This window comes from Aegilops tauschii, chromosome 5 (assembly GCF_002575655.3).
Source record: "Aegilops tauschii subsp. strangulata cultivar AL8/78 chromosome 5, Aet v6.0, whole genome shotgun sequence".
NCBI classification, from domain to species: domain Eukaryota; kingdom Viridiplantae; phylum Streptophyta; class Magnoliopsida; order Poales; family Poaceae; genus Aegilops; species Aegilops tauschii.
In genome coordinates this window covers 452,338,950-452,475,187 of record NC_053039.3, presented here as the reverse complement: position 1 = coordinate 452,475,187, position 136,238 = coordinate 452,338,950, and the positions used below count along the sequence as shown (strand labels likewise).

General features: G+C 46.7%; 2 protein-coding genes across 2 annotated transcripts; one reads left to right on the top strand and one right to left on the bottom strand.

Moving 5' to 3' along the window:
* Positions 1–42,967: 42,967 nt before the first annotated feature.
* LOC109776185 (uncharacterized) lies at positions 42,968–48,541 on the top strand. The gene is made up of 10 exons (XM_020334840.4): positions 42,968–43,642; positions 44,227–44,263; positions 44,493–44,568; positions 44,663–44,708; positions 44,798–44,896; positions 46,545–46,613; positions 46,720–47,077; positions 47,202–47,356; positions 47,488–47,971; positions 48,082–48,541. The coding sequence occupies exons 1-10, from the start codon at positions 43,004–43,006 to the stop codon at positions 48,147–48,149; spliced, it is 2,031 nt and encodes a 676-aa protein (XP_020190429.2). The 5' UTR covers positions 42,968–43,003; the 3' UTR covers positions 48,150–48,541.
* A 43,863-nt stretch (positions 48,542–92,404) lies between these two features.
* LOC109775805 (putative G-type lectin S-receptor-like serine/threonine-protein kinase At1g61610) lies at positions 92,405–131,492 on the bottom strand. Its single transcript, XM_073499296.1, has 9 exons — positions 131,339–131,492; positions 130,767–131,294; positions 105,003–106,370; positions 97,541–97,633; positions 96,256–96,452; positions 95,956–96,163; positions 95,635–95,871; positions 95,386–95,549; positions 92,405–92,710 (listed from the first exon to the last, which is right to left on the bottom strand). The coding sequence occupies exons 1-9, from the start codon at positions 131,490–131,492 to the stop codon at positions 92,405–92,407; spliced, it is 3,255 nt and encodes a 1,084-aa protein (XP_073355397.1).
* Between the last annotated feature and the right edge of the window lie 4,746 nt (positions 131,493–136,238).

Genomic DNA, 136,238 nt, shown 5'->3' with positions numbered 1-136,238 from the left:
ATAGGAACAAATACCACATTCGAGAAGATCCATCAAAGACAACCACCAACCGAAACTCGCGAGATCCGCCGAGGACGCACATCCACATGCCCTCCGGCGATTCTAGACGCTTCACCGGGACGGGGCTAGGTGGGAAGAACCTTATTCCATCTTTAAAAAACTGATGTCGTCTCGTCTTTCTGAGCAGGACAGAAACCCTACCAAACCTCGAAGAAGCACCTAAAAACCGAGCCCTCCCACTGACAAAGGCCGGTATCCACCATGCACCCATGGTCCTACGGCCACAGAAGAAGACGTAGTAGATCGTGGCGGCAAAATCCCTAGCCGTCTTTCCTCGGGAGGAGAGACAAAGGAAGGAGAGACGCACGGGGGCTATCAAACACATTCAGCTACGCACAATGAGCGCTCCCTCGGCATGTCCACGTAGGATAGGAAACAACGCATGGTGTACTGTTGCAGGGATTGTACTAGTGAGCTATGAGGCCGTTTGCTTCATGTGATGTACTACTAGCGTTGTACTAGTTGGTGTACTACTGCGCTCTGAAGAGAGAAACACCTGTCCTTCCCTTTCCTCGTCTCCACTTTCAGTCCGCAAGCGCATGCAACGCTTCTCCCTTACTCCTCGTTCTCAGCCATCCCAAATCCAACGGAGACCTCTGCCGAGACTTGTTTCAACGTTAGCAAGTAATTGCACATATATTATGTAGAAATTTCCCTCATCTTTTCGATATGTAACATTGCATAGAACAATACCCATGCTTTGCAACAGATATAAATATTCTACTACGTTAGCTTGTGATCTACCAGTCCATAGTACTGCGATTGTCTAAATAAATGTTCATCAAATTCTGCTCGTGAATTAAAGCGGAATTGCTTCAGAAGGTAAGTAAATTCAGTTGATTGATTATCATACAGAAAAGGTTGGATGAAGGGATGGTGGGAAGAGAGGTGAAATGGGAACCTTATGTTCTTTTTTTTGGTAAATTACCTTTTATGTACCATGACAAAAAAATTGGGAAAATGGAAAACTTCTTTTGTCCTGGACCATGATAAATTCACCTTATGGACCATGGCAAACTTTATTTTTTTTAAGGACCATGGCAAATTAACTTTATGGAAAATGGAAAACTTACATTTTCCAACAAAAATTGCAAAGCATGCTATGTGTCGAGGAAAAATTCCTACAATTTCACATTTTTAAAATTATAAAACTTCTTCACTTTTTTCAATGCACCCATTACAAATCACCAAAAGATGCCATGTTTGTTTTTGGATAACAAAATTACTAAATTATTAATATTTCAAATTTTTTGTAGGTACCTTGACATTTACATTTATTTACCACAATGGCAGTTTTATTAATTAGACCATGGTAGTTTTTTGTATGTATCATGGCACTTTCATTTCTTAGACTATGGAAATTGTATTTAATTACACCATGGGTAACCTAATTGCATATAGCTTGGCAAATTCTATTCATTTTTTATTGGAGATCATAGCAATTTTGTTGTTTGCTCCATGGCAAATTCATTTTATGGAATCGGGCAATTTTTGCTTCATGGACCATGGCAAATATAATTTTGTAGACCATGGCCAAAAAATTATTCAATTATGGAAAATTTATATTTTATACCATGGCAAATTTATTAATTGTACCATGACAAATTTATATTTCTCACTTTTTTAACCAGGGTTCAAAAAATTTGTACTATGGTAGTTATTGTTTGGAACATGGCAATTTTTGTTTGAACAAAACGATGGGAAATTTCCTTTTTTGTACACAATGCCAAATTTATTCTTGATCGTCCCATGGCAATCTATTTTCTTATGATTATTTCATAATTATTGTATTCAATATTTTTTTTCTTCGCCATCTTATTAAACATTGGGAACTTTTAGGTTCAAACATATTTGCTAAGTTATTATTGTTTTTGTTAAGATAAGGCAGATTTAGTTCTTATGCACGGGGTTTGTAAAATTTTATTCATGGCAACTTTATACACCCTCCATTCCTAAATATACGTCCTTTTAGAGATTCCAATACGGGCAAAATGAGTGAATCCACACTCTAAAATATGTATATATACATCCATATGTAGTCCATATTGAAATATCTGGAAAGACTTATATTTAGGAACGGTGGCAGTATTGAAACATACATCCAGCGAGTTGTTTGTTTGTGTTCTTTATTTATTACTAATTTCATTTTCAAGACGGTTTATTAAAAACTTTGAAATATATTTTTATCATAACGTCGACATTTTTTTCATTACATGGCAATTTCATTGATTCTAGCATGGCTAATTTTTTAATCATGTGTGTAATTTATATGTTATGATAAAGTAAATATAAATCATGACATATTTATTATAAGATCATGGCAAAATGCCAGCATGTTTTTTAATTGAATATGCAACTTTTCCATGTACATTGAAGTTTAAATGTCTTGGCAAATTTAATTTTTGACCGCTATGGCAATTAATTTTTTGGACATTAGCAAATTTTACATTGAAGTGTAGATGTACAGCTGGGCATTTGCTTCCCTTTTGTAAGAGCATCTTCAATAGCAACCCTATTTTTGGGCACGAAAATATGGTGATGTAAAAAATTTAGGCCACCATTTTTTTTGCACGAACAAGTGTCATTTCCAACAGCAGCCCTATAAAAGGGGAAAAACACCTTTTTGGGCATGAAATACGGCAAAAAGGCTCAAATAGCTGCCCTAAAATAGGGCAGGAGCGGCGGCGAGTATATGAGGGTCACCGCTAGGGTCGCAGGAGCAGGCCATGGCGCGCAACGGCCGGCGCGCGGGGGATCCGGGGATTTACGGCTGCGGGCGGGCATCCGGAAGCAGCCTCGCGTTTTTGGGAAGTTCGCTAGATATTCTTCTGGTTCTAAAAAAAGAATTGGATTAGCGTACAAGGCAATGAAATGCACGGGCCCCTCAACTAAAATGAAATGCACCGGCACCGGGCCTATTTTTTTTTAAGTAGGCTTAATGCTAATTTGATACGGGAGTTTGGATACTAATTGAGTTAGCCGTATGGGAGTCGGCGGTGGGGTCGGAGGAGCAGGCCGTGGCACGCGGGTGGATCCGAGGATTTACGGCCTCAGGCGGCGTCCGAAAGCAGCCTCGCGTTTTTTGGCAGTTCGCTTAATATTTTGGTTCTAAAAAAAGAACTTCATGGGCCCCTCAAAAAAATTTGAAATGCACCGGCACGAGGCCTTTTTTTTTTTAGAAGTAGGCCTAATCCTAATTTGATACGGGAGTTTGGATACCAATTGACTTAGCGTATCCGGGCTGATTTGGAGCGTTAACAGCTCTACTTGCCATATCTGTTGGAACAATACCGGTGATAGGGTTTCAGATTCCCCACGGCCGCCGCCTCCTCACCTGAGTTTCATATATACTCCGGCGTAGCAGCGGGCGCGAGATCGACCACCGCTCCAGGCAGCAGCCCAGGTCAAACCACCACGAGCGCACGCGCGCCCCCACCATGGCCGAGCCCAGGCTGGAGGCGGACTGGTCGGCGCTCCCCTCTGACCTCGTCGGCCGCATCGCCGATGTCTTCCTCGCCACCAGCGACATCGACTACTACATAAGCATCCGCGCGGTGTGCCGCAGCTGGCGCGCCGCCACCGACGACCCCCGCGGGAGTGAGAGTCGTTTCCGGCCCCGCGGATGGATCTTCCTAGGCGGGAACAGTGGATCTGGCCACTACCTCTTCCTCAACGTCGACACCGGTCGCTTCCTGTGGATGGACCTTCCCAAGCTGTGCAACTACATTCCCACGACGGATGGCCTCCTCGTCGTGCCGCTGGTGACGTCCAGGTCACGCTCCAATATATGCCTCTTCAACCCCTTCACCGGCCATCGCGTTCTCTATCCCTTGATAGGCATGTGCAGCTTCGACAGAGGCGTGACGGTGGCCGGCTCGTCGCCGGTGCTGCTCTACCTCTGGGGCGGCCGAAGCGCCGCATGCCTAGACCCGACCTGCGGTTTCGAGTGGGTGACGCTCTTTTCGGCCGAGCCCGCCTTCGAGTCCTTGGCCTCCATGGTGGCATACCAGGGCCGACCATACGCGGCCGACCAGAGGGGGTCGATCGCGGTCGTGGAGGACCACTCCGGCCGGGATCCCAGGCTCGCAACCGTGGTCGCCGCCAACTGGGTACAGAGCAGACCCACGTTCCTCGTCGTCTGCGCCGGGGAGCTTCTGCTAGTTCGTGCCCCTATGATCGAGGGTCGCGGCGAAGTACTAGAGGTGTGCTGGGTTGACGTCGAGGGTAAAGAACTTTGGACCCTCAAAGGCATCAGAAACTACGCGATCTTCCTCGGCGATCGATGCATTTCTGTCGACGCCGACAAGTTCCCTGGCGTTGAAGGCAATTGCATCTACTACATTGGTGGTGGCCAACGGCCGCAGGAGCGAGGGATTTGCATGCACCGCCTCGAGGACGGCAGAGACGAGAAACTCTTTGACGATGAAGTTGATCAGCTCGAGGTTCAAGCCCGCCCTTGGACACTTTCACAACTTCTCATGAACTACGCCCACTATCAGGTGCGGTAACACGGGGCGTGGATGTGGCTTGGTACCAGCGATAGGTTTTTTTTTTTTTGGTTTCTCTAATATATTCCCTCCGACCGGAAATAAGTGTCGTGGTTTTAGTTCAAATTTACTTCGGAGCAGAGGGAGTATACATCCATTGTATCCAGCCAACTATCCATCCAGGAGGAACAAGCAGCATGCAATCGCCTTGATTTATTTTTAAAGCATGAGGAGTATCAATGCTTAGCCCTACTCTGTCTGTTTTGTTTTACGAAATCAAAAAGTGCCGAACGTGTTGTGTTTCTGCTCCTTGTCCCGAACGCTTCTTCGGCCATTGATTACAAGTACGCATCTTAAGCACGCCCGGTTGGATTTTTTTCGTTCGGGGAAAGGACCCATCGCCGCGAACGTCTCCCGACGAGCGATGTATATAATTATTAAATAAATCCCTAACTAACAATGGTTGATTTCACATTATCACCATGTTGGAACCGCAATCAGGTTGCACATAATTGAAGCTATGAATCAATTAGCCTCAATTTTGGTTTTGGAGTTTTAATCCTTCTAGGACTTGTAGTCTACCTGAGATTGTTCCTAGTATGATCATGATAAAATCATAGATATATGGTTAATAAGAGGAACATAATACATATTTTTTTCTAGAGAAAACAAACAGAGATACTTTTTATTCCAATTGTTCAAACAATGTTCGGACCAACTGAGAGAACATAGGTGATACAAAATATAATACTCCCGCCGTCCAAAAAAGTATGTTGGGTTGTAGTTCAATTATTTTTGGCAAAACCCCCTCATACATATAATTCTCATACTAATCAGTCTGTCTCCACCTTCCTCCTTCCCTGTCGCCACCACCGAAAGCTTCCCCAAGCGCATCGGCCGTCAGGCCTCAACCTTGCTTGCACGCTACCAGGCCCCAACATGCCGAACCGGCACCACCGCTGAAGAAAATATGCCCTAGAGGCAATAATAAAGTTATTATTTATTTCCTTATATCATGATAAATGTTTATTATTCATGCTAAATTGTATTAACCGGAAACATAATACTTGTGTGAATACATAGACAAACAGAGTGTCACTAGTATGCCTCTACTTGACTAGCTCGTTGATCAAAGATGGCTATGTTTCCTAGCCATAGAAATGAGTTGTCATTTGATTAACGGGATCACATCATTAGGAGAATGATGTGATTGACATGACCCATTCCGTTAGCTTAGCACGTGATCGTTTAGTATTCTGCTATTGCTTTATTCATGACTTATACATGTTCCTATGACTATGAGATTATGCAACTCCCGTTTACCGGAGGAACACTTTGTGTGCTACCAAACGTCACAACGTAACTGGGTGATTATAAAGGTGCTCTACAGGTGTCTCCAAAGGTACTTGTTGGGTTAGCGTATTTCGAGATTAGGATTTGTCACTCCGATTGTCGGAGAGGTATCTCTGGGCCCACTCGGTAATGCACATCACTATAAGCCTTGCAAGCATTGTAACTAATGCGTTAGTTGCGGGATGATGCGTTACAGAACGAGTAAAGAGACTTGCCAGTAATGAGATTGAACTAGGTATTGAGATACCGACGGTCGAATCTCGGGCAAGTAACATACTGATGACAAAGGGAACAACGTATGTTGTTATGCGGTTTGACCGATAAAGATCTTCATAGAATATGTGGGAGCCAATATGAGCATCCAGGTTCCGCTATTGGTTATTGACCGGAGACGTGTCTCGGTCATGTCTACATAGTTCTCGAACCCGTAGGGTCCGCACGCTTAAAGTTCGATGACGATTGTATTACGAGTTTTTGTGTTTTGATGTACCGAAGGTAGTTCGGAGTCCCGGATATGATCACGGACATGACGAGGAGTCTCAAAATGGTCGAGACGTAAAGATCGATATATTGGATGACTATGTTCGGACACCGGAATGGTTTCGGGGAGTTTCGGACATATACCGGAGTACCGGGGGGTTACCGGAACCCCCCGGGGAGTTTAATGGGCCAAGATGGGCCTTAGTGGAGAAGAGGAGGGGCGGCAAGGGCTGGCCGCGCGCCCCCTCCCCCTCTAGTCCAAATTGGACAAGGAGGGGGGGCGGCGCCCCCTTTCCTTCCTCCTCTCTCCTTCCCTTCCTTTCCCCCTCCTACTCCAACTAGGAAAAGAGGGAGTCCTACTCCCGGTGGGAGTAGGACTCCTCCCTGGCGCGCCCTCCTCCTGGCCGGCGGCCTCCTCCCCCTGATCCTTTATATACGGGGGCAGGGGGCACCTCTAGACACACAAGTTGATCTGTTGATCTATTCCAGCCGTGTGCGGTGCCCCCTCCACCATATTCCACCTCGGTCATATCGTAGTGGTTCTTAGGCGAAGCCCTGCGTCGGTAGCAGCATCATCACCTTCACCACGCCGTCGTGCTGACGGAACTCTCCCCTGAAGCTCTGCTGGACCGGAGTTCGCGGGACGTCATCGAGCTGAACGTGTGCTGAACTCGGAGGTGCCGTACGTTCGGTACTTGGATCGGTCGGATCGTGAAGACGTACGACTACATCAACCGCGTTGCGTTAACGCTTCCGCTTTCGGTCTACGAGGGTATGTGGACATACTCTCCCCTCTCGTTGCTATGCATCACCATGATCCTACGTGTGCGTAGGAATTTTTTTGAAATTACTACGTTCCCCAACAGTGGCATCCGAGCCAGGTTTTATGCGTAGATGTTATATGCACGAGTAGAACACAAGTGAGTTGTGGGCGATACAAGTCATACTGCTTACCAGCATGTCATACTTTGGTTCAGCGGTATTTTTGGATGAAGCGGCCCGGACCGACATTACGCGTACGCTTACGCGAGACTGGTTCTACCGACGTGCTTTGCACATAGGTGGCTGGCGGGAGTCAGTTTCTCCAACTTTAGTTGAACCGAGTGTGGCTACGCCCGGTCCTTGAGAAGGTTAAAACAACACTAACTTGACGAACTATCGTTGTGGTTTTGATGAGTAGGTAAGAACGGTTCTTGCTCAGCCCGTAGCAGCCACGTAAAACTTGCAACAACAAAGTAGAAGACGTCTAACTTGTTTTTGCAGGGCATGTTGTGATGTGATATGGTCAAGGCATGATGCTATATTTTATTGTATGAGATGATCATGTTTTGTAACTGAGTTATCGGCACCTGGCAGGAGCCATATGGTTGTCGCTTTATTGTATGCAATGCAATAGCCCTGTAATTGCTTTACTTTATCACTAAGCGGTAGCGCTAGTCGTAGAAGCAATAGTTGGTGAGACGACAACGATGCTACGATGGAGATCACGGTGTCGCGCCGGTGACGATGGTGATCATGACAGTGCTTCGGAGATGGAGATCACAAGCACAAGATGATGATGGCCATATCATATCACTTATATTGATTGCATGTGATGTTTATCTTTTATGCATCTTATTTTGCTTTGTTTGACGGTAGCATTATAAGATGATCTCTCACTAAAATTTCAATATAAAAGTGTTCTCCCTGAGTATGCACCGTTGCCAAAGTTCGTCGTGCCGAGACACCACGTGATGATCGGGTGTGATAAGCTATACGTTGATCTACAATGAGTGCAAGCCAGTTTTTGCACACGCAGAATACTCGAGTTAAACTTGACAAGCCTAGCATATGCAGATATGGCCTCGGAACACTGAGACCGAAAGGTCGAGCTTGAATCATATAGTAGATATGATCAACATAGTGATCACTAGTAGAAAAGGGGGCTTTTGTCCCTGTTAGTAAGGGCCTTTAGTCCCGGTTTTTGAACCAGGACTAAAGGGTCGTTACTAATGCCTCCCCCCTTTAGTCCCGGTTCTTACACGAACCGGGACTAAAGGGCGTCCACGTGGACGCAGCCAAAGGAAATTTTATGATTTTTTTTTGAAAAAAAAATTTGCGAATTTTTTTTAAATTTTTTTTGATTTTCAAATTTCTGAATTATTTTAACCTCTAATCTCTAATCACCACCCCTCATCACTGCTCAATTTATCCTCTAATCTCTAATCACCCCTCATCATTCCAAATAATCTAACTTCCCGGATGGTCACCCATCCTCTCACTACTCGAGCCTGAGCACGCTTAACTTTCGGGTTCTATTCTCCCTCGTTTTCAAAGAATTCAAATTTGAAAACTAATGGCACTAACAGAAAGTTTATAATTTTTGTGACCTAAAAGCAAAAAAGAATTAAAAAATAAAATTTAATAAAATAAATAAAAATAGCAACATTAAGTATTTTGTTGTAAGTAGAAACAAAATAAAATAAATAAAGCAACAAAGAAAAAAAGTGCCATCTACTGGGCCACCACGGCCTGAATACGACTAGAAACCCAACCATGGGCCAGGATTCAGGCCCGCAGGTGGCCCAGTAGGCCCACAGGCACACAGTGTACGGTTAGGCCCGAAAGCCTGCAATTGAGAGGAGCTCGAGAGGGTGGACGCAGCAGCGCTTATAAACCACTCTCGAGCTCTCTCAACTAGCGAGGTGGGACTAAACTTTGGCCGCGACGCGGGCAGCACATGTCCTTTGGTCCCGGTTGGTGGCACCAACCGGGACTAAAGGACTAACCTTTAGTCCCGGTTGGTGCCACCAACCGGTACTAATGGGCATCGCACCCTTTAGTCCCGGTTCGTGGCACCAACCGGGACTAAAGGGCCCAGGTGAACCGGGACTAATGCCATAGCCGCACGAACCGGGACCAATGCTCACATTAGTCCCGGTTCGTGACTGAACCGGGACTAATGTGAATATTTCCCTGTGACGAAAGCCCTGTTTTGTACTAGTGGATGTTCACCATTGAAAACTACTCCATTTCACGTGATGATCGGTTATGGTTTAGTTGATTTGGATCACGTGATCACTTAGATGATTAGAGGGATGTCTATCTAAGTGGGAGTTCTTAAGTAATATGATTAATTGAACCTAAATTTATCATGAACTTAGTACCTGATAGTATCTTGCTTGTCTATGTTGTTGTAGATAGATGGCCCGTGTTGTTGTTCCGTTGAATTTTAATGCGTTCCTTGAGAAAGCAAAGTTGAAAGATGATGGTAGCAATTACACGGACTGGGTCCGTAACTTGAGGATTATCTTCATTGCTGCACAGAAGAATTACATCCTGGAAGCACCGCTAGGTGCCAGACCTGCTGCAGGAGCAACACCAGATGTTATGAACGTCTGGCAGAGCAAAGCTGATGACTACTCGATAGTTCAGTGTGCCATGCTTTACGGCTTAGAACCGGGACTTCAACAACGTTTTGAACGTCATGGAGCATATGAGATGTTCCAGGAGTTGAAGTTAATATTTCAAGCAAATGCCCGGATTGAGAGATATGAAGTCTCCAATAAGTTCTACAGCTGCAAGATGGAGGAGAATAGTTCTGTCAGTGAGCATATACTCAGAATGTCTGGGTATAACAATCACTTGATTCAACTGGGAGTTAATCTTCCGGATAATAGTGTTATTGACAGAATTCTTCAGTCACTGCCACCAAGCTACAAGAGCTTCGTGATGAACTATAATATGCAAGGGATGGATAAGACAATTCTTGAGCTCTTCGCAATGCTAAAGGCTGCGGAGGTAGAAATCAAGAAGGAGCATCAAGTGTTGATGGTCAACAAGACCACCAGTTTCAAGAAAAAGGGCAAAGGGAAAAAGAAGTGGAACTTCAAGAAGAACAGCAAACAAGTTGCTGCTCAAGAGAAGAAACCCAAGTCTGGACCTAAGCCTGAGACTGAGTGCTTCTACTGCAAGCAGACTGGTCACTGGAAGCGGAACTGCCCCAAGTATTTGGCGGATAAGAAGGATGGCAAGGTGAACAAAGGTATATGTGATATACATGTTATTGATGTGTACCTTACTAGAGCTCGCAGTAGCACCTGGGTATTTGATACTGGTTTTGTTGCTAATATTTGCAACTCAAAACAGGGACTACGGATTAAGCGAAGACTGGCTCAGGACGAGGTGACGATGCGCGTGGGAAATGGTTCCAAAGTCGATGTGATCGCCGTTGGCACGCTACCTCTACATCTACCTTCGGAATTAGTTTTAGACCTAAATAATTGTTATTTGGTGCCAGCGTTAAGCATGAACATTATATCTGGATCTTGTTTGATGCGAGACGGTTATTCATTTAAATCTGAGAATAATGGTTGTTCTATTTATATGAGTAATATCTTTTATGGTCATGCACCCTTGAAGAGTGGTCTATTTTTATTGAATCTCGATAGTAGTGATACACATATTCATAATGTTGAAGCCAAAAGATGCAGAGTTGATAATGATAGTGCAACATATTTGTGGCACTGCCGTTTGGGTCATATTGGTGTAAAGCGCATGAAGAAACTCCATACTGATGGACTTGTGGAATCACTTGATTTTGAATCGCTTGGTACTTGCGAACCATGCCTCATGGGCAAGATGACTAAAACGCCATTCTCCGGAACTATGGAGCGAGCAACTGATTTGTTGGAGATCATACATACTGATGTATGTGGTCCAATGAATGTTGAGGCTCGCGGCGGGTATCGTTATTTTCTCACCTTCACAGATGATTTAAGCAGATATGGGTATATCTACTTAATGAAACATAAGTCTGAAACATTTGAAAAGTTCAAAGAATTTCAGAGTGAAGTGGAAAATCATCGTAACAAGAAAATAAAGTTTCTACGATCTGATCGTGGAGGAGAATATTTGAGTTACGAGTTTGGCCTACATTTGAAAAGATGCGGGATAGTTTCACAACTCACGCCACCCGGAACACCACAGCGTAATGGTGTGTCCGAACGTCGTAATCGTACTTTACTAGATATGGTGCGATCTATGATGTCTCTTACAGTTTTAGCGCTATCATTTTGGGGTTATGCTTTAGAGACGACTGCATTCACATTAAATAGGGCACCATCGAAATCCGTTGAGACGACGCCTTATGAACTGTGGTTTGGCAAAAAACCAAAGTTGTCGTTTCTTAAAGTTTGGGGCTGTGATGCTTATGTGAAAAAGCTTCAACCTGATAAGCTCGAGCCCAAATCGGAGAAATGTGTCTTCATAGGATACCCAAAGGAAACTGTTGGGTACACCTTCTATCACAGATCCGAAGGCAAGACATTCGTTGCTAAGAATGGATCCTTTCTAGAGAAGGAGTTTCTCTCGAAAGAAGTGAGTGGGAGGAAAGTAGAACTTGATGAGGTAACTGTACCTTCTCCCTTATTGAAAAATAGTTCATCACAGAAACCGGCTCCTGTGACGCCTACACCAATTAGTGAGGAAGGTAATGATGATGATCATGGAACTTCAAATCAAGTTGTTACTGAACCTCGTAGGTCAACCAGAGTAAGATTCGCCCCAGAGTGGTACGGTAATCCTGTTCTGGAGGTTATGCTACTAGACCATGACGAACCTACGAACTATGAAGAAGCGATGGTGACCCCAGATTCCGCAAAATGGCTTGAGGCCGTGAAATCTGAGATGGGATCCATGTATGAGAACAAAGTGTGGACTTTGGTTGACTTGCCCGATGATCGGCAAGCCATTGAAAATAAATGGATCTTCAAGAAGAAGACTGACGCTGACGGTAATATTACTGTCTATAAAGCTCGACTTGTTGCAAAAGGTTTTTGACAAGTTCAAGGGATTGACTACGATGAGACTTTCTCACCCGTGGCGATGCTTAAGTCTGTCCGAATCATCTTAGCAATTGCTGCAGTTTATGATTATGAAATTTGGCAAATGGATGTCAAAACTGCATTCCTGAATGGATTTCTGGAAGAAGAGTTGTATAGGATGCAACCGGAAGGTTTTGTCGATCCAAAGGGAGCTAACAAAGTGTGCAAGCTCCAGGGATCCATTTATGGACTGGTGCAAGCCTCTCGGAGTTGGAATAAACGTTTTGATAGTGTGATCAAAGCATATGGATTTATACAGACTTTTGGAGAAGCCTGTATTTACAATAAAATGAGTGGGAGCTCAGTAGCATTTCTGATATTATATGTGGATGACATATTGTTGATTGGAAATGATATAAAAATTTTGGATAGCATAAAGGGATATTTGAACAAGAGTTTTTCAATGAAGGACCTCGATGAAGCTGCTTATATATTGGGCATCAAGATCTATAGAGATAGATCAAGACGCTTAACTGGACTTTCACAAAGTACATACCTTGACAAAGTTTTGAAGAAGTTCAAAATGGATCAAGCAAAGAAAGGGTTCTTGCCTGTGTTACAAGGTGTGAAGTTGAGTAAGACTCAATGCCCCACCACTGCAGAAGATATAGAGAAGATGAAAGATGTTCCCTATGAAGGAAATATGTCCTAGAGGCAATAATAAAGTTATTATTTATTTCCTTATATCAAGATAAATGTTTATTATTCATGCTAGAATTGTATTAACCGGAAACATAATACTTGTGTGAATACATAGACAAACAGAGTGTCACTAGTATACCTCTACTTGACTAGCTCGTTGATCAAAGATGGTTATGTTTCCTAGCCATTGACATGAGTTGTCATTTGATTACCGGGATCACATCATTAGGAGAATGATGTGATTGACTTGACCCATTCCGTTAGCTTAGCACTCGATCGTTTAGTATGTTGCTATTGCTTTCTTCATGACTTATACATGTTCCTATGACTATGAGATTATGCAACTCCCGTTTACCGGAGGAACGCTTTGTGTGCGACCAAACGTCACAACGTAACTGGGTGATTATAAAGGTGCTCTACTGGTGTCTCCGAAGGTACTTGTTGGGTTTGTAGGGGAACGTAGCAATAATTCAAAATTTTCTACGCATCACCAAGATCAATCTATGGAGTTTACTAGCAACGAGAGGGAAGGAGTGCATCTACATACCCTTGTAGATCGCGAGCGGAAGCATTCAAGAGAACAGGGTTGATGGAGTCGTACTCGTCGTGATCCAAATCACCGATGATCCTAGCGCCGAACGGACGGCACCTCCGCGTTCAACACACGTACGGAGCAGCGACGTCTCCTCCTCCTTGATCCAGCAAGGGGGGAGGAGAGGTTGATGGAGATCCAGCAGCACGACGGCGTGGTGGTGGAAGTAGTGGGATTCCAACAGGGCTTCGCCAAGCGCTGCGGGAGGAGGGAGATGTGTCACGGGAGGGAGAGGGAGGCGCCAGGGCTTGGGTCGGCTGGCCTCCCTTCCCCCCACTATATATAGGGCCAAGGGAGAGGGGGCGCAGCCTTGACCCTTCCTCCAAGGAAGGGTGCGGCCAGGGAGGAGTCCATCCTCCCCAAGGCACCTAGGAGGTGCCTTCCCCTTTTAGGACTCTCCCTTTACCTTATCTCTTGGCGCATGGGCCTCTTGGGGCTGGTTCCCTTGGCCCATATAGGCCAAGGCGCACACCCCACAGCCCATGTGGCCCCCCCGGGGCCGGTGGACCCCTTGGTGGACCCCCGGACCCCTTTCGGCACTCCCGGTACAATACCGATAATGCGCGAAACTTTTCCGGCGACCAAAACAAGACTTCCCATATATAAATCTTTACCTCCGGACCATTCCGGAACTCCTCGTGACGATCTCATCCGGGACTCCGAACAACTTTTGGGTTACCGCATACTAATATCTCTACAACCCTAGCGTCACCGAACCTTAAGTGTGTAGACCCTACGGATTCGGGAACCATGCAGACATGACCGAGACGTTCTCCGGCCAATAACCAACAGCGGGATCTGGATACCCATGTTGGCTCCCACATGTTCCACGATGATCTCATCGGATGAACCACGATGTCGAGGATTCAATCAATCCCGTATACAATTCCCTTTGTCTATCGGTATGTTACTTGCCCGAGATTCGATCGTCGGTATCCCGATACCTTGTTCAATCTCGTTACCGGCAAGTCTCTTTACTCATTCCGTAACTCACATCATCCCGTGATCAACTCCTTGGTCACATTGTGCACATTATGATGATGTCCTACCGAGTGGGCCCAGAGATACCTCTCCGTTTACACGGAGTGACAAATCCCAGTCTCGATTCGTGCCAACCCAACAAACACTTTCGGAGATACCTGTAGTGCACCTTTATAGCCACCCAGTTACGTTGTGATTTTTGGTACACCCAAAGAATTCCTACGGTATCCGGGAGTTGCACAATCTCATGGTCTAAGGAAATGATACTTGACATTAGAAAAGCTTTAGCAGACGAACTACACGATCTTGTGCTAGGCTTAGGATTGGGTCTTGTCCATCACATCATTCTCCTAATGATGTGATCCCGTTATCAACGACATCCAATGTCCATGGTCAGGAAACCGTAACCATCTATTGATCAACGAGCTAGTCAACTAGAGGCTTACTAGGGACATGGTGTTGTCTATGTATCCACACATGTATCTGAGTTTCCTATCAATACAATTTTAGCATGGATAATAAACGATTATCATGAACAAGGAAATATAATAATAACCAATTTATTATTGCCTCTAGGGCATATTTCCAACAGTCTCCCACTTGCACTAGAGTCAATAATCTAGTTCACATCACCATGTGATTAACACTCACAGGTCACATCACCATGTGACCAACATCTAAACAGTTTACTAGAGTCAACAATCTAGTTCACATCACTATGTGATTAACACTCAATGAGTTCTGGTTTGATCATGTTATGCTTGTGAGAGAGGTTATTAGTCAACGGTTCTGAACCTTTCAGATCCGTGTGTGCTTTACGAATATATATGTCATCATGTGGATGCTACCACGCGCTACTTGGAGCCATTTCAAATAACTGCTCTACTATACGAATCCGGTTTACTACTCAGAGTCATCCGGATTAGTGTCAAAGTTCGCATCGACGTAACCCTTTACGACGAACTCCTTTTCACCTCCATAATCGAGAAAATTCCATAGTCCACTAGATATTAAGGATAAGTTCGACCGCTGTCATGTGATCCATTCCCGGATCACTATTGTACCCCTTGACCAACTCATGGCAAGGCACACTTCATGTGCGGTACACAGCATAGCATACTGTAGAGCCTACGTCTAAAGCATAGGGGACGACCTTCGTCCTTTCTCTCTCTTCTGCTGTGGTCTGGTCTTGAGTCTTACTCAATACTCACACCTTGTAACACAGCTAAGAACTCCTTCTTTGCTGATCTATTTTGAACTCTTTCAAAATCATGTCAAGGTGTGCGTTCTTTGAAAGTATCATCAGGCGTCTTGATCTATCTCTATAGATCTTGATGCCCAGTATGTAAGCAGCTTTATCCAGGTCTTCCTTTGAAAAACTCCTTTCAAACAACCCTTTATGCTTTCCAGAAATTCTACATCATTTCGGATCAACAATATGTCATTCACACATACTTATCAGAAATGTTGTAGCGCTCCCACTCACTTTATTGTAAATACAAGTTTCTAACAAACTTTGTATAAACCCAAAAACTTTGATCACTCCATCAAAGCGTATATTCTGACTTCGAGATGCTTGCTCTAGTCCATAGAAGGATCGCTGGAGCTAGCATACCTTTTAGCATCCTTAGGATCGACAAAACCTTTCTGATTGTATCACATACAACCTTTCCTTACGAAAACTGGTAAGGAAACTTTTTTTTTGACATCCATCTGGCAGATTTCATAAATGCAGCTAATGCTAACATGATTCCGACGGACTTAAGCATCGCTACGGATGAGAAAATCTCATCGTAGTCAACTCCTTGAACTTGTGAAAATTCTCTTTGCCACAAGTCGAGCTTCATAGACGGTAACATTACCGTCCATGTCCGTCTTCTTCTTAAAGATCCATTTATCTCAATGGCTTGCTGATCATCGGGCAAGTTCACCAAAGTCCATGCTTTGTTCTGATACATGGATCCTTTCTCGGATTTCATGGCTTCTAACCATTTGTCGGAATATGGGCCCACCATCGCTTCTCCATAGCTCGTAGGTTCATTGTTGTCTAGCAACATGACTTCCAAGACAGGATCACGCATTACTCTGAAGTAGTACGCATCCTCATCGTCCTACGAGGTTTGGTAGTGACTTGATCCGAAGTTTCATGATCACTATCATAAGCTTCCACTTCAATTGGTGTAGGTGCCACAGGAACAACTTCTTGTGCCCTGCTACACACTAGTTGAAGTGACGGTTCAATAACCTCATCAAGTCTCTACCATCCTCCCACTCAATTCTTTCGAGAGAAACTTTTCCTCGAGAAAAGACTCGTTTCTAGAAGCAATTACTTTTGCTTCCAGATCTGAAATAGGAGGTATACCCAACTGTTTTGGGTATTCTACGAAGATGCATTTATCCGCTTTGGGTTCGAGCTTATCAGCCTGAAACTTTTCACATAAGCATCGCAGCCCCAAACTTTTAAGAAACGACAACTTAGGTTTCTCTAAATGGTGTCGTCTCAACGGAATTGCGTGGTGCCCCTTTTAAAGTGAATGCGGTTGTCTCTAATGCCTAACCCATAAACGATAGTGGTAATTCGATAAGAGACATCATGGTATGCACCATATCCAATAGGGTGCAGTTATGATGTTCGGACACACCATCACACTGTGGTGTTCCAGGCGGTATTAATTGTGAAACTCTTTCCACAATGTCTTAATTGTGTGCCAAACTCGTAACTCAGATATCTCTATGATCATATCATAGACATTTTATCCTCTTGTCACGACGATCTTCAACTTCACTCTGAAATTACTTGAACCTTTCAATAATTCAGACTTGTGTTTCATCAAGTAAATGTTCTCAGCATCTACTCAAATCATCTGTGAAGTAAGAACATATCGATATCCACTGCGTGCCTCAGCACTCATTGGACTGCACACATCAAATGTATTACTTCCAACAAGTTGCTCTCTTGTTCCATCTTACTAAAAACGAGGCCTTTCAGTCATCTTGCCCATGTGGTATGATTTGCATGTCTCAAGTGATTCAAAATCAAGTGAGTCCAAACGATCCATCTGCATGGAGTTTCTTCATGCATATATACCAATAGACATGGTTCGCATGTCTCAATCTTTTCAAAAACGAGTGAGTCCAAAGATCCATCTACATGGAGCTTCTTCATGTGTTCTATACCAATATGACTCAAATGGCAGTGCCACAAGTATGTGGTACTATCATTACTATCTTATATCTTTTGGCATGAACATGTGTATCTCTACGATCGAGATTCATTTTAGGTGCAAGACCATTGAAGGTATTATTCAAATAAACAGAGTAACCATTATTCTCCTTAAATGAATAACCGTATTGCGATAAACATAATCCAATCTTGTTTATGCTCAACACCAAATAACAATTATTTAGGTTTAACACCAATCTCGATGGTAGAGGGAGCATGCGATGCTTGATCACATCAACCTTGGAAACACTTCCAACACATATCGTCATCTCACCTTTAGCTAGTCTCCGTTTATTCTGCAGCTTTTATTTCGAGTTACTAACACTTAGCAACCGAACCGGTATCTAATACCCTGGTGCTGCTAGGAGTACTAGTAAAGTACACATTCATATAATGTATATCCAATATACTTCTGTCAACCTTGCCTGCCTTCTCATCTACCAAGTATCTAGGGTAGTTATGCTTCAGTGACCGTTCCCCTCATTAAAAAAGCACTTAGTCTCGGGTTTGAGTTCAACCTTGGGATTCTTCACTAGAGCAGCAAATGATTTGCTGTTTCATGAAGTGTCCCTTTTGCCCTTGCCCTTCTAGAAACTAGTGGTTTTACTAACCATCAACAATGATGCTCCTTCTTGATTTCTACTTTCGCGGTGTCAAACATCGCGAGTTGCTCAAGGATCATCATGTCTATCCCTGATATGTTATAGTTCATCACGAAGCTCTAATAGCTTGGTGGCAGTGACTATGGAGAACCATCACTATCTCATCTGGAAGATTAACTCCCACTCGATTCAAGCGATTGTAGTACTCAGACAATCTGAGCACATGCTCAACGATTGAGCTTTTCTCCCTTAGTTTGCAGGCTTAAGAAACTTGTCAGAGGTCTCATACCTCTTGACGTGGGCACTAGTCTGAAATCCCAATTTCAGTCTTCGGAACATCTCATATGTTCTGCGACGTTTCAAAACGTCTTTGGTGCCACAATTCTAAACCGTTAGCATTACGCACTGAACTATCACGTAGTCATCAAAACGTGTATGTCAGATGTTTCGCAACATCTACAGACGATGCTGAGGTTCAGCACACCGAGCGGTGCATTAAGGACATAAGCCTTCTGTGCAGCAATGAGGACAATCCTCAGTTTACGGACCCAGTCCGCATAATTGCTACTACCAACTTTCAACTAAATTTTCTCTAGGAACATATCTTAAACAGTAGAACTAAAGCGTAAGCTATGACATAATTTGCAAAGACCTTTTGACTATGTTCATGATAATTAAGTTCATCTGATTATTTAATGAACTCCCACTCAGATAGACATCCCTCTAGTCATCTAAGTGATACATGATCCGAGTCAAACTAGGCCGTGTCCGATCATCACGTGAGACGGACTAGTCATCATCGGTGAACATCTCCATGTTGATCGCATCTACTATATGACTCATGTTCGACCTTTCAATCTCTTGTGTTCTGAGGCCATGTCTGTACATGCTAGGCTCGTCAAGTCAACCTAAGTGTTTCGCATGTGTTCCGAGGCCATGTCTGTACATGCTAGGCTCGTCAACACCCGTTGTATTCGAACGTTAGAATCTATCACACCCGATCATCACGTGGTGCTTCGAAACAACGAACCTTCGCAACGGTGCATAGTTAGGGGGAACACGTCTATTGAAATTTTAGTGAGGGATCATCTTATTTATGCTACCGTCGTTCTAAGCAAATAAGATGTGAACATGATAAACATCACATGCAAATCATAAAGTGACGTGATATGGCCAATATCATCTTGCGCCTTTGATCTCCATCTTCGAGGCGCGGCATGATCACCTTCGTCACCGGCATGACACCATGATCTCCATCATCATGATCTCCATCATCATATCTTCATGAAGGTGTCTCGCCAACTATTACTTCTACTACTATGGCTAACGGTTAGCAATAAAGTAAAGTAATTACATGGGTTTTCATTGACACGCGGGTCATACAATAAATTAAGACAACTCCTATGGCTCCTACCGGTTGTCATACTCATCGACATGCATGTCGTGATTCCTATTACAAGAACATGATCAATCTCATACATCACATATATAATTCATCACATCCTTTTGGCCATATCACATCACATAGCATACCCTGCAAAAACAAGTTAGACGTCCTCTAATTGTTGTTGCATGTTTTACGTGGCTGCTATGGGTTTCTAGCAAGAACGTTTCTTACCTACGCAAAAACCACAACGTGATATGCCAATTTCTATTTACCCTTCATAAGGACCCTTTTCATCGAATCCGATCCGACTAAAGTGGGAGAGACAGACACCCGCTAGCCACCTTATGCAACTAGTGCATGTCAGTCGGTGGAACCTGTCTCACGTAAGCGTACGTGTAAGGTCGGTCCGGGCCGCTTCATCCCACGATGCCGCCGAATCAAGATAAGACTAGTAACGGCAAGTAAATTGACAAAATCGATGCCCACAACTACTTTGTGTTCTACTCGTGCATAGAAACTACGCATAGACCTAGCTCATGATGCCACTGTAGGGGAACGTAGCAATAATTCAAAATTTTCTACGCATCACCAAGATCAATCTATGGAGTTTACTAGCAACAAGAGGGAAGGAGTGCATCTACATACCCTTGTAGATCGCGAGCGGAAGCATTCAAGAGAACAGGGTTGATGGAGTCGTACTCGTCGTGATCCAAATCACCGATGATCCTAGCGCCGAACGGACGGCACCTGCGCGTTCAACACACGTACGGAGCAGCGATGTCTCCTCCTCCTTGATCCAGCAAGGGGGGAGGAGAGGTTGATGGAGATCCAGCAGCACGACGGCGTGGTGGTGGAAGTAGCGGGATTCCAACAGGGCTTCGCCAAGCGCTGCAGGAGGAGGGAGATGTGTCACGGGAGGGAGAGGGAGGCGCCAGGGCTTGGGTCGGCTGGCCTCCCTTCCCCCCACTATATATAGGTCCAAGGGAGAGGGGGGCACAGCCTTGACCCTTCCTCCAAGGAAGGGTGCGGCCAGGGAGGAGTCCATCCTCCCCAAGGCACCTAGGAGGTGCCTTCCCCTTTTAGGACTCTCCCTTTACCTTATCTCTTGGCGCATGGGCCTCTTGGGGCTGGTTCCCTTGGCCCATATAGGCCAAGGCGCACACCCCACAGCCCATGTGCCCCCCCGGGGCAGGTGGACCCCTTGGTGGACCCCCGGACCCCTTTCGGCACTCCCGGTACAATACCGATAATGCGCGAAACTTTTCCGGCGACCAAAACAAGACTTCCCATATATAAATCTTTACCTCCGGACCATTCCAGAACTCCTCGTGACGTCCGGGATCTCTTCCGGGACTCCGAACAACTTTCGGGTTACCGCATACTAATATCTCTACAACCCTAGCGTCACCGAACCTTAAGTGTGTAGACCCTACGGGTTCGGGAACCATGCAGACATGACCGAGACGTTCTCCGGCCAATAACCAACAGCGGGATCTGGATACCCATGTTGGCTCCCACATGTTCCACGATGATCTCATCGGATGAACCACGATGTCGAGGATTCAATCAATCCCGTATACAATTCCCTTTGTCTATCGGTATGTTACTTGCCCGAGATTCGATCGTCGGTATCTCGATACCTTGTTCAATCTCATTACCGGCAAGTCTCTTTACTCGTTCCGTAACTCACATCATCCCGTGATCAACTCCTTGGTCACATTGTGCACATTATGATGATGTCCTACCGAGTGGGCCCAGACATACCTCTCCGTTTACACGGAGTGACAAATCCCAGTCTCGATTCGTGCCAACCCAACAAACACTTTCGGAGATACCTGTAGTGCACCTTTATAGCCACCCAGTTACGTTGTGACGTTTGGTACACCCAAAGCATTCCTACGGTATCCGGGAGTTGCACAATCTCATGGTCTAAGGAAATGATACTTGACATTAGAAAAGCTTTAGCAGACGAACTACACGATCTTGTTCTAGGCTTAGGATTGGGTCTTGTCCATCACATCATTCTCCTAATGATGTGATCCCGTTATCAACGACATCCAATGTCCATGGTCAGGAAACCGTAACCATCTATTGACCAACGAGCTAGTCAACTAGAGGCTTACTAGGGACATGGTGTTGTCTATGTATCCACACATGTATCTGAGTTTCCTATCAATACAATTTTAGCATGGATAATAAACGATTATCATGAACAAGGAAATATAATAATAACCAATTTATTATTGCCTCTAGGTCATATTTCCAACGGGGTTGGCGTATTTCGAGATTAGGATTTGTCACTCCGATTGTCGGAGAGGTATCTCTGGGCCCTCTCGGTAATGCACATCACTTAAGCCTTGCAAGCATTGCAACTAATGAGTTTGTTGCGGGATGATGTATTACGGAAAGAGTAAAGGGACTTGCGGTAACGAGATTGAACTAGGTATTGAGATACCGACGATCGAATCTCGGGCAAGTAACATACCGATGACAAAGGGAACAACGTATGTTGTTATGCGGTCTGACCGATAAAGATCTTCGTAGAATATGTGGGAGCCAATATGAGCATCCAGGTTCCGCTATTGGTTATTGACTGGAGACGTGTCTCGGTCATGTCTACATAATTCTCGAACCCGTAGGGTTCGCACGCTTAAAGTTTCGATGACGGTTATATTATGAGTTTATATGTTTTGATGTACCGAAGGTTGTTCGGAGTCCCGGATGTGATCACGGACATGACGAGGAGTCTCGAGATGGTCGAGACATGAAGATTGATATATTGGAAGCCTATATTTGGATATCGGAAGTGTTCCGGGTGAAATCGGAATTTTACCGGAGTACTGGAAGGTTACCGGAACCCCCCGGGGGCTTAATGGGCCATAGTGGGCCTTAGTGGAAGAGAGGAGAGGCGGCGAGGGCAGGGCCGTGTGCCCCTCCCCCCTAGTCCGAATAGGACAAGGAGAGGGGGCAGCGCCCCCCTTTTCCTTCCTCTCTCCCTCCTCTTTCCCCCTCCACTCCTAATCCAACAAGGAAAAGGGAGGGAGTCCTACTCCCGGTGGGAGTAGGACTCCTCCTGGCGCGCCCCCTCCTGGCCGGCCACACCTCTCCCCTTGCTCCTTTATATACGGGGGCAGGGGGCACCCTAGAGACACAACAATTGATCGTTTGATCTTTTAGCCGTGTGCGGTGCCCCCCTCCACCATAGTCCACCTCGATAATAGTGTAGCGGTGCTTATGCGAAGCCCTGCGTCGGTAGAACATCATCATCGTCACCACGCCGTCGTGCTGACAAAACTCTCCCTCAACACTCGGCTGGATCGGAGGTCGAGGGACGTCATCGGGCTGAACGTGTGCTGAACTCGGAGGTGCCGTGCGTTCGGTACTTGATCAGTCGGATCGTGAAGACGTACGACTACATCAACCGCGTTGTGCTAACGCTTCCGCTTTCAGTCTATGAGGGTACGTGGACAACACTCTCCCCTCTCGTTGCTATGCATCACCATGATCTTGCGTGTGCGTAGGAAATTTTTGAAATTACTACGTTCCTCAACAGTGGCATCTGAGCCTGGTTTTATGCATAGATGTCATATGCACGAGTAGAACACAAGTGAGTTGTGGGCGATATAAGTCATACTGCTTACCAGCATGTCATACTTTGGTTCGGCGGTATTGTTGGATGAAGCGGCCCGGACCGACATTACGCGTACGCTTACGCGAGACTGGTTCTACCGACGTGCTTTGCACACAGGTGGCTGGCGGGTGTCAGTTTCTCCAACTTTAGTTGAACCGAGTGTGGCTACGCCCGGTCCTTGCGATGGTTAAAACAGCACCAACTTGACAAACTATCGTTGTGGTTTTGATGCGTAGGTAAGAACGGTTCTTGCTAAGCCCAGTAGCAGCCACGTAAAACTTGCAACAACAAAGTAGAGGACGTCTAACTTGTTTTTGCAGGGCATGTTGGGATGTGATATGGTCAAGACATGATGCTAAATTTTATTGTATGAGATGATCATGTTTTGTAACCGAGTTATCGGCAACTGGCAGGAGCCATATGGTTGTCGCTTTATTGTATGCAATGCAATCGCCCTGTAATGCTTTACTTTATCACTAAGCGGTAGCGATAGTCGAAGAAGCATAAGATTGGTGAGACGACAACGATGCTACGATGGAGATCAAGGTGTCGCGCCAGTGACGATGGTGATCATGACGGTGCTTCAGAGATGGAGATCACAAGCACAAGATGATGACGGCCATATCATATCACTTATATTGATTGCATGTGATGTTTATCTTTTATGCATCTTATCTTGCTTTGATTGACGGTAGCATTATAAGATGATCTCTCACTAAATTTCAATATAAAAGTGTTCTCCCTGAGTATGCACCATTGCCAAAGTTCGTCGTGCCCAGACACCACGTGATGATCGGGTGTGATAAGCTCTATGTCCATCTACAACGGGTGCAAGCCAGTTTTGCACACGCAGAATACTCAGGTTAAACTTGACGAGCCTAGCATATACAGATATGGCCTCGGAACACTGAGACCGAAAGGTCGAGCATGAATCATATAGTAGATATGATCAACATAGTGATGTTCACCATTGAAAACTACTCCATTTCACGTGATGATCGGTTATGGTTTAGGTGATTTGGATCACGTGATCACTTAGATGATTAGAGGGATGTCTATCTAAGTGGGAGTTCTTAAGTAATATGATTAATTGAACTTCAATTTATCATGAACTTAGTACCTGATAGTATCTTGCTTGTCTATGTTGATTGTAGATAGATGGCCCGTGTTGTTGTTCCATTGAATTTTATTGCGTTCCTTGAGAAAGCAAAGTTGAAAGATGATGGTAGCAATTACACGGACTGGATCCGTAACTTGAGGATTATCCTCATTGCTGCATAGAAGAATTACGTCTTGGAAGCACCCTGGGTGCCAGGCCTGCTGCAGATGCAACTGGCGACGTTAAGAACATCTGGCAAAGCAAAGCTGATGACTACTCGATAGTTTAGTGTGCCATGCTTTACGGCTTAGAACCTGGACTTCAACGACGTTTTGAACGTCATGGAGCATATGAGATGTTCCAGGAGTTGAAGTTAATATTTCAAGCAAATGCCCGGATTGAGAGATATGAAGTCTCCAATAAGTTCTACAGCTGTAAGATGGAGGAGAATAGTTCTGTCAGTGAGCATATACTCAAAATGTCTGGGTATAACAATCACTTGATTCAACTGGGAGTTAATCTTCCGGATGATAGCGTCATTGACAAAATTCTTCAATCACTACCACCAAGCTACAAAAGCTTCGTGATGAACTATAACATGCAAGGGATGGATAAGACGATTCCCGAGCTCTTCGCAATGCTAAAGGCTGCGGAGGTAGAAATCAAGAAGGAGCATCAAGTGTTGATGGTCAATAAGACCACCAGTTTCAAGAAAAAGGGCAAAGGGAAGAAGAAGGGGAACTTCAAAAAGAACAGCAAACAAATTGCTGCTCAAGAGAAGAAACCCAAGTCTGGACCTAAGCCTGAGACTGAGTGCTTCTACTGCAAGCAGACTGGTCACTGGAAGCGGAACTGCCCCAAGTATTTGGCGGATAAGAAGGATGGCAAGGTGAACAAAGGTATATGTGATATACATGTTATTGATGTGTACCTTACTAGAGCTCGCAGTAGCACCTGGGTATTTGATACTGGTTCTGTTGCTAATATTTGCAACTCGAAACAGGGACTACGGATTAAGCGAAGACTGGCTCAGGACGAGGTGACGATGCGCGTGGGAAATGGTTCCAAAGTCGATGTGATCGCCGTTGGCACGCTACCTCTACATCTACCTTCGGAATTAGTTTTAGACCTAAATAATTGTTATTTGGTGCCAGCGTTGAGCATGAACATTATATCTGGATCTTGTTTGATGCGAGACGGTTAATCACTTAAATCAGAGAATAATGGTTGTTCTATTTATATGAGTAATATCTTTTATGGTCATGCACCCTTGAAGAGTGGTCTATTTTTGATGAATCTCGATAGTAGTGATACACATATTCATAGTGTTGAAGCCAAAAGATGCAGAGTTGATAATGATAGTGCAACTTATTTGTGGCACTGCCGTTTAGGTCATATCGGTGTAAAGCGCATGAAGAAACTCCATACTGATGGACTTTTGGAATCACTTGATTATGAATCACTTGGTACTTGCGAACCGTGCCTCATGGGCAAGATGACTAAAACGCCGTTCTCCGGAACTATGGAGAGAGCAACAGATTTGTTGGAAATCATACATACAGATGTATGTGGTCCAATGAATATTGAGGCTCGTGGCGGATATCGTTATTTTCTCACCTTCACAGATGATTTGAGCAGATATGGGTATATCTACTTAATGAAACATAAGTCTGAAACATTTGAAAAGTTCAAAGAATTTCAGAGTGAAGTTGAAAATCATCGTAACAAGAAAATAAAGTTTCTACGATCAGATCGTGGAGGAGAATATTTGAGTTACGGGTTTGGTCTACATTTGAAACAATGCGGAATAGTTTCGCAACTCACGCCACCCGGAACACCACAACGTAATGGTGTGTCCGAACGTCGTAATCGTACTTTACTAGATATGGTGCGATCTATGATGTCTCTTACTGATTTACCGCTATCGTTTTGGGGTTATGCTTTAGAGACGGCTGCATTCACGTTAAATAGGGCACCATCGAAATTCGTTGAGACGACGCCTTATGAACTGTGGTTTGGCAAGAAACCAAAGTTGTCGTTTCTTAAAGTTTGGGGCTGCGATGCTTATTTAAAAAAGCTTCAAACTGATAAGCTCGAACCCAAATCGGAGAAATGTGTCTTCATAGGATACCCAAAGGAGACTGTTGGGTACACCTTCTATCACAGATCCGAAGGCAAGACATTCGTTGCTAAGAATGGATCCTTTCTAGAGAAGGAGTTTCTCTCGAAAGAAGTGAGTGGGAGGAAAGTAGAACTTGATGAGGTAACTGTACCTGCTCCCTTATTGAAAAATAGTTCATCACAGAAACCGGTTCCTGTGACGCCTACACCAATTAGTGAGGAAGTTAATGATGATGATCATGGAACTTCAGATCAAGTTGTTACTGAACCTCGTAGGTCAACCAGAGTAAGATTCGCACCAGAGTGGTACGGTAATCCTGTTCTGGAGGTCATGTTACTATACCATGACGAACCTACGAACTATGAAGAAGCGATGGTGACCCCAGATTCCGCAAAATGGCTTGAGGCGATGAAATCTGAGATGGGATCCATGTATGAGAACAAAGTGTGGACTTTGGTTGACTTGCCCGATGATCGGCAAGCCATTGAAAATAAATGGATCTTCAAGAAGACTGACGCTGACGGTAATGTTACTGTATATAAAGCTCGACTTGTTGCGAAAGGTTTTCGACAAGTTCAAGGGATTGACTGCGATGAGACCTTCTCACCCGTAGCGATGCTTAAGTCTGTCCGAATCATGTTAGCAATTGCTGCATTTTATGATTATGAAATTTGGCAAATGGATGTCAAAACTGCATTCCTGAATGGATTTCTGGAAGAAGAGTTGTATATGATGCAACCGGAAGGTTTTGTCGATCCAAAGGGAGCTAACAAAGTGTGCAAGCTCCAGGGATCCATTTATGGACTGGTGCAAGCCTCTCGGAGTTGGAATAAACGTTTTGATAGTGTGATCAAAGCATATGGATTTATACAGACTTTTGGAGAAGCCTGTATTTACAATAAAATGAGTGGGAGCTCAGTAGCATTTCTGATATTATATGTGGATGACATATTGTTGATTGGAAATGATATAAAAATTTTGGATAGCATAAAGGGATATTTGAACAAGAGTTTTTCAATGAAGGACCTCGATGAAGCTGCTTATATATTGGGCATCAAGATCTATAGAGATAGATCAAGACGCTTAACTGGACTTTCACAAAGTACATACCTTGACAAAGTTTTGAAGAAGTTCAAAATGGATCAAGCAAAGAAAGGGTTCTTGCCTGTGTTACAAGGTGTGAAGTTGAGTAAGACTCAATGCCCCACCACTGCAGAAGATAGAGAGAAGATGAAAGATGTTCCCTATGAAGGAAATATGCCCTAGAGGCAATAATAAAGTTATTATTTATTTCCTTATATCATGATAAATGTTTATTATTCATGCTAGAATTGTATTAACCGGAAACATAATGCTTGTGTGAATACATAGACAAACAGAGTGTCACTAGTATGCCTCTACTTGACTAGCTCGTTGATCAAAGATGGTTATGTTTCCTAGCCATTGACATGAGTTGTCATTTGATAAACGGGATCACATCATTAGGAGAATGATGTGAATGACTTGACCCATTCCGTTAGCTTAGCACTCGATCGTTTAGTATGTTGCTATTTCTTTCTTCATGACTTATACATGTTCCTATGACTATGAGATTATGCAACTCCCGTTTACCGGAGGAACGCTTTGTGTGCGACCAAACGTCACAACGTAACTGGGTGATTATAAAGGTGCTCTACAGGTGTCTCCGAAGGTACTTGTTGGGTTGGCGTATTTCGAGATTAGGATTTGTCACTCCAATTGTCGGAGAGGTATCTCTGGGCCCTCTCGGTAATGCACATCACTTAAGCCTTGCAAGCATTGCAACTAATGAGTTTGTTGCGGGATGATGTATTACGGAACGAGTAAAGAGACCTGCCAGTAACAAGATTGAACTAGGTATTGAGATACCGACGATCGAATCTCGGGCAAGTAACATACCGATGACAAAGGGAACAACGTATGTTGTTATGCGGTCTGACCGATAAAGATCTTCGTAGAATATGTGGGAGCCAATATGAGCATCCAGGTTTCGCTATTGGTTATTGACCGGAGACGTGTCTCGGTCATTTCTACATAGTTCTCGAGCCCGTAGGGTCCGCACGCTTAAAGTTTCGATGACGGTTATATTATGAGTTTATATGTTTTGATGTACCGAAGGTTGTTCGGAGTCCCGGATGTGATCACGGACATGACGAGGAGTCTCGAGATGGTCGAGACATGAAGATTGATATATTGGAAGCCTATATTTGGATATCGGAAGTGTTCCGGGTGAAATCGAAATTTTACCGGAGTACCGGGAGGTTACCGGAACCCCCCGGGGGCTTAATGGGCCATAGTGGGCCTTAGTGGAAGAGAGGAGAGGCGGCCAGGGCAGGGCCGCGCGCCCCTCCCCCCTAGTCTGAATAGGACAAGGAGAGGGGGGCGGCGCCCCCCTTTTCCTTCCTCTCTCCCTCCTCTTTCCCCCTCCACTCCTAATCCAACAAGGAAAAGGGGGGAGTCCTACTCCCGGTGGGAGTAGGACTCCTCCTGGCGCGCCCCCTCCTGGCCGGCCACACCTCCCCCCTTGCTCCTTTATATACGGGGGCAGGGGGCACCCTAGAGACACAACAATTGATCGTTTGATCTTTTAGCCGTGTGCGGTGCCCCCTCCACCATAGTCCACCTCGATAATACTATAGCGGTGCTTATGCGAAGCCCTGCGTCGGTAGAACATCATCATCGTCACCACGCCGTCGTGCTAACGAAACTCTCCCTCAACACTCGGCTGGATCGGAGTTCGAGGGACGTCATTGGGCTGAACGTGTGCTGAACTCGGAGGTGCCGTGCGTTCGGTACTTGATCAATCGGATCGTGAAGACGTACGACTACATCAACCGCGTTGTGCTAACGCTTCCGCTTTCGGTCTACGAGGGTACGTGGACAACACTCTCCCCTCTCGTTGCTATGCATCACCATGATCTTGCGTGTGCGTAGGAAATTTTTGAAATTACTACTTTCCCCAACACCCTATGCTACAGCCATAGGCTCTATCATGTATGCAATGCTGTGTACCAGACCTGATGTGTGCCTTGCTATAAGTTTAGCAGGGAGGTACCAAAGTAATCCAGGAGTGGATCACTGGACAGCGGTCAAGAACATCCTGAAATACCTGAAAAGGACTAAGGATATGTTTCTCGTTTATGGAGGTGACAAAGAGCTAGTCGTAAATGGTTACGTTGATGCAAGCTTTGACACTGATCCGGACGATTCTAAATCGCAAACCGGATACGTGTTTACATTGAACGATGGAGCTGCCAGTTGGTGCAATTCTAAACAAAGCGTTGTGGCGGGATCTACGTGTGAAGCGGAGTACATAGCTGCTTCGGAAGCAGGGAATGAAGGAGTCTGGATGAAGGAGTTCATATCCGATCTAGGTGTCATACCTAGTGCATCGGGTCCAATGAAAATCTTTTGTGACAACGCTGGTGCAATTGCCTTGGCAAAGGAATCCAGATTTCACAAGAGAACCAAGCACATCAAGAGACGCTTCAACTTCATCCGGGATCAAGTCCAGGTGGGAGACATAGAAATTTGCAAGATACACACGGATCTGAATGTTGCAGACCCGTTGACTAAGCCTCTTCCACGAGCAAAACATGATCAGCACCAAGGCTCCATGGGTGTTAGAATCATTACCGTGTAATCTAGATTATTGACTCTAGTGCAAGTGGGAGACTGAAGGAAATATGCCCTAGAGGCAATAATAAAGTTATTATTTATTTCCTTATATCATGATAAATGTTTATTGTTCATGCTAGAATTGTATTAACCGGAAACATAATACTTGTGTGAATACATAGACAAACAGAGTGTCACTAGTATGCCTCTACTTGACTAGCTCGTTGATCAAAGATGGCTATGTTTCCTAGCCATAGACATGAGTTGTCATTTGATTAACGGGATCACATCATTAGGAGAATGATGTGATTGACTTGACCCATTCCGTTAGCTTAGCACTTGATCGTTTAGTATTCTGCTATTGCTTTCTTCATGACTTATACATGTTCCTATGACTATGAGATTATGCAACTCCCGTTTACCGGAGGAACACTTTGTGTGCTACCAAACGTCACAACGTAACTGGGTGATTATAAAGGTGCTCTACAGGTGTCTCCAAAGGTACTTGTTGGGTTGGCGTATTTCGAGATTAGGATTTGTCACTCCGATTGTCGGAGAGGTATCTCTGGGCCCACTCGGTAATGCACATCACTATAAGCCTTGCAAGCATTGTAACTAATGAGTTAGTTGCGGGATGATGTGTTACAGAACGAGTAAAGAGACTTGCCGGTAACGAGATTGAACTAGGTATTGAGATACCGACGATCGAATCTCGGGCAAGTAACATACTGATGACAAAGGGAACAACGTATGTTGTTATGCGGTTTGACCGATAAAGATCTTCGTAGAATATGTGGGAGCCAATATGAGCATCCAGGTTCCGCTATTGGTTATTGACCGGAGACGTGTCTCGGTCATGTCTACATAGTTCTCGAACCCATAGGGTCCGCACGCTTAAAGTTCGATGACGATTGTATTATGAGTTTATATGTTTTGATGTACCGAAGGTAGTTCGGAGTCCCGGATGTGATCACGGACATGACGAGGAGTCTCGAAATGGTCGAGACGTAAAGATCGATATATTTGATGACTATGTTCGGACACCGGAATGGTTTCGGGGAGTTTCGGACATATACCGGAGTACCGGGGGGTTACCGGAACCCCCCGGGGAGTTTAATGGGCCAAGATGGGCCTTAGTGGAGAAGAGGAGGGGCGGCTAGGGCTGGCCGCACGCCCCTCCCCCTCTAGTCCGAATTGGAGAAGGAGGGGGGCGGCGCCCCCTTTCCTTCCTCCTCTCTCCTTCCCTTCCTTTCCCCCTCCTACTCCAACTAGGAAAAGAGGGAGTCCTACCTGGCGCGCCCTCCTCCTAGTCGGCGGCCTCCTCCCCCTGATCCTTTATATACGGGGGCAGGGGGCACCTCTAAACACACAAGTTGATCTGTTGATCTATTCCAGCCGTGTGCGGTGCCCCCTCCACCATATTCCACCTCGGTCATATCGTAGCGGTGCTAAGGCGAAGCCATGCGTCTGTAGCAACATCATCACCGTCACCACGCCGTCGTGCTGACGGAACTCTCCCGTGAAGCTCTGCTGGATCGGAGTTCGCGGGACGTCATCGAGCTGAACGTGTGCTGAACTCGGAGGTGCCGTACGTTCGGTACTTGGATCGGTCGGATCGTGAAGACGTATGACTACATCAACCGCGTTGTGTTAACGCTTCCGCTTTCGGTCTACGAGGGTACGTGGACATACTCTCCCCTCTCGTTGCTATGCATCACCATGATCCTGCGTGTGCGTAGGAATTTTTTTTGAAATTACTACGTTCCCAACAACCGCTGCATCCCTGCCTCACGCGTATGGCCTCCGCCCCCCTTGCCAGAGCCCCCACAGTCGGCCTCCATCACCTATACCAGTGCCGCCCCCTTTCTCTCCTCTGTGCGGCAAAGATGGTGCAGCACGTTGAAGAGAGGGCGTAAATGAGTCGCGCACCGAGCTCCCCGCTAGTGCTCTTCCTCAGTGGGAAGCTTCAGGTCATCCTTAGTGTTGCCACTCTCAGTTAGAAGGCTGGGTTAAGGAGAACCTGAACTTGAAGCCACGGTGAAATGGTTCACCTGAAAGTAACTTTTCTTTAGCTAAGATATTTTTCTTCAACATACTGCACTATACCTTCAAAGACAACACCTGCTTCTTCAGCTTCTCATTTGCCTTAACCACCTTCTGGTACTTCTCCTAAGAAATCAAATGTAAATGAAATTTGTGCACCAAAATAAGGACATGAATGTCTTAGATACAAAATTTACACTGTAGTATAGCACAGCTCTCTCTGTTAATTATCATCTTTGATCCAGATTCTCTTCTTGATGAGGTTAATTGAAATGCAAAAAAACTTTGCTGGAAATTCATAGTGCTTACATTGTTAATTGACAAGATTTACACTATTAGTATACACTAAATCTTGGTCAAATTGAATGTTTCTGAAACTGAACTTTCACAACAACTAATATAGACGAGATTGTCAAAACTAGATTTTTAAGGAATCACCTCATCAGACAAGATTTTCTCAAAACTCACTGAATCAAGCTCCTCAGTACTCACTCGTTCCTGATGTCGTGGGGGTAGAAATGGTGGAAGAAGACGATTCCTGTCGTGGTTGTCATCTGGGGCCTACGACAGCAACAACAACAACATCAAAAGATTGCAGATTTCGTCAAGGGCACACACAGAACCGAGCAAACGCAACTCACGCCCACGAATTCGTGAAACGTAGGGCACAGATCGGGAAAACCCAAGCGCAATTCGCTCGCGGGTTGGATGAAATGGAGGGGATAAACAGGATGCTTACAGCCTAAGACTATGGCCCACGTCGCAGATTAAGTTGCAGTAGGTGCTCCGGAGGTGGGCCTCTTTAGCTGCGGTTGGTGACTCTTATTGAGGTACCATGACCAGCCCCACTCGCCCCCTCCGCCATGGATGGCCGCCCACCGCCCGATCAGAGCACCTCAAGCCACGGAGGCCCACCTCCGGAGCATCTACTGCAGCTACATCCGCGACGTCGGCCACAGGCTCAGACTGTAAGCATCCCCTTTATCCCCTCTGTTTCATCAAACCGGCGAGCGAATTGTGCTCGGGATTGCCCGGTCTGTGCCCTAGGTTTCACAAATTTCACGAGTGTGGGTTGTGTTTGCTCGGTTCCGCGTGTGCCCCTGACGGAATCTGCATTCTTTTGATGATGTTGTTGTTGCAGCTGCAGGCCCAGATCACAAGCGCGACGGGAATTGTGCTCTGCCACCATTTGTACCTTCGCTATGTAAGGAATGAGTGAATACCGACGAGCTACATTCAGTCAGTTTTGAGAAAATCTAGTCTAATGAGCTTGATTTCTCAAAAATCTTGTTTTGACAATCTCATCTGTATTAATTGCTCTATAAGTTTAGTTTGAGCAAGATTCAATGTAAATCTTGTAAACTAACAGTGTAATTTTCAACTAACAATAAGCACTACGAATTTCCAGCAAAGTTCCATTGCATTTCAGTTAACTCTATCAGAAGAGAATCTAGTTCAGAGATGAAAATTAACAGAGAGAGTTATGGTATACTGCTATGTAAATTTTGTATCTAAGCCACTCCTTTGCTTGTTTTAGTGCACTAATTTCATTTACATTTGATTTCTCAAGAGAAGTACCAGAAGATGGTTAAGGCAAATTAGAATCTAGAGAAGCAGGTGTTCTCTTTCAAGGTATACTACAGTATGTTGAAGAAAAATATGTTAGCTGAACTGCTGAAGAAAAAAATTAGTTTCAGGTGAACCTTTCTCTGTGGCTTTAGGTTCAGGTTCTCCTTAAGTCAGCCTTCTAACTGAGATTGGAAACACTGAGGATGACCTGAAGCTTCCCACTTATGATGTCCTGCTTGGCTAGGTTTGTGCTCTAGCTGTCAAAAATGTGCTCTGGCATATCTTGTAACACTTTAAACTTTAGTGTTGTCCCTGAACATCTAATTTTTTAACACACTTCAGCACAATCAACACTATCATAGCAACAACACACTTTTACTCCTAATTAATTTGAACTTGACACAATATCAAGGACTTGGAGTACATTATTAATGTGGATTCAGTTTACCGAAAATTAGGTTAAATTCAGCACTAAAGTTCTGTTGCTTTGCTGCTTTGTTTCCTCTACAACACTACAGTATAGGTTTAGCTTGCTCATAACACTAGCTTACATAGCTCTACGACTGTCGAAAATGTGTTCCTATGCCTCTAGTTTTGCTCTGCTTCCATTTCATCTCATCTCATTTAGTTCCTTGTTTCTGGATTTTTTTTTTTTCTACTATGAATATGAATGTGCAGATTTAACACTTCAACTAAAGAGACCAAAGGCACAAGTTGCTGATCCACTACTGACCCACACTATTAAAAGCCACTTAAACTAATTAAAGAACTGAATGATCCACAGCAAAAAAATCTGTCTATGTTGCAGATTTAACACTAGGACGACGCAGATTTAACTTGCAGATTGCACAACCAGTCCAATTTAATTACTGGAATTTGTATGGCTACCTGATCCACTAGGAGTTATTGAATTTCACTATTGGATTAATAATGCTGGAGTAATTGAATTTCACTTCTGAATTTGTACAGGAGTACCAGCAGAGGCAGCACAGGAGGCGGGAGGAAGTTGAGGTCGATCGATCGAAAGCAAACGCAACAACGGAGGTGGGAGGCAGCGCTGGTCCTGTGAGCTACGCAGGTGAGCGGCCAGAGGAAGCACACCGACGGGGAGGTCGGGGCGCGACTCATGTACGTTGTATTTTCAACGTGTGGCACCATCTGTGCCACACGGGGGATACATGGGGGCAGCGCTGGCATAGGAGATGGAGGCCGGTGGCAGGGGCTCCGGTGAGGAGGTGGAGGCCGTGCGCGTGATGCAGGGATTCGGCGGCGGCATAGGTCGGCGGCGACGCCGCTGGTCTTGTGAGCTAAGCCTAGTAGCGCGCGCATGGTTGGGGTCCAACGGCGGATGCGCTTCGGGAGGCTACCGGTGGTGGCGACGGATGAAGGAGGGAGGTGGAGATGTGCTGATTAGTACGAGAATTATATTTATAGGAAGGTTTTTGAAAAATAAACAAATTAAACTACGACCCGACATTCTTTTTGGACGTAGGGAGTAATAAAATTAGATTCATGACAAATATGAATCCAGATGAACGGAATGTGTTCGTTCTTGCAGCACATGGTTATAAGATGTGCCCGCAACCTCGAGAGAATGGTATGCGGAGAGGGGGATTAATAAGGTTGTTTCCCGAGGTGTGCAAGAATGATCACGTGAAGGAATCCTGGTGAACAACAATTTATAAATCACCTAGATAAACTTGACATTAGCAAATATTCTAGTAATATAAATCTACACCAGAGTGGAATCCCCATACCATCTAATTTTTTAATCTTTAAAGAAAATCTATTTCAACAAATGCATCTCACTGAACCTCTAGGTAAGAATATCCCAACATTTTTTAGAGATCATATACCATGCCATGCCCAATTTTAACTGTCATTGCCACTATTTCCATGTATGAAACACTTTTGCTTATTTATTAATTATTTCAATCTAAGATAATATACTCACAAACAAAACCTAAGACTGGCAATTCAGCTCCAAAAGAAGATGCAAATATCATATACTAATGAAACTTACATCTAAGACAGACCTCCGTTGGTCCATGTCATGTCTATTCACTTCAGTGGCACCATTTTAAGCACGAAGGGCACTTCTGTCTCCTCGGTTGCGCGACAAGTGGACATGCACCAGCTGTGCTCACACTAAATGGATGACTCCAATCCCTGGTGTACTAAGCCGCAAAAAAGGATCAATAGAGAGAGGAAGGGAGGGAGAGGGACCTGCTGATTGAGCAAGTGTTGTCGGGGTAGGTCCAGTCGTGTCATCGGGGCCGGAGTCGGTGCATGTGGAGCCTTTTCTCTTCTACCTGATCAAGTTCAGAACCAACATCATCTCCTAGAAGCAAAAAATGAGCCTAAGAGGTTGTTATATGTACATAATGTTTTTGCAAGATAAAAGTTCTAGGCCTTAATATGCATATCTCATTCCTTGATATTTCCGGAAATCCGCATCTTACATTGATAAAATATTATAGTACATGGAAAAAGTTCACATCTAACAAAATTTGACACAAGGCAACCTTATGAGCATCACTAACCTGGTAACGGTGGCATCAGAGATCAAAAGAGTACATTATCTTAGCCGAATTGATTCCATTTGTAAGCATCCAATAGACAATGTTGTCAACCACCCCAGTCCAGTGCAAAGGAATGGAGAGATAAGCATATTCATGTTAAATAAAAGAAGAACTGGCTATCGTAGTATATGTAGGAACCCTATTACAGCAAATAAACTCAATATCTTAACTCCACATTTAACAACTGAAATTGCACAAACACACTGGCTTTAGTTATGCATCTTATTAGGTTATAACAGTCTTAAGAAACCCTCCTACATCTTTTGGAGATTAAAAGAAAATACGACTATATTAAATATGGACATAGTGGCATAATTAGTTCAAGTCTCAACTATCCAAAGCATTATTGTATTATGAGAGAGACCAACAAACATGGGGACTGGTAATCCAACAGTTGTTGGAATCACAGTAATTTGTTGTCAAGAAATAAAATCAGCATTAAAGGACAAAACAGAGGAAGGCATAAAGCATCTTATATTAGTTATCTGTCCTTCTGCTTCAAATGGAAGATATTTTCGAAGCCACGAAGACCATTGTTTCTTCCCTTAATTACCTCATACCTTCACCCAAGCCGTATCTTCCCTTGATACATGACCAGTGAACTCGTGAAGCTAGAAGACAATGACTAAGAATGACAAAATGACTGAAAAAAATATGATGAGCGTACATCACAACACATCAAGCCTCCAAGTGGTGCATCGTGTGTGCTCTCATGGCTATGTCTGTACAACATTTGACAAACAAAACAGGTAACCAGAATGCATGAAAGAACAATTATATAAATAGACTCGTAAATAAGAAAGAGAGAATCAACTGTCTCCATAGCGCACATAACATCATGTATAATGCATTCAGATGCATCCAAGAACAAACAACACAAAATCATTCTTAGTCATTGATTAATGTATACCTGAATATAACAATAGCCAATCACATCTCTACAATCGTGTGTAAATAGCATTGTCAATACAATGTATCGGAGCCGCTGCTTATATGCACTAACATTGTAAGGTTGTGTAGCAAAACACATAGAAAAAAGAAGTGAAGAAAGAAGAGGCAAAGACGACTTTCGGTTACCTTCACTAGGAAAGGCATAATGTTGGCATTTATCATTATCATCTTCATCAGGATCAATGGCATGGAACTCTCTGATTATCCTCAACTTTCTCTGGACCAGCAAAACAATTGTGACGCCCGGATAATTATACTACAGCAAACCTACGCTAGTGATGACACGTCATCTCTGTTAGTGTTGATAATCTCGCGTTAGTTCAAAACCGGATCAAAATTCAAAGTTCAAAATCAAGCAAACAATAAAAGTTTTCAAATACTAAAACTAAGATGTTCAATAAATAGTAGATAAATCAGAGGCTATGATAAAATAGTAAAGAACATTATTGAAATTTGATAGGTGACTTAAACATCCTCAAACAGTGGCTGAAAATATAATTAATAACCTTTTTATTAATACAAAATAAATATGAAATGATATTTACCCCAAACTAGTTTTTAGTGGTAAGGTATATTGTGCTGTGATTTGTGGGCCAGCTATCATATTTTACAAAACTCACTTGGTGCCAAGACAATTAGCCAAAACAGAAAAGGAAAAATAAGACAAAGTAAAACAAAAGGAAAAGAAAATGACCCCCCTGGACCAGACGACCCAGCTCGCAGCCAGGCCGGCCCACCTGGCCCATCCGCCGAACCGGCCCGTTCCCCCCGGTCGCTCTCTCCCCTTCCCTGTTCCCCCGACCAGGGTCGGAACAGGCGCGCGTCCCCGCCGGACCCCCCTCGCCGGCGTCGAGGAGGGGATAAGATCGCCAGCGCCCCCGCCTCCACTGACCCCTCCCCTCGACGCCTCGGCCTCCTCCCCACCTACCTCCACCAACTCCCCTCTCCATCTCGGCCGCTCTCTCTCTCTCTCTGGCCCTCCCCTCGCCCGAGCGAGATCGCCGCCGAAGCCTCGTAGGCGTGGCCCCGACCACCGTTCGTCGAGCCGCCGATGTCCCCGAGCTCCCTCTACGTCGTCCTCGTTGACCCCGCGCTTTAGGACGAGCTGGGGTGCCCTGCAGCGGCCGGGTCAAGTTTTTCCCCAACCTCGGTCGCCGCCGCCCGCCGCGATTCATCCCGCCTCCCCTCTGCGCTCCCGTTCACTCGAGGCCTCCGTGTGCCGCGCCGTAAGCCTCCACCCCCTCCTCCTTCCTCTGGTTCCTCCTCATACACCGTAGAAGGCTCGCGGTGCCGCCGTCGCCATTGCCGCAGGCGGCCTCGTCCGCGAGCTCGTTGCGCTCACCCCGTCCATCTCCGAACCAAGCGGTGGCCTCCGTCGAGTTGCCGGAGGTCCGTAGAGCCCGCTAGCGTCGTTTGTTAGCTAGAACGCAGCCCGTGGCGTGGTTTCGGAGATGCCCGTAGTCCGGCGCCGCCCGCGGTCATCGTTGAGCTCCACTCCGGCCACCCCCGCTCCTGGGATCACTCTAGATCGACGCGGGACGATCTACTCGATCGAACGCCTCCGAAAACGCGCGGAATGGTGCCCTGTGCTGGAAATCCGAGCAACTCCGGCGAACTTCCGCCGCTGGAATGGTCGCCGGCGTGATTCCGGCGACGTCACCGACGTGGCACCCGCGTGGCACCGTCTGGGCCACTGACTGGTGGACCCAGGTCCCCCCCTTGACTTGTTGACCGCGGTCAACGAGCTGACTGGTCGGCCCCCAGCCACTGACATGCGGGCCCCCCCTTCTGTTAATTAGTCTAACAATTGTTTTATAAATAAAAATAATTAGATTAACTAATCACTCACTGACATATGGGGCCCACCCCTCTAATTAGACTGTTAGTTTAGTTTAAATTACTGTTAGACTAACAGAGGCTGACATGTGGGTCCCACTGGACCCACCTGTCTGGTTTGACTGGTCAGCGGACCTGTTGACCTGCTGACGTCAGCATTACCTCATGCTGACGTCATAATTCATTTTTGCTAAATTCAAATAATTCCAGAAATTCAAATAATCTTCGAAAATTCATATCTTTTAAACCGTAACTCGGATGAAAATGTTTTCTACATGAAAGTTGCTCAGAACGACGAGACGAATCCGAATACGCAGTCCGTTTGTTCACCACACCTCCTTAACCTATCGAACTAGCAACTTTCCCCCTCCGGTCCGTCTGTCCGAAAACGCAAAACATCGGGAATACCTCCCGGATGTTTCCCCCCTTCGCCGGTACCACCTACTGTCGCGTTAGGACACACCTAGCACTGCTCATTGTCATGTCACGCATCGTCATGCTTATATTTGCATTGTATTTACTGTTTCTTCCCCCTCTTCTCTCCGGTAGACTACGAGACCGACACTGCTGCTGCCCAGTTCGACTACGGAGTTGACGACCCCTCCTACTGCCAGAGCAACCAGGCAAGCCCCCCCCTTGATCACCAGATATCGCCTATTCTTCTCTATACTGCTTGCATTAGAGTAGTGTAGCATGTTACTGCTTTCCGTTAATCCTATCCTGATGCATAGCCTGTCATTGTTACTACAGTTGTTACCCTTACCTGCTATCCTACTGCTTAGTATAGGATCTTAGTGTTCCATCAGTGGCCCTACACTCTTGTCCGTCTGCCATGCTATACTACTGGGCCGTGATCACTTCGGGAGGTGATCATGGGTATATATTATATACCTTATATACATGACACGTGTGGTGACTAAAGTCGGGTCGGCTCGTTGAGTACCCGCAAGTGATTCTGATGAGGGGGCTGAAAGGACAGGTGGCTCCACCCCGGTAGAGGTGGGCCTGGGTTCCTGACAGCCCCCGACTGTTACTTTATGGCGGAGCGACAGGGCAGGTTGAGACCGCCTAGGTGAGAGGTGGGCCTGGCCCTGGTCGGCGTTCGCGGATAAACAACACGCTTAACGAGTTCTGGGTATTTGATCTGAGTCTGGCCATTTGGTCTATACGCACTAACCATCTACGTGGGAGTAGTTATGGGTATCCCGACGTCGTGGTATCAGCCGAAGCCTTCTTGACGTCAGCGACTGAGTGGCGCGCGCCGGATTGGACTGGAACGCCACTAGGCTAGGTCTGCTTCCGGCCGCGTACGCAACGTGCAGGTGTGCATAGGGCGATGGGCCCAGACCCCTGCGCGCATAGGGTTAGACCGGCGTGCTGACCTCTCTGTTGTGCTTAGGTGGGGCTGCGACGTGTTGATCTTACGAGGCCGGGCATGACCCAGAAAAGTGTGTCCGGCCAGATGGGATCGAGCGTGTTGGGTTATGTGGTGCACCCCTGCAGGGAAGTTTATCTATTCGAATAGCCGTGTCCCTCGGTAAAAGGATGACCCGGAGTTGTATCTTGACCTTATGACAACTAGAACTGGATACTTAATAAAACACACCCTTCCAAGTGCCAGATATAACCCGGTGATCGCTCTCTAACAGGGTGACGAGGAGGGGATCGCCGGGTAGGATTATGCTATGCGATGCTACTTGGAGGACTTCAATCTACTCTCTTCTACATGCTGCAAGATGGAGATGGCCAGAAGTGTAGTCTTCGACAGGACTAGCTATCCCCCCTTTATTCTGGCATTCTGCAGTTCAGTCCACTGATATGGCCCTTTACACATATACCCATGCATATGTAGTGTAGCTCCTTGCTTGCGAGTACTTTGGATGAGTACTCACGGTTGCTTTTCTCCCTCTTTTTCCCTTTCTATACCGGATTGTCGCAACCAGATGCTGGAGTCCAGGAGCTAGAGATCCCGAGGATGATTCTACATGGAGTTCGGCTTCGAGGAGTAGTTAGGAGGTCCCAGGCAGGAGGCCTTGCCTTTTCGATCGTTGCTACTTTTGTGCTAGCCTTCTTAAGGCAATCTTGTTTAACTTATGTCTGTACTCAGATATTATTGCTTCCGCCGACTCGTCTATGATCGAGCACTTGTATTCGAGCCCTCGAGGCCCCTGGCTTGTATTATGATGCTTGTATGACTTATTTATGTTTTAGAGTTGTGTTGTGATATCTTCCCGTGAGTCCCTGGTCTTGATCGTACACATTTGCGTGCATGATTAGTGTACGGTCAAATCGGGGGCGTAACAACAATAAAGTAAATAAAAATATAGAATCATACTCCATATTAATTTGCAGTATCTAAATCAGGCACACATATGAAAGTTTAAGAAAAAACAAGGCAATAGGATTAACCCGTGTCATCCCCATTCAACATTCATTTATACTGTTAGGAATGCCATAGACCACTTCTAGCAATATTAGCAATGCGAGAATAGAAAGACTGCACGAGAACAGATTCATAATCTAATTGTTGTTGAATGCATAGTTAGGTAAGAGGTGAATAGATGGTTCTCATGGATGAGCCTATGGCACACCATTTTCCTTTGCAAAAGAAATAAGCACTATTTTAGGCATTTTGTTTTACCATGCAATTATATTTTAGTCAATCTAGTCAGGTACGAAATCAAACTCAACTATTTTAGCCTAAAAAGGAAAATGGGTTATGAGAGGCTATTAATATCTATATCTCGTCTACCAAAACATACACATGACCACTATTAGCAAATTGGAGAGAGATAGAGAGAGGGTAGAGAAAGGGAGAGGGAGAGAGAGGGGGAGAGAGAGATCTTCTGAGAGGAAACAACATGTCAAGTTGGAGCTATCGGAATCAACATACATAGCTGGGTGAGGACGCCGGAGAAAGACTAACGCCGTCTCGTGCGATGCGCTGGCACCTAGTCGTGCTCTTGCTCCTCACCAACATCTAATGGAAGTTGGTGTTAGGATTAAAAACCCTAGCGCAACGGGCACGCCGAGCACGACGGATCAGGGGACTTGGTTGTGGAAGAGCGGCCGAGTGAGCGAAGGAGAAGCGGGAGGCGCGAGATTTGGCAACCATAGCGGTTTGGGATGACGCATCGGCAGAGGCGTAAAGGCGGGGAACTTGGCTGCTCTTCTTCGCCTTAATCTGCCGACAGAAGCGATGGGGGGAACGGGAGCTCAGGGCAACAAATAGGAAGAAGATGGAGCGGTGGCGGCGCGACGGGAAGGAGGGAATAGAGCAATGTCACAAAGAAAGGGGAGGAAGATAGTGCGTTTGGGAAGGGGAGAGAGCGAGCAAGAGGGGACGCGTGGGTGGGGCGACGACTAGGGTTTAGCACGGGGAGCTGCTGCCTTTTTTATATCTCAAAAATGACAAAACTACCCCGGTGGGGGCATGGAATTTACGAAAGGGTGCAACTGAAATTTTATCACACGACTAAGAACGACCTGGTAAATATCCGACGGCTCACACGAGATCAGCCCGAGATGGGCCGGCCCACGTCGCGCTGTGATTTCAATCAAACGACCCAAAATTGGTGGCGGCTAGGGTTTAGCACGGGGAGCTGCTGTCCTTTTTATGTCTCAAAAATGACAAAACTACCCCAGTGGGGGCATGGAATTTACGAAAGGGTGCAACTGAAATTTTATCACACGACTAAGAACGACCTGGTAAATATCCGACGGCTCACACGAGATCAGCCCGAGATGGGCCGGCCCACGTCGCGCTGCGATTTCAATCGAACGACCCAGAATTGGTGGCGGCTAGGGTTTAGCACGGGGAGCTCCTGCCTTCTTTATGTCTCAAAAATGACGAAACTACCCCGATGGGACATGGAATTTATGAAAGGGTACAACTGAAATTTTATCGGACGACTGAGAACGATCTGGTAAATATCCGACGGCTGACACGAGATCGGCCCGAGATGGGCCGGCCCGCATCGCGCTGCCATTTCGATCGAACGACCCCAACCCAACCCAAACCAAACCACCCAAAAAAGAAAAAGAAAAAGAAAAAGAAAAAAAAGGGAGCAAAACCGCAGCGCACCAAAAAGTCTACCCACCCCGAGCACGCCCCCCGGCACACGCGATACCCACCCGCAACGCCCCTGCCGCGAAAAGAGCCGAGGAAGGAAAAAAACAGAGCGCAGACGCCCCGCCCCGCCCCGCCGCGCCGCGCAATGGGCAAGCAGCAGCCGCCGCCGCGGCCGGCGGCGATGTCGGCGCCTCCCCCGGCCCGGCGGAAGCGGAAGAAGAAGGGCCGGCCCTCCCTCCTCGACCTCCAGAAGCGCAGCCTCCGCCTGCAGAAGCTCCAGGAGGCGCCCCCGCCGCCGCCGCCGCCGCCCCAGCAGCGCCGCCCCTCCACGCGCCGCAACCCCGCCCCGGAGGACGACTCGGGCGACGACGACCCCCGCCGCGAGAAGAAGCTCCGCCTCGTCGTCGGCCTCCACGACGGATCGGCCAAGGTTTGCGCCCCGCCCCGATCTGCGCCCTCCCCGCCCGAATCCGCGCGGAATTCGCCCAATTCGCCACGGCCGGCGCGCGGATCTGCGCCGCCGCGCGCCGCCCGAGGCGCCCTGCCTGCTACCCCAGGCGCGGAAAGGGGCCTCCCTCCTCTGCCCGCGCCCCCCTATTTATTTTACTGCCCGCCCCACCCCTCCCTCTGCCGCCGCGACAGTGGTCAACGCCGCCCGCCTCACCCTCAGCCCTCGCTCCGCCAATCATTCGCCGGACAAACCAAAACCCTGGCTCGCTCACTCCCTCGCTCGCATCCCCCGGCAATAATTGGCGCCATTTCTTTTATGCATCGGAGCTTTTAAAGGCGTGCCTTTTTTTGGCCTGGTTTCCCCCTGCCTTTCGCGCCAAATATTTTCCCCGGCGAGTCACGGCAGGATACAAGTATAGGATCTCTCTCAGTGCTCGCTCGGTAACCGCCACTTTTTCTGGCGCCTTTTTCCGCCCCGGGTCTCGCGATTTCCCCCCAAGGATTTCTGTGTGGATATTTTAAAATGTGTCTACTATCTTCTTTATTTATCTTTTGCTGCTGCAGGGAGAAAAGAGGAGGACAGCGACGGATGGGCGTGAAGGTCGGTTCTCGAGCCCCCCTGCCTGCTCTCCTCCGATGCATTTATTCTTCTTCAGGTTTCCGGAAGCAAAATAATACTACAGTAATACTGGACGACGAATGTGCACGAACAAAGATGCCATTTTTAATTCCTGTAGTACCGGTGGATGCATTCCAGTTTGTTTCCTGTTCAATTAATTAATGCTGATTGTTGCTCCTCTGCTCGTGGCTGGATTTGTTCATTTGCACAGAGCCGTCAGATTCCGGCCCCACGACGCCCCTGCCTGACAAAAAGTTATTGGTCTTCATCCTCGATAGGCTGCAGAAGTGAGTTGCTATGCCCTCTCTGCTTCTTCTTCTTCTTCTGCTGTTCCAGTTTCTGTAGCATCTTATCTGAGGTTGGTTTCCTGTTTCTGCGCAGGAAGGACACATACGGCGTATTCTCAGAGCCGGTTGATGATGAAGAGGTTTGTGTTACAGGACTGGATGTTTGTTTTCATGGTTTTGTGTTCCCGCAAGCTGACTGATTTGCTTGTGATTGCCAATGTACTGTCAGCTGCCCGACTACAGAGATATTGTCAAGCACCCCATGGATTTTTCGACAGTTAGGAAGAAGCTTGATAAGGGGGCATATGCCAACTTGGAGCAATTTGAGGTCAGCGTGGAATCTTTTTTATTTTTGGGGTCATGCTGTTTGACCTTTTCTGCTTTAATCAGCTGTTACCGCAATTTGGTTGACTTAGTTGCTAGGTCAGCTAGATTAGTCATCACCTCTGTGAGGCTAATGTGCTTTTCCATGCTGATGTTCTTCTTTCTAACACAAGGCCTCGCATTTATGTTCGAGATTCTTATAGATCAGTAGTCAGTTACTAAAACTGTGGCGTCTTCTTGTTTGCTTGAAAATATATTTTGTAATGTTGCCTTTGGAGTCTTGTATCATGTTTTGCTCCGCCTTTTTAGGAACAGATATTCATTCTCTTGGATCCTCTGCAAAGGACTCGAAACTAGCGCAAATGCATAAATGGAAACCTAAGAGTTTTGCTTCTAAATAGTGTTTCTGACAATGTTCCATGTGATCAATATCTTCTGAACTCAAGCACTCTCAAGGGAAGATATAGAACTATATAAAGCACAACACTTTTCAAGACCAGTACAGTAAATACAGTTTAATTTGTAAATACAGTTAACAAGTTTCTTTCAATGGAAAACTGAAATCTATATGAAGGTATCTGTTATAGTAAGTGAAGGGAAGCACTTATGCTCGTAGGTGTTACTGTTATTGATTCCATTACTGGATTATGAATAGGGCTGTGTAAGTGTTTATATTCAATGAATATATGCTGCCGTTGTCTTTCTGTATCTGCATATCCACTTATGTCAAAGGTTGTTTAAGTAATTTGGGTGCTAAGAAGTCATGTAAGGTATGTAATATTGTATATACTTCCATAAGGATAAGTAGCAACACAGGTAGAAAGAAAAGTACATTTAAATAAACTATGAACTATTCTCAATAAGTGCTTGTTAGACAGGCAAACCTGTAAATATGTAATTTTTCTAATGGAAAGAATGCTCTCATAATTGTATATGAAATAAAAGTGTTTTCATACATTTGAGTCAAGATGAAATGACGCTTTGTTTAGAAAAAAACACCAGTGCATGGATGCTTGTGCAATATTCACTACCAAGTTCCATTTTCTACTGCATGTATAAAGATCTTGTACAGGCACTGCTTATGTTACTTACGGTCAAAGATGTAGAATAAGATAAATCACAAGTACTTCAAAAAATGGAATGCTTGTACCTGTGACCTGTTATGAAGTTTGTTGTAGCAGTACTCAGCAACAAGGTGTATTGAACTTTAGATTGAAGTTATCAGTTGTTTGTTATGTATGAGAATGATCATTTTTACTTCTAGAGCTGGTATATTAAGCTCTCTGTGCCACCATTTCTACTTGATGTAATTACTTGTCTGCAGCCACCTCTCTAATCACTTGAAAAATATTGGATCTATGTATACTATAAGCCTGTAACCAGCATCACATATCTGCATTTTCACTGAACATTCGATTTAGTCTTACCTCAGATCACTAACATCATTTCCTTTACCTTGTTTTATGACTTACTTTCTTTTAAACCATGGCCTTGGTCATGCAAGTCACACCCCAAGAACAAGTAGCACTTTGACTCGCTGTTGAATCCTGGGTGTGCTAATACTTAATTTGTAATCAATGGTTAACTAAGCTCATAATATTATTTGTATTCTACTAAGTTCATTCAAAATGACATAGATTTCCTATTTACAGGACGATGTGTTTTTGATAACCTCGAATGCCATGTCCTACAATTCACCAGACACAGTATACTATCGACAGGTCAAATCTTGAACCTACTTGTTTGATGATTAATTTTATGATGTATTTTTTCTGTAAACCCATGGGATGCAGTGCATATGTAACATTCACATGTGATGCATTATAGGCACGATCTATTCAAGAGGTTGCTAAGAAGGACTTTGAGAATCTTAGGCAAGATAGTGATGCCAGTGAACCAGAACCAGAACCATTACCAGAACCGGAACCAAAACCACAGCGTCGAAGGGGCAGGCCTCCAAAGAACGCTGTCAAGCAGCAAGTTGAGCAGCCACCAGCAGAACGTGCTACCGCAAACTTTTCTGCGGCAGCACTTGCTATGGCTGGAAATAGTGGACTTTATGCGCACTCAGGGTTTGATATACAGCGGAGAATTGCAGATGTACTGAAAGCTTCTTTTGCCAATAGAAGCAATGAACACAATTGGTCCAGTGAGCGCAAATTGGAAAGCATTGAAGATTATTCAGGTTTCTTTTATCATTTTGAGAACTCAGTTTTCTTAGAGGGATATTGCCCAAGAATGTCTTCCATCCAGATTTGGCTAATCTGTTAACCCCTTTAACATCATTTGGTACCTTCCCTTTGTCCCAGGGTCTGGGAGTAAATGGTCAGGAAAAATGGGGAAGAAGCCACTTCCGGTAGAAGAGAGTCGCCGGACTACATATTATCAGAATCAACCATCCAGTTCAATGTATGAGCTGCCAGTGGCAACCTCATACAACGGGACAAGGAAGGTTCTTGTACCAGTTGAGTTTCCAATACAAGTCACCTCCCCTAATGATTTATGATATGCCAATATAGTTTTAGGTTTCTGCTGACTTTGCTGAACAGCAAGATGATATCACTCTCAGTTTAACACAATGATTTTTTTTATCAGATTGGTGCTCAGTTGCCGCAGGCCTATTCCCGCAGTCTGGCACGTTTTGCTGCACAGCTTGGTCCTGTTGGTTGGGAAGTTGCATCGAAGCGAATTGAACAGGTCATTCCCCCTGGAACAGCATTTGGTCGCGGGTGGGTAGGAGATAGCGAATCACCAAACTCATTTCAGCCACCTGTACCAACTTCATCTCCGATACCAACACCACCACCAAGCAGCACAGCGGCATCGAGTGAGCAGAAAACTGTAGATGATCCTGCAAGCGCAGGCCATTCAACAGGGCCTCATGCAGATGCTGTGTCACATGCGTCTGCCAATAACGCTCAGAGGATCGATTCTCAGGCAGTACCAAGCCCGCAATGTGGATCGTTGACGCAGGTTCCAGTAGACCGAGGTGAACATTCCGTTGAGCTGAAGAGCAGCCATAATGTTGAAGAACGGCCCACCATGCACCAAACTGTGAATGGTTTTAATGCTGTGCCAGGTGCTAACCTTGACTATTGGTTTCTATTGGTTTGCCTCTTTTCTACATCCCCTGTTCCTTGCACTTCAAAAGATTAGTAACTCACTCTTATCACTGTTTGGTCTTTGCAGGGTCAATCATGTTTGCACCTACCGCGCAGCTGGTCGCGAACCGGATGCAGACGCATATGGCCGACTGATAGAGACCCAAGCTCGACATGGATAATTTGACATTTGGACGCATGATTCTGGCCACGGTTTCGCGGGCACCAAGCAAGGACTTTGCTGAATCATATTGTGCTCGTTGATTTTTTTTTCGAGTCGCTGTTGCTGTGCCGCACCGTGGCCTTGTCTCTCCATTGTTTGTTTTTCTTTCGAGAATGGGTATCTCCATTGTTCGTTGTCTGTGGTGTAATTGCTTAGTTACTTAGGAGTTAGAATAGCATGCAGATTGCAGAGATATGTGTGTAGAGGGTATTAAATTAAGTCGAGTTCAGAGATTCAAAAAAGTTCTGATGTTGTAGAAACCACAGGGGAATCAATCTGTATATGTTATATTGAGTGTTGTGGTATTGTTGCCACAGTTGGTCAATCGTCTGTCTAAAGAAAAGAAAACTTTTAATTTGCTAACAAACTCTCAGGTTGGTGATATTTTGCACTTTCAATCTGAAATAGGGTCACACATGCAGAGATTGGTATGATCTTCCAGGCTAAAATCGGTCACACATGCAGAGATTGATATGATACGCTTTCAGCCTGAAATTGGTCACACGTGGAGAGTCATGGCTTGTTTGGGCACAGACACTGTTTTAGAATGTTCTAGCAGCATGTTCAACCTGTCATATGCAAATACTTTTTTTTCATGATAATATGTGCCTTATTCATATGATAGGTCAAGATACAAGTCAGGTAGGCACCGACAAAAATAAAAAGATAACTGATCACTAACCTTGCACAAAGGACCGCCAGTTAAGAAGAAAAATTACAATCAAAACCGAAAAATCTCTGAAGGTTGACACTTGTCACACTTGTAGCTTTCAATTGGTTCACCGCACTTTTAGCAAAAATTCTAAACTTATGGAAGGTTTGCTTTGCAGACAAACCTATAGGCGTCGATGTCACATTCCTGCTTCTTCTTTTTATACAGAATAGGCGCCCAAAGAGATCTCAATTTTTTTTTAACATGGTACAATCGAAGTCGCTCACATACACGAGTATACACACCCCTATAAATGCACGCACACACATCGTACTCCTATAAGCACCTCCGAGAGGCTGAACCGGCTTACAAAGTCACCACAGGCGCCTTGCAGTCGACAGGAACGTCTCCTCCCACTGAATGAACATCGCCGGAAACCTGAAATAAATTCAGAAATAATCCAAGCACCAATGTGAAGTCTAAGACGTGAACCCTGGTGGGCTGGGGATATCATTGTCCTTCTAACCATCCGATCACAGGTTTGTTTGGAAGGGTATCTCAAATCTGATAAGTAAAAAAGCCAGTGCAATGGACAGCTAAACGCAGAACAACCATATAAAAACTAAAACTAAATTCGAAATATAATAGCTTTATTTGTCCTCCAATTGTACATTGTCCACTGGTTGTTAAAAAAATGCGCTGAACCAACAATAAAGAAAAGGGACACCTGCAAACACCCTCACATAGTAGGTTGGATTATAGCCCCACACAATACAGGTTTGCAATTGATCACCACTGGTCCAGAGAGTTGAAGAAACCAAACCATGCCACATAACAACAAGGAAGACGATGCCAAAGTCATTGCACCAATAGTCAACCACATGCCCTCCTTGATGGACACACAAACTGCTAAGATCTAAGAGAGCAAACAGATCTAGCGATAAGAACTTTGTGTTGGATATATTAGCATTTTTGTAATTAATTTTATGCATAAACAAATCATGATCATAGCAAAAGCAGTGTTAATATCATATTGATATTTACACATATGAGCACATACGAAGTACTACCTCTGTTCCAGAATATAAGGTGTATCAATTTTTGTGCAAGTCAAACATCTGTATCTTTGACCAAGATTATAGAATGAAATATCAACATCTGCAATACCTAATAGAGAAACTATGAAAACATTTTTCATGATTGATCAAATGACATAAATTTGTATTGTAGATATTGATGTTTTTAGAAACTTGGTCAAACTTTCACATGTTTGACTTTTGAAAAACTAATACACCTCATATTTTAGAACGGGGAATATAGAACAGGAACAAAACAACAAGTATGCCTAAAACATGATAAATAAAAGATAAACATATCATACTCACCAGTTGGCCAGAACAAAGCCGCCGCGGCGACCACAACATTTTCCTCATCCTCTTCATCATGGTTTTGGCGTTGGTGGGTAGGTTGAGTAAGTAGTTGAAGTAGTGAGAGGTTGGGTTAGGTCCACGACCGAGTCAATAGCACCCAACGGTCTGACGGTTCAGATATGGCTGTTACATAACGATTCCGTTAATGAATCATAATCAGCTACCAATTAAATCTGTAATCGGAAAAAATACAACACACATTACACAGGTTTGAGCACGACACGTATCATTCACGAAACATGACGCGCACAAAGGCGTGGCAGGCAGCGAAGGAGGACGCGCGTGTACCACCGTTCTTCTCATGCTCTAATAGCATGTCGAAGAGAATCTCTTATATGTGGGCATGAACTCTCCTTCAAATCCGGGGTGATACTAAACATACCCCCTTGTCATGAAACCCCGCATGAGCCTTTGACATTTTTCATGAATTATGTATATATATCTACTAGTAGAGCATGGTGCGTTACTCCGATTTTTTAGTCCATCCAACCTAACATTTCATCCATTCTAATATTACGTGAGGTGCTACTAATAATTCACAGTCCAAAAAATAAATGAAAACGGTTCACCAAAGCCATCCTGGCTACTCGGTTGGGCCTTGCCCATGGTCCGTAGCGGCCCAACAAAGTCGGCCCAGTAGTACAGTCGAGAGGGTTCGTATATATTTAGTCCCATCTTGCCCAATTTATATACACTAGCAAACATGACCATGTGTTGCAACGGGAGAAAAAAAATCTCCCCCCTACACACACTGGACGATATCAGCAAATTCCTTGAAATCTCCACAAAACAAACAACATGATAAGTGTCGTGCAAAAACGTAATGGTTGAATATCATATCTACTCAAGTTAAATGGGGTAGAAAACATATATAATAGGATTTTTCAAAATACTCCATATAGAGAAGGTATTAATTAAGGTGGCACCATAAACACAATTCTATAAATAGTTAATATGCAAGACAATTGCAATCTGAAATATACACATTTTTCTGAGGAATTTCCATATATAACATGTTAGATTTGGAGTCAGGATTTGAAAGATAATGAATATTTTAAAACGCAATTGAATTTGCACCAAAAAGAGAAGCGAAAAAGAAAAAGGGGCGTGGCTATGGTCAAACCCAGGTCACTTGGGTAGTCGAGTGAGGCGTTAGCCACTGGCTTAGCTGTGTGGATGTGAAAAATTAGGGTTCACACTGTATATAACCTAAAGAAAACGGTCTATCCAGTGTAAAGAATCGTTTTTTTTTTCACTTACTGGTGGCATAGTGGGTAATTATTGGCAATTTTAGGGGCACTTTCCATGACATACCGACAGAAACAATAGCCCCTTTATTATTAGGTATAGATAGCAAAACGGCGCTTCGTTGCAACAGGAGAAAAAAATCATAATCTTCAATGGCCATGACCACATTTTGCTGCATCACCGAGATACACTATCACTCTCATTTTCATGAAATCCTGAACAATTTTTGAAAATAATGAACATTTTTTAAACTCGTGAGCATATCTGAAATCGTGAACATTTTTCAAATTCGTGAATAGTTTTACAAATTTCGAATTTATTCTAATATCGTGAATATTTCTTGAATTCATAAACATTTTATATTATTTACAAACATTTTTTTACTTTTCATTTTTAAAACATTTTTCTTGAATAGGAGAACATTTCTAGAATCGACGAACATTTTTTTGGAAATTGTTTGGTGGAACAACTTTTGAAATTCAAGAACATTTTTTGAAATGCATGATCATTTGTTGAACCAACTAAAATTTGATGAATCAATAAAGTGTTTTTCAAGTCACGAATAGTTTTTGAATTTTTAGGTTATTTTTCAATTCATGAACATTTTTTGAATTGGCGAAATTTTTGTTCAATTTCATAATATTTTTAATACACGGACTTTTCTAAATGAACATTTTTTGATTTTCCGAATATTCCTTTTCAAAATTACAAACATTTTTTTGAATATGCGAACATTTTTTGAATGCACAAAAATTTATGAATTAAGAAATATTATATTCCAAAATTCTCAATTTTTTAATTTTTCGAACTTTTTTGAAATCCGAAATTATTTATTTATTAAAAATACAAAGATGGAAAAGGAAAACAGAAAATAAGAACCAAAATTGAAACAGGCTGCTCGGTCATGGGTCGGCCGAAACAGGCGCGCTGGTTCTTCTCCCAGCGTGCGAAACGCAATAGAGAAGATTCCTACTACATGGGCCGGCATATGCGGGGATTCACCTGCGCGAAACTTTTTTTATCATTTGTATGTGGCATCAATTACTAAAAATAACTTATAGGTGGGATTGGTGGGTAATAGTTTACAATTTTGGAGGCAATTTCGGTGAGGTACCGCCGGAAGCAATAGCACTTTATTATTAGGTATAGATATAGATATATGAGTTGAAATCAGCAAGCCACCTCAAGAATTAATAAGATACGTCTGCGAGAACGAACAAACTACGCATGTGATGGCGAGAGAGGCCCTTCATCTTTCTCCTAGTTTTACCATTTATGATGTAATCCCTGGTTTTCTGATTGAATGTGTTCAGTCAGATATGAACTCGCCTAAGAATGAATAAAAAGCCACGAGGGCGTTTTCTCAAGAAAAAATAGCAGTCCAAAAAACTAAATGAAAACGGTTCACCAAAGCCATCCGTCCTACTCGGTTGGGCCTTCCCATGATCTGTAGCGGCCCAACGAAGCCGGCCCATCAGCACAGTCGAGAGGGTTAGCATATATTTAGTCCCATCTCGCCCAATTTATATACACTAGCACATATGCCCGTGCGTGTTAACGGGAGAGATATTTTTTTTGCAAGCAACAAAGATAATTGACGTGTCATCCAAAAAAGGGTCTCCACAATGGTAGGCGACAGAGTAAGGAGTTATGGTCCTCTCGCTGGACATGTTTGACATGGGAAATCTTGATAGTGGTGGGGTTGGTCGGCGTGGTGGTGAGCACCCAACTCATGCCTTTTTCCCTCCGGGTCTGTTTTCATCTTCGGGTTGTGCATGCCTCCTCATTTGGTGGCTGCACGGCAACCTTCGGGATACGGTTGCTTCGACCACTCTATCATATGACAGCATAACCAGGTCGATTATTAATTGCAATGCATAAATCATGTTTCATTAGCATAATCAGGCATGAATGTCCTTACTTTTTGATTGTTTATTCTCTTTGATTATTTGAGTGCTCAAGTGCCTATAATTTTGCTCTAATTAAAGCCAAACAACATATTATCTTTTATTAGCATATGCCCATAATTTTTTTCATTTATAGTCAACCAACATAGAACGACCACGCACCACTAACCTATGGCCAGCGCGGATATTTAAGAAAATGCGAACAATTGTTTTTTGAAAATTTCAATATTTTTGGAAAAACACGAACAAAATTAGAAACATTAATAGATTTTGAAATTAACAAACAATATTTTGAAAACATGAAAATTTTGTAAAACACAAATATTTTCGAATTTTTGATTTTTCAAAAGGGGAGCATTGAAAACAATTTTAGAAAATGTTTTCCTAGACGAAAATATTATGTTGGATTTGTGAACATTTCACTAAAACAGGAATATTTTAAAATATGGAACATTTTATAAAATGTAATTTTTATTAAAAATCTGAAAGAATTTTTTAAAAACACAAACATTTTTTAATAAACGTGAAAATTTCGAAACAGGATTTTTTTTAAAAGTTTCATATATTTTTCAAATCAGGAACAAATTTTTTGAATTATTACAATTTTTTGAATATTTAAACCAAAATTGAAATTCTGAATATTTGTAAATTTGTACTTGACAACAAAAAATAAAAATGAAGATAGAAAAAAGGAAAAGGAAATATAAAAGAGAAAGAGAAAGGAACAGAAAAAGAAAAGTAGAAATAGAACATCGAAAAAGGGGAAACGGGCCGACCCAGTCTTAGGCGCCCTATGGGTAGCTTCATCTATTTATTGTTCGACGCGACAAATACGGTCTTCCCAACTGCTTGAGCAATCATAAATGGGCTGGTTTCGTTGGGCCGGAGCGCGCGTGGCCCAATTACAGAATTCTGTACAAACCTTTTTTTCTTTTCTAGCGTATAGACGCATAAAAGGTTAGTACCACCTCGAATAGAAAAAATAATCTTTTCGACGGTGAATCGATGAAAGAGAAACGCACCTTGCTTTATTAGTAGGTATAGATTTGCGAGTTGAAATCAGTAAGCCACCTCAAGAATCAAAGATACGTCTGCGAGAACGAACAAACTGCTAAGAAACAAGGATTAATGGAGAGGAGAGACCCGTGACTCGTGATTCATGTGCATGATGGAATGAGACTGCTCAAAAAGAAGGAAGGTGACAAACAGACTCCTAAAAAAGAAGGAATTAATGGATTCTTTTTTTTTGCGATCAATTCAGAGAGCTTTATTCCATGAAAGTATTTCTCGGACAATCAGCCAAAAAGATGGTTACCAGGAAAGGTGGTGTTTTGTCGAGCCAACTCTCGGTCACATTCAGAGTGCAAGCACGCTTTGCACAAAGATGTGCCGGTAAGTTAGCCGACCGATTTACATGCTGAATTTTAAAAACAGAAAAATCATAAACTAGCTCTCCTATTTCTTCTAAGATAGAAGCCATAATTGAACGGGAATTGTGGCGAAGTGTCACCAACTCCAGGCAGCCCACCTCCATGATCACATGCGAGTAACCTCGAAGTGTCGCAAAACGAGCTCCTTCTCGTAGTGACAAAGCTTCGACGATCAGTGGGTCTGAGATACCCACGTATGGCTTGCTCCAGGCTCCCAAAAGTGCCGACGAGGAGCGTGTTACGCCGCCCGCACCGTCTCTTCCATCAGCAAAATTTAGAGCCCCATCAGTAGTGATCTTGATGACTCCTGGTTCCGGTGGCCTCCAGCCATGCTCCGGCAGAACCGTAGGGAGGTTCCGTGGGAGTTCAAGGAGCGCGAGAGCCTCCTTGGTAGTTCTGAGAGACGTAGTCGGGTCTCTTCCTTCCTCTCCATGCTTGATACGATTGCGAGAGTGCCATATCATCCACATAATGGTGATTATTTTTGCTCGATCGTCCTCTGCAAAACGTGTATCACATAGAATATCCCGAGAGCAAGAGTCCGGGTGTAAACGAGGTAGTCTGATGCTGAACCGAGCAGAAGCTTCCTCCCAGAAGCGTTGTGCGTGAGAGCACAAAATAAGAGCGTGCATGAGGTCTTCCTCCTTTGCTAAGCAAACGTTGCATCGGTCCACAACTTCAATATGACGGTGTGTGAGAGTGCACTCATCTGGAAGGATCCTTCTTAGTACTCTCCACCAGAACACGCGAACTTTTGGGATAACTTTGAGTTTTCACAAAGCATTCCACATCTGTTTTTCACCTCCTGAGGTGCCGATAGCCGTCCCTTCTTCTAGAGCTTGACGCTCGTTCTGAGTCACTAGAGCACGATACGCCGATGTAACAGTGTAGTTGCCTGATCTTTCAAAGGCCCAAGGATATGAATCATCACCCCCCACGCCTAATAGGTATATTAAGAAACGCCTCGGCGTCTGGTGTGATGAATGTTGATCGCACAAGCTCTTGCCGCCACGACCAATTGTCCACATCAATCAGGTCTGAAACCAATTGAACATTGGTGTTCAACGTCTTCAACATAGGGGAGATAGAAATAGTTCCGGGAATCCATTTATCTGACCAGGCATCGATGGAAGTCCCGTCTCCAACTCTTTTTATTAAACCTGCATTCAAAGCTTCCCTGGACGCAATGATCGCTCTCCAAGTTGCAGAAGCAGATTTGGGAACGGCTGCATGCATGAAATCCGTTTCAGGGAAGTAACATCCCTTTAATACTCTTGCACATAGAGAATCCGCGTTAGTTAAGAACCTCCATCCGTGCTTCCCTATAGTGCAAGATTGAATTGATGGGGTTCATGGAAACCCATGCCTCCCTTGCACTTGGGTGTCGCAAGATTTTCCACGAAACCCAGTGCGTAGCATTCTTGTAAAGAGAACTTTTCCAGAAATACATTGCCATGGGAGAAGTCAGACTCTTACAGACTTTCTTGGTGAGTAGAAAAGTACTCATCGTGTACGTGGGGATTGCCTGAACCACTGACTTCAGTGGTGTTTCACGTCCTGCACATGCCAGCAGCTTCTCAGACCATCCCTGCATTTTACCACGGGCCCTCTCCCCGATGTGATCAAAAGTCCCACTTGAAATAAGTCCAACAGCGCAGGGGAGGCCCAAGTAGCGCTCGCTGAACGCCTCCACTGCAATGTTCAGGATGGCTTTCAGCTGTTGCCTCAACTGAGCTGGTGTGTTCGAACTGAAGTAAATTGAACTCTTTTCATGGTTAACACACTGCCCCGAAGCTTCTCCGTAATTTCGAAGAATCTCATTCAGTCTTACAACACTTTGGTTGGTTGCACTGATGAAGGTCAAGCTATATATCATCTGCAAATAAAAGATGTGTGACCCAAGGTGACCTGTAACTGACTCTAATACCTCTGTCAATATGTCCACCATTATGGTACTTGAGGAGAGAGGAGAAACCTTCAGCACATATTAAGAATAAATATGGCGAAACCGGATCACCTTGTCTGAATCCACGGGAGGGAGTAAAACAGGGTAGCAGTTCTCCGTTGACACAAATAGAAAACCATACTGAAGATACACATTTCATGATTAGTCGGACAAAGACCATGTTGAAACCTAGCCGAATTAAAATGGCCTCAAGAAAATGCCATTCAACTCTGTCATGGGCCTTCAACATGTCTAGCTTGACAGCAAAAGCATATTTTTTCCCTTTCTTCCGCCTTTTCATTGTATGCACACTTTGGTATGCCACTAAGACATTGTCAGTTATCAAGCGACCGGAAACAAGTGCACTTTGCTCTTCACTGATAATCATACCTATTGATCTCATCCGATTGGTAGTGCATTCGGTAGCAATTTTATACAAAACCCGATAGAGAGCTATCGGTCTATATTGGGTGTCGTACCTTCAGGATCAAAGTGATGGAGGTATCGTTTAGGCCTGATGGTAGCTCACCTCCATTCAAAAAGTCTAGCACTGCCCGGGTAACATCATTACCAACTAGACTGCAATGTCGTTGATGGAAACCGACAGTAAAACCATCTACTCCTGGCGCTTTAGAGGGAGCTATTTGAAAGAGTGTCGAGCGCACTTCTGCCGCAGCATATGGCTTTGTAAGATGAGCATTCATATCCAAAGATACCTTGGCTGGCACATGGTTAAGAAGTTCGGTTGCATCCGAAAATCCCTGGGATTCATATAGGTTTTGATAGAATTGTTGAACCTCACTCTTATGCTCGGCTTCACTAGCACAAACAGTACCATCTTGCCGACGCAGCCCTTGGATTCTGTTCATTCGCTTCCGTTGCGCTGCTTGTGCTTGGAAATAAGATGTGTTGCGGTCACCTTCATGTAGCCATGGCACTCGCGAACGTTGTCGCAACCAAATCTCCTCCAGGTGAAGGGCTTCCCGTAGTTGACAGACAATAGCTCGTTCTTCCTCCGTCGGTCCCCGGCCAACCGAGCGGCATATGAGCTTGTCTAGCTTCTTCTGCAGCTGTCTAACCTTGCGGGTGAGGCAGCCAAATTCCCGAGAGCCCCATGGTTCTAGTGTTCTCTTCAAAAGATCAAGAGAATCAGAGATGCCTTGTAGACCAGGGTGGCGCCTAGCTTGCTACCACGTTCCCGTGACAAGCTGTTCATAATCTACATGTGATGCCCACACATTCTCGTATCTAAACAGTTTCTTGGCTCTCGAAGTGTTGGGAATATTCTCTTTTATTTCCGCTACAACATAGCAATGATCAGACTCTATCCAAGGTAGATGTCTAATTCTGATATGCTGAAAATGTTGCCGGAAGTCCTCATTGGCAAAGGCTCTGTCTAGCCTTGCCTTAACGTTCGCTGCACCTGACTGACAATTGTCCCTAGTATAAGTTGTACCAGACCATCCCAAATCTTGAAAGGCCACCTCGTCGGTAACTTCTCTGAAGCTCTCATTCGGCTCTCAGGCTGCGCTGATCGGCTGAAGTGTTCACATGCATAGAAAATCTCATTAAAGTCACCCACACAAATCCAAGCCAAATGCGGCAAGGCGTGCAAAGTACGCAAAAAAGATAGCTATGATGTCTATCCTCGACTCTGGGCACTCCGTAAAAACCAGTGAACCTCCACTCAAAAGAGTCTTGGTCCTTATATTTCACCATCACATCTGTGTGTCCAGAACTAAAGTTCTTTAATTCGACAATTACATCTCTAGTCCAAAAGAGGCCTAGGCCACCACTTCACTACTAGGAAAAGGCCTATAGCTAATATGAACACTAATGGCGCACCACACATGTGGTGCGCCACTACTATATACTAATGGCACACCATGTGTTGGTACGTCATTAGTGTCCAAATACTAATGGCGCACCACATCCATTACTAACAATTTTTTTTCAAAACTAGTAATGGCGCACGAGGGGATAGTGCGCCATTACTAGTTTAACTAGTAACTAGTAATGGCGCACCACACCCTCGGTGCGCCACTACTAACAATTTTTTTTATTTTTTTTTCAAAACTAGTAATGGCGCACCAGGGGACATTGCGCCATTACTAGTTTTAACTAGTAATGGCGCACCACACCCTCGGTGTGCCACTACTAACAATTTTTTTATTTTTTTTAAAGTTAGTAATGGCGCACCGTGGGTGTGGTGCGCATTACTAGTTTTAACTAGTAATGGCGCACCACACCCACGGTGCGCCATTACTAACTTTGCCCAAAAATTCCACCGAATGCACCCCATGGACCTCCTTTTCAGTTTTAGAAAAAATAAAAGAAAATGATGGAAATGTCAAAAAAATAAAATAAAATAAGTTTCCCATGTGATATGTGGTCTAATTGTTGGGAAAATTTACAATTATGAATTTCGACTTTATTTGCAAAATCCCTCTGGAATTTGTAAAATGGACATAACTTTTGCATACGAACTCGGATTAAAAAGTTTTTTATATGAAAAATCATCTACTCGAAAAGTTACATACGATTTGGACCAGGGGAACCCTGTTCAACATCTTCGAAATCCCCAAAAACCTAACAGAACGAAAGATATGGGGCTTTTAAGATCTAGAGGGGAAAAAATGAAAAAAAATTCAAAGTTACTAGTAACAGAAAAAAATAGGATTGATACGTAAATGATGCGCCACTAGTAACAGAAAAAAATGGTGCGCCACTAGTAACAGAAAAAAAATTTGGTTTCAAAAAAACTTTTCTTTTTGGATTTTTTTACAAAATATGATACGTAATATGACCAGGAAGTTTGAAATATTTTTCCAAAATTTCATCACACTCATGAACATGAACAAAGTCCTAGACATCAACAAGGTTTAATAGGATTGATATGATAGATATATCGACAAGTGCCTGTGAAGTGAGCTGGTGCTGGGGTTGGATAGAACTGCGAAGTTAAGCGTGCTCGGGCTGGAGTAGTATGAGGATGAGTGACCTTTTGGGAAGTTTGACTATGGAGTGCGATTTGACTTGAGATTAAGCCATAGTGACCAGAGATTAAGAAAAAAAGAAAAAAAAATTGAAAAAAAATATTTCTGAATTTTTTTTGAAAAAATGTTAGTAATGGCGCACTTCTATGTGGTGCGCCATTACTAAGTCAGATAGTAATGGCGCACCATGTGATGTACTAATGGCGCACTACCTGGTGCGCCATTAGTATACCAGATTCTAATGGCGCACCACAGGTGCGCCATTAGTAAAAAATTCTAATGGTGTGATGCTAGTGACGCACCTGTAGTGCGCCATTAGTAGGCAAAACAGGTGCCCCACTAGCAGGCCTTTTCCTAGTAGTGCTTAGGCCAATGCTATCAACAGCAAAACATCCACCAAAACCTAGCTGATTCTGCAAAGCTTCAACTCTCTTCCCTTTAATTTTTGTTTCCATGACAAACAGGAGAGTGGGGCCTTCCAGCTTCACAAATCTGCGAAGCTCTCGAACTGCCTCGGGGTTCCCAAGCCCCCGGCAGTTCCAACTAATACAACTCATTGGGCTGGGCAGGACCGATCGCCGGTCTCTGCCAAATTTTCTGGTGTAGGCTTCTTCTTCTTGGGCTCTTTAACGAACTCGTTGCCATCCTCCTGGCCAGTTGTGTTTGTAGCCGAGTCCTCTTGAGCATCGGTGCTCGTAGTAGCCGTAAGCAGTAATTGCTTTGGCTTGTATACAGCTGTCAGGGCATCCTTTCTCTTGTTGCGTGTCCTCTCCTTGTTTTTCACACGCGAGACTACCTCGTCCCCACCATCAGGTTTGGTCTTGGTGCTCGAATTCCTTATTCCCTGTTTGCTAGGGTCCGAGCTTTGTCCCCTGGATGAATTATCACTAGCCGCTTGTTTCTTGTATTCCTCAGGGGCTCTCAACATCGGGTCAAAAGGCAGTTCACCCTTCTCATCCCTGGTACCTGGATTGTGGCAAAACAGATCAGAGTGGCCAAGGCGTCCACATGAGAAGCAGAAGTAAGGTATCTGCTCATATTGGATATCATAAGAATCTACCTTCTTCCTCCTCGCTGAATCAATAAGGATCCATCTTCAGAGAGGCTTGTCAACCTCGATAGTAACTCTGGTGCGAAGATAGCCTCCGTTATGATTTGCGCTTTCAGCTCCCTTATCAATCATCTGAGTGATCGGTAAGGACCATGTATCGTCTCTCAAATTGTAGGGCAGATTTAAAACCCTAGCCCACACCTGGAGCTTGTCAAACTTGACTTCATCTGGCCGCATGCAGTCGTTGAACTCGGCCAAGATTACCACGTGTTTATTCAGGTGCCACGGCGATCTGGCCCAAATCCTATCTCGATCCCTCTGGGTCTCAAACTCCGCAACGAACATGTTTGTCCCCATCAAGCGGAATTGCATTCCTCTCGGATTTCCCCAAGCCGGCCGAAGAGCATTGCCAATGGTCTGGATATGGTACTAATTGCGACGTAGGATCTTGCCAGCCAGAAGCCACTTCACCGAACCTCCGTCGACGCGATCATCGATCACGAGCGGAGTTACTTCTTCTTCGGAGATGTCCAGCTTCCCCAAGGCTTCCACAAGCTGTGGATTCGTGAGACATCTTGTGCAAAGAAGGAAGGAATTAATACCTAGGATTAGGAATTAATGGATTGTAAAGAAGAAAAGAATTAACATCCGGGATGGAATGAAGGAATTAACTTAGAGCCTGATTATATCGGCGCGCGCTCATGCGGATGCTGCCATGCACTTGGCAAATTAAACGGGATTTGTGATTCGTGATCTTTGATTAAATCGGTGGCTTGGACGTGAGAACAAACAATTATTTAATTATCCTCCAAGATGCGTATGTATCGAGTGAGATGGTTGGGTGTACAGTGGTATCTCAGTACACCAGGGTTTAAGTCCCGATGCTCGCATTTATTCTGGATTTATTCAGGATTTTCGGCGATACACTTTCAGTAGGAGGAGACGTTCCCGTCGACTACAAGGCACCTATGGTGACTTCATAAAATCTCAAGATGATATGCCGACTCAGTCTCTCGGAGGTGCTCATAGGGATAGGGTGTATGCGTATGCGTTCATAAGGGTGAGTGTATGCGTGTTTATATGAGCGCTTGCGTTTATACTGTTTAAAAAAAAGCTGAATCATGGGAGCAATCCCGCTACTTTGGTGCTTATTTTTGTCATGGTCCTTCTGCTTTGGTGCTTTTTTTGTCATGGTGCGGAGTTGGAGAGTACGATCAGCCCTTTGAGCCGCCGGACAGACCTGTCCTGCTGCCGCTTGAGCTTCGTAGCCGAGCCGCCTCCGCCGCCTTGGGCTCCGACTGCTCAATACCAAGACGGAGAGCCTTGGCGTTCTTCCGACGGAGCCGCCGAGCGTACTCCGCCGTCGTAAGCGACCGGCGGTAGACCCAAGCAAGGAGCCACTCGTCCTCGTCGGGCTCCGGCGGCAACCCGCGGCGATGGCGCACGGACTACTCCACGACGTTCGTCTCCCTTGCCGCTGCCTCTCGCGGCATGCGACGTACACCTCTGATTCCGACGTGCACGTCCGGGCCGGCGGCGTGGGCACTAGCACCCACTGCTTCCCGTGTGGAGCAGCGGCCGACAGGGGCGGGGGCCGGCGTGGGGGTGGTGCGGAGTTGCGCGTGGGCTGGGAGGAGCCAGCTCCGGTGTCCTCACTGCACCGGCAGGGGAGAGGCGAGGCGGCAGATCCGGAACTGCCCCCGTGTCCACGTTGGAGCTCTCGAGGGCAATGCGGAGGGCCAGCTCCTCGTCGACATGGTCGCCGGAATCGTCAGAGCGGATCAAAATCGGAGAAATCGGAGTAGGGGGAGAAGAAGAGACGGAGCGAGAGCGGAGTGAACTGAGCTAGGGTTTCTGGATCTTGTTACTTGTGGGCACAGAGTGGGGTCGGGGTGGGTCGGGCTGACGTGACGGACGCGCCCGGGCCACCGCATATCCGCCTACATTTGGGCTGGATATGAGGGATGCCGTGTAGGGGAACGCGACAGAAAACGAAAATTTTCGGTATAGCGAGCACACCCAGGACCACTATGGAGACTGCATACAAGGTTTGATCTGATCCGTACCGACTCGATGCGCAGCGGAAGAAGAGTCGGTGTAGATCGTCGGTGCAGATCCCCGCAGCTAGGATTTACAACCTCCCAACCGCGAGGATGTACTCCCTCTCCGGACAGCCCTTCGGGAGGCGACCGGACAGTCCCCCGGACAATGTCGCGGACAGCCCTTCGGGAGGACCCTCGAAACTCGGACGGAGACTCGGACAGCCCTTCGGGCAAAAGATCGAAACTACAATCTCTCTACAGGGTTGCACACATACGGTGTCAGCTATCCGGCAGGGCTTCGCCGTCCAGAACTAGTTCCTGCCGGAACCCAGACAGCCTTACGGCTCTACGAAACTCTTTTCGTGGGAGGGAGAGAAGAAGCCAGATAATGCATGGCATGTGTATGAGAGCAAGGGATGAGGATTGGGCTGCCCACTCCTCCTCTATTTATAGGAAAGCCAAGGGGTAGGGATGGCTCACAAAAACCCAAAATGCCCATGCAAATGTCACACATGAAGGGCATAATGGGGAGTGAAGTGGAGCTCCATGGAGCCCCACACATGTGGCCGGCCAACCCCCTTGGGGGACCCCCATGAGGAGCATGCTTGGCCCCCAAGCCCTTCTAGAAGCCTTTTGGAAATATCCCAAAAGGTGACTCACCATAAAATATCCCAAAAAGCACTTTCACTATTCACGACGACATTTTTCAGCGTCTGTTCGAACTGAAAATATTTATGTGGGCTTAGAACATTTCCAGTACCCACCAAAATTATTTTCAACACGTTCCAAAACAATTCCGGTTTAGTGATTTTCATCTGCGAAAAGCATCTGAAGTGGCTCCGGCAGCTCCGGAACATTTCCGGTTTTTATCTCAGAAAATTCCAAAAAGCTTCCAGAATGATTCTGGCACCCTCCAAGAATTATCAGGCATGTGCCGAAACCAATTTGACTTGATGGTGTATCCCGAAACAACTTTTCGGTATCATCAAAACTTATCCGATGACCTCTCTCTGCGGTACGATTCTGCTGTCCGAAACTTTTTCGGTGATTTTCTCTCATACTCCCTGTCTAGTATTCAGCAGATAGATGACCCTTAAGCATGTGACCCTATAGGTTCGGTGAAGTATAGACATGACCCGGAACCCCTTCCGATCAATGATCAACATCGGAGCCGTGGACACCCATATTGACCCCTATACCCACACGAATGAATATTCGAGTGAACCTCCAGTTGTAGTGAGCTATTCCTATTGCTTCACGATATGTCACAAACACCCGAGGTGAGATTTATTGTATCCCCGTGGACGAACAATTTGTCCACCATGCAAGTTACCTCGTTACCGGTTCTGTTCTCTTTTCTCGTTTCCGTGTTCCGGCATCCCAGTGATCAAATCACAAGGTGTCTGGCCAGACGATTATGGATACCGTAACAACGAGAGGGCCCGAGAATATCTCTCCATCGTCGGAGGAGCAAATCCCAATCTTGAGCTATCTCGTTACTTGCCATACTTTTCCGTGAAACCGTAAGCCGCCGTAATAGCCACCCAGTTACGGATGACGTTTAACAAACCCCAAAGTTCACAAAGCAAGTACGAAGGAACTCGATACTCTCATGGTCTAAGGAATTATGCAAACATTAACTATCTCTGTGTTATTAACCATAAACTTGTGACGAAAAGAATCTCATAGCATAACATCAATTTGGGTCGATTCAACACAAGTGTTCTACCAACATCGCGCCCTCAGAATTGCCAGCATAGACATGCCCATGATCAGGAAAACAGGATCATCATGCAATACATGAGCCAGTCTTAGAGGCAAGACTAGGAATACATTTTACCGTTTAGTATACCACACGTGCACATGAGTTTCCCTCCGAGCATCGTGGATATTGCAGACTCGGGAATCATTGCAGTTATAGCATGGAAGCTAAACATTCATTACAAACTTTGGAGATACAAAATAACTGTTATTACTGCCTCTAGGGCATATCTCCTACAGACTCCCACTTGCACTAGAGTCATAATCCAGTTACATGGCTTCCCTAACACCAATGGCTATCCGGTGCTGCTCATGCTTTGCTCGGGGTAGAGGCTTTGTCATCGGGTCTGACACGTTCAGATCCGTGTGAACTTTGCGTACTTTCACTAAACCCTCTTCGACATGATGTCGAATGAGTTTATATTTGCGTTGAATATGTCTTGTCTTATGGTGCGAACTTGGCTCCCTTGCCTGAGCCACGGCGCCACTATTATCACAATAGATTTCCACCGGGTCCAGAGCACTTGGAACCACACCAAGGTCTTCAAGAAATTGCTTGATCCATACCGCCTCCTTGGAGGCTTCTGAAGCGGCAACATACTCCGCCTCCATCGTAGAATCCGCCACAGTCTTTTGTTTGGAACTTTTCCAATCAACTGCGTCGCCGTTCAATATGAAAACATAGCCTGATTGAGATTTGAAGTCATCTGGGTCAGTCATGAAGCCTGCATCAGTGTAACCACTTACAATGAGCTCTTCATCACCTCCGTACACAAGGAGTAAATCCTTGGTCCTTCTGAGGTACTTAAGAATACCCTTGACTGCGGCCCAGTGTTCCAACCCTGGATCACTTTGGTACCGGCTGCTAACACTTAGCGCATAGGAAACATCTGGTCTTGTACATAGCATGGCATACATAATAGAACCAACTGCCGAGGCATATGGAACATCATTCATTTGTACTCGCTCATCCAGAGTCCGAGGACTCTGATTTTTGCAAAGCACTATGCCAGGTGACATGGGGAGTAGGCCTTTCTTGGAGTTCTCCATGTTGAACCTTTTCAACACCTTGTCAATGTACGTGCTTTGGCTAAGCGCTATCAGGCGTTTTGATCTATCTCTATAGATTCTGATGCCCAATACATATGCCGCTTCGCCTAAGTCTTTCATTGAAAAACTTTTCTTCAATGAGTCTTTTATTTCGCTAAGAAAATTCACGTCATTTCCAATCAATAATATGTCATCCACATACAAGATTAGAAATGCTTTTGCGCTCCCACTAAACTTCTTGTAAACACAAGATTCTTCGTCATTCCTGATGAAGCCAAATTCTTTGACCACTTCATCAAAACGAATGTTCCAGCTCCTTGACGCTTGCTTCAGACCATAAATGGCTTTCTGAAGTTTGCATACCTTTCCAGCATCCTTATGAACGACAAAACCTTCTGGCTGTATCATGTATACATCCTCTTTGAGGTTTCCATTTAGGAAAGCCGTTTTGACATCCATCTGCCATATTTCATAATCGAAATAAGCAGCAATTGCTAGTAATATCCGAACAGACCTAAGCATAGCTACCGCCGAGAAAGTCTCGTCGTAGTCCACTCCTGGAACTTGTGTGAACCCTTTCGCGACAAGTCTAGCTTTGTGGATAGTAATGTTACCATCCGCGTCTGTCTTCCTTTTGAAAATCCATTTACAACCAATCGTCTTTACGCCTTCAGGAAGTTCTTCCAAGTTCCAAACTTGGTTTTCGTACATGGATTCCATTTCGGATTTCATGGCCTTGTGCCATTCCTTTGAGCTGGGCCCCGCCATCGCTTCCTTGTAGTGCGCAGGTTCATCGTCTTCAAGAATGAAGATTTCATTATGAAACCATTCAGGTGGCTGGATAGCCCTACCTGATCTGCGCGGTTCAGTTACAACATTGTCTGAAGTCTCCGCATCATATGCGACAACTTCCCGCTCAGTTGCAGGGATAATGAGCGGAATTTCTTCCGGTTCCTTAGCCATATCAACAGTTGCTGAAGATTCACTAATCTCATCAAGTTGTACTGTCCTCCCACTTAATTCTTTGGCGAGAAATTCTTTCTCAAGAAAGACTCCGCTTTTAGCTACAAACACTTTGTGCTCGGAGGGTAGGTAGAAGGAATACCCAATTGTTTCTTTTGGATAACCTACAAAGTTACACTTGTCTGATCTGGGATCGAGTTTGGTAGGTTGTAAACGTTTTACATGTACCTCACATCCCCAAATTTTAAGATGCGACAAACTGGGTTTCTTCCCATTCCACATCTCATGTGGTGTCGTCTTAACAGACTTAGACGGTGCTCTGTTTAGTGTGTGAGCGGCAGTTTCTAGTGCATGACCCCAAAAAGATATCGGTAGATCTGTAAGAGACATCATCGACCTTACCATGTCCAACAGGGTTCGGTTACGTCTTTCCGATACTCCATTTCTCTGTGGAGATCCGGGAGGCGTAAGCTGTGAAACGATTCCACGGTCACCTAGATGTTGGCCAAACTCATGACTAAGATATTCGCCTCCGCGATCAGACCGCAGAAACTTAATCTTTTTGTTACGATGATTTTCTACCTCATTCTGAAATTCTTTGAACTTTTCAAAGGTTTCCGACTTATGCTTCATTAAGTAGATATAGCCATACCGACTTAAATCATCAGTAAAAGTCACGAAGTAGAAATACCCACCCTGTGCGGCTGTGCTCATTGGACCACATACATCACTATGTATTATTTCCAATAATTCACCCGCCCGTTCAGGATGACCCGTGAACGGCGTCTTGGTCATTTTCCCCATCAGACAAGCTTCGCATGTGTCAAATGATTCAAAATCAAAGGACGGTAAAACTCCATCTCTCTGGAGTCTTTGCATACGTTTCTTTCCGATGTGGCCAAGCCGACAGTGCCACAAGTAAGTGGTGGTGGTATCAGCCTTCTTAAGGCGTTTGGCATTCACGTTAAAGACATCATTTTCACATTCAAGATTTAGTATGAAAAGGCCCCCAACAATGGGTGCAAATCCATAAAACATATCCTTACAATAAAGTGAACAACCATTGTTCTCAGACTTGTACGAATACCCATCGTGTACTAAACATGATCCGGAGATAATGTTTCTACACAACAGTGGAACAAAATAACAGTTACTTAGTTCTAAGATAAATCCTGAAGGGAGACGTAGAGGCATAATGCCGACGGCTTGAGCGGCGATCCCAGTGCCGATCCCGACGCGCATTACGACTTCATTCTTTGCCAGCTTGCGCACCTTCTGAAGCCCCTGTATCGAGTTGCAAATGTGAGCAACCGATCCGGTATCAAATACCCAAGACTTAGAATTTTCGCTAGCAAGCAAAACGTCAATGACATTAACCTGTATAACAATTATACCTTTTCCGGTTTTCCTGGTCTCCTTATCTTCCAGATACTTCTTGCAGTTTCTCTTCCAGTGTCCTGTGCCCTTGCAGTAGAAGCACTCAGTTTCATTCTTGGCTCCGCCCTTAGAGTTGCTTTGGGAGCCGGTCTTACCGGCGCCCTTGCCCTTCTTTGGCTTGCCTTTCTTCTTTTTAAAACTGGCGGTTTTATTCACAAGCAACACTTGCTTGCGATTCTTCCGCAGTCCTCCTTCTGTAGTTTTCAGCATGGCGAGCACCTCTTCCGGTGTCTTCTCCATCCCTGTCATGTTGTAGTTCATGACAAAACCGTCGTAAGACGGGGGGAGTGAAGAAAGCAACATGTCCATCATATGGCCAGGTGGAAGTGGAAATTCTAGGGCTTTAAGCCTTTCAGAATAGCCAATCATTTTGACCACGTGTTCACCAACTGAACTACCCTCAGCCATCTTGCAATCCATCAAAGCCTTCATGCTATCATATCGCTCAGACTTTGCGGTTTCCTTGTACAGAGCATCCAATTCCCGGATCATATCACGGGCTTTATGGAATTCAAAACGTTTTTGAAGCCCTGGAGTCATGCAAGCTAGCATGAGGCACTGCACTAAGTTGTGATCATCATCCTTAGTGGCCCAGACATTTTGTTCATCTACCGGTGCATCTGCCGCCGGTTTAGCTGGAAGAGCAGTTTCAAGCACGTACAATTTCTTAGCGCTCCTGAGGACAATTCTCAGGTTACGGACCCAGTCCGCATAGTTGTTTCCAGTCGTAGCTAACTTCTCTTTCTCTAACATCGGGCCTAAGTTGAACGCGGTGTTGCGAGCCATTTGATCTACAACAGAAAACACAAGTTTCACTTAGACTTTTGTTTATAATGAAATTTGCACTAGTGAATAAACATTTTTATTCTAAAGTGTGCTCTCACTCAAATCAATATCTCTCAAAATTGATTTTGAGTGATTCAAGATCCAAATATCAATTCAACGTCATAGAATCATCATCTCATGACGAGGATTTCAATTGGTAGGCCAACTTGCCGATCACATCTCTATGTGACTCTTGTTCATCTTTCGATGCGTGTGTTCCGAGCTGTGGACGATCCTTCCATGAACGTCAAGACAACCAAGTGATCTTGCTGCGAGGTCTGACCTCACCCGCCTTACATTTCTCCAATCGTTCGTACCCATGCATCCATGGCGCACCCCGAAAGGATAGATGTTGTGACGGTGCTGCACTTGGGAGAACACTAACTACTTGATATTTGAAGTGAGAGATCACCCTAATAAAAGCGACTACCCCGCAATCAAGAAGGGTGCATCAAGAGGGATAAACATCTCAGGCAATTCATAATAGCATGATATGGTATAGCCTCTTCTGACGGAGAAGTCAAGTATTTCTTTGTCTCCGGCATTCGCGTCGGTGTTCACCTTTGCGAAGATTGCCACCACCTTGTCGATGCACCAGATAATATCACTATCTCCATAGCAGATAAAATAAATGCATTACTTAAGGTTGACACGCAGGTCATTAAAGTGCAATCATATGGCTCCAGCCATCATGCTGAATCATGACACGCAGGTCATGTTAATTACATTATATAGTCATCTCATACACAATCAAATTGAATATGAGCATTGCTATACCACATCACATGCACATCCTGCAAAACCAAGTTAGACGCCTCTAATCGGTTTATGCAAAATTTTATTTTACGTGGCTTCTAAGGTTTTGACTTAAACCGCAGCTACCAACGTTTTATCATCAAGTATGATTATTCAAGTTGCTAGATTAACATCTCGGGGTGTATGAAACACGAGATAATTAAATCTCGAGCCCCATACTAAACTTCGTCATACGCATGACCCCCGTGCAGATCATATCTGCAATGCCCTTTCATCTGCGAATTTCATCTTTCTTTTGACTATGGCAGAACCCAAAGAACTGATAGCACTTCCATGATCAATCAGGATCACGGATTGCCAGAACTTTGTCAAATTCCACCATGCTGTCTCGAGATTGAGCAAACGCAAATTCTAGGGAAGCAGCAAGAACGTCGGGTAACAGATTTCATCTGTCACCCGCATAAATAATTTTCAGCAATAGATCTCATCTACTCCAAACTTATATTATGCAATACCCATACATCTCCATGTATTCTAGATCGTAACCTGCATCTACGCATAGCACGGCTCTTGATGCCACTGTAGGGGAACGCGACAGAAAACGGAAATTTTCGGTATAGCGAGCACACCCAGGACAACTATGGAGACTGCATACAAGGTTTGATCTGATCTGTACCGACTCGATGCGCAGCGGAAGAAGAGTCGGTGTAGATCGTCGGTGCAGATCCCCGCAGCTAGGATTTACAACCTCCCAACCGCGAGGATGTACTCCCTCTCCGGGTAGCCCTTCGGGAGGCGGTCGGACAGTCCCCCGGACAATGTCGCGGACAGCCCTTCGGGAGGACCCTCGAAACTCGGACGGAGACTCGGACAGCCCTTCGGGCAAAAGATCGAAACTACAATCTCTCTACGGGGTTGCACACATACGGTGTTAGCTATCCGGCAGGGCTTCGCCGTCCAGAACTAGTTCCTGCCGGAACCCAGACAGCCTTACGGCTCTACGAAACTCTTTTCGTGGGAGGGAGAGAAGAAGCCAGATAATGCATGGCATGTGTATGAGAGCAAGGGATGTTGATTGGGCTGCCCACTCCTCCTCTATTTATAGGAAAGCCAAGGGGTAGGGATGGCTCACAAAAACCCAAAATGCCCATGCAAATGTCACACATGAAGGGCATAATGGGGAGTGAAGTGGAGCTCCATGGAGCCCCACACATGTGGCCGGCCAACCCCCTTGGGGGACCCCCATGAGGAGCATGCTTGGCCCCCAAGCCCTTCTAGAAGCCTTTTGGAAATATCCCAAAAGGTGACTCACCATAAAATATCCCAAAAAGCACTTTCACTATTCACGACGACATTTTTCAGCGTCTGTTTGAACTGAAAATATTTATGTGGGCTTAGAACATTTCCAGTACCCACCAAAATTATTTTCAACGCGTTCCGAAACAATTCCGGTTTAGTGATTTTCATCTGCGAAAAGCATCTGAAGTGGCTCCGGCAGCTCCGGAACATTTCCGGTTTTTATCTCAGAAAATTCCAAAAAGCTTCCAGAATGATTCTGGCACCCTCCAAGAATTATCAGGAATGTGCCGAAACCAATTTGACTTAATGGTGTATCCCGAAACAACTTTTCGGTATCATCAAAACTTATCCGATGACCTCTCTCTGCGGTATGATTCCGCTGTCCGAAACTTTTCGGTGTCCGAAACTTTTTCGGTGATTTTCTCTCATGCTCCCTGTCTAGTATTCAGCAGATAGATGACCCTTAAGCATGTGACCCTATAGGTTCGGTGAAGTATAGACATGACCCGGAACCCCTTCCGATCAATGATCAACATCGGAGCCGTGGACACCCATATTGACCCCTATACCCACACGAATGAATATTCGAGTGAACCTCCAGTTGTAGTGAGCTATTCCTATTGCTTCACGATATGTCACAAACACCCGAGGTGAGATTTATTGTATCCCCGTGGACGAACAATTTGTCCACCATGCAAGTTACCTCGTTACCGGTTCTGTTCTCTTTTCTCGTTTCCGTGTTCCGGCATCCCAGTGATCAAATCACAAGGTGTCTGGCCAGACGATTATGGATACCGTAACAACGAGAGGGCCCGAGAATATCTCTCCATCATCGGAGGAGCAAATCCCAATCTTGAGCTATCTCGTTACTTGCCATACTTTTCCGTGAACCCGTAAGCCGCCGTAATAGCCACCCAGTTACGGATGACGTTTCACAAACCCCAAAGTTCACAAAGCAAGTACGAAGGAACTCGATACTCTCATGGTCTAAGGAATTATGCAAACATTAACTATCTCTGTGTTATTAACCATAAACTTGTGATGAAAAGAATCTCATAGCATAACATCAATTTGGGTCGATTCAACACAAGTGTTCTACCAACATCGCGCCCTCAGAATTGCCAGCATAGACATGCCCATGATCAGGAAAACGGGATCATCATGCAATACATGAGCCAGTCTTAGAGGCAAGACTAGGAATACATTTTACCGTTTAGTATACCACACGTGCACATGAGTTTTCCTTCGAGCCTCGTGGATATTGCAGACTCGGGAATCATTGCAGTTATAGCATGGAAGCTAAACATTCATTACAAACTTTGGAGATACAAAATAACTATTATTACTGCCTCTAGGGCATATCTCCTACATGCCGCACACCCCGGATATTTGAGGCCGGTTTAAGACGCTCGGGTGGGACGCTCACATGCCCTTCGTCGGATGGGATCTAACGTCGTCGAGGTAGAAAGATGTTGAAGAGACCTTATTCCAATACGCCACCATTAGCATCTCGTCGGTGCCGTCAGGCAAACAAAACATAATAAAAAGAAAAAGAAAACGGACATGTGCCTATTCCTCTTGCCGCCGACGAGGCCTTTTTGTGTCGTGTCACAACCTATAATAAGAAAAAGTGTGGTAAAAATCTGACTATGAATATGCAAACCGCGCGTAACTCAGATAGTTAGGTTTCTTGTGGTGAAACCATTTTCTGGATTTATTGCAGACTTTTTGATGATGCTCGTTAGTGGGAGAAGACGTTTATATCGACTACGAAGCCATCTGTGGTAATTTTGTCAATCTAAAGATGTTTCATCGGTTTAATAGCTCGAATGTGCTTATAGAGGTAGGATGTGCGTAGGTGCATTTATAGTGTTATAAGTGTATGTGCGTGCATATGGTCATCTGCGTTGTATGGTGTTAAAAAATCTGACTACGAACCAAGCATGCCCACAAATCGAACGTAACAAGTTTATCACAAATTACAACATTTTACTTAGATGCACACGGCAGAAACATCACCATGCACATTCATTTACCGGGAGACAAGACAAAATACACTAATACGAGCCCGTGGAGCTCATACGGTGGACAAACTCACTAGACCAACGTGAAAAGACGCTGCATCTACCAATCCTGGAGCGGAAGCAGACCGGCGTTGCCCGTGCGCTCCAGGACGGCGCGCACGCGGGCCTGCGTCTGCTCCGCGTCCGCCCGCTTCTCCTCCGCTCCCCGGTGCTCGCCGTCTTCGTGACAGATTAGTCCGGCTTCGAGCAGCAGGATGACAGCGCCGGCGACCAACACGGCCCAGCCGGCCCAGCCGGCGACGAAGGCGCCGGACGTGACGCCGAGGATGCCCACGCAACTGAACACCAGGTCGCCCATGGCGAAGGTTTGTGGCCGCGGCGGACGCCGTCGCAGGACCCTCTCCGCCCCACGTACGTCCTTCTCCAGCTCCCGCACCTGCCAAGGCTCCAGCCCCGACGCCAGCAGCCGCCGCGCACGACGCTCCCGCTGCCTGCGCCGCCGTCGTCGCCGCCGACGCCGCAGCAGGCGATGCTCCTCCGGGCCCAGGTCGTCCTGGCGGTTGTCGTCATATCCGTCGCCGTCGTTGTGGTAGACGGCGACGGGCCCCTTTCCCACCGCCGCGCTCAACGTTGTGAATATCAACCGATCCATCCCCGCGAATTTGCTTGCGATGGGTCGGTGCTTTGGGCGAGATTACAAGTAGTTGGCTGCGTGCTCGTCCCTCCTGCATATATTTGTACTCGTAGCCGGTAGCCAACAACGAAACACACTCCGAATCGGACCTGAGGTTCCCCGAATTCTTGGACCTGAGCTTACAGTCCGAGTCTCCGAGAGCGTGCCGATTCGAAGTATATAGCCATTTATCCCCATTTTACCCTGGCTCTGCTTTGCTCCCCCGGAACCAGAACCAGCGTCCACTCTCTTGAGAGTCATGACCACGTTGGCTTATCTGAGTTGATGTTCCATTCTCTGCTTTTGGAACTGAATTTTTTTTCCATTTAAGAAAAATTAAGTAGCTGATGTGTCGAGTACATCTAGTGCTGTCTCGTGGTTTTCACTTTCAGTGAGACACCGATGAAATTTACCGAATTTCAACAATTTCAGTAGGGCAAAGAAATATTCGCCTTTCGGTCAAAATATTCCGGTAATTTCATTAGTATGCACACACGAAAGAAATAAATAAAAATCAAAACGTGATTTTGGTAGACTGAATTTTTTCTAAAACTGAAAGTAAAAATCATGCCTTGTCTACGTACATCCATTCTTGTTGTTGGCGAGGCAGCTACAGTAAGCAAAAGAAGGCCCCCCTCTCTGATTTCTGTTAGAGAAACCAATGGTTACATCTATAACTCCAACTTACATAGAGCAGGATTAAGAAAGCAGTTACCAGCCACTCACAGAGTAAGCCACCTATAGGAGAACAGGCAAAAGGATCCACAGTTCAGTGGCAGAATATCTCGGGTCTTGTTTGGGGGAAACGGCAGAAATAATGCACATTCTCTCTGCCTTTTCAGTTGCAAGGCCAGCACATGGGCAGAATACATTGAGCTGCTTAAAAAGAATACATGAGCTATATTTAGGAAAATATTTTGACAGTGACTCTGTCTTGCATATATTCAAGTCTTACAGAAAGGAAACTTATAAACCAAGAGAATACACACCAACATAACACCAGTTCTGGACAAGCACATGCTTATGATTTAGCGGTGGCGATGGATCCTTGCCAACGCGGCCCAACCAAAGGTAACTACGAAGGGCCAAAGTGGACTGACCATTATGAACAGGTGCATTTGTAGTAACCGGACCATTCCTTTGCACTAGTAGGAAATGGGGCTTTTACCCCGGTTTGTAAGGGCCTTTTGTCCCGGTTTTTGAACCGGGACTAAAGGGTCGTTACTAAAGTCCTAACCCTTTAGTCCCGGTTCTTACACGAATCGGGACAGAAGGTCCTCCGCGTGGCCGCTGCTGCCAGCCCAGGCAGGGGGGCCTTTGGTCCCGGTTGGTGCCATCAACCGGGACCAATAGGCAGGGCCTTTTGTCCCGGTTGGTGCCATCAACCGGGACCAATAGGCAGGGCCTTTTGTCCCGGTTGGTGTCACCAACCGGGACCAATAGGCATCCACGCGTCAGCATTTCAGGGGCTGGGGTTTTTGTTTTTTTTGAAGGGGGGGGGGGGTTGGGGGGTTAATTTAGGTGTTTCATATATTGTGTTAGCTAGCTAATTAATAGAGAGAAGTGTCCTCTCTTATCTCCGTGCTTGGTCGACGCTACATACTATATACGTATGGAGAGGACTAGACACGCTAGCTAGTAATCAAATGAAGGAAACAGAAGATCGTCATGAACATATGCATACACAGAGAAGTGATATCGACCACCTCTCCTTCTCCGAGAGATTGGTCGAACAACAAGTTCTCGTATATCTATCCGACACTACCGGCTACATATATACAATAATTATCTCTTACAATACAATCTCCTAATTAAATTGTAAGAACACAGGGTCCACATAGTATTCTCCGTTTTCAGCGATCACGTGGTCAAGGAAGAATGCCGCCAATTCCTCTTGAATTGCTCGCATACGATCTAGTGCTAGGAGTTCATCCCGCTTCTGAAACATCTAATTTGAAGAAGGGGGTCAATACATATATATATGAATAAATGAAACTCAACAGAAATGATGGTAATAAAATAAAATTGTGAATATTATTGCTTACGCACTTCATATTGTTCGTCAGAGTAGCCCCGCTCACAGGTCGTGTAGCGGATGGACTCGCAAACATAGTATCCACAGTAATTATTCCCGGCTTCCTGCCACAACCACTTTACAAGAAATAGAGGTCAATCAAACTGATAAGCAAGCATGCTAAATGGTATTGATGAAAGTAGCGCTTGAATCACTAGGAGATGCGCGGAACATGCTATTATAGTACTTACTTTCGGGTGTTTAAATTGCAGCTTCTTCGGCAGTCCCGGAGCTTTTGTGGTGAATTTTCTCCAAACCCTGCCAGACAAAGAAAACAATTACTTGATATCAGAAAATGAACAAAGTTGCTGATATGGTGGATAATGATCGATTTAACTTACTTCTCGAGCATTTGAGTCATGTTCGCATAGTCCTGGGGATCTTTTCGTCTCGAGTCTAAGACGGTTACTACTCCCTGCTCAAGCTTAATCTCTAGGAGAATATAGTGGAAGCTGCGCATGCATGCATAAGTCATCAATTACATTACCATAACCTGGACTAATAAGGGAAACCGAATATGCACAAGACAGTAACACTCACTTGAAGTTGTAAGGAAAGAGTATTATATCTTTGTTTTGATTTAATACCAACGATCGTAGCAAGTTGGCCTCGGCTTCTTTGGCATGTTTTTCAACCGTATATGCATCTATGAGATTTGTGTTAATGAACCCAATATCACCGATTTGTCTTTTCTTCAATTCGGCGATCTTCAATCTGCATAATATAGTGAGGATAATTATAAATACATGCAATGAAAGAGCTGACCTATATAGAGAGACTTAATGACAGAAGTAGTACTACTTACAGACAGTAGCAAGTGATCGTTGTTTTATCGAGGGCCTTTTGATTGTAAAACTGGAAGAAATCCTCAAATGGAACATTCAGCAGTTCAATTCTAACGAGGTCATGCTCCGGTTTAACTCTCAGCGTCAAAGTATTCATCCCATCAGACTCTCTGCAGGTTTTCATGTACCAATCATGTAATCTTCGCATCATCGTTGTTAGAGATCTTTCATCTTTAACGAGAGGCTTCCCGTAATGGTATTTGTGTTCGTCGACCTCCATGATTTCATAATGTACATCGTCGGGCAGGTAATCTCCAAGATTGCTATAACCGGCCACCATCCTCGGATCATTAGCGACGATGTCTTTTAACACCTTGAGCGGGGGGCACGATTGGTTCGGTTGTTCGCCGAGCTGGGCAATTTTTTTCCCAGCTCGTCGTTCTTTTAACCTTTGATCACTGACAGTACTTTCCGACCGCTCTGCTTCGGCATATGTCTTTGCAAGAATGCGCTCATAGTTGCCTCTCGGCGGAGACTTTGGTGGTTTTGTCAGGGCAGCCAGAGTGCGCTTTGCTTTCATCGGATCTACCTTCTATCAGAGCAGACGGAGCGGCTGCGGCTGTCTTCTTTCGTTGCTTACGAGGCGGAGGAGAAGGACTACGATGCGCTGGAGCAGCCGGAGCGGCGGCGGGTCTCTTCCGCCCTTGCTGACGAGGCAGAGAAGGAGGAGGCTGGCTGCTCTGGCGCGCCGGCGCAGGCGGAGAAGGAGGCGGAGTGCCGCCATGCGCCGGAGAAGGAGGCTGAGTGCCCTGATCACTCGCCGGAGGAGGAGGCAGAGGAGGAGGCGGAGTGCCGCCACGCGCCGGAGAAGGAGGCTGAGTGCCCTGATCACTCGCCGGAGGAGGAGGCGGAGTGCTCTTACTCGCCGGAGCCGTCCAGTTCGGAAGGTTGATGAGCTCCTTCCGCCATAGGCATGGAGTCTTCAGAGCAGAACCCAGCCGAGTCTCCCCTTCACCGGTAGGGTGGTCAAGCTGGAGGTCCTCAAGTCCCTCCGTTATTTCATCCACCATCACCCTAGCATATCCTTCTGGAATCGGCCGGCAGTGGTAGGTTGCGCCGGGTTCAGGAGGTAAAACAGAGCCAACAGCCGCATTGACTTTGAAGTTCTGCCATTGCGCCATAAGGTGGCAATGTTGAGACTCTGTGATAGCATCCATGGGGTAGCTAGCAGGAGCCGTCAAGACATGCTCCGGCTGAAGCAGCTCGGTGGAAGCCACGCTGCTTCTCCGCTGAGATGGCGGTGTAGCTTCGGGGGGTAGTTTAGGCATGTTGATTGCCGTCTCGTTCCTCTAGCGCTTGAACCCTTTCGTGCAGCTTCTGAATTTGGATCTGCTCCACTTTTTTCCTCCTCTCCTAGCTTTTGTAACCGCCCGCGTCCGGAAAACCAGCCTTCCACGGAACGGAGCCTGGCGTGCCTCGTGTCCGTCCAGGGTGCTCAGGATTCCCGAGGACCATTATGAGCTTGTCGTTCTCTCTGTCTGGAACGAACGTCCCTTGCTGCGCTGCATCGATATATTGCTGAATCTTCTTGACTGGTATTCTCAAAAGCTCGTTCGTCCAAACGCACCTCCCTGATACAGGGTCCAAGGTTCCGCCAGCCCCGAAGAACCAAGTCCGGCAACGGTCTGTCCAGTTCATTATCTGTGGTTCGATCCCTTTTTCAAGCAGATCATTCTCAGCCTTGGCCCACTTAGGCCGGGCTTTGAGGTAGCCACCTGACCCCGTGCGATGGTGAAGCTTCTTCTTCGCAGCATTCTTCTTGTTTGTCGTTGACATCTTCTTACTCTTTTCCGATGTCTTGTGGGCCACAAATGCGGGCCAGTGATCTCTGATCTTCTCATACCGGCCGATGAATTCTGGTGTCTCTTCTTTGTCGACAAACGTTTTCAGCTCATTCTTCCACCTCCTGAATAGGTCTGCCATCTTCTTAAGAGCATGAGACTTGATTAATTGCTCTTTAACTGGCTTCTCCGGATCCTCCTCTGGCGGTAGGGTGAAATTTGCCTTCAGCTCAGTCCAAAGATCATATTTCTGCATATCATTGACATAAGACACCTCAGGGTCTTCCTTCTTAGGCTTATACCATTGCTGGATGCTGATCGGGATCTTGTCCCTAACTAGAACCCCGCACTGAGTAGCAAATGCATTCTTTGTCCGGATGGGTTCAATCGGTTGGCCGTCGCGCGCGATTGCTGTGATCTCAAACCTTTCATGCGAGCGCAACTTTCTCTTCGGGCCTCGTCTCTTTACCGAAGTTGTGCTCGATCTGGAGGGCTAGAAAAAAGAAGAAAGATGAGTGTTAATTAATATGTGTACATACCAAAAACAATGAATGCATCAATTAGCTAGTCAGCACAGGCTTAACTAATATATTTACCTGGCCGGACTCTGTTCGGTCACCGGAGCCGTCACCACGGGCTCCTTCTTGCACCAGCATTGGGTCACCGGAGCCATCATAATCATGTCTTTCCTCCTCCACTCTTCGATCACCGTAGCCTGCTTCTTCACCCTGTTCTTCCAGACCATCATTGTCGTTAAGATACGACAAGATATCACCTCCGACTAAGATTATGTCCCCCAACACCTCTTCTGCTTGCTCGTCTCGTCCGTGCTCCATTGTTTCTGCAAATATTACAACATGGCAATTATTACACAAACATGACAACAGGTGGATATATTAGTGCAAACGTAGACCTAGCTTATTCCGGGTTTGGGGTGGCCTCGGCAACGCTTCAAGGGTAGGGGCGCGGCGGGAGGGGGTAGGAGACCGACATCGTTTTCTAGGGTTTGGGTGTCCTCGAGAGTTTTGGTCGAGCGAGAGGGCCGGGGGGTGCTCCCGTGGTATAAGTTATCACGGTCGAGAGGGGGTATAAATATCGACCGTCCATCATGTCGAAGTTATCTGGGAGGGAGTTATATATATCGACAACGACGACATACATACATGGGAAAATAATGTTATCGGGAGGGGGTATATCGACCCCCCCACGTGTTGAAGTTATCGGGAGGGGGTTATATCGACAACGACGACATACGTACATGGGAAAATAATATTATCAGGGAGGGGGTATATCGACCCCCCCTCCCCCCCCCCCCCCCCCCCCCCCCCCGTGTTTAAGTTATCGGGAGAGGGGTATATCGACGACGACAGACCCGATAAAACATAAGAAAACGAAGAAGAAATAAAAAGAGGAGAAGAAGAAAAGGAATAGAGGAGAAGATCGAAGAAAAAAAAGAGGAGAAGAAGAAAGGAATAGAGAAGAGAAGAAAAAATAGAATTTTTCTATTTTTTCTTCTTCTCTTCTATTCCTTTCTTCTTCTCCTCTTCTTTTTCTTCTTTTTTCCTCTTCTTATTTATTTCTCCTCTTCTTCCTCTCCTCTTCTTCTCCTTTCTTCCTCTTCTTATTTTCCTTTTTCCTCTCATTCATAAATAAATGTTCAAATAGAAAATTTTGAAAAAAAGTAAAGGTTTTGCCTAATGCATTGTTCATATGAATATACAAACATTTGCATATTCTACAATAATTAATATCACCAAAAAATCTATGAACAGAAAAAAATCCTAACTTTTCTAAAAATCTATCTTTTGCATATATACATGAACATATATATACACAGAGAACATATATACATACATATACTCATACATGAACATATCATCATATATATGAAAAAACAAGCATATATATGACAAAAACAAGCATATATATAAAAAGGGCGCCGGCCGGACTAAGGTGAGGAGGACCGCGGGGTCGGCGGCGAGGGTGGCGACGGGGCAGTGGGCGCGCGCTCGGGGTAGGGGGCGACGGCGGCGAAGGGCGGGGCAGGGCGACGGCGACGACGGGGACGGGCCGGGGCGGCGCGTGTCGGGGCAGGGGCGCGGCTGACGGCGAGGGCGCGGGCAACGGCGACGACGGGCACGGGCGACGGCAACGGCGGGGGCGGCGGGCGGCGTCGGGGCAACCTGGCGGCGTCGGGGCGGCGGGCAGCGTCGGGGCAGCCTGGCGGCGTCGGCGTCGTCGGGGCAAACTGCAGATGAACTCTGAAAAATTTCCTAAGTGTTTGCTTATATAGCAAAGCCATTAGTCCCGGTTCGTGGCACCAACCGGGACTAAAGGTAGGCATTAGTCCCGGTTTGTGCCACCAACCGGGACCAAAACCCTCTTTTCAGCATCACAAAGGGCAGGAAGCGGCGGCCTTTGGTCCCGGTTGGTGGAACCAACCGGGACTAAAGGGGGGGCATTGGTCCCGGTTGGTGCCACGAACCGGTACCAATGCGCCCCTTTAGTCCCGGTTGGTGGCACCAACCGGGACCAAAGGCCTCTTGCTGCCCGCGTCGCGGCCAAAAGTTTAGTCCCACCTCGCTAGCCGAGGGGCGCCCGCACCAGTTTAAAAGCCGCGGCGCGGCTTCTGTCTCGAACTCCTCTTTATAGCAGGCTTCTGGGCCTAACTTTGGCGCGCTACCCGTTGAGCCTTCTAGCCCTTATGGGCCTATATTTGCAAACCTGATGGTTGGAAGGCCCAGTGGGCAGCGCCCCAACAATTTTTTTGCTGTATTTAGTTTTTTTGTTTTCTTTTTTGCTTTATTTATTTTGTTTTGTTTCTACTTACAACAAAAAACTTATTTATTTTATTTATTTTGTTTCTAATTAATTATTTATTTTACTTTATGATAATTCTTTTTGCTATTAAAGTTTCTATCAAAAAAGTTCTTTATGAAAATTCTTTTTGCTGTATTTAGTTTTCTTGTTTTCTTTTTTGCTTTATTTATTTTGTTTTGTTTCTACTTACAACAAAAAACTTATTTATTTTATTTTATTTTGTTTCTAATTACTTATTTATTTTACTTTATGATAATTCTTTTTGCTATTAAAGTTTCTATCAAAAAAAGTTCTTTATGATAATTCTTTTTTCTATTAAAGTTTATTTTATTTTGTCGTAACACAAGAAGTCTGGAGTTGTAATAAGTTATTAAAAATAAAAAAGAGGCGCAATGCTCGTTGATTAGCTTCAAGCCTTTCGGAATAGTGTAGACTGCACTGCACATAGCTCCATGCAGTCTACCTTATTCCTCAAGGCTTGAAGCTAAGCAACGTGAAGGTGAGCATTGCGCCTCTTCTTCATCGTCTCTGCACTTAGGGCTTATAAACCGCTCCTAGTGCCTCTCAGCTAGCGAGGTGGGACTAAAAAACTGCTTACTAAGAAATTCTAGTACCGGTTCGTGCCACGAACCGGTACTAAAGGTGCTCGTGGGGCCACAGCCTCATTAGTACCGGTTCGTGGCACCAACCGGGACCAAAGGGTGGAAATTGTCCCGGTTCGTGCCACCAACCGGGACCAATGGCCTTGCACAGTGGCGTGATGGTGGGAGTTTAGTCCCACCTCGCTAGCTGAGAGAGAGCCGCACCTGTTTATAAGGTGCGGTGCGCCTGAGCTGTCGAGCTCCTCTCTAAAGCAGGCTTACGGGCCTAACCTCTCTGTACATGCCTGTGGGCCTACTGGGCCTTCTGCGGGCCTGAATCTTGGCCCATGGATGGGTTTCTAATCGTATTCAGGCCGTGGTGGCCCAGTAGGCGGCATAATTTTTAATTTTTGGCCTGTTATTTTTCATGCATTTACTAATTATTTTGAGCTATAAGACCCTAAAATTGAAAAGCATTTCAAATGAACTCTGAAAAGGTTGAAAGTTGGCATGGTATCATCATTTCATCCACATAGCATGTGCAAGAAAGTTGAGAGGGTTACGGCAAAAACTAGATGCACTTCGTGTACAAAACGAACAATGGTATCATACTCGTCTGTTACAAAGTTGGCATGGTATCATCATAATAGTTGCGGGAGAAAGTCTTCACTTTTTCTTCGCTTGTGTCATTTGCTTATTGCGCCGTAACCATGGATAATCTTCATCGTTTATCAGGATGCTTGGGTCAGCCTTGACTTTGAAGGGAGGAATTTCATGAAACTTTTCATAATCTTCAGACATGTCTGTGTTGCCCTCCACTCCCACAATGTCCCTTTTTCCTGAAAGAACTATGTGGCGCTTTGGCTCATCGTATGATGTATTCACTTCCTTATCTTTTCTTTTTCTCGGTCTGGTAGACATGTCCTTCACATAGATAACCTGTGCCACATCATTGGCTAGGACGAACGGTTCGTCAGTGTACCCAAGATTGTTCAGATCCACTGTTGTCATTCCGTACTGTGGGTCTACCTGTACCCCGCCTCCTGACAGATTGACCCATTTGCACTTAAACAAAGGGACTTTAAAATCATGTCCGTAGTCAAGTTCCCATATGTCCATTATGTAACCATAATACGTGTCCTTTCCCCTCTCGGTTGCTGCATCAAAGCGGACACCGCTGTTTTGGTTGGTGCTCTTTTGATCTTGGGCGATCGTGTAAAATGTATTCCCATTTATCTCGTATCCTTTGTAAATCAATACAGTCGAAGATGGTCCCCTGGACAACGAGTACAACTCATCACAAACAGTGGTGTCACCTCTGAGACGTGTTTCCAACCAACTGCTGAAAGTCCTGATGTGTTCACATGTAATTCAGTCGTCACACTGCTCCGGGTGTTTGGAGCGCAGACTGTTCTTGTGTTCATCGACATACGGGGTCACCAAGGTAGAGTTCTGTAGAACTGTGTAGTGTGCTTGAGACCAAGAATATCCGTCCCTGCATATTATTGAGTCCCCTCCAAGCGTGCCTTTTCCAGTCAGTCTCCCCTCATACCGCGATTTAGGGAGACCTATCTTCTTAAGGCCAGGAATGAAGCCAACACAAAACCCAATGACATCCTCTGTTTGATGGCCCATGGAGATGCTTCCTTCTGGCCTAGCGCGGTTACGGACATATTTCTTTAGGACTCCCATGAACCTCTCAAAGGGGAACATATTGTGTAGAAATACGGGCCCCAGAATGACAATCTCGTCGACTAGATGAACTAGGACGTGTGTCATGATATTGAAGAAGGATGGTGGGAACACCAGCTCGAAACTGACAAGACATTGCACCACATCACTCCTTAGACTTGGTATGATTTCTGGATCGATCACCTTCTGAGATATTGCATTGAGGAATGCACATAGCTTCACAATGGCTAATCGGACGTTTTCCGGTAGAAGCCCCCTCAATGCAACCGGAAGCAGTTGCGTCACAATCATGTGGCAGTCATGAGACTTTAGGTTCTGGAACTTTTTCTCTGGCATATTTATTATTCCCTTTATATTCGACGAGAAGCCAGTCGGGACCTTCATACTGAGCAGGCATTCAAAGAAGATTTCTTTCTCTTCTTTCGTAAGAGCGTAGCTGGCAGGACCTTCATACTGCTTCGGAGGCATGCCGTCTTTTTCGTGCAAACGTTGCAGGTCCTCCCGTGCCTCAGGTGTATCTTTTGTCTTCCCATACACGCCCAAGAATCCTAGCAGGTTCACGCAAAGGTTCTTCGTCACGTGCATCACGTCGATTGAAGAGCGGACCTCTAGCTCTTTCCAGTAGGGTAGGTCCCAAAATATAGATTTCTTCTTCCACATGGGTGCGTGTCCCTCAGCGTCATTCGGAACAGCTAGTTCGCCGGGACCCTTTCCAAAGATTACGTGTAAATCATTGACCATAGCAAGTACGTGATCACCGGTACGCATGGCGGGCTTCTTCCGGTGATCTGCCTCGCCTTTGAAATGCTTGCCTTTCTTTCGACATTGATGGTTGGTCGGAAGAAATCGACGATGGCCTAGGTACACATTCTTCCTGCATTTGTCCAGGTATATACTTTCAGTGTCATCTAAACAGTGCGTGCATGCGTGGTATCCCTTGTTTGTCTGTCCTGAAAGGTTACTGAGAGCGGGCCAATCGTTGATGGTTACAAACAGCAACGCGTGCAGGTTAAATTCCTCCTGTTTGTGCTCATCCCACGTACGTACACCGTTTCCATTCCACAGCTGTAAAAGTTCTTCAACTAATGGCCTTAGGTACACATCAATGTCGTTGCCGGGTTGCTTAGGGCCTTGGATGAGAACTGGCATCATAATGAACTTCCGCTTTATGCACATCCAAGGAGGAAGGTTATACATACATAGAGTCACGGGCCAGGTGCTGTGATTGCTGCTCTGCTCCCCGAAAGGATTAATGCCATCCGCGCTTAAACCAAACCATACGTTCCTTGGGTCAGCTGCAAACTCAACCCAGTACTTTCTCTCGATTTTTCTCCACTGCGACCCGTGAGCGGGTGCTCTCAATTTCCCGTCTTTCTTACGGTCCTCACTGTGCCATCGCATCAACTTGGCATGCTCTTCGTTTCTGAACAGACGTTTCAACCGTGGTATTATAGGAGCATACCACATCACCTTCGCAGGAACCCTCTTCCTGGGGGCTCGCCGTCAACATCACCAGGGTCATCTCGTCTGATCTTATACCGCAATGCACCGCATACCGGGCATGCGTTCAGATCCTTGTACGCACCGTGGTAGAGGATGCAGTTATTAGGGCATGCATGTATCTTCTGCACCTCCAATCCTAGAGGGCATACGACCTTCTTTGCTGCGTATGTACTGTCAGGCAATTCGTTATCCTTTGGAAGCTTCTTCTTCAATATTTTCAATAGCTTCTCAAATCCTTTGTCAGGCACAGCATTCTCTGCCTTCCACTGCAGCAATTCCAGTACGGTACCGAGCTTTGTGTTGCCATCTTCGCAATTGGCGTACAACCCTTTTTTGTGATCCTCTAACATGCGATCGAACTTCAGCTTCTCCTTTTGACTTTCGCATTGAGTCCTTGCATCGACTATGACCCGGCGGAGATCATCATCATCGGGCACTGGTTCCTCTTGATCTTCAGTAGCTTCCCCCCTTGCAGCATCATTGGGCACATCGTATGGTTCCTCTTGATCTTCATCAGCTTCCCCCGTTGCAGCATCACCGTATTCAGGGGGCACATAGTTGTCATTGTCCTCTTCTTCTTCGCCGTCTTCCATCATAACCCCTATTTCTCCGTGCCTCGTCCAAACATCATAGTGTGTCATGAAACCCTTGTAAAGCAGGTGGGTGTGAAGGATTTTCCGGTCAGAGTAAGACTTCGTATTCCCACATATAGGGCATGGACAACACATAAAACCATTCTGCTTGTTTGCCTCAGCCACTTCGAGAAAATCATGCACACCCTTAATGTACTCGGAGGTGTGTCTGTCACCGTACATCCATTGCCGGTTCATCTGCGTGCATTATATATAATTAAGTGTGTCAAAAACTATTACAGAACATCATGAATAGATAATTAAGTGACCAAATTAATAGAAGTTCATCATCACATTAAAACCAAAGTACATACATAGTTCTCATCTAACAACATATATATAGCTCTCCAGAGCATCTAATTAATTACACCATACATTGAAACTATGTAAAACATTTCAATGCGAAAACAAATGCGATCATAATCGCAACCAAGGTAACAATTGATCCAACGGCATAATGATATCAAGCCTCGGTATGAATGGCATATTTTCTAATCTTCAAGCGCATTGCATCCATCTTGATCTTGTGATCATCGACGACATCCGCAACATGCAACTCCAATATCATCTTCTCCTCCTCAATTTTTTTATTTTTTCCTTCAAGTAATTGTTTTCTTCTTCAACTAAATTTAACCTCTCGACAATAGGGTCGGTTAGAATTTCCGGTTCAACCACCTCCTAGATAAATAAAATTTATGTCACGTTGGTTGGTATATTTGTCATAAACAATAAATGAACCAAATAGTTATAAAAAGATAAATATACCATATCCGAATCATAGACAGGACGAGGGCCGACGGGGGCGGATACCAAAACCATCGCACTATGTAATAAGAAGGAATAATAAAAGTAACAAAATTAGACAAGTATCTATCTAAAGTAAGAATTTTTTCCTTTCAGAAAGAAGATAAGAACAAGAGGCTCACCACGGTAGTGCAGGCGACGAGATCGGCGCGGGTGATCGACGGCGGTGAAGACGGGGACGGGACGTGACGGACCGCTAAACCTAGACAAATCTCGGGGAAAATGGAGCTCGGAGGTCGAGTTTCGAGAGGAGAAAGATTAACTAGTGTGGCTCAGACATTTCATCAAACACCTCATGTGCATAGGAGGTGAGCTAGAGCACCCAAATGCCCTCCCCTCGCCGGCCAGAAAAAACAGAGCACTGTGGAGTGCTCTGCTGTGGCGATCGGGTATATATAGGGAACTCATTGGTCCCGGTTCGTGGCACCAACCGGGACTAAAGGCCTTTGGTCCCGGTTTGTGCCACGAACCGGGACCAATGACCCCTTTAGTCCCGGTTGGTGGCACCAACCGGGGCCAAAGGCCTTGTGCTGCCCCGCGTCAAAAGTTTAGTCCCACCTCGCTAGTTGAGAGGGCTCGAGAGTGGTTTATAAGCGCTGCTGCGCCCACCCTCTCGAGCTCCTCTCAACTGCAGGCTTTCGGGCCTAACCGTTCTCTTTGCCTGTGGGGCCTACTGGGCCTTCTGCGGGCCTGAATCCTGGCCCATGGATGGGTTTCAAGTCGTATTCAGGCCGTGGTGGCCCAGTAGGTGGCATAATTTTTTGTCTCTGTTTTTTGTTTTCTCTTTTGCTTTATTTGTTTTGTTTTGTTTCTAGTTACAACAAAAAACTTATTTATTTTATTTCTAATTACTTATGTATTTTACTTTAATTATTTTATTTTTATTTATTTCACTGCTGCTATTTTTATTTAATTTATTAAGGTTTATTTATTTTAGTTACTATAGTTTATTTTATTAAGGTTTATTTATTTTTATTTATTTTATTAAGATTTATTTATTTATTTACTATAAAAAATGAATATAGATGCGCCTATAGAGAAAATTCAACCTAAATTCATAATAAATTTCTATGAAATTCAAAGAAATTTACTGTGAATTTAGGTCAAATTCCCTGTATAAGGGCATCTATTTTCACTTTGAGAGCAGTTCAACAAGGCAGAGAGGGACAGGCTTATAAACTGGTGTGAGCGCTCTTCGGTTGACGAGGTGGGACTAAACACTGGCCGCAACTAGGACTAGCCCTTTAGTCCCGGTTTGTGGTATGAACCGGGACTAAAGGGTTGTGGGCCAGGAGCGTGGCCCATTGGTCCCGGTTTGTCCCACCAACCGGGACCAAAGGGGCCGCACGAATCGGGACCAATGCTCACATTAGTCCCGGTTCGTGACTGAACCGGGACTAATGTGAATATTGCCCTGTGACCAAAGCCCAGTTTTCTACTAGTGTTGTATAGCCCTATCCTAATACATAACGATTGTGCAAGAACAATCGATTTTAAGATAGCCTCTAGATTTGCACCTAGCATTACAGCAGGAGTAATAAACCGCGACAGCAGTGCTCCGACTCCGAGCAACCGGAGCCAGCGCCATGTACACACCTAGTGCAAAAGCAATTGACATGCATGTGATTGAAGTTGAACTCGACAGGGAAAGCGAGGAGACCACAAAGTTAACTTTGCGGGTGATCAGGTTAACGATGGAAGCTGCAACAAACGCGAAGCCACCGGTAGCTAGTGAGGAGCTGATGAAAGCTAGTGTGGCAGCCGTCAAGAATGCATAAAAAACGTAACTCCTGGCAAGTGTTGGCGTGCCCCCGTTTTGATGATCATCGGCTCTGTAACCTCCAGTAAGCGCAAACGATGCACTGAACGCCGCAGTTGCTATTAGGACTGAAACCACGATAAGAGTATGTGCTGCATCTTTCAGCCTCCCAGATTCTTTGTCCTCGTCCTTTGGCTTCACACGCGTGCTGTATGTTTGCTCAATCTTATCCCAGCGGAGGGCACCGTGGTTTGCCCCAGCAGACCGCAAGGCATCGCATATTTTATCCTCGGAATTCTGCAATATAAACGAGTTGGAATATATATCAGTACCAAATAAAGGAATGTACCACGATTCATTTATTTCACTAGTGCCTATTAATATAACTTAACATGCATGACTTACTGACGTGACATGACTGCATGAATACAAGAAATATACAATAAGTTAAGGTCGATTGCAGACCTACCAGACTGGCCTGGGCAGGGGAGGGGCAGTCGCCAGCGTGCGGTGGCACAATGGCCAGGCGGGGCAGTGAGCCGATATTGAGCGGTTTCGAAGATCTATAGAGGAGAGAGTAATGTGAGGGTGCAGGGAGGGCGGGGGGAGGGGGAGGGAAAGGGCGCATTTCCGTGCTGCTCTGGCGAGATCGCCGACAGACGCAACGTGCGCCGGAGATTCACGGCACTCGGCATGGGAGCTCAGGGTGGATGGCGATGACAGAGACACAAGTCGTTGATGGGTGGCGGCCTTCCATGTGAATGGAGATGCTTTTTGCAGCATGCAACATGGATCTTGTTGCAAATTGTGCAGGACACGACCATGAGCTAGATATGCTTTTGCTAGAATGGCTTAGTTGCAATTGCAACATGACTCTTATTGCAATGGCGACGTAGACTGTTGACAGGCAAACATGATTCTGGAACGAGGGTCATGTCTGTTGGTCCTACGTAATTGTAACAAGACTCTTGTTGCAATGTGAGAAATAGTGAACAGAACGATACGATCACACGGTGAGCATCATAAATCGGATCTGGCCAATGTTTTCAAAAGATCAGCCGGTCAACGCATAGCACGTCCCACAAACCAAACATATACCCTCAAACTGAACGTAATTACTTAATCAGAAATTATGAACATTTTTTTAGGGGAAAATTATGAACATTTTGCTTGGACACAAAGCGCAAACAAGTCAGTACCACTCACATTCATTTGCGAGAAAACTGAAACCATGGAGCTCGTAGCAACGATGTCATCGTATAGATGATCTTTTTTTTGGGAATATCACACAGATTTGTTTTTGAGCTGGGAGAATATCACATAGATGGGCTAAGACTAGTGGTGGATCCTTTGTTAACTGTAGCATTTTTCTACTGCTGGCCTGGGCCTGGGCCTGACCCAGTTCTGGCTCCGCCCCTGGCTGGCTAAGACACTGACATTTGCCGTGGAGTTGGCACGATTGACAAAAAGTCACTAGACGAGACGAGACCTAAGACACTACATTTACCAATCTTGGAGTGGAAGCAGATCGGCGTTGCCCGTGCGCTCCAGGACGGCGCGCACGGCGGCCTGTAGCTCCTTGGCGTCCGCCCGCGTCTGCTCCGCTAGCCGGTGCTTGACGTCGTCGAGACAGATTTCTGAGGTTTCGAGTATTAGGATGGCCACGCCGACGGTCAACACGGCCCAGCCGACCAAGCCGGCGATGAAGGCGCCGGACGTGATGCCGAGGACGCCCACGGAGGTCCACGCCAGCTCGGACACGGTGAAGGCTGGCGGCATGGGCGGGCGCCGTCGCAGGACCCTCTCCGACCTGCGGACGTCCTCCTCCAGCTTCCGCACCTGCCACGGCTCCAGCCCCGACGCCAGCAGACGCCGCGCGCGCCGCTCCCGCAGCAGGCGGTGCTCCTCCGGGCCCTGGGCGTCGTCGTAGTCATCATATTCGTCGTCGTCGTGGTGGTGGTGGTAGATGGCATCCTCCGACGCCGCCGTGCTCACCGTTGTGAATATCAACCGATCCATCACCCCGGATTTGCTCGCGCCGGTCCGCTGTTCCTCTCTGCTTTGGGCGAGATAACAAGTCGTTCGCTGCGCGCTCGTCAATCCCGTATATTTGTAGCAGTCAACGGCGAAACACACTCCGATTCGGACACTCCGTACTTTGAGTTTACAGTCAGAGAGCGTGGCCGATTCAGACCCGTCCACGTATAAACCTCTTATCCCCATTTTGCCTAGGCTATGCTTTGCTCGCGCGATCCAAAACCAGCGTCTGGGATCATATGCCACCGCTCGCTTTCTCAGGAGTCCAAGAGTCTTGAGTCTCTTGACCATGTTGGCTTATTTGACTTGATGTTATATTCTCTGCTTTTGGAGCTGATTATTTATTTCCAAATTTATATGGAATAGCTGATGTCTTTTTTTTTCCCGGGGTGGAATAGCTGATGTCTTGAGTACATATTGCTTTGTCTCATGGTTTTCACTTTCAGTGGGACGTGCATAAAATTCACTAAATTTTCAATAATTTGAGTAGACATAGAAATATTTAACTTTCGGTCAAAATATTTCGATAATTTCGTTAGAACACACGCAAAAGAAATAATAAAAATAAAAAGTAATTTTGGTTGTGGCTGAAATTTTTCCAAAATTGAAAGTGAGACCATGCCTTGTCTACATCCTTTTTTTTTTGAGAATTTTATCATTCATATCACGAATCAGTACAAAGTAGTTGACCCTTACAAGCACACTGAAACGCAAACACAAAGGACCATGAACACCTAGAGTACCCTAAGACAACCATAACACAAGAAGATCTCCGGAGCCCCGTGTCATCATCCCTGAATCTTGAGAGAAGACCCCTGCAGCAGAAGGATCTGCAACCAGTCGCAAGCAGGTCATCATCTTCGACCTCGGTACAATTGCCGCCACGCTGCATCCTTCTTTCTTGACACCAGCGTTGAGAGGGCATGGACATCAATCCAACATACCTGCAACAGCCGTCGCCATATTTGGCTTTGAGTACCGCGAAAAGTGTCCCTTCCGGAAGGAAGAGAACTCGAGTCATCCAACCAGTCCAGCGCCGCGGCCAGGCCATCCGCCCGGGCAAAGCAGGATCTCCCACCAGCATCAGCGCAGAGGAAGGAGAAGAACAGCAGCAGGAAATCATACCAACAAGGAAGAAGAAGGGTCTTCGTCTCCCTGCATCCATCGCCCATATGAGGACCCAAACGGTCAGTGCCGATGGACCTCCAGCCACCATAGCCCGCGACCTCGACGAGATCCGGGGATCCCCAACCCCGCTGGCTCCTAGACGAAGGCAAAAGCCTCGCCTGACCGCGAACGGAGCCCGGAGAAACTTATTCCGACATGACACCACCGCAACGGCCTCGGCAGCGTCTCCCTCAACCCTAACCCTACCACACACCCACCTAGCGAACAGACCCGAGGTTCCCCCTCCCTCCTGCCGCCGGAGCGGCCGACGGAGAGAGAGGGAACCGGCGGCGCGCAGGGAACCCTCGTCGCCTCCTAGATCGCCTCGTGCGGCACGGCAGGCTGGACTTGGACGGATGATGCGACAGTCTACATCCTTTCTTGTTGTCTGCGATACAGCTACAGTAAGCAAAAACTTTTGTTTTTTTGAGGAAAAGAGAGGCCCACCTATGATTTCTGTTACAGATACGAAGGGTTACACCCCGCAAAAAAAAAACAAAGGGTCTGGTATATAGACCCTAACTTACATAGGGCAGGACTAAAAAAGCAGCTACCAGCCACTCACAGAGGAAGCCACCTAAAGCAGAACAGGAAAACAGATCAAACCTGGTCGTCCAAGAGAGTCAAAGGATCCACACCTGAGAGGCAGTGTTCGAAGCGGACGTCGTCGCTTCGTCCGTCTGAATGAACGACGAGGAAACGAGCATGCACCATTAAATGTGGACCAGTGGTGCACCCTGACACTCTTCCAAAAACGATTGCCCATCGTGAATACGTCGCTGAATACGAGAGCTAGTGCACATCACGAGGAGAGTTGGTGGTCCAGAGTTAGAGTCAGAGAGCACCTGGACCCCGGGAGCCACATTGCTTTTCCGCATGTTAGAACAGCTCATCTCAGTAAGAGTAAAATTGTTCATAGAGTGTTGAATATTGTCTTATGCACTCCATTTCATTCTAACAAATAATTCAACATTGCCCGATACATCAAAAGCTATATTATTATTTCACCGTCCCTGTATCTCGGTAAGAGTAAAACTGTTCATAGAGTGCTGAATATCATCTCTTATGCGCTCCATTTCAATATTGCGTCCAACAAAGTTGGTGGGTTGGTTTGGGTTCGAAAGTGTGGTGCTTCCGTTCTCTAGAACGAACACAACGGATGACATCAATGGCCTATCGTCATCTGGGTTCTCTTGTACACACAAGAGGGCTACATGGATGCAAAGCGAAACTTCATCAGGTGAACAAGTATCCATGATAGATGAGTCTGACAGTGCCTCTGTCTTCCCTTCCTTCCACATATTCCATGACTGGAACAATCAAGATAATATTATTTATCATCTTGGTTGTGAATCTAAAAAATGTTTCGAAACCTTGAAGTACTTTTAAAAAATGAAACTTGAGAAGAGTCATGTATGTACACACATAGACTATGAGGTTAAGGATTAAAGATCGTGGATGTCGCCTAGAGGGGGGGTGGTGAATAGGCGCTTTAAAATAATTACAGTTTAGGCTTGAACAAATGCGGAATAAATCTAGCGGTTAATTTGAAAAGCACAAAACCTACAACAACTAGGCTCACCTATGTGCACCAACAACTTATGCTAAGCAAGATAAACAACTAAGTGATAGCAAGATATATGACAAGAAACAATATGGCTATCACAAAGTAAAGTGCATAAGTAAAGGGTTCGGGTAAGAGATAACCGAGGCACGCGGAGACGACGATGTATCCCGAAGTTCACACCCTTGCGGATGCTAATCTCCGTTTGGAGCGGTGTGGAGGCACAATGCTCCCCAAGAAGCCACTAGGGCCACCGTAATCTCCTCACGCCCTCGCACAATGCAAGATGCCGTGATTCCACTAAGGGACCCTTGAGGGCGGTCACCGAACCCGTACAAATGGCAACCCTTGGGGGCGGTCACCGAACCCGTCAAACTGCTCGGGGCGATCTCCACAACCTAATTGGAGACCCCGACGCTTGCCCGGAGCTTTACACCACAATGATTGAGCTCCGAACACCACCAACCGTCTAGGGCGCCCAAGCATCCAAGAGGAACAAGCTCAAGGGTACCAAGCACCCAAGAGTGGTAAGCTTCTCAACTTGTAACTTCCACGTATCACCGTGGAGAACTCAAACCGATGCACCAAATGCAATGGCAAGGGCACACGGAGTGCCCAAGTCCTTCTCTCTCAAATCCCACCGAAGCAACTAATTCTAGGGAGGAAAATGAAAAGAAGAACAAGAAGGAGAACACCAAGAACTCCAAGATCTAGATCCAAGGGGTTCCCCTCACAAAGAGGAGAAAGTGATTGGTGGAAATGTGGATCTAGATCTCCTCTCTCTTTTCCCTCAAAAACTAGCAAGAATCCATGGAGGGATTGAGAGTTAGCAAGCTCGAAGAAGGTCAACAATGGGGGAAGAACACGAGCTCAACAGATGAGGTTCATTGGGGAAGAAGACCTCCTTATATAATGGGGGGAACAATCCAACCGTTACCCCCACTTCAGCCCCGCAGAGAGCGGTACTACCGCTTGCCCCTATAAGCGGTACTACCGCTCCCCCTCGCGGTACTGCCGCTGGGCCCAGAGCGGTACTACCGCGGTACTACCGCAAGAGAGCGGTACTACGGCCCCCACTGCCGCGGTTAGTACCGTAGAACCCGACACGAAAAAGACCCCTCGAATCGAGGCGGTACTAGTACGAGACCGTAGCGGTACTATGGCTGGGGCCACCAGCAGTACTACCGCTCTAGAGCGGTACTACCGCTTGTAGCACCCAAGCGGTACTACTGCTCCGGCCCGCGGTACTACCGCTAGGAAACCAAAACTGCCATAACTTCTGCATATGAGCTCCGAATTGAGCAAACTCAAGCTTGTTGGATTGAGAAAGACGAGTAGCATCAAAACAGTGACCGAGAAGAGGCAGGGGAGGTATGCCAACAAATAGAGGAGTGAAACCTCCAACCGAGAAGAACCGGCATAACCTCCAACATCGAAAACATCATAGAAGATGCGAGTGAACTCCGTTTTCGATGAACTCGAGCTTGTCATCAAGATGACCAAAAGCTCCAAAACTCACAAAGAGAAGAACCAAACAAGAACCAACAAAGATGATGCAAGGATGCAATGGTTTGAGCTCTCTATGAACGATACGATCAAGCTACTCATCGAGAGCCCCCTTGATAGTACGGCAATCGATCCTATAACCTGGTCTCCCAACTACCATCATGAGACCGGTAAAATAGAAAACCTATCAAGAGCAAACCTTTGCCTTGCACATGGTCCACTTGAGCTAGATGATGACGATCTTGACTCCCTCAAGTTGGACCACCTTTCTTGGTTGTGTTGGCTCGATGAAGACTAGTTGATTGCTCCCCCATACTCCACTATGGGTGAGCCACTCTTCCGCACATTTTCACAAGTCCATTGTCACCACAATGGACGGCAAGCTTCAAGCATTTGATCTCTTCATGATGCTTCACTTGAACTTGCACACCGCAACATCTTCACAAGTCCATTGTCGCCACAATGGACGGCAAGCTTCAAGCATTTGATCTCTTCATGATGCTTCACTTGAACTTGCACACCGCAACCTAACCCCGCAAAGAACTCTCACGAAGATCATGGGTTAGTACACAAAGCGTAATTGACAATGCTTACCACACCATGGGATCGATTGTGTGTTGATCAACTTGATTCACTCTTGACTTAGTCTTGATCAACCTTGACTCTTTCCAACTCTCTTCGTTTGGATGATGTCTTGAAGGTAAACATGAATGATCACACAATCTTCTTCTTCAAGACATGCTTGCAATAAGCTCTACTCTCACATGACCAATCTTTGGATAATTCCTTAATAACACCTTGGTCACCACATAAACTCCTTGAAACCAACACATGGACTTCAAGAAATGCCTATGGACAAATCCTTCAAATATAACTCAAGGCAACCATTAGTCCATAGAGATTGTCATCAATTACCAAAACCAAACATGGGGGCACCGCATGTTCTTTCACCATGGGTTGACTATTGAAGCTTCGCCTTATACCAGTTACAACCTCTAGTAGTAATACGCCGAAGCTGTAGACATCGGACTTGGCAGAAAAGATGCCTTCCATTGCATACTCAGGAGCCATGTAGCCATTGTTTAATCATTCAATTACAACAGTTAGAAAATGTGAGTTGAATTTATCCAGACGTTAATTGGAACTCCCTGATGGATACTCACAATGTTCCGACAACATGTTGGGTATTTGCATTTTGCTGGTTATCGCAAAAGATCCTTGCCATACCGAAATCCGCTATCTTGGGTTTCATTTCTGCATATAGTAAAACATTTGCAGCTTTGAGATCTCTATGGATTATGGTCATTCTTGAATCTTGGTGGAGGTAAAGCAATCCTCTTGCGACCCCTTTGATTATACTAAACCGTGTTTCCCAATCCAACAACATTTTCCTTGAATCATCTGTAAATAGAAGGAAATGTAAGTAAAAGTATTGTGTAGATTGTTTTAGGAAATTATGCTTTGTTGCTAGAATATGTTATGTACCAAAAAGGTTAGCGTCTAAGCTCCCATTGGGTAGATACTCATGAATCAGCAACTTTTCAGCTCCCTCGCCATAATATCCAAGAAGTCGAATCAAGTTTCTATGTTGTAGTCTGGCAATAAGAATTACTTCATTCCTGAATTCTTCCGTTCCTTGTTGAGAATCCATACTTAGCCTTTTTACAGCAATTTCCTTACCACCTAAGAATCCCTATAATATTTTATGGAAAAACAGTTTCTCACATGAAGAACTAAAGTTTAATGGTTTTAATATAAATTATAGGAAACTAGTGAATGAGTTACCTTATAAACTTTTCCAAAGCCTCCCTGTCCAATCAAACATGTTTCGGAGAAATTGTCTGTTGCTTGGGCTATTTCCTCAAGTCTCACAAATGCTAATTCATGATCATGGGGAGGGTTTCCGTCCTCAAGTTCATAAGAGGTACTCATATCATCAAATGTTATCTTGTTGTTGTCCTTTCTCAGCTTTGTTTTCTTGCCTGCTCGAAAAAGCTATGATCATTTCTTCTGATGACTATATGAGAAAAACATGAAAATTGTTATATTTGACCTACGTTGCGCGATACTTCAGAAAGTGCACGTATCCAGTTGGATACTGCCCCGATACGGCCCGATGCATATCCGATAAGTATCGCTTGATATTTTGATTTTTAAATAAAGAAATAATGTTTGATACTCCTAGGATACTTCTGCGATACGTTTTGGATACCTGAAACCCCTCGTTTGACGTGAAATCTTCTCAATAGTAAAGGCGCACCTTTTAAAGATTCCCAACATGGGCGTGAGTTCATGTCAAAACATGTCTGTCAATGTTTTTGTTCAATTGAAAGGTGAGCAAGAGAGAGTCGATGCACTGATTGAAATAGCAAACCTAGGCAAATCCCACTGCCAATTAATGGAAGTGGACTAAGTGCAAGAAAAGAAAGAAGTAATCGTATTGCGGCATGCTTTGACCTAGAAGCTCCTTTATTTTTTTCATATTTTTAATAATTAATATATATATATTATATATATATATATATATATATATATATATATATATAAATGTATCCATATATCCATGTTTTTGGAAAATTGTCCCATCGGGCGTATCCCCGTATCGCGTATCCGATACGTATCCAAGTATCCGTGCAACATAGTATTTGATCCTGAAGTTGACTCTCATGTATTACCCCCTTATTAGTCACCAAACTTATAAGTGGCAGTTTAGGAACAATGGAAAAACAACAAATTTAATGATATTGACGAAGATTATTGATATATTGACAAAATGAGATCCACATGTTGGTAAAAGCACTGCCTACCCCTCACGGATACATATATACATAGCCCATAGAATCATGATCAACCATCACTTGGGTTTTTCAGACCCCATCGATGTGGAGCATATGTAGAGTTGGCATTTCCCTTGCATGGGAATTAGCAGAAACAAGATTTGTTATAGTTTTACTTATTTATTAGGGGTTCGAAGATTTTGCCACCTATAAGGATACATAATAGTAGCAGACGAACCCGAACCTTAAGCAGTCAGATGGACTTTCTCACACAAGAAAAACACTAGGTGTACCTTTGAACTTTAACCATACCACGAAAATGCACGTGAGTAGAATAACAACACTTGTTCCTAATGCAATCACTGCTGCATTGCTCCTTTCGTGACCTATGGAAGAAATACATACATACATACATACATACATACATACGCGCTCTGGGGCGGACATGTCTGCGTTCCGCCTCTTCGCTTGGGCGCCCAACCCCGACACCATCCCCCGCGAGGCCGACCTCTTCCTCCCCGAGCCGGACGCGGTGCTCCCCGACGCCGACCCCGACCGCGCCGAGCGGCTCGCGCTTCACACGTTTCGCCATCCCGTTCGGATTTTCGTCACCCACTGCACGGATTTTCGTCACCCCTCACCGCCTTCCGCTCCTGCCGGCGACGACAGCGCCGGCGCCGACGACGCCTCAAGGCCCCTCCCAGACCCCTGGCCGCAGCATCACAGTTTCCCGCGCCGTTCCGGGAGTCCTGCTGGTGGCACCGGCCGCGGCCCCTCCTCGCGCGGTGGCTCCCGCCGGCGGCGAGGCGCCCCTCCCCCGGCGCGCGTCTGGCAAGGAATCCTCGGGGCCCACCCTCCCGCGGGCTCGGCGGCCGCAACGCGCCAACAGACAGCTCGTCATCGCGTCAACCCGCCTGCGCCCGTCGACGCCAGCAGGGCCCCCCTAGTTTTCGGCTTTAATTCAAACTCCCGCGCGCCTCTCTCCACCTGCTTCCCCGCCCCGCCTTCTGCTGCACTCGCCCCCGCATGGGCCCCTGCTCCTGTGTGCTGCGCCTGCTAGCGCCAACCATGACGCTCCAGACCCTTCCGGGGATATTCTCCTGGGATCCCCTGCCCGCCCAACCGACAACTGCAGCGCACCCCACCCCGCGGCTCCCGAGGTGGCCCCGCCCCCGCACGTCCAGTCCCCTGCTGCTGGCGCACCAACCCCGGTTACCGCTGGCGCTCCGATCCCGACGCCCCCTGAGGCCCCGCTCGATGAGCGTGCCATCGTCTTCGTGTCATGTGGGGCCACCCCCTTCTCGCCCAATCGCGCCCACCCCTGGTGCCCCGCGATGCGGCCGCACCATGCAGTGACCCTTCGGCTGCCCTGGCCGGGTTCTCGTCCCTGGTACAGGCGCCCACCGCTCCTCTCCTGCCCGCCCCCACCCCACGCCGCCGGAACGTGGTGCCGCCAAACTTCACCCCCGGCGTAGCCATCGGCTCACGCGTTCCGACAGAGGCCTCGATTACGAGTCCAAGGCACGGCGTGTCCTCCTCCGCCGCCTCGGCCTTCTTAACGATGACGAACCACTTTCCGCGGAGATTCTGGCCAAATACTCCAGGCTTTTTGAGGAGCCGCTAGCGGCCCAGACTGTGCAGGCGCTCGCCGATTTCTACGGATGGAACGTGCCCTCTAGCTTCTCCCTCGGGTCCGCGACGCGGGCCGCCTCGCCTAGCCGGCTCATCGCCGCCTAGTCTAGACGCGCCGCTTGTACTACGTCTTGCTTGGTTTTCATGGATTGTAGTCCCCGTATTATTTTCTGGAACACGCGCGGCCTCAACTGCTCGGCGAAGCGTAGCGCCATCCGTTCGGTCATTTGCACCGCTCGCCCCTCTGTGGTCTGTTTGCAAGAAACTAAGCTCTCTGATGTTTCCCCTGTAGGAGATATGCCCTAAAGGCAATAATAAATGATATTATTTATCTCCGAGTTCATAATTATGTTTATGTTCCATGCTATAACTGCAATGATTCTCGAGTCTGCAATATCCACGAGGGTCGGAGGAAGACTCATATGCACGTGTGGAATAATAAACGGTAAGAAGTATTCCTAGTCTGGCCTCTAAGACTAGCTCAAGTGTTGCATCATGGTTCTGTTTTCCTGATCATGGGTATGTCTATGCCAGCAGTTTTGAGGGCACAATGTTAAGAGAATATTTGTGTTGAATCGACCCGGATTGATGTTATGCTAAGAGATTCATTCGTCACAAGTTAATGGTTTATAACACAGAGATAGTTAATGTTTGCATAATTCCTTAGACCATGAGAGTATCGAGTTTCTTCATGCTTGCTTCATGAACTTTGGGGTTTGTTAAACATCATCCATAACTGGATGGCTATTACGGCGGCTTACGGGTTCATGGGAAAGTATGTTAAGTAACTTGATAGCTCAAGATTGGGATTTGCTCCTCCGACGATGGAGAGATATTCTCGGGCCCTCTCGGTATTACGGTATCCATTATCGTCTGGCCAGACACAGTGTGATTTGATCACTGGGATGCCGGAACACGGAAACGAGAAAAGAGAACAAAACCGGTAATGAGGTAACTAGCATAGTGGACAAGTTGTTGATCCACGGGAATGCCAACATGTCTCACCTCGGGTATTTGTAACATATCGCAAAGCAACAGGAATAGCACACGGCAACTGGAGGTTCGCTCGAATATTTATTCGTGTGGGTATAGGGGTCAATATGGGTGTCCACGGCTCCGATGTTGATCATTGATCGGAAGGGGTTCCGGGTCATGTCTATACTTCACCGAACCTATAGGGTCACACGCTTAAGGGTCATCTATCTGCTGAATACTAGACAGGGAGTCTGAGAGAAAATCACCGAAAAAGTTTTGGACACCGAAAAGTTTCGGACAGCGGAATCGTACCGCAGAGAGAGGTCATCGGATAAGTTTCGATGATACCGAAAAGTTGTTTCGGGATACACCATTAAGTCAAATTGGTTTCGGCACATGCCTGATAATTCTTGGAGGATGCCAGAATCATTCTGGAAGCTTTTTAGAATTTTCTGAGATAAAAACCGGAAATGTTCCGGAGCTGCCGGAGCCACTTCAGATGCGTTTCGCAGATGAAAATCACTAAAACCGTAATTGTTTCGGAACGCATTGAAAATCATTTTAGTGGGTACTGGAAATGTTCTTAGCCCACATAAATATTTTTAGTTCGATCAGACGCTGAAAAATGTCGTCGTGAATAGTGAAAATCAGCTTTGTGGTTACTTTATGGAAAGCCACCTTTTGGGGCTTTGCTCCAAAAGATCTTGGGGATGACATGGATGGATAGGAGCCATTTTTTGGGCCCCTCATGGGGGTGTGGCCGGCCACATGGGGTATCCCCCCTTGGGGACCGTCTTGTTCATTGGTTTCACTCCTAGGTCCTTGTGGAAGGACTTCATTCATGTGCATTTTGGGTTTTTGTGTGAAACTACCCTACCCCTTGGGATTTCCTATAAATAGAGGTGGAGGGGCAGCCCTCCACACTCATCCCTTCTCACATACAAGTGCCATGCATGATCTGGCTTCTCTCTCCCTCCCAGCGAAATAGTTTCGTAGAGCCGAAAGGCTTTCTGGGTTCCAGTGGGAACTAGTTCTGGACGGCGAAGCCCTGCCGGATAGATGACACCGTATGTGTGCAACTCTGTAGAGAGATCGTAGTTTCGGTCTTAGTTCGTGAGTGCCTCCCGAAGGGCTGTCCGTGTGACCGTCCGAGTTTCGAAGGTCCTCCCGAAGGGCTGTCCGAGTGACCGTTCGAGTTCCGAAGGTCCTCCCGAAGGGCTGTCCGCGACACCGTCGGGGGGGGGGGGGGGGCTGTTCGACCGCCTTCCGGAGGACTGTCTGAGGAGCAGATGAGGGTATACATCCTCGCGGTTGGGAGGTTGTAAATCCTAGCTGCGGGAATCTGCACCGCCGATCGTCATCGACTCTACTTCCCGCCGCGCTACGAGTCGGTAACGAAAAAGATCAAACCATGTATGCAGTCTCCATAGTGGTCCTGGGCTGGTGCGTAGGTTGGAAATTTTTTGTTTTCTGTCGCGTTACCCTACATCCCCCTACTTGGTTGCCGACTCCCTTGGGAACGAGTTCTCCAGCTTCTACCACCTTCCCGCCGACGGCACGCGTGGTGGCATCATCCTCGCATGGCGCCCCTCCGAGATCTCCCTTACCAACCCCTTCATCGGGGCCCACTTTGTCGCGGCCTGTGCCACCACTCCAGGCTTCGACTCCCATTGGTGGATCACGGGCGTCTACGGCCCCCAAGACGAGGCGGGCAAAGCCTCCCTCCTCGCTGACCTCTCCGACTTCCGCGCCACACGGATTGGCCCCTGCATCATCGGCGGCGATTTCAACATGATTGCCTCTGCGACCGACAAGAACAATGACATGCTTAACCAGTTCCATGCGACGCTTTCGCCGCTTCATGGCCGACACTTAGATTCGCGAGCTGTACCTTCATGGCAGGCGCTACACCTGGTCTAGCGAGCGCGACCCCCCCCACGTCGTGCGCATCAACCGCGTCCTCTGCTCACCGAGCTGGGAGGTGGCCCACCCCCACTGTCTCCTACGCTGCCTGTCATCAGCTGCCTCGGATCATGCGCCGTTGCTCGTCGACTGTTCCTCTCCCCTCCCTGGCCACAAGCGTTTCCACTTCGAGAGGTTTTGGCCCAAGCTCGAGGGCTTTCACCAGACGGTCGCCGCCGCCTGGCAGGAGCCGGCGCGTGATACAGACCCGTTTCGCCGCATCTTCGCCAGCCTCAAGTGCACTGCGCGTCGACTGCAGAGCTGGAGCGCTCGGAGGATCGGCCACGTCCCGCTCCAGCTTTCCATCTCCCGTGAGCTCATCGGTCGCCTTGATGCGGCTCAAGATTTCCGGCCCCTCTCGCCGGCGGAATCCTGGCTTCGCCACCAGCTGAAGAGAACTTACCTGGGGCTCGCCTCCTTGGATCGATCCATTGCTCGCCAACGGGTCCGCCTTTCTTGGCTGCGTGCCGGAGACACCGACATCGCCTTCCTTCGCCTGTGCGCCGCCCACCGCAAACAGCGGAACCGCATCCACGAGCTCCGTGTGGGCGACAACACTATTTCCGACCCCGTGGCCATGGCCGAGGCCGCTTTCTCCCACTTCTCAGGCCTGCTCGGCACGGCCGACCACCGAGAGCATACCATCGCCCTCGATGCGATCGATGACAGATTCTTCGACCTCTCCGCGCTTGACCAGCCCTTCTCGGCCGACGAGATCTGGTCTGCCGTCCGCCAGCTCCCCCGTGGCAAAGCACCCGGGCCCGACGGCTTCACGGTTGAATTCCTCATCGCCGCGTGGGACATCATCCGCTACGACTTCGTCGAGGCCTTTGGCAAGCTCTATAACCTCAACGACCGCGGTTTTTACAAGCTGAACGAAGCCCTGCTCACCCTCCTCCCCAAGCACCCAGAAGCCTCGTCCCTCTCCGAGTATAGGCCGATCAGCCTCATCCACCTGTTCGCCAAGCTGTTTGCCAAGGTGCTCTCCCTCCGGCTCGCGCCGCGTCTTGGCGAGCTTATCTCCACCAACCAGAGCGCCTTCATCACCGGCCGAAGCATCCACGACAACTTCATGCTCGTCCAACAGACTGCCAGGCAGCTCCACACTCTTCGTCTGCCGCGTGTTCTTCTCAAGCTGGACATCGCGCGTGCTTTTGACTGTCTCCTGGCCCTTCCTCCTCGAGGTTCTGCAGCACTTGGGGTTTGGGCCTCGATGGCGCAACTGGATCTCCATCCTCGTCTCCACGGCTAGCACCAAGGTGCTCATCAACGGGCTCCCAGGACTACCGATCCGTCATTGCAAGGGGCTTCGCCAGGGCGACCCCGTGTCCCCCATGCTCTTCGTGATCGTCATTGACGTCCTCAACCACCTCTTCCAGCGTGCTACCTCCCTGGGCCTCCTGCAACGGCTCACTGATCGTCACATGGCCTCCAGCCTCTCCCTCTACGCGGACGACGTCGTGCTTTTCTGCCACCCCGACGCGCGCGACCTTTCCGCGGTGCGCCACATTCTCAGGCTGTTCGGCACCGCCTCGGGCCTTCACACCAACCTCGACAAATGCACGACCATGCCCATCCAATGCCCCCCGAGCTCCGGGACTCCATCTCCAACCACTTCCCGTGCCCGATCGGCGAGTTCCCCGCCAAGTACCTCGGCCTCCCACTCTCCATTCGCAAGATCACCGCCTCCTCCCTCCAACCCTTCGTCGAGAGGCTGGAGAAGAAGCTCTCCCCATGGTGGGCGTCTATGCTATCCCGCGGCGAGCGGTTGGCCCTCATCCGACATGTGTTCTGCGCGATGCCCACCCACATTCTGATCGCTATGTCGCTGCACTCTTCCATCCTTCGTCAAGTGAATCGTCTCCTCCGCACTTTCCTCTGGCAAGGACGCAAGACCACTAATGGAGGCCACTGCCTCGTCAGCTGGGCCAAGGTCTACCGCCCCTGGCCTACGGCGGCCTTGGCATCCCCGACCTGCAGCGTTCCGCCCACGCCTTGCAAGCCCGCTGGCTCTGGCTGCGCAAGACGGACCCCTCCCGCCCCTGGCAGCACCTTCACATCCCATGCAACCGGGCTGTTCAGGCCATCTTTCGCGCCTCCACATCTTGGCAGATGACGGCGACTCCTGCCTCTTCTGGGATGACCACTGGATCGACGGGCTTTCCATCGCCGAGCTGGTCCCGCTCCTCCACGCCCTCGTCCCCCGCCGCCTCCGTAAGGCTCGCACCGTTGCCGCGGGCATGGCCTCTCGCGCCTGGGTCCAGGACGTGCGCGGCCACCTTTCCCCCGAGGCGCTGGTGCAATACGTCCTCCTCTGGACGCGGCTCCAGCAGGTCACCCTCTCCGACGAGTCGGACGTCCTCACCTGGCGCTGGACCACGAACGGCGTGTACTCCGCCAAGTCCTGTTACAAAGCCCTCTTCGCCGGCTCTATGATCGAGCCTTACTGGCGCCTCACCTGGAAGTCTTGGGCACCTCTCCGCATCAAGGTCTTCCTTTGGCTCGCCTTTCAAGGGCGCTGCTAGACCGCCGACCGCCTCGCTCGACGTGGCCTCACGCACGCCCCGCTCTGCCTCCTCTACGACAAGGAGCCCGAGACCATGACGCACTTACTTGCGGGCTGCGTCTTCTCCAGGCAAACCTGGCATGAGGTCCTCTCCTGGCTGCGAATCACCGACATGCCGCTCCCTAGCCCCGGGTTATGCTTCGCGACTGGTTCTCCCAGTCCGTGCAGGACGCCCCGACCGCCCTTCGCCGCAGCCTTGCCACGCTCATCATCCTCACCGCATGGCGCATCTGGAAGGCACGAAACGCATGCGTCTTCATTGGAGCCTCTCCCTCCATTCCGCTCATAGTCAACGACATCAAGGAGGACGCCCGCAGCTGGGCCGCCGCCGGAGCCAAGGGGCTCAGCAATATGCTCCCACCTACGTAGTACCTCTCTGGGGGGGGGGGGGGGGGGGTGTCTCCCCCTTCTCTATGTATGCGCCCTTGTAGCTCTCGCTCACGCCCTAGGTGTACGTGCTTGCGACGCTACCCCTGTATTTGCTACCACTCTTTCCCCCTATCAATGCAATGATACGCAAAGTTTTTGCGTATTCGCGAAAAAAATTAAAAAGGAAAATGAATGATGGAATTCCGTTAGTGAAGACAAATTAGTTGTAAGAAGGGAAGATTTTGTTCCACCTGGTCCATGTAGTGCTTCCAGGCCTGCGAGGCGAAGGTAGAGCGTGTTCCCACCAGGCACTTCACCTATCTTCCCACCGTCAACCAACTCCCCGGCCCACACCAAGCACCTCGTCATGTCTCCTCCTGACCTAGCGCTGCCCAAGTTGGCGAACGCGTATGCCACACCGGAGCAATTACGGCCGCACTCCGCTGCACACTCCTCCAATGTGCTCTCGTTCCCGCTGATAAACGTGAACCTGTCCGGCGACTTCATCAATGGCATGGTGATGAAGCCGTCGCCGCACCCGCGTAATGGCACCGTTCGTCGGCACCCCTTTGAGAACCTGCCACCGTCCCATTCCTCCCTGCTCGTCGGCTCGAAGCCGTCGAGGCACTTACACGTCGGTACGGGCGCCGCCGTAGCGTCGCAGTACCCATACGAGCCACAGTAGCCGTAGCGGGTGCAGTCGGTGGGTGGCCACTTGGCGAGGACAGTCCACTTCAACAACCTGCTGCTCCAACTCTCGAGTCGGTACTCGCCGGAGTAGGTCAGTACATACCTGGTACGTGCAGCACCGTGGGAGAGGCTGTAGGTCACGTAGATCTCCTCGTCGGTATTGACGACAGCCATGTAGGCGATGATGGCGCTAGCGTTTGGATCCGCCTGCTGGTACTTGTGTTCGCTCTTCACCCGGAACCCTGTCCATGGGATGTTGCGGTACACAGGTCGTGCTCCATCCCAGATGAATATCTGGAGGAACGTAGCCGGGTCACCGCCGTAGGAGAAACGCCCTGGAGAGGGGTCGTTGGGGCCCTTCCAGGACACCAGGCGATCCCCGGTTCGCGTTTTGTATCTGAGCCCGATCTTCATGCCGGGGAGGAACGTGTCAGTTGGGTGGTCGAAGCTCTGCCACAACATGGTGCCATTTGGTGAGCGGAGGACGAGGTTGCCGGTGTTCAACAGCACGGCTGTCGAGGGAGATGAGCCCGGCGCAGTAGCAATGTTGTTCGTCGTCCAAATGACACGGCCGGTGCCATTGCCATTGGACAGAACAAGATTTGAGGTGTTGGTGAGGGAGAGGGTCGGCCGGGAGAAGGTATTGTTGTTGACCAGGGTTTCACGGTTCGCGACCCATACCGCGGTTAGCTCTGAGATGCCGTTGTACCATATGCCGAGATATGACGTAGAATTGGACGTGGTGAAGAATCCCAAGGCGAAGTCACCACCGTCGGAGACGATGGTGGTCCCAGCGCGGAGCGGCTTGCCCGGGACAAGCCGGTCGTCGGACGCACACAGCGGCAGGAACCGTGGTGTAACGGATGAGAGCTGCCAAATCCATTGACCTGTCCTGCCAAAAGAGTTGCAGTACGGGAGCTGCACTTGTACTTGGAAATTGATGTTAACATGCTCTTACTTAAAGTGCTAATCAGTAGTACTACGTGCCTCCAGAAGCAGCAATTGGTACGAAAGCGTTTGATGGTTTCTTAATGAATTGGCCGCACTGGCTATTCGCATAGCCGTAGGATCGAGTACGGGGTCAAAAGATTTTAATGAAGCAAGCACTTTGAAAATATATAAGGCTGGTTTCGAAGTTAATGATTTATATTTTCGTCCTAAAAGTAAACCATTTTAGTATGGAAGAACAGGACATGGCATGCTGCCCTTGAATCATCCGTTTACCACCTCCTCATTCTTGGTAGGATTGAGCTGTTTCGTTTCGGAGTTGAAGATTTTTGTATTTTCATTTTAAAGGCAAACCATTTTCATTGGAAGAAGAGGAACATGCATGGCTTGCTGTTCTTCAATCATCCGTTGACCTCCTCATTTTTGGTTGGATTGAGTTGTCAGAGGCCCAGTTTGTGTGTCTAGGATCCGTTGACCTCCACATTTCATTGGTCAGATCTAAATGCAAATATTAAGTTCAATCTGTCATGATCATGGGATGTTGGAATATTTGGAGGGTTAGAAATGGATCCAATAAAACATTTCGTTCTGGTTTGCTAATTATTCTATTTTTATCTCTTGTAGATAAGCACCTGTAGGATTCTCGACACTGTGAAAAAGAAACTCGGCAGGACTCTGCTCGACGCTAAATGGCTGCAGGAAAGTGTTACTTGGGTCACAGCATACTCCATGGAAAACGTTAAAGAAGACGAAGAGGAGTGTCGTCGTTGAGTTGGCGGTCACAGCGACGTAGGAGCATCGGAGTTGATAGAAACAACCTTAACAACCTGTTTGGTTGGGGGATATTAGAGGCAAGGGATTGGGACTAAACTTCAATTTCCCACGCCTAATCCCCTACTAAACTCCCATTCCCTTTCCCCATTCTAGCCAAACATGCTGAATTGGACCATGAAACCCGTGAAGGAGTTGAGAATACACATGTCAAAGCCACACCCTCATTCCACTTCAAAGACGATAAGTCTGCCGGCCATGGCACTGTAGGCGTAGCGGTTGTTGAGAAGGGGCAGGTCCTTCCATAGGAGAAACGCCATGTGTTGGTATTGATGAAGAGGCGGGAGTTAGCATGGCAGAAGAGGTCGTCCAACATAGACCATTTTTTGGGACCAAAGCGGTGGCTTAGCTGGCGAGGATCGTCGGTTGCAGCACGCCAACTGCAGCACACGACGCAGAGACTGATGTAGTAGTCGATGTAATTAACCGTCGTCCAGGAGGGCGTCCCCGACACAGGTACTGAGTTCCGGGAGCAGTGGTGACCATTCTACATCCGCCAACTACACTAGGAAACCTTGGTGTATATAGTGGAATAATGAATACACCCACCACAAAGAAGAAAAAGACAATAGTTGAATTCGGAATAAAGTTGTCCTGGTACACAGACTAAATGAGTTAAATAAAGGGAAGTGTTTAGGAACGGTGTGCCGGCCGAACCGTTCCGCCGGTCCCACGCGGGCCACTCGATCGAAGCGAGGCGAAGCGCATCGTACGCTCGCGCTCCTCGCGATCCCCTTCTTCCTCCTTCAGATCCCGCCGCCGGCTAGCCCCAACTCCGCGCAGATCTCGCCGTCGCCGTCGCCGCTCGCCTTCCCGTTCTTTTCCCGCTGGCCACCCTCGCCCCCCCCCCCCCCCCCGGCTGCAGGTTCCTTCCGCGCCCGGCGAGCCGGAGTTGGAAGCCGCCATGGAATATACCATCCGCGAGCTGCTGTTCGTACTCCCCTGTGCTGGAACCGTCGACCGGAGATGCTTCAACCACGGCAGCGCGAGTGCACGACCTCCTCCCCTACCGCTGCAACCATCTGCTTCAAGACGAACTTTGGAAGCATTTTTTTTCTCCTCCACCGATGTTGCAACCGACCACCAAAAAAGCTACAACCGTTCAATTGAGAGCTTCAACTAGCGGTATATCAAGCTTCAACCGGACACCATGCACTGAAAAAAGCTACAACCGTTCATACGAAAAGCTTCAACTGTAGTATGAAAAGCTTCAACAAGAGGTTAAAAAAGCTTCAACCAGATATGCATGAAAAGCTTTTCAAGAAGTCATTGCCATGGCGGAATGCTACAACCATCGACATAAAATGCTACAACCCTTGATGAAAAAAGCTTCAACCCGCTTTATACAAAGCTTCAACCAACTGTATAGAAAAGCTTCACCCCCACGAGTACACAACGAAAAAAGTTGCAATTGTTGACATGAAAAGCTTCAACCGTAATTCTGAAAGGCTTCAACCGTATTTCTAAAAAGCTTCTACCAGACCGTGACAAAAAGCTCGAATCGGCAACTCACCATTGATGCAACTGACTACTGCGGTGGCTTCCCGGCGGAGCTGCAACGGCGACGAACTCCAGGGACCGGCAGGGGTCGATTTTTGTTTGCTGGGCCCATTTTTTTGCTGCATAAGAGGGGTGGGGCCATGGGGAACCTGTGCTCCAACCGGCGAACGGCGACGGCGACGGCAACGGCGAGGGCGAGCGGCGACGGCGACGGCGAGGGCGAACGGCGACGGGGATGACGACGAGGTAGACGCGCCATGGCTGGGTGCGGGGTGGTCCGTGGCGCTTGCGTTGCTCGATCTGACGCGGAAGGTAGACGACGATGCGGAAGGGGATCGATCTGACGGTTGGGAGGCAGTGCATCGGACGGCCTGGGCTCGACCGGCCCAACTGTTGGGCCGGCGCACCGGCGCAGATCACTGCCCTTAAATAAATGACCTAATGTTGAAAGTTAAAGCACGAAATCTGAAATGAACAGTGTGTGTGAAATGGTGGTCCATAACATATAACATCTCAAAAGAAAATAAAAAGTATAATGATATATAAGTTCATTACCAAAACGATGAATCACACTGAATCTATCAGGCATCAAAACATGCAATTTGATCGCTTCATATTCAGTTAACTAAGAGAGTGGTGCTCATAAGTTTCCATCCCCCCGGCAGTAGTAGAAAACATGCAATTTTTCACACCGCATGTACCTGCTGGGAGCGCGGAAAAGTGGCGGCGACAACACATGAGCGACTTCGATGATGGTGCTACACGAGCACCCTGTCTTGAGCTCCAGGGCGAAAGCCTTGGTCAGACCCGAGTGGTTATACCTGGCAATGGCGACGTTTTTTTTTACGTCGTTACCTTATTGAAGGCATTGCTTGGATAGGCTCGGACTGATTCTTCAGGGTGAAAACCTAGATTCTGGCCTTGTGGTTGGATCCGGTGACGACGGCGCCCGAGTGTGGCTCCCTTCCTGAAGGCGTTGCTGTTGAAGAACCTCGTTGTCCATGTGGTGTCAGAAGATGATTGGTGCGAATATGGTATAGTTGTAGTTTGCCGATCACAAGTCTAATCACTTTGGGGTTTTTTTGTCGCCTTCACATAACTTTGGTCTTATATGACTTTGCTTGTTGTCGGTGTTTTCTTTATGTGTGTGTGAGAGTTGATGTAGGCTGTGTGCATCCTAGCTATGCAGAGGCCGGGTGTATGCTCATTGTGTTATGTATCTTCTTGATGCTCCATTTTGATCTAATAAAATTCACCCTTTATCAAAAAATCTCCCCGGCAATAGTGAAGAATAACCTGGGCAAGGCTCAAGGGGCGGTGCATGTTAGAGTTAACCTTGTTGTTTTTGGGTTTCATCACCTTTAGTTAATTAGAGTGTGCACGGCCACCTAGTCATGCCAAGTTGCGAGCGTCGCATGACACCGAGTCTGGCACTAAGTTCTGGATGTGTGTTCGCATACGAACACGTCACATGTACCCTCGACACCGGGGGTGATGCACCGCAGCTCACGTCGAAGGAGTCTCACCGGAAGCGCGATTCGCAAGTCAACCGGCGAGTGTTTTTGGGGACCCGAAACCCTACACTCCCGGGAGGGACCCCGTCGAGGAGTGCGGCGGCTATGGGCTGCCCCAGGTCGGTCAAGCCGCCCCTAGAGCCTCGGTATTTGCAGCTCTCCAACACGAAGAACGACGAAAAACGAAGGAGCAAGAACGAGGGAGAGACAAAACGTAGATGAAAAAGTAGTAGATGTGTTTTTTGCGATTGCGTGTTGTTCAATCGGCCATCACCTCTCATCTATTTATGAGGCGGCTGGACTTCCCGTACAAGAAAAGGACTAAAAATTCCGTCCAAAACATCAAAAACCCTAACCTAACTCGGACAGGAATCTTTGGTAATTTCCCGGACCAACTCGGTCTCACCGATTGGTTCATTTCGGTCCCACCGAGTGAACGTTGCCAACTCTCTGTATCCTTCTGTAATTTCTCGGATCAACTCGGTCTCACCGATTGGTTTGCCTCGGTCCTACCGAGTCAACCTTGCCAACTCTGGTAAATTTTCGGACCAACTCGGTCTCACCGATCAAATCAACTCGGTCGGTCCGAAATGACTCTGCAGCTTCTATTTCTGACCTTGTTTTGCCTCCACAGGTTGCATACGACCTTGGATTAAGACGATTTTTATATCAAAATCCACTGTTTCGACGAGACGCGCAACTTTCATGTTGAAACGTTTTCCATCAGAGGCCGTCTTAATTGTGTTTCATGCCATTCTTTAATCTGGTGTCAACATGAGCATCTCCGAACTTGTCATAACTATTACATCCGAGCTCCTCTATAGACCATCTTCATATCCATCTCGATCTTCTTAGAGAGAGCCATCCGGAGTGACCTCCAATCCTAAGTTTGAATTAGTCTTTATATAGCCTAAGCTAATTTTATGACTATGCCACTTTTGAGCGTCAACACATGCCCCTCTGTTTTTTGGCATGGCTAGCGTGCCCGAAAATAACTTGTACCTACTTTGTTCTAAGGACGATGTCAACACTGCATTGGCCATTTATATGTTCTAAGGGCGATAAGTATATATCGGCCATGTTTATGCTAAGGGTGATAGTTATGTATCGGCCGTTCCCTATCTAGGCTTCTTGCCACACACTTGGGTGGTACTTCTTTAAATATTTTCCATTGAGAGCTCGAGGTAACAATGCCCCTTGTACAGATTCCACCAAATATGAGTTTCTAGGAACTACTCTTGTAATCCTAAAAGGACCTTCCCAACTTGGAGACCACTTTCGGAATTTTCTGTCTTTCGAACCAATTGGTAGAATCACCTTCCCCACGAGATCGCCAACTTGAAAAGTCTTCAACTTGACCTTTTTATTGTAAGCTCTTGCCACCCTCAACTTATCTCTCTCTATGGCCCCCAGAGCAGCCAAACGTTTATCAACGACTTCATCAATATTGTCCATCATCAAGTTATAAAAGTCCACCGCCGATAAATCATTCTGTTTGGCTATTCTCAAAGCATTCAAATTCACTTCCACTGGTAAAACGGCCTCTTGACCATATACGAGCTCATATGGAGTTACCTTTGTAGCACCATGCCTTGAGATTCAGTGCGCCCACAAAGCTTCGGACAGTAGCTCATGCCATCTCCTTGGATTATCCTCAATCTTCTTCTGGATGAGTTTGATTAAAATTTTATTGCTAGACTCAGCTTTTCCATTGGCTTGGGCATAATATGGAGAGGAATTGAGCAACTTTATGTTATAAGATTCAGCAAATTCTCTGACTTGGTGTGACATAAAAGATGAGCCCTGATCTGTAGTCAACGTTTGAGGAATGCCGAATCTATGAATAATGTGCTCGGTTATGAATTTAATTACCTCCACATGTGTCATGTTCTTGAGAGGTACTGCTTCAGACCATTTAGTGAAATAATCAGTTGCCACCAATACGAACCGATGCCCCTTTGAGGAAGACGGATGAATTTGTCCAATAAAGTCTAAACCCCATCCTCTGAAAGGCCACGGCTTGATAATGGGATGTAACATAGCAGCAGGAGCCAACTGAATATCACCAAATTTTTGACAAGCTTCACACCCTTTGTAATATCTGAAGCAATCATTAATCATAGTCGGCCAATAAAATCCAGCACGTCGTAGCAACCATTTCATCTTGGGAGCCGACTGATGAGTGCCACAAATACCTTCATGGACCTCCCCCATAGCAACTCTCGCTTGGTCCTCGTCCAAGCACTTTAGGAGAACATCATCAACCGTTCGGCGATAGAGACCATCATCTCTCATTGTATATTTAAAAGCCATATGCCGAATAGCCCTGTCCACCCTTCTACTAGGACCACGCAAATAATCAACAATGGGTTTCCTGCAGTCTTGATTTTCTCCTGCATTGATTATTTCATTAGTGGCCGAAACGGTGGGCTCCGGTTCGGCCTCCCCTGTGTTGGCAAGACTAGACATCGGCCTTTGAGAAATATGAAACATGCCATGATCCACATGATAGCCGGATGCTTGTTGTGCCAACCCATTTGCTTTCCAGTTGTCATGTCTAGATATAGAAGCAATGCTAAAATAATCCAAAGTAGAAATTATATCTAGACACTTATTAAGATAAACATTAAGTGATTCATCAAAACACTGAAAAACTTTCGATATTTGCTGCACTACTAATAACGAATCACCAAAAGCCTCAATATGTGTAGCACCTATGGCAAGCAACATCTCTAAGCCGAATAACAATGCTTCATATTCGGCTTGATTATTTGTGCAAAAATATTCTAAGCGGCATGAGGCTTCAAAAACAGCACCATGAGGAGATATATAAACAATACCGACACCTTGGCCATTGCTACAAACCGAACCATCAAAATATAATCTCCATGGTACTAACGAGACAAGGTTTATATCAATATCATGCTTGTCATCAATCCGATGCTCAACAATAAAATTAGCAACGATTTGGCCTTTCATGGATTTCAGAGATTCATAAGCGAAATCATATTCAATTAAAGCATAAGCCCACTTGCCAATTCTACCACTAAGAATTGGCCTATGCAACATGTACTTGATGACATCGGTTTGACAAGCTATAATGCAAGTACTAGGCACTAGGTAATGTCTCAATTTTGTACAAGCATAAGCATAATTTCTCAATAAATGTATACCTTGTCTCGGCGTCCAATAAGCGTCGGCTTAAATAAGTAATAAGATGCTCCTTCCCTTCGGTCTCTTCAGTTAAAACAGCACCAATAACACCTTCTTCCGCTGCAATATAAAGTCTAAATGGCTCCCTGTGCCTGGGCGCTTTCATAACCGGAGGAGTGCACAAATATTTCTTAATTATATCAAATGCCTCTTGCTGTTTTCCCCCCCAAGTAAAATCAACATCATTCTTTAACCGGAGGATAGGAGTAAATGCATCAACCTTCCCTGATAGATTGGCTATGAACCTCCTCAAATAATTGACCTTACCAAGGAATTTTTGCATATCTCTCTTGCATGTTGGAGCCTCTACTTTCTGTATAGCTTCTATCTTTTTGGGATCAATTGCCACGCCATCTTCATGAATAATGAAACCCAGAAACTTCCCAGCCGATACATCAAAGGCACACTTCAAAGGATTCATTTTCAGCCCGTATTTCTTCATTCTTTCAAAAGCTAAGCGCTAATCGGCTAGATGAGATTCAAAAGCATTCGATTTGACAACAATATTATCAATATAAACCTCAAGTATAACACCAAGTAAATCATGAAAAATTAAATTCATAGCCCTTTGATACATGGCACCGGCATTTTTTAATCCAAAGGTCATCACAGTCCACTCAAATAAACCAAGGAAACCTGGACATCGAAAAGCCGTTTTGGACATGTCCTCTTCGGCCATAAAAATCTGATTATACCCCGCATTACCATCAAGAAAGCTAATGACCTTATGTCCAGAAGCATCATTAATAAGCATATCGGCTATTGGCATAGGATACTCATATTTAGGTGTAGCTCTATTCAAATCTCTGAAATCAATGCACACCCTCAACTTTCCAGAGCCTTTCTTCTCTACTGGTACAATGTTAGAAATCCACTCGGCATACCTGCAAGGTCTAATAAAATTAGCTTTAAGCAAACGACCGATCTCTTCCTTGATCCGGTCATACGTTTTTGGATTAAACTTTCTGGCCGATTGCTTATATGGCCTAAAACCAGCCTTTATAGGTAACCGATGCTCCACTAGCTCTCGGCTTAAACCTGGCATCTCATGATATTCCCATGCAAAGCAACAAACATATTCTTTTAGTAGCTCGATTAACTTAGCCTTATGATCGGCTCTTAAATTTTCGTTTACAAATGTCGGCCTAGGAATTGAACCATCTCCTATATCTATCTCTTCTAATCGATCGGCCGATGTAAAACCTTGTCCTAATTTATCCATATCATCTAACTCTTTTATGGACTCATACATATCGTTCTCATGTTGGGGATCGTAGCAGAAATCAAAAAATTTCTACGCTTCACAAAGATCCATCTATGGAGTTTACTAGCAACGAGAAGGAAGGAGTGCATCTACACACCCTTGTAGATCGCGAGCGGAAGTGTTCAAGTGAACGGGGTTGATGGAGTCGTACTCGATCGTCGTGATCCAAATCACCGATGACCGAGCGCCGAGCGGATGGCACCTCCGCGTTCAACACACGTACGGAGCAGCGACGTCCCCTCCTTCTTGATCCAGCAAGGGGGAAGGAGAGGTTGATGAAGATCCAGCAGCACGACGGCGTGGTGGTGGAAGTAGCGGGGATCCCGGCAGGGCTTCGCCAAGCGCAAGCGGGAGGGAGAGGTGTCACGGGAGGGAGAGGGAGGCGCCAGGGGCTAGGGTACTGCTGCCCTCCCTCCCCCTCACTATATATAGGCCCCCCCCGGGGGGCGCCGGCCCTGGGATCCCATCTACATGGGGGGCAGCGGCCAAGGGGGGAAACTTGCCCCCCAAGCCAGGTGGGGCGCCCCCACCTCCAGGGTTTCCAACCCTAGGCGCAGGGGGAGGCCCATGGGGGCGCACCAGCCCACCAGGGGCTGGTTCCCCTCCCACTTCAGCCCATGGGGCCCTCCGGGATAGGTGGCCCCACCCGGTGGACCCCCGGGACCCTTCCGGTGGTCCCGGTACAATACCGATAACCCCCGAAACTTTCCCGGTGGCCGAAACTGGACTTCCTATATATAATTCTTCACCACCGGACCATTCCGAAACTCCTCGTGACATCCTGAATCTCATCCGGGACTCCGAACAACTTTTGGGTTTCCGCACTCTAATATCTCTACAACCCTAGCGTCACCGAACCTTAAGTGTGTAGACCCTACGGGTTCGGGAGACATGCAGACATGACCGAGACGACTCTCTAGTCAATAACCAACAACGGGATCTGGATACCCATGTTGGCTCCCACATGTTCCTCAATGATCTCATCGGATGAACCACGATGTCGAGGATTCAATCAATCCCGTATACAATTCCCTTTGTCAATCGGTACGTTACTTGCCCGAGATTCGATCGTCGGTATCCCAATACCTTGTTCAATCTCGTTACCGGCAAGTCACTTTACTCGTACCGTAACGCATGATCCCGTGGCTAACTCCTTAGTCACATTGAGCTCATTATGATGATGCATTACCGAGTGGGCCCAGAGATACCTCTCCGTCATACGGAGTGACAAATCCCAGTCTCGATTCGTGCCAACCCAACAGACACTTTCGGAAATACCCGTAGTGCACCTTTATAGCCACCCAGTTACGTTGTGACGTTTGGCACACCCAAAGCACTCCTACGGTATCCGGGAGTTGCACAATCTCATGGTCTAAGGAAATGATACTTGACAATTGGAAAAGCTCTAGCAAACGAACTACACGATCTTTGTGCTATGCTTAGGATTGGTTGTTATACTCATCGACATGCAAGTCGTGATTCCTATTACAAGAACATGATCAATCTCATACATCGCATATATCATTCATCACATCTTCTGGCCATATCACATCACAAAGCACATGCTGCAAAAACAAGTTAGACGTCCTCTAATTGTTGTTGCATGTTTTTACGTGGCTTCTATAGGTTTCTAGCAAGAACGTTTCTTACCTGCGTAAAACCACAACGTGATATGCCAATTTCTATTTACCCTTCATAAGGACCCTTTTCATCGAATCCGTTCCGACTAAAGTGGGAGAGACAGACACCCGCTAGCCACCTTATGCAACTAGTGCATGTCAGTCGGTGGAACCTGTCTCACGTAAGCGTACGTGTAAGGTCGGTCCGGGCCGCTTCATCCCACAATACCGCCGAAACAAGATAAGACTAGTAGTGGCAAGAAAAATTGACAACATCTACGCCCACAACTGCTTTGTGTTCTACTCGTGCATAGTAACTACGCATAGGCCTGGCTCTGATACCACTGTTGGGGATCGTAGCAGAAATCAAAAAATTTCTACGCTTCACCAAGATCCATCTATGGAGTTTACTAGCAACGAGAAGGAAGGAGTGCATCTACATACCCTTGTAGATCGCGAGCGGAAGCGTTCAAGTGAACGGGGTTGATGGAGTCGTACTCGTCGTGATCCAAATCACCGATGACCGAGCGCTGAACGGACGGCACCTCCACGTTCAACACACGTACGGAGCAGCGACGTCTCCTCCTTCTTGATCCAGCAAGGGGGAAGGAGAGGTTGATGAAGATCCAGCAGCACGATGGCGTGGTGGTGGAAGTAGCGGGGATCCCGGCAGGGCTTCGCCAAGCGCAAGCGGGAGGGAGAGGTGTCACGGGAGGGAGAGGGAGGCGCCAGGGGCTAGGGTACTGCTGCCCTCCCTCCCCCACTATATATAGGCCCCCTGGGGGGTGCCGGCCCTGGGATCCCATCTACATGGGGGGGCGGGGGCCAAGGGGGGAAACTTGCCCCCCAAGCCAGGTGGGGCGCCCCCCACCCCCAGGGTTTCCAACCCTAGGCGCAGGGGGAGGCCCATGGGGGGCGCACCAGCCCACCAGGGGCTGGTTCCCCTCCCACTTCAGCCCATGGGGCCCTCCGGGATAGGTGGCCCCACCCGGTGGACCCCCGGGACCCTTTCGGTGGTCCCGGTACAATACCGATAGCCCCGAAACTTTCCCGGTGGCCGAAACTGGACTTCCTATATATAATTCTTCACCTCCGGACCATTCCGGAACTCCTCGTGACGTCCGGGATCTCATCCGGACGGAACAACTTTCGGGTTTCCGCATACTAATATCTCTACAACCCTAGCGTCACCGAACCTTAAGTGTGTAGACCCTACGGGTTCGGGAGACATGCAGACATGACCGAGACGACTCTCCGGTCAATAACCAACAGCGGGATCTGGATACCCATGTTGGCTCCCACATGTTCCTCGATGATCTCATCGGATGAACCACGATGTCGAGGATTCAATCAATCCCGTATACAATTCCCTTTGTCAATCGGTACGTTACTTGCCCGAGATTCGATCGTCGGTATCCCAATACCTTGTTCAATCTCGTTACCGGCAAGTCACTTTACTCGTACCGTAACGCATGATCCCGTGGCTAACTCCTTAGTCACATTGAGCTCATTATGATGATGCATTACCGAGTGGGCCCAGAGATACCTCTCCGTCATATGGAGTGACAAATCCCAGTCTCGATTCGTGCCAACCCAACAGACACTTTCGGAGATACCCGTAGTGCACCTTTATAGCCACCCAGTTACGTTGTGACGTTTGGCACACCCAAAGCAATACTACGGTATCCGGGAGTTGCACAATCTCATGGTCTAAGGAAATGATACTTGACAATTGGAAAAGCTCTAGCAAACGAACTACACGATCTTTGTGCTATGCTTAGGATTGGGTCTTGTCCATCACATCATTCTCCTAATGATGTGATCCCGTTATCAATGACATCCAATGTCCATAGTCAGGAAACCATGACTATCTGTTGATCAACGAGCTAGTCAACTAGAGGCTTACTAGGGACACGTTGTGGTCTATGTATTCACACATGTATTACGATTTGCAGATAACACAATTATAGGATGAACAATAGACAATTATCATGAACAAAGAAATATAATAATAACCATTTTATTATTGCCTCTAGGGCATATTTCCAACAGTCTCCCACTTGCAGTAGAGTCAATAATCTAGTTACATTGTGATGAATCGAACACCCATAGAGTTCTGGTGTTGATCATGTTTTGCTCTAGGGAGAGGTTTACTCAACGGATCTGCTACATTCAGGTCCGTATGTACTTTACAAATATCTATGTCTCCATTTTGAACACTTTCACGAATGGAGTTGAAGCGACGCTTGATATGCCTGGTCTTCCTGTGAAACTTGGGCTCCTTGGCAAGGGCAATAGCTCCAGTATTGTCACAGAAGAGAGTCATCGGGCCCAACGCATTGGGAATCACCCATAGGTCGGTAATGAACTCCTTCATCCAGATTGCTTCTTGCGCTGCCTCTGAGGTCGCCATGTACTCCGCTTCACATGTAGATCCCGCCACGACGCTTTGCTTGCAACTGCACCAGCTTACTGCCCCTCCATTCAAAATATACACGTATCCGGTTTGTGACTTAGAGTCATCCAGATCCGTGTCGAAGCTAGCGTCGACGTAACCCTTTACGACGAGCTCTTCATCACCTCCATATACGAGAAACATATCCTTAGTCCTCTTCAGGTACTTCAGGATATTCTTGACCGCTGTCCAGTGTTCCATGTCGGGATTACTTTGGTACCTTCCTACCAAACTTACGGCAAGGTTTACATCAGGTCTGGTACACAGCATGGCATACATAATAGACCCTATGGCCGAGGCATAGGGGATGACACTCATCTTTTCTCTATCTTCCGCCGTGGTCGGGCATTGAGCCGTGCTCAATTGCACACCTTGCAATACAGGCAAGAACCCCTTCTTGGACTGATCCATATTGAACTTCTTCAATATCTTGTCAAGGTACGTACTCTGTGAAAGACCAATGAGGCGTCTTGATCTATCTCTATAGATCTTGATGCCTAATATATAAGCAGCTTCTCCAAGGTCCTCCATTGAAAAACACTTATTCAAGTAGGCCTTTATACTTTCCAAGAATTCTATATCATTTCCCATTAATAGTATGTCATCCACATATAATATGAGAAATGCTACAGAGCTCCCACTCACTTTCTTGTAAACACAGGCTTCTCCATAAGTCTGTGTAAACCCAAACGCTTTGATCATCTCATCAAACCGAATGTTCCAACTCCGAGATGCTTGCACCAGCCCATAGATGGAGTGCTGGAGCTTGCATACCTTGTTAGCATTCTTAGGATCGACAAAACCTTCCGGCTGCATCATATACAATTCTTCCTTAAGAAAGCCGTTAAGGAATGCCGTTTTGACGTCCATTTGCCATATCTCATAATCATAGAATGCGGCAATTGCTAACATGATTCGGACGGACTTCAGTTTCGCTACGGGTGAGAAAGTCTCATCGTAGTCAACCCCTTGAACTTGTCGATAACCCTTAGCGACAAGTCGAGCCTTATAGATGGTTACATTACCATCCGCGTCCGTCTTCTTCTTAAAGATCCATTTATTTTCTATGGCTCGCCGATCATCGGGCAAGTCAGTCAAAGTCCACACTTCGTTTTCATACATGGATCCTATCTCGGATTTCATGGCTTCTAGCCATTTATCGGAATCTGGGCCCGCCATTGCTTCTTCATAATTCGAAGGTTCACCGTTGTCTAACAACATGATTTCCAGGACAGGGTTGCCGTACCACTCTGGTGCGGAACGTGTCCTTGTGGACCTACGAAGTTCAGCAGTAACTTGATCCGAAGCTTCATGACCATCATCATTAACTTCCTCCCCAGTCGGTGTAGGCACCACAGGAACATCTTCCCGCGCTGCGCTACTCTCCGGTTCGGAAGGGGTGACTATCACCTCATCAAGTTCCACTTTCCTCCCACTCACTTCTTTCGAGAGAAACTCTTTCTCCAGAAAGGACCCGTTCTTGGCAACAAAGATCTTGCCTTCGGATCTGAGGTAGAAGGTATACCCAATGGTTTCCTTGGGGTATCCTATGAAGACGCATTTCTCCGACTTGGGTTCGAGCTTTTCAGGTTGAAGTTTCTTGACATAAGCATCGCATCCCCAAACTTTTAGAAACGACAGCTTAGGTTTCTTCCCAAACCATAATTCATACGGTGTCGTCTCAACGGATTTCGACGGAGCCCTATTTAAAGTGAATGCGGCAATCTCTAAAGCATAGCCCCAAAATGAGAGCGGTAGATCGGTAAGAGACATCATAGATCGCACCATATCCAATAGAGTGCGATTATGACGTTCGGACACACCATTTCGCTGAGGTGTTCCAGGCGGCGTGAGTTGTGAAACGATTCCACATTTCCTTAAGTGTGTGCCAAATTCGTGACTCAAATATTCCCCTCCACGATCTGACCGTAAGAACTTTATTTTCCTGTCACGTTGATTCTCAACCTCACTCTGAAATTCCTTGAACTTTTCAAAGGTTTCAGACTAGTGTTTCATTAGGTAGACATACCCATATCTACTTAAGTCATCAGTGAGAGTGAGAACATAACGATAGCCACCACGAGCCTCAACACTCATTGGACCGCACACATCAGTATGTATGATTTCCAATAAGTTGGTTGCTCGCTCCATTGTTCCGGAGAACGGAGTCTTGGTCATCTTACCCATGAGGCATGGTTCGCACGTGTCAAATGATTCGTAATCAAGAGACTCCAAAAGTCCATCTGCATGGAGCTTCTTCATGCGCTTGACACCAATGTGACCAAGGCGGCAGTGCCACAAGTATGTGGGACTATCGTTATCAACTTTACATCTTTTGGTATTCACACTATGGATATGTGTAACATCACGTTCGAGATTCATTAAGAATAAACCATTGACCAGCGGGGCATGACCATAAAACATATCTCTCATATAAATAGAACAACCATTATTCTCGGATTTAAATGAGTAGCCATCTCGAATTAAACGAGATCCTGATACAATGTTCATGCTCAAAGCTGGCACTAAATAACAATTATTGAGGTTTAAAACTAATCCCGTAGGTAAATGCAGAGGTAGTGTGCCGACGGCGATCACATCGACCTTGGAACCATTCCCGACGCGCATCGTCACCTCGTCCTTCGCCAGTCTCTGCTTATTCCGCAGCTCCTATTTTGAGTTACAAATATGAGCAACCGCACCGGTATCAAATACCCAGGAGCTACTACGAGTACTGGTAAGGTACACATCAATTACATGTATATCACATATACCTTTGGTGTTGCCGGCCTTCTTGTCCGCTAAGTATTTGGGGCAGTTCCGCTTCCAGTGACCACTTCCCTTGCAATAAAAGCACTCAGTCTCAGGCTTGGGTCCATTCTTTGGCTTCTTCCCGGCAACTGCCTTACCGGGCGCGGCAACTCCCTTGCCGTCCTTCTTGAAGTTCTTCTTACCCTTGCCTTTCTTGAACTTAGTGGTTTTATTCACCATCAACACTTGATGTTCCTTTTTGATCTCCACCTCCGCTGATTTCAGCATTGAATATACCTCAGGAATGGTCTTTTTCATCCTCTGCATATTGAAGTTCATCACAAAGCTCTTGTAGCTTGGTGGAAGCGATTGAAGGATTCTGTCAATGACCGCGTCATTCGGGAGATTAACCCCCAGCCGAGTCAAGCGGTTGTGCAGCCCAGACATTTTGAGTATGTGCTCACTGACAGAACTGTTTTCCTCCATCTTACAACTGAAGAACTTGTCGGAGAATTCATATCTCTCGACCCGGGCATGAGCTTGGAAAACCATTTTCAGCTCTTCGAACATCTCATATGCTCCGTGTTGCTCAAAACGCTTTTGGAGCCCCGGTTCAAAGCTGTAAAGCATGCCGCACTGGACGAGGGAGTAATCATCAGCACGTGATTGCCAAGCGTTCATAATGTCTTGGTTCTCTGGGATGGGTGCTTCACCTAGCGGTGCTTCTAGGACATAATCTTTCTTGGCAGCTATGAGGATGATCCTCAGGTTCCGGACCCAGCCCGTATAGTTGCTGCCATCATCTTTCAGCTTGGTTTTCTCTAGGAACGCGTTGAAGTTGAGGGCAACGTGGGCCATTTGATCTACAAGACATATTGTAAAGATTTTAGACTAAGTTCATGATAATTAAGTTCATCTAATCAAATTATTCAATGAACTCCCACTCAGATAGACATCCCTCCAGTCATCTAAGTGAAACATGATCCGAGTCAACTAGGCCGTGTCCGATCATCACGTGAGACGGACTAGTCAATATTGGTGAACATCTTCATGTTGATCGTATCTTCTATACGACTCATGCTCGACCTTTCGGTCTTCCGTGTTCCGAGGCCATGTCTGTACATGCTAGGCTCGTCAAGTCAACCTAACTGTATTGCGTGTGTTCCAAGGACATGTCTGTACATGCTAGGCTCGTCAACACCCGTTGTATGCGAACGTTAGAATCTATCACACCCGATCATCACGTGGTGCTTCGAAACAACGAACCTTCGCAACGGTGCACAGTTAGGGGGAACACTTTCTTGAAATTATTATAAGGGACCATCTTACTTACTACCGTCGTTCTAAGCAAATAAGATGTAAAGCATGATAAACATCACATGCAATCAAATAGTGACATGATATGGCCAATATCATTTTGCTCCTTTGATCTCCATCTTCGGGGCGCCATGATCATCTTCGTCACCGGCATGACACCATGATCTCCATCATCATGATCTCCATCATCGTGTCTTCATGAAGTTGTCACGCCAACGATTACTTCTACTTACATGGCTAACGTGTTTAGCAATAAAGTAAAGTAATTTACATGGCGTTATTCAATGACACGCAGGTCATACAAAAATAAAGACAACTCCTATGGCTCCTGCCGGTTGTTATACTCATCGACATGCAAGTCGTGATTCCTATTACAAGAACATGATCAATCTCATACATCACATATATCATTCATCACATCTTCTGGCCATATCACATCACAAAGCACATGCTGCAAAAACAAGTTAGACGTCCTCTAATTGTTGTTGCATGTTTTTACGTGGCTTCTATAGGTTTCTAGCAAGAACGTTTCTTACCTGCGTAAAACCACAACGTGATATGCCAATTTCTATTTACCCTTCATAAGGACCCTTTTCATCGAATCCGTTCCGACTAAAGTGGGAGAGACAGACACCCGCTAGCCACCTTATGCAACTAGTGCATGTCAGTCGGTGGAACCTGTCTCACGTAAGCGTACGTGTAAGGTCGGTCCGGGCCGCTTCATCCCACAATACCGCCGAAACAAGATAAGACTAGTAGTGGCAAGAAAAATTGACAACATCTACGCCCACAACTGCTTTGTGTTCTACTCGTGCATAGTAACTACGCATAGGCCTGGCTCTGATACCACTGTTGGGGATCGTAGCAGAAATCAAAAAATTTCTACGCTTCACCAAGATCCATCTATGGAGTTTACTAGCAACGAGAAGGAAGGAGTGCATCTACATACCCTTGTAGATCGCGAGCGGAAGCGTTCAAGTGAACGGGGTTGATGGAGTCGTACTCGTCGTGATCCAAATCACCGATGACCGAGCGCTGAACGGACGGCACCTCCACGTTCAACACACGTACGGAGCAGCGACGTCTCCTCCTTCTTGATCCAGCAAGGGGGAAGGAGAGGTTGATGAAGATCCAGCAGCACGATGGCGTGGTGGTGGAAGTAGCGGGGATCCCGGCAGGGCTTCGCCAAGCGCAAGCGGGAGGGAGAGGTGTCACGGGAGGGAGAGGGAGGCGCCAGGGGCTAGGGTACTGCTGCCCTCCCTCCCCCACTATATATAGGCCCCCTTGGGGGTGCCGGCCCTGGGATCCCATCTACATGGGGGGGCGGGGGCCAAGGGGGGAAACTTGCCCCCCAAGCCAGGTGGGGCGCCCCCCACCCCCAGGGTTTCCAACCCTAGGCGCAGGGGGAGGCCCATGGGGGGCGCACCAGCCCACCAGGGGCTGGTTCCCCTCCCACTTCAGCCCATGGGGCCCTCCGGGATAGGTGGCCCCACCCGGTGGACCCCCGGGACCCTTTCGGTGGTCCCGGTACAATACCGATAGCCCCGAAACTTTCCCGGTGGCCGAAACTGGACTTCCTATATATAATTCTTCACCTCCGGACCATTCCGGAACTCCTCGTGACGTCCGGGATCTCATCCGGACGGAACAACTTTCGGGTTTCCGCATACTAATATCTCTACAACCCTAGCGTCACCGAACCTTAAGTGTGTAGACCCTACGGGTTCGGGAGACATGCAGACATGACCGAGACGACTCTCCGGTCAATAACCAACAGCGGGATCTGGATACCCATGTTGGCTCCCACATGTTCCTCGATGATCTCATCGGATGAACCACGATGTCGAGGATTCAATCAATCCCGTATACAATTCCCTTTGTCAATCGGTACGTTACTTGCCCGAGATTCGATCGTCGGTATCCCAATACCTTGTTCAATCTCGTTACCGGCAAGTCACTTTACTCGTACCGTAACGCATGATCCCGTGGCTAACTCCTTAGTCACATTGAGCTCATTATGATGATGCATTACCGAGTGGGCCCAGAGATACCTCTCCGTCATATGGAGTGACAAATCCCAGTCTCGATTCGTGCCAACCCAACAGACACTTTCGGAGATACCCGTAGTGCACCTTTATAGCCACCCAGTTACGTTGTGACGTTTGGCACACCCAAAGCAATACTACGGTATCCGGGAGTTGCACAATCTCATGGTCTAAGGAAATGATACTTGACAATTGGAAAAGCTCTAGCAAACGAACTACACGATCTTTGTGCTATGCTTAGGATTGGGTCTTGTCCATCACATCATTCTCCTAATGATGTGATCCCGTTATCAATGACATCCAATGTCCATAGTCAGGAAACCATGACTATCTGTTGATCAACGAGCTAGTCAACTAGAGGCTTACTAGGGACACGTTGTGGTCTATGTATTCACACATGTATTACGATTTCCGGATAACACAATTATAGCATGAACAATAGACAATTATCATGAACAAAGAAATATAATAATAACCATTTTTTTATTGCCTCTAGGGCATATTTCCAACATCTCATCGGACCGATATTCTACAAGACTTTTCTGTAACCACTCTGGGTTAGGATCCATTTAAATACATCATACCTTGGAGCCGATTACCGCCAACCGGCTTTAAAGAAACGCGCACAAAACCACTTTTCGTGGCGCTAAGAAAATCATATTCTGATAAGTCGCGCCCCGTCAAGCAAGTAGCATTGGGATGTTGCCAATCCACCGATGCATCGTCCAAAGCAACACAAGCCAAATTATCCGCATGAATGACTTCTACTTCATCATCAACCCATTGAATTAAAAACTGGTGCATAGTAGATGGCACGCATTGGTTTGCGTGAACCCAATCGCGGCCTAATATCACATTGTAGTTACCTTGCACGTCGGCGACAAAGAATGCGGTAGCCAAAGTTTTGCTTCCCACCGTAAGCTCCACATACATTACACCTTTGGCTTCATTTTTCTCTTGGCCTTCAAATCCATTAAGCACCATGTTGGTCTTTATTAACTCTTCATCACGCAGCCCCAATTTTTTGAAGACCGAATATGGCATAAGATTCACCATAGCACCACCATCGACAAGCATTCTAGCAACCGGCGATCCATTAATATGACCTTTAAGGAACAATGGCTTCAAGTGCGTCACCGGTTCTTTTGGCTTCTCGAATATAGCATTTTTAGGACCAAAATCTAGCTGAGCTACTTGCCCTTCTTCATCTATAGCACGAAATTCAGCGGGTAAGTAATACACCATATTAATATCCATACCTTCATGAACCGGTGTAGACTCATAATCAAGCATTTCATCTTCTTCCGCAAGCATGTCTACTGACTCCGAAATATCTTCAAGGGAAGAGGAAGTAGTAGGCAAAGTTCACGATGTAATAGTAGCCGCATCGTCCTCCGTAGGTGGTGTAGGTGTTGCTGTGATCAATGCAGAAGCTGCTATGTTTTCCTTTTGCTTTGGCCTCCACACTTGTTTTGGGGTACCATGGGACAGTTTTCATTGAAAAATTTATCCCTTAGCTTTTCTGCTTCTTGTTCCTCCTTCTCATGACTCCTCATGCGCTGCAATCTCCTTTTTTGCGCCTTGGTCAGACCGGAAGGACACCACTTAGGCTGAGTATATTTTGGATCCCTCGACTTAGCCTTGCTTGTGCTAGCTTCATGATCATTAGCCATGGGACCCTGCTGGACAGCAGCCACATCTTTATTAGAATCAGCCAGATTATCACCAATAATCGGCTCTTTGATTGTTAATTATTTAGTGCCTATCATAATAGTTTCAGCACTAGTATTCTTCTCCTTTTGCTTGCCAGGCTCTGAAATTTCAGCACTTGGTGGTTTAGCATGCCACACTTGCTTGCCAACCCTTCCATGATTATCTTGCATTGGCCGATTGACACCTTTGTTCAAACGGCCTCGTGTGGGATAAAAAAGCCTCTCATGAACGCGCCTCCTTGGTTCAGCCCAACCCGGATGAAAAGCATAAGGGGCCATTGGGGGCTGCCCCCATCCTCCATTGTAGCCTCCCATGTAGTATGGCGCATAGGGGGGTGGCGCCATCCATGGTCCCGGTGCCCATGACCCATATGGCCTTGCGTGATGCTGAAATTCTTCCCGAGGAGGTGACCTTGAGCGCTTCAAATTTAACGCCCGGTCAGAGCTAGAACCGGCTGCTTGATTGGCATACTTGGACAACAGCATATCAAAAGTTGGCTTGATTCTCTTGTGCTGCACTTTAGCTTCATTCGTCTTCCACGTGCCAACCTCTAGGCTCTTGGGCTTAACAAATTTGACATGAGTGTTCTCTTGCACTTGTGGTTGCCCCCCGAGTGTAGGATTCTTAATGGTGATCTTGATTACCTCCTTTCCACCGGGTTGCTTGTCAAGCACAACTTGTCTCCCCAAGACCTTGTCGCTCTCCTTATTTTTCATGGGCTCACAAATGACAATATTGTTTTTATTAGCTGATTCGGCTATGTCGGGCCGAATTAACATCTTCTTCCCCTCCAAATCCATGGTGTTCATTGGGAAAGGCTGCTTATCAATTTGCATCTCAGAAAAATTCAATCGCCCGTCATTAATGGCCGATTGTATCTGTCGTCAGAAAACATTACAATCATTAGTAGCATGAGAAAAAGAATTATGATACTTGCAATAAGCACGCCGTTTCAGCTCTTCGAACGACGGTAAAGTATGAGATATTCTAATAATCTTGGCTTGCAACAAAGCATCAAATATTTTATCACACTTAGCAATGTTGAAAGTAAATTTCATCTCTTCATCACGATTCTTACAAATCGGCTTTAAATCATTGCAAGTAAACGGTTTGGCCTTAGATGGCCAAACAAATTCAGCAGCATAAATATCACCCTCATCCTCCGAGTGATCACTATCATACTCAACCATATTCATCTTAGGACGATCAGTTTTATATCTATGCACCTCTTTAAGATCTTTGCTTCGGCTTTCCTGAGCCAAAGCCCTTTGCAAGACTTGGTTGATATTTAAAAACTCATGTCCTTCTAGCCTTTCTCTAATGTGAGTTCTCAACCCGCTAAGCACAAGATCAGCCAAATCTCTCTCGGTTATCACCAAACTATAGCACCGGTTTTTTGTATCTCTAAATCTTTTGACATAATCGGAGACTGATTCATCATGCTTTTGCTTAACCGATGTAAGATGTGATAGTTTAAGCTCATTGTCACCACTGTAGAAGTGATCATGAAACTTTTGCTCCAATTGAAACCATGTAGCAATAGAACCGAGTGGTAATGCAGAAAACCACGAGAAAGCAGTACCGGTTAAAGATAAAGGAAAATAACGTACTTTCCACTCGTCTCGTGAACTTGCCTCACCTAATTGTGCCAAGTATTGACTAACATGCTCCCATGTAGTCTTTTTTTGCCCTCTCCGCTAAACTTAACAAAATCTGGAACTTTATATCCGGGAGGACATGGCACGACATAAAAAATTTCTAGATATGGTTTCCTGGAAATTCATGGTTTAGGTAGTTCAATCCCACAATGCTCTCGGAACACCCTAGACATTTCCTCCCTGACATTAGCCAAAATATCACTCGTATTGAGTGACGTTGCGTGTGGTTGTGGTTGTGGCGCATGGTGAATATGATTTCTAATAGTTGGCACAGTGCTAGTCGGAAGAGATGGTGGTGTGTATGTGGTACCATAGTTCGGCAGCAATCCACTTGGACTTGCCGAACCGTAACCTAGCAATGCAGTTGGATTCACTGAACTTGGTACGTTCATGGCAGGATTAAAGGGTGGAGCAACAAGTTGGTTCGTCTGGCTGGGATAAGAATTCAACGGCACGGGCGGCGCCGATGAAATAGGTAAAGTTGGACTAAAGTTTTCCACACCAGCAGACATACTACCACTACCATGATATGAATGAGGAGTATTATTTCGAGCAGTATTATTGTCTATGATAGCTTGGTAAATAAGATCATTATTCTGAGCAATAACAGTAGTAATTTCAGCCCACTGTTCAGGAGAGAAGGTTTTGCTTACAGTCGGTTCTACCTGCTCATTGTGAAGAGGAGGAAACTTGATTTCTTCAATTGAAGTGATGTTGCCTTGGCGATCCTTTTTGAACTTAGCAAGGAACTCCTGCATCTCCTTCTCTTCACGCGCCTTCTTGTACTCCTCAAAAGCTTGGCGATGTTCTGCCGATAATTCCTCAAAATTGGGCTTGATGATGTTATCGACATCCACTTCAGATGGCTTGGGAAGATCGACCATGTTGGTTGATGATGATTACTCTTTGTTCCCCAGCGGAGTCGCCAAAAAGTGTGTTCGCACACGAACACGTCACGTGTACCCTCGACGCCGGGGTGATGCACCGCAGCTCACGTCGAAGGAGTCTCACCGGAAGCGCGATTCGCAAGTCGACCGACGAGAGCTTTTGGGGACCCGAAACCCCACACTCCCGGGAGGGACCCCGTCGGGGAGTGCGGCGGCTATGGGCTGCCCTAGGTCGGTCAAGCCGCCCCTAGAGCCTCGGTATTCGCAGCTCTCCAACACGATGAACGACGAAAAACGAAGGGGCAAGAACGAGGGAGAGACAAAACGTAGATGAAAAAGTAGTAGATGTGTTTTTTGCGATTGCGTGTTGTTCAATCGGCCGTCACCTCTCATCTATTTATGAGGCGGCTGGACTTTCCGTACAAGGAAAGGACTAAAAATTCCGTCCAAAACATCAAAAACCCTAATCTAACTCGGACAGGAATCTTTGGTAATTTCCCGGACCAACTCGGTCTCACCGATTGGTTCATTTCGGTCCCATCGAGTGAACGTCGCCAACTCTCTGTATCCTTCCGTAATTTCTCGGATGAACTCGGTCTCACTGATTGGTTTGCCTCGGTCCTACCGAGTCAACCTTGCCAACTCTCCGGTAAATTTTCGGACCAACTCGGTCTCACCGATCAAATCAACTCGGTCGGTCCGAAATGACTCTGCAGCTTCTGTTTCTGACCTTGTTTTGCCTCCACAGATTGCATACGACCTTGGATTAAGACGATATTTATATCAAAATCCACCGCTTCGACGAGACGCACAACTTTCATGTTGAAACGTTTTCCATCAGACGCCGTCTTAATTGAGTTTCATGCCATTCTTTAATCTGGTGTCAACATGAGCATCTCCGAACTTGTCATAACTATTACATCCGAGCTCCTCTATAGACCATCTTCATATCCATCTCGATCTTCTTAGAGAGAGCCATCCGGAGTGACCTCCAATCCTAAGTTTGAATTAGTCTTTATATAGCCTAAGCTAATTTTATGACTATGCCACTTTTGAGCGTCAACAATGTGTTGTTGCATTAGTAGCCTGCATGCATGGATGGACTAGTTAATTAGCTAGCTATGGAGCCGAACAGCCGAGTCGCGTGGCAGTTCAGCGTGGAGAAAGAATAGGAAGTAATTAGTTGAGGCTTGGTCCTATACGTGGGTTATCCAAAGATTCTGCAGACTTGGTTGTTACTCAAGTGTACGTGTGTAGTGGAGTATTAATCGGATCAAGCAGCCGTGGGCTTGACCATGCATGTGTACGTGCATGTGTGCGTAGGTTAGTGGGTGCGTGTGTGGTGTGTAGTCTGGCTACTTAAACGCATGTATCCGTTTCATTTGTGTTGAGAAGTGACCAAGGAGAAAAGGCAAGTGTGTGTGCCACAAAATTCCATCTGTGTTCTTCTTCTACCTTAAGCTCTTGTGTGCGTGTCTTCTTCTTGTTCCCTGGGCTGCTCCAACAGTGCAGAGCGGGCAGTGTGACCACCTCCCGGCTGCCGTCCTCAAGGTGATCGTGATACATGTGAAGTCGAATGCTGGCATCTCCATAGTGATATATACAATTACCTTGGATGGCAGGAAGATGATCAACGTTGACGGAGAGACAACAACGGCGACCTAGGAAGATAGCACGGTTTTCGATGCTCCTGACCGGCTCCAGGACCTTGCCCTCCAAGTCAACCTTGAAGACATGCGTGCGCTTGGCATATATTGAGTGCCACTGCCACCACGGCACACACACAAGCAACAACTCCCCAGCATTATCCACGAGGAAGTTTTGCCCTAATGCATTGCTTCTACGGATGATGGTAGTGATCTCAGGCTTCTTGTGACCTTCCAAGCAATCCACAACCATAACCGACCCGCCCATGTCAGTGATGTATACCGGGCTTTCCAAGGACACCACCGTGCAGATCGGGGTGCTGCTTATGTGCTCCATCCTAAACCACCTTGGGGAAGGATGACTCGGGTCACACCATCGTCTGCTGTCAGACGAGAAGAGAAAGAGCAGCGGCGCCGTCATGCCGGCGCCCATGGCGACGTGGCAGCGAAAGCGATGAGATGCAAGGCTTGAAGGGAAGCCAACCATGGAGCCTGTGAGACAGTGAGAGGATTGAGGACACAGATGTTGTAGGCACGCCCGTGAGCCATTTCTAAAACGAGGAGGCCCTCCGCCGCGCCGATGTAGTTGTAGCCGTTGTTCAGGGGCAGGTCCTTGCACAGGAAGCGCCCGGTGTCGACGTTGAGGAAGTGGCGGGAGTCGACGCGGCGGGAGAGGTCGTCATCGAGCATCACCCATCGGTGCGGGCGGAAGCGGCGACTTAGGCCGCGCGGTCTGTCGGTGGCGGCGCGCCAGCTGCGGGCTGCGGCACACAGGCGCGGAGGTTCACGTAGTAGTCGATGTCGCCGGAGTCGAGGAAGACGTCTCCGACGCAGCTCACTAGGTCGGGGGCCAGCGACGACCAGTCCTTCGGCGGCATGGCCGCCGCGCGTGCGCGCCGGTGGTTTGGTAGACGAGATCTGGCGCTGCTGCGCGTGGTGATCGGGGAGAATCTGCCCTCTGGTACACGCGGATGTAGCGTTGAGTAAAAGGGCAATTGTTCGATTAATTTAATCCACGAAATAATTATGAGCATGGCATTGACAGAATTAACGACATACTGATTATGAACTAGACAAGCACGTACTACGCAAATAGTAGACATATCTACATATAATGCTAATACTGCAAATACGAACATAAACATGAGAGGGATAAACATGATATACCCTCCAGTACGCCGTGCAGAGGCAGCAGCGGCGGTGACGGCGGCGGCGGCGTCCTCGGTGGCCTTCTTGTCGGCTTCGGTCTTCTCAGCGGCGGCACGTTCAACTCGGTGTACATGGTGATGGCGAGGGCGACGCGGACGTAGAGAAAGTAGACGAACATAGGCGAGCAGTCGCATGGTCGCTGCCCAAAAACCTAATCGCCCCTCTCCCATACAGGATCTGGAGAGGCGGGGTTTCGGAGACCTGCTCTCCCGTCGACCGTGTACGCGGCGGACGGGATGGAGTCACCGGCGGCAGCAGCAGCAACGGAACGACGGTGGGCGTGCGCGTGGAGTAGATGTGATCTGTTCGTGGCGGCTAGGGTTAGGAGACACCTCAACTTATATAGGCGCAGCCGCGTGGAGAGACGTGGGCTCGACCCATATCCGAGTCCGTCACAACCCACGATTCGACGTGTCAGATCGTGGCCCCGCTGCCAGAAACTCTCCGTTAGTGACTGGCAAAAATAAGCGCATAGGTGTGAGCTCGGCTCGGCTCAATCCCGCAACCCGCGTCGTGGCGAGACGTGGCGTGGCGGGCGGCGGAGGAGGAGTGCGCGAGGGCCTCTTCTCTTCTCAAGCTCCAATAACATGTGGAAGAGAATCCCTTATAAGGAGGTCCAACTCCTCTTCCACTTCTGGGGTGGGACTAAACTTCCCACTACCCCTAGTGCCAACAAACCCACATGGGCTCTTAGAGATTTTTCAGAAATTGCTATATGGGCCTAAAGCCCACCTTATATTACAGCAATCCCCACCAGATCTCGAGGGCCCATTGTGCCCTCTGTTTCAATTGTTGTTTCGATATACCAGTGTTTCAGTGAAGACCTGTTAGGGTTGAACTTCACCTGGAGCAAGTAGCTACACTCCTTCACTACTGAACAATGGACTAAGCCTTGAATTGTCAGTTTGGCGTAAAGAAGCTTCACCACATGTCTTACTAGTACTAGGCTGCTGAAGGCTGACCCCTCGGGTGAAGCATATAAGTCACACTCCTGGCCTATTCATGAGCTTACTAGAGATCACCCCAATCTCATAGGCCGTGACTAGCAGTCGGGCTCATATAGGTGTATTCCTCCAAAGATCGCTCTGTAGGATAGCATCTTGCTTACATAAGCTTTGGAACACATTAAGACAATAGTCATCCTACCATACAGTATTGAGAGTATTGCATCTCCAACGGAGTGGGTTAGTATACTTACTCTCCTCAGTTCACCACTGGCTTGTTTTTCCCAGGTCCTACTTCACGGGATCTCCGATCACATAGGTTGGGTTACCACCATGGCAACTCATGTGAGTCTCATACCCATCTCCCTTGATGCACTATCTATCACAACACATGATAGCCCTTTTGTAAAGGGATCTGCCAGATTCTTAGCCGGATGGACATACTCCAATGCTATCACTCTGGAGTTTCTTAATTTTCTGACAGCTTTTAATCTCATTCTTATGTGTTTGTTGGACTCCATGTTGTCCTTTGAACTCTTCACCTTGGTGATGAATGTCTGATTGTCACAGTTCATAAGGATAGCCGGAACCGGTTTATCAACTAATGGCAAGTCCATCAAAAGATCTCGAAGCCATCTTACTTCGACACCAGATGTGTCTAATGTTGTTAATTCTGCTTCCATTGTCGATCTCGTTAAGATCGTTTTCTTGCAAGACTACCAGGAAACAGCGCCACCTCCAAGAGTAAACATATACCTAGTTGTGGCCTTCATCTCATCAGCATCAGAGATCCAATTCGTATCACTATACCCTTCAAGTACCAACGGGTATCCGGTATAGTGAAGGCCATAGTTCATGGTACCTTTCAGATAGCGCATAACTCTTTCAACGGCATGCCAATGTACATCACCCGGTTTTGAAACAAACCGACTCAGTTTGCTCACAGCAAACGCGATGTCAGGCCTCGTTGCACTCGCTAGGTACATGAGTAAACCAATAATTTGAGAGTATCTCAATTGATTTGGTTTGCAGTTCAAATATCCAAAACGACTCAACACCTTCTCAACATAATGGGACTGCAGAAGTGTAATCCCACCCTCATTATCTCTCAGTAGCTAGATGTTCAAGATAACATCAGCCACACCAAGGTCCTTCATCTCAAAGTTCTGAGATAAAAACGACTTAACCTCCTCAATCACTTTGAGGTTGGTTCCAAATATCAGTATGTCATCAACATACAAGCACAATATAACTCCTTCACCCCCACCATGGCGATGTATATGAAGGAAATATGCCCTAGAGGCAAGAATAAAGTTGTTATTTATATTTCCTTATATCATGATAAATGTTTATTATTCATGCTAGAATTGTATTAACCGGAAACTTAGTACATGTGTGAATACATAGACTTAGAGAGTGTCACTAGTATGCCTCTACTTGACTAGCTCGTTAATCAAAGATGGTTAAGTTTCCTAGCCATAGACATGAGTTGTCATTTGATGAATGGGATCACATCATTAGAGAATGATGTGATTGACTTGACCCATTCCGTTAGCTTAGCACTTGATCGTTTAGTATGTTGCTATTGCTTTCTTCATGACTTATACATGTTCCTATGACTATGAGATTATGCAACTCCCAAATACCGGAGGAACACTTTGTGTGCTATCAAACGTCACAACGTAACTGGATGATTATAAAGATGCTCTACAGGTGTCTCCGATGGTGTTTGTTGAGTTGGCATAGATTGAGATTAGGATTTGTCACTCCGATTGTCGGAGAGGTATCTCTGGGCCCTCTCGGTAATGCACATCACTATAAGCCTTGCAAGCAATGTGACTAATGAGTTGGTTACAGGGTGATGCATTACGGAACGAGTAAAGAGAATTGCCGGCAACGAGATTGAACTAGGTATTGAGATACCGACGATCGAATCTCGGGCAAGTAACATACCGATTACAAAGGGAACAACGTATGTTGTTATGCGGTTTGACCAATAAAGATCTTCGTAGAATATGTGGGAGCCAATATGAGCATCCAGGTTCCTGTTGGGGATCGTAGCAGAATTTTAAAATTTTCTACGCATCACCAAGATCCATCTATGGAGTATACTAGCAACGAGGGGAAAGGAGTGCATCTACATACCCTTGTAGATCGCGAGCGGAAGCGTTCCAATGAACGTGGGTGATGGAGTCGTACTCGCCGTGATCCAAATCACCGATGACCGAGTGCCGAACGGACGACACCTCCGCGTTCAACACACGTACGGTGCAGCGACGTCTCCTCCTTCTTGATCCAGCAAGGGGGAAGGAGAGGTTGATGGAGATCCAGCAGCACGACGGCGTGGTGGTGGATGTAGCGGGATCTCGGCAGGGCTTCACCGAGCTTCTGCGAGAGGGAGAGGTGTTGCAGGGGAGGAGGGAGGCGCCCAAGGCTGCTAGTGTTGCTGCCCTCCCTCCCCCCTTTATATAGGCCCCCTGGGAGGGGGGCGCCGTCCTGGAACCCATCTATGGGGGGGGGCGGCGGCCAAGGGGGGAAACTTCCCCCCCAAGTCAAGTGGGGCGCCCCCCCCACCCTAGGGTTTCCAACCCTAGGCGCAGGGGGGAGGCCCATGGGGGGCGCCCCAGCCCACTAAGGGCTGGTTCCCTTCCCACTTCAGCCCATGGGGCCCTCCGGGATAGGTGGCCCCACCCGGTGGACCCCCGGGACCCTTCCGGTGGTCCCGGTACAATAACAATAACCCCCGAAACTTTCCCGGTGGCCAAAACTGGACTTCCTATATATAATTCTTCACCTCCGGACCATTCCGGAACTCCTCGTGACGTCCGGGATCTCATCCGGGACTCCGAACAACTTTCGGGTTTCCGCATACTCATATCTCTACAACCCTAGCGTCACCGAACCTTAAGTGTGTAGACCCTACGGGTTCGGGAGACATGCAGACATGACCGAGACGCCTCTCCGGTCAATAACCAACAGCGGGATCTGGATACCCATGTTGGCTCCCACATGTTCCACGATGATCTCATCGGATGAACCACGATGTCGAGGATTCAATCAATCCCGTATACAATTCCCTTTGTCATTCGGTATGTTACTTGCCCGAGATTCGATCGCCGGTATCCCGATACCTTGTTCAATCTCGTTACCGGCAAGTCTCTTTACTCGTACCGTAATGCATGATCCCGTGACTAACTCCTTAGTCACCTTGAGCTCATTATGATGATGCATTACCGAGTGGGCCCAGAGATACCTCTCCGTCATACGGAGTGACAAATCCCAG

Excerpts from the sequence above, each read along its gene's own strand:
- LOC109776185 (XM_020334840.4), top strand. The coding sequence starts at position 43,004 with ATGGGACATGGAATTTATGAAAGGGTACAACTGAAATTTTATCGGACG. Across the intron at positions 44,897-46,544 it reads CCAACTTGGAGCAATTTGAG|GACGATGTGTTTTTGATAAC; the intron begins GTCAGCGTGGAA and ends TCCTATTTACAG. Across the intron at positions 47,357-47,487 it reads CAAGGAAGGTTCTTGTACCA|ATTGGTGCTCAGTTGCCGCA; the intron begins GTTGAGTTTCCA and ends TTTTTTTATCAG.
- LOC109775805 (XM_073499296.1), bottom strand. The coding sequence starts at position 131,492 with ATGCTCGATGACGACCTCTCCCGCCGCGTCGACTCCCGCCACTTCCTC. Across the intron at positions 131,295-131,338 it reads TTTAGAAATGGCTCACGGGC|GCTCCATGGTTGGCTTCCCT; the intron begins GTGCCTACAACA and ends ACTGTCTCACAG. Across the intron at positions 97,634-105,002 it reads GGAAGCACTACATGGACCAG|GTCACGAAAGGAGCAATGCA; the intron begins GTGGAACAAAAT and ends TTTCTTCCATAG.